This window comes from Falco cherrug, chromosome 13, assembly GCF_023634085.1.
Source record: "Falco cherrug isolate bFalChe1 chromosome 13, bFalChe1.pri, whole genome shotgun sequence".
Classification (NCBI taxonomy): Eukaryota; Metazoa; Chordata; class Aves; order Falconiformes; family Falconidae; genus Falco; species Falco cherrug.
The window spans coordinates 34379913-34518859 of record NC_073709.1 but is presented as its reverse complement, the minus strand read 5'-3'; the positions used below and the strand labels follow the sequence as shown (position 1 = coordinate 34518859).

General features: G+C 46.6%; 8 protein-coding genes across 16 annotated transcripts; 5 read left to right on the top strand and 3 right to left on the bottom strand.

Moving 5' to 3' along the window:
• Positions 1 to 10235: 10235 nt before the first annotated feature.
• SNX5 (sorting nexin 5) lies at positions 10236 to 27799 on the bottom strand. Of its 2 annotated transcripts, none has more exons than XM_055725712.1 (13): positions 27644 to 27799; positions 18730 to 18834; positions 18128 to 18238; positions 17432 to 17553; positions 16946 to 17069; positions 16185 to 16280; positions 15209 to 15314; positions 15054 to 15129; positions 14154 to 14193; positions 13976 to 14062; positions 12723 to 12882; positions 11884 to 11969; positions 10236 to 10802 (listed from the first exon to the last, which is right to left on the bottom strand). In XM_055725712.1, exons 1-13 carry the CDS (start codon positions 27674 to 27676, stop codon positions 10755 to 10757), a joined length of 1194 nt encoding a protein of 397 aa, XP_055581687.1. In that variant the 5' UTR covers positions 27677 to 27799; the 3' UTR covers positions 10236 to 10754. The 2 variants fall into 2 exon arrangements, with proteins under 2 accessions (XP_055581687.1, XP_014139371.1); XM_014283896.3 differs by lacking the exon at positions 27644 to 27799 and adding an exon at positions 26721 to 26853.
• Positions 27800 to 27871: 72 nt separating this feature from the next.
• Positions 27872 to 37258, top strand: MGME1 (mitochondrial genome maintenance exonuclease 1). Of its 2 annotated transcripts, XM_055725714.1 has the most exons (6): positions 27872 to 28193; positions 29429 to 29620; positions 32961 to 33562; positions 34762 to 34984; positions 35438 to 35570; positions 36782 to 37258. In XM_055725714.1, the coding sequence occupies exons 3-6, from the start codon at positions 33025 to 33027 to the stop codon at positions 36914 to 36916; spliced, it is 1029 nt and encodes a 342-aa protein (XP_055581689.1). In that variant the 5' UTR covers positions 27872 to 28193; positions 29429 to 29620; positions 32961 to 33024; the 3' UTR covers positions 36917 to 37258. The 2 variants fall into 2 exon arrangements, with proteins under 2 accessions (XP_055581689.1, XP_055581688.1); XM_055725713.1 differs by lacking the exon at positions 29429 to 29620.
• A 4524-nt stretch (positions 37259 to 41782) lies between these two features.
• Positions 41783 to 50031, bottom strand: OVOL2 (ovo like zinc finger 2). Its single transcript, XM_055725715.1, has 4 exons — positions 49783 to 50031; positions 48958 to 49145; positions 46543 to 46732; positions 41783 to 42215 (listed from the first exon to the last, which is right to left on the bottom strand). Exons 1-4 carry the CDS (start codon positions 49880 to 49882, stop codon positions 41905 to 41907), a joined length of 789 nt encoding a protein of 262 aa, XP_055581690.1. The 5' UTR covers positions 49883 to 50031; the 3' UTR covers positions 41783 to 41904.
• A 13653-nt stretch (positions 50032 to 63684) lies between these two features.
• LOC102049487 (protein PET117 homolog, mitochondrial) lies at positions 63685 to 69312 on the top strand. Its single transcript, XM_055725458.1, has 2 exons — positions 63685 to 63886; positions 69160 to 69312. Exons 1-2 carry the CDS (start codon positions 63791 to 63793, stop codon positions 69307 to 69309), a joined length of 246 nt encoding a protein of 81 aa, XP_055581433.1. The 5' UTR covers positions 63685 to 63790; the 3' UTR covers positions 69310 to 69312.
• A 238-nt stretch (positions 69313 to 69550) lies between these two features.
• KAT14 (lysine acetyltransferase 14) lies at positions 69551 to 89381 on the top strand. Of its 2 annotated transcripts, none has more exons than XM_014283902.3 (10): positions 69551 to 69824; positions 72607 to 72725; positions 74783 to 74904; positions 77427 to 77608; positions 78153 to 78569; positions 79547 to 80118; positions 80672 to 80808; positions 81314 to 81489; positions 84685 to 84875; positions 87546 to 89381. In XM_014283902.3, exons 1-10 carry the CDS (start codon positions 69551 to 69553, stop codon positions 87717 to 87719), a joined length of 2364 nt encoding a protein of 787 aa, XP_014139377.1. In that variant the 3' UTR covers positions 87720 to 89381. The 2 variants fall into 2 exon arrangements, with proteins under 2 accessions (XP_014139377.1, XP_005444026.2); XM_005443969.4 differs by having other exon boundaries at positions 78150 to 78569.
• A 3017-nt stretch (positions 89382 to 92398) lies between these two features.
• BIRC5 (baculoviral IAP repeat containing 5) lies at positions 92399 to 93715 on the top strand. Its single transcript, XM_055725459.1, has 4 exons — positions 92399 to 92571; positions 92681 to 92790; positions 92985 to 93102; positions 93382 to 93715. Exons 1-4 carry the CDS (start codon positions 92446 to 92448, stop codon positions 93463 to 93465), a joined length of 438 nt encoding a protein of 145 aa, XP_055581434.1. The 5' UTR covers positions 92399 to 92445; the 3' UTR covers positions 93466 to 93715.
• A 463-nt stretch (positions 93716 to 94178) lies between these two features.
• DZANK1 (double zinc ribbon and ankyrin repeat domains 1) lies at positions 94179 to 120350 on the bottom strand. 5 transcript variants are annotated; one of them, XM_027812268.2, is made up of 21 exons: positions 119700 to 120348; positions 118875 to 118999; positions 118074 to 118227; positions 116578 to 116695; positions 116101 to 116197; positions 115220 to 115344; positions 114567 to 114652; positions 113765 to 113882; positions 112708 to 112821; positions 110787 to 110879; positions 108714 to 108836; positions 106293 to 106457; positions 105433 to 105661; positions 101948 to 102051; positions 99738 to 99812; positions 98713 to 98809; positions 97423 to 97511; positions 96131 to 96211; positions 95416 to 95543; positions 94883 to 94957; positions 94179 to 94626 (listed from the first exon to the last, which is right to left on the bottom strand). In XM_027812268.2, the coding sequence occupies exons 2-21, from the start codon at positions 118981 to 118983 to the stop codon at positions 94461 to 94463; spliced, it is 2346 nt and encodes a 781-aa protein (XP_027668069.1). In that variant the 5' UTR covers positions 118984 to 118999; positions 119700 to 120348; the 3' UTR covers positions 94179 to 94460. The 5 variants fall into 5 exon arrangements, 4 of the variants coding, with proteins under 4 accessions (XP_027668069.1, XP_055581431.1, XP_027668070.1 ...); XM_027812269.2 differs by having other exon boundaries at positions 94479 to 94626; positions 95444 to 95543; positions 119700 to 120349; XM_055725456.1 differs by lacking the exon at positions 110787 to 110879.
• A 211-nt stretch (positions 120351 to 120561) lies between these two features.
• POLR3F (RNA polymerase III subunit F) lies at positions 120562 to 130860 on the top strand. Of its 2 annotated transcripts, XM_055725971.1 has the most exons (10): positions 120601 to 120664; positions 121116 to 121243; positions 121452 to 121569; positions 123642 to 123709; positions 124720 to 124787; positions 125408 to 125520; positions 127475 to 127618; positions 128389 to 128496; positions 129441 to 129632; positions 130213 to 130860. In XM_055725971.1, exons 3-10 carry the CDS (start codon positions 121513 to 121515, stop codon positions 130288 to 130290), a joined length of 828 nt encoding a protein of 275 aa, XP_055581946.1. In that variant the 5' UTR covers positions 120601 to 120664; positions 121116 to 121243; positions 121452 to 121512; the 3' UTR covers positions 130291 to 130860. The 2 variants fall into 2 exon arrangements, with proteins under 2 accessions (XP_055581945.1, XP_055581946.1); XM_055725970.1 differs by lacking the exon at positions 121116 to 121243 and having other exon boundaries at positions 120562 to 120664.
• Positions 130861 to 138947: the final 8087 nt, after the last annotated feature.

The following is a 138947-nucleotide window of genomic DNA, read 5'->3' as shown; positions in this document are numbered from 1 at the left end:
GCAGGAATATTCAATAGCACAATGCTAATGCGTGATAACACGATTCCTACATCCTTCCTGCCATGGGCGAAGCCGGGGGAGGAAAGAGGGGAGGAAGCTGTCACCACCTCTGTCTTTCACCAAAGCAATCCATCTCTCACCAGCTATCAGTCAGGGCGCCTGTCCTCCCAGTGTCCTTGCTCCTTTTTTAGCTCCTCTGTAACCAAACAGAGCCAGGTAGTTTATTTACAAAGATTTCTCCACTAAGACACAGGGGTGCTTGTCTCCCACAGAGGGCTCCCTGTTTGCATTGTACCTCCCTCTGGTTGTGCACACCAAGGAAGCTCTGGCAGTTGAAGGCTTGTGTACTCACGCGCCACACGGCTTCTATCATGAACCAGGTTCTGTAGACTAAATTACCCTGCCTGAGGAAAGTTTTTCAGCCAAGCATCATCTTTCTTCCTTCAGCGCACATCCTCCAGCTTGCAATTTCACTTAAGCAGGCAAACATTATGCACACAGTTCCAAGGACAGCAAATGAATGTTGTGTTTTGCTGCTTCTCTCCCCACAGCTGAGCCACACACAGCATTCTTCAGGTGCCATGTTACATTCTGCAGTTTATTTAATACAGCCCAAAGGATTTTCCAAGTCACCCTCTCCACAGCCCCTTGAAGGGTGTGACAAGGAAGAGCTCAGAGATAATGTGCATCCATAATGCAAAAGATGGCAGACACCCACCCGTCAAGTCCTTTTTTTGGAGCACTGGCTCCATTGGCATTGCCTCCCTCCTTCCTCCTGCACAAGGCCAAACTCCAGCTGTCCTTTTTGCAAATCCTTTCCACAGAGGAAGGAGACACTGTCCCAGGGTCTAGCGTGAGAGGCGATTCGTTTGCCCTCCCCCGAGCCACGTTCCTTAGCTGCCTCTTTGAACAAAAGGATGACCTGGTCCCTCTAGAAAATAAAAGAGACTCCATGCTGCACACAGTTGCCAGAACAGTTGTCACCAAATTGAAGATCAGCGAGACCACCTCTGTTTTCATTTATTGCCTTCCTTTTGTTTCTCCCTTTGCACACGTAAGGGACAGGCAGGACTTTCCTCTTTCACCTTGCCTGGTTGACATGAGCAAGTGGTTTCTGTGTCACCTTGCATGTTTTACAGGGCATAGAACTAGAAATGCTGTGAGGACCAGGCAGTCTTAAAGAAACCCAGCCAGACCCTACACCAATGGGCCAAATGGTGCCAGCCCAGACCCAGAACACCAGCCCCAGGACTGAATCAGGCTTTCTGCAACAAATGGATGCAAAACCTGAAAGGCCTAGTCTCGCAGCGGGGCAGAGGAACCACATCACATCATGGTGAAGACCTCTAAAACACACACCATCATATATCAACAGGAAAATAAAGCAGCACAGAGGGTGGGACTTGACTTGGGCAAATATGCCCAGGGAGGGCTGGTACAGAGGGGAGGAGGTGGCACTTTGCAGTCAGTCATAAAAGGAAGACGTGAATGAGTTCACCACACATTGACTCCAGACAGACATCACAGCCCACCACATCCAGGACAGGGCAAACGTGGCCAGAGAGCCCTATCGGCGTAAGTCAGCCTTGCATTCATGTAAGTCAACACAACAATGCCAGGTTACATCAGAAGACTCTCCCAACAGGAGAAGAAACAGTGCAAGAGGGTTGTTTGAACTAGGATTGCATCATTCTGCCCTGCATAAAAGCTGGGCTGTGGCAAATCCCGGAACAGCTACCAGGGAAATCCTGGAGTAGCTTCAGGGAGGGTGTAGGCGTTTAACTCACCACAGTCACAGCCCTGGGATTTTGACACTGTTCCCACCACACTGGGTGCCAAAGGTGCCTCAGATTCACCCACACCATCCCTACGAGCAATTCCCAAGAGGCATCCCCAGAGGCTTCACTGATTTCACAGCATGCAGCATTAGGAACAACACAGCTCTGTTAAACATGAAAGAAGTACCACACCACATTAAAAGCAATGACAGCTGGGGAGGAATGAGAAGTTGAAGAGCACACACCTTCCTTGCCTCTCCAGCCAGGACACCTCCCGTAACACCACTGTCTACATGCAGAAGTATCCTCTGAAACAGCAAGTTCAGCTTCAGGACCATCAGGCCAGAAAACATTGCCCAAGCACAGGCTAAAGCTCACCGAGTCAGACATGGCTTTCTCTGTTTCTGTTCAGCACCTTACACAACTCAGGACTGCAACAGTGTGGGCAGACAGGACAGCAACGGGACAGAACCAGACAGCTGACAAACCTGTCTCTCGAGGGAGGGAAAGTCCTGATCCAGCGGTTCACCCACATCATTGTAGATGCACTTGGTTTATCTGTACATCACCAGTAATCTGCTCACCTGGCCTCTGAAATAGACCACAGGGAAGGACCAGCACTGGTGATGGCTTAGGTATTCACACCCAGAAGCAGCCAGCTCAACCTTTACACAACTTAATGATGTTAACAGTGATGGAATGACAAAGCTGATTAACCCACCACAGGTTTGTCTGGTCTCAGCTCCTGAGGGAACTGGGTCCTCCTGCAGAGCGTGCAGCCGAGAGATGGTGCCAACACGTCCTGAAAGATCTTCCTCAAATCTCACCTCTTCCCCACCTCAAAGATGAGCCAGCTCTATGCACCTAGGTATTTGCAGGAACACGTGGCCAGCTGCTAGAGCTGCACACACAGGGCCCAAACTGGTGTTCCCACCTCCAGCAATAGCAGCCAGGATACATCTCATTGCCCAGTGGAGAACACAGACCCACCACAGCAGAGAGGCCTCCTGCTCCACAAGGTCCAAGGGAAGAACAGGCAGAGACCTTCCTCTGCAAACAGGAGAGGGCAACAGGAACAAGAGGAGCTGCAGAGTTAAAAGGAGAGGCAGATACTGCAAATTTGCTAAGTATTTTACTCCCAAGTGAAAATCCCTCCTGCTTCTCACATTAATCAGGGCACTTAAAACTAGTCCCAACCAGCTGCTCCCACTTCCTTTGTCCAGCTCTTCTTCAAACGCACACGCAGCCCACTAAGAAACAGAGCAAATATGTGTAAAGATCTGCAGACAAAAACCTGAGACCTCTGGAAAACACCCCACAGAAGCAAGCACCCCTCTCCCAGCACCGAGGCAGCTGTGCTTTACAGTAGGACAGTTTCCAATGTTTTCCTTCTCTGTGCAGACGAGGGATTTCCTGTCCTCCATGGCAACAACCTTGCATTTACTGAAGGAGGCTGTGCCAATAATCTCCACAGCAGAATGAAAAATTTTAAAGTGGCACTGCCTGTTAGCTCTGGGCTTCAACTTGATGTTTTCCACATCCACGGTCCAAATCCATTCTGCCACCCTCCTAAAAAGGTTTGCGAGTGGGGGGACCTAAACCTCCAGTGCTGCTCTGCCCATGCAAGGGCAGTTATTAGTTTCTCCAAAGTGATGGAAATCTTTCTGAACAAGTGACCAACCACCACCTCCCAGCAAGAGTTGCCTGTGCACCTTCCAAAGGACAAGCTTTTCCTAGTAAGTTCCCAGTTCAGAGGTGGTCCCCAGTATGCAAACAGCCCTGGATTGAGGTGGCCCAGGTCTTCCCGCTGCAGGGAAGTAAGGGCTGCCACTCTCTCCTGAAAAGGGAAGCACTTACTGGGCCAGCGCTGGCCCAACAGTTTCAAAACAGAGCTGAGCTGAGCTTCCCCAGCATGGGCTCCCCTCCCCACCCCCGGCAAGCCGCCCTCGCACAGGCCCGCCTGCTTCTCCGCTCCAGCCACACAGACTCAGCGCACTGGCTTGGCAAAACGCCTGCCTTCGTTTTGGCCCATCTCATGCCATTTTCGTCAGTTACATCAGCTTGGCACAAGGCCACACAAACATCAGGACCAGCCCAAGGGATGCAATAGGAACAAAACAGGCGGGGAAGTGAGGCCATCCCCTTTCAGTGGCAGCAAGCTCGTGATGAAACTATATCCATTGCAGTCTCAAATTTAACTGGACCAGTTAACTTTATTAGAACACTCTCTGCTAACCTGCTCATTTAACCACTTATGCCTAAAGAGGTTTTGTTTAGCAAGGCCTTGAAAGAGGAGCAGTTCCAGAAAGACCTGGAAGCCCCTAAGTGATACCAAACCTGAGGTATATTTCTGGGCTGAGCCACAGGTGCTATCTAAAGTTGTGCTGGCTTACAGTCAGGCTTTTTTTGTTTTGTTTTGTTTCTCCTTTTAAAATCCCCCAGAGAGGGAGCAGAAGAAACTTGATCCAAACTAAACTAGACACAATAAAGCAATACGTTGTTTTCAAAGCAGGTAGGAGGCTAGCATTAAACAGCAAACAGGAACTTTAAAGCTTTTTTTACCCTTATTTCATATGAGTGAATCAGGCTCTCAGGGGCATTTTCCCCGCACAGAACAGGCTTGGAAAACTGTTTAAGCAACAGCAAAACATCAAATACAAGAAACAGGGAATGAGAATCCCTCAACTGATAGGGAGATTTCTACAGCCTCACTTGAAAAAGTTGAGGTACCACAAGCAGTAAGCGCACACAACCTGGCCACCGTGCTCTACCTCTGAGTGCTGACACACAACACGCTTCCACCTGCCTAGACCTCCACCACCCTCTCCTGCAGAAAGTGACCTTGCAATTTTGCTGCCAAGTAAAACAGACCCACAGAAAAGAGCACTCAAAGTCATTTGAACTGACACGTTTCACTGCACCAGAGCAGAGGCAGAACAGTCACACTAGCAGTTACCGTGTCTCCACAGAAGAGCAGTAAACCACAGCCAAGGAATAGCCAAACTAGAAATCACAAGCACTCATGTGACTGCTTACAACAGCAGTGGATCGAGACAGCAGAAGCCCTGGCGTGGAATTTCACAGCAGGGTGGGGGTGGGCAGTGTCCCCCGGAGCCCCCAGCCCAGCCCTGCTGCAGCAGCTCTCCCAGAGCGGGCTGCACAGAGCCGCCTCCAGGCGGGTTGGGATGGCTCCAGAGAAGGAGACCCCACAGCCCCGCGGGGCAGCCTGTCCCACGGCTCCGACACCCTCACGGCAGAGAAGTTCTTCCCCGTCTTCAGGCGGAGGTTCCCGTGCTGCAGCCTGAGCCTCATGTGCAGATGCGGCCTCCCCAGGGCAGAGCAGAGGGGGAGATAACCCCCACCCTCCTCCCAGCGCACCCCAGGGTACCGCTGGCCCCTTGGCCACCAGGGCACGCCGCTGGCCCATGGGCAACTGGCTGCCCACCAGAGCTCCCAGGCCCTTCCCCGCAGAGCCGCCCCCCAGCAGGTCAGCCCCAGCCTGTGCTGGTGCGGGGGGGTGTCCCTCCCCCGGGGCAGGACCCTGCACTTGCCCTTATGGCCCTTCATGGGGTCCCTCTGCGCCCAGCGCTGCCCCTGCCCAGGTCTCGCTGCAGGGCAGCGCAGCCCCGGGGGTACCAGCCACCGGTCCCAGCTCCGCACCATCAGCAAAGCTGCTGAGGGCACACCCAGCCCCCTCCTCCCGGTCACCGGTGGGTGAGTGGAGCAGGACGGGACCCAGCACTGGCCCTGGGGATCAAAGTAAAGTTTCTGACTCTGACAAAAAACTCCCTGTGGAACAACAGGCAAGTCACCTTCTCCACACTCTACCTGAATTCCCTCCCCTGTAAAACAGGCACCGGTCTCGCTTGTCTGTTCAAGTTACAAAGCAGTGCTAGCAGGGATTATTTTTAGCACGCAAGTACAAAAACCCAGCTGAGCTGGACTCTGATCTCAGCTGGACCTTCTCAGTGGCTTTGTAATAGAAAAGGTAAACAAAAAGCAAGGCTGAGCCACACCAGGGTTCAGCCACTGGACAGCACTTTTGATAGCAGCTGAACCACCATCTTCAGAAAACAGTGAGCTGCAGGTCCAAAGCTGGAGCCAGGCAGCCATCTGAAGGATTAAGATGGATCGCCAGTATCTGCATTCATTGACTGGTGAGCAGTCCGTTCCAAATGGACAGATTTCAACTCCACTTCAGACATTCCACTACCACCAAGCAACAACACAGGTGTTAGAGCACAAGTTGAAATAACTCATAACCACGCTCTCAGACACAGCAGCAAGTACCGGGATAGCCGGAAGTACTGAAAGCTACATCGGAGAATGGGAACTCTGCAGAGCTCTGCTTCACAACCTAAACAAGCAGGTCTTCCCAGTCTTTTGAGAGAGACTGCAAGTGTCAGAATTTAAGACCTGCCAAGAAAACCTTTCCAGCTCCATGTTTTGGGAAACTCACATTTGCTGCTATCAGAAGCACAGCACAAGGCTACAAAACTGCTAGAGGTCAGAGCCTTGGATCACAGCTCCCCTGCAGAGCCTGCAGTCAAGAAGGAACAGGATGGAATGGAAAGGAGCTAAACAAATTGGGAGCATGTTTAAAAAAAAACAAAACAAAAACAAACAAGCCATGATGAATCTCTACTTAAAACATCAGTAATCATCCCAAGGCAAGTCAGGCCACAGCTGAATTTCTGCCCCTAGTCAGGCCAGGGTGTTTAGCAGTTTCTGCAGCTTGTAAAGCCAGTCACAGCTGCAGAACCACTGCGGGAAGCAACAACTAGCATGAAGTGTCCATGCTCACAGCTCTTCCAGGCTTTCTGTATCCCAAGGACACAGGAACAGTTCCCCGCTTGCTTTACCAGCTTTAGTATCAGTGATGTGTCTTCCTAGAACCACAAGTAGTTGCATAAACCAGGGCAAACCAGCTCTTTCTTGAGGTACATTTGACCCTTAATCATTCCCTTTCTACAGCTAGAAAACCCTGCTTTATTGCACCATCTGGAATCACTATCTTGTGCAACAGAACACATTTATGAGCTCTCACAAGACCAGGTTGGTTCCCATCTGCAGTTTTCCAATATCCAGATACTGCCAGCTCCCTAAGCACACTTGCCACTTGTTTCACCCGCTCTAATGAAACTCCCATTTCAGTGTGCCTGACCCACTGTGAGCACTATACCAAGACTTCTGCATCCAGCTATCCTCCTGCTAGTCTCTGCCGGGTTTGCACTGCGATCCAGATCCACTGCTCTGTGTCCATCTTAATTGCTAGCTCTGCTCCCCTGGAGGCAGCCAGCCTGATCCCTGAACCACCCAAGGACTTGGTTCTTGCCCACCTTGACTGCACCATCACAACAGTCATCACTGCTTCTCCATAAGCACAAATACGCTACTGCTGTCCAGGGACACAAGTCACCTCCTTGCTCTCCAATGCTGAGCACACAGTTGGATTCCTCAGTATCCATGCTTCTGTTGGGAGAACAAAAAAAAAAACCATGTTCCTCCCCAAGATGGATGAGAAAAAGCTAAATTGCAAACCTCCTACATGGAGAAAGGGAGCACTGTATCTTATAACACCCAACGCAGCCCAGAGCTGCACGCCAGCAGAAACAATCACCCATAACACAGCCCACAAGCACAGCACCAAGGCACAACGGGATGCACCTCTGCTACCAGCTCTGTTAAGAGTATGCTCTTGACTCCAGACTGGAGCTTTGTACCTGCTGAGCCGCCATGGGGAGAACCACTAACCCATTTCAGGCAAGGCAGGCTGGATTAGCAGAGACCTGCTATTTAAACTCTTAGAGGGAACACGGCTGAAGGGATTTCACAGAACTAACCTAAGCATTTGTGCTGCACACCAGTAGCATGCTTACCTTTGGGTAGTAGCAACATCTGCCCCCATCAGCAACACTACAGCTGAATGTCTAACAAACCTTAGTAAACTTAACCAAACAGTTTTTCCCTCTGACCTCATTCAAACAGACAGAGAAGAACTGACATCTGTCGTGTGTGGCTCTTCACATCAGTTACCATCACAGAAATGAGGTTTGTACCTGTTCTCAAAAGCCAGTTTGCAACCCATAAACCAGAGCAACAAGCCTGTAAAGATAAACTGCTTTACAGATGTGATCAGTAAACAAACACTAGTCAATTCTTGTTTGGGATATCTATGAAACTCTGCTCTCATACCCCCAGCCAGCCTTTTAAATTAAGTCTCAGCAATATTTCAAATTTTTTTTTTCATATTGATAACCTGCCTTATCACACTAACTAGCTTGTGCTGATCTTTTTTTTTTGCTAAGGCTTTATTCAAGGCTCTGCTACAAGGGAAGTCATATTACATTAGTTAAAAGATTTCTGCCCTTCCTTACGAGTAGGATGCCCACATATGTAGCTAATTTCTCTTACATATCAAGTTATTTCCAGCTGCCAGGTAAGAACGTGGGGTGCACAGCTGCCTTTCCCAGTACCTCATTACAACTCAGTCTGAGGGTAAACGTCATGCAATTAGTTACCAGCAGCTGTCCCAGCCTGCCACCCACCGGCCGCCAGCAACGCGAGCTGTGCTGTCACCAGCGTTTTGCAAGTCAACACATTTCAGACATTGCAGCTGACTGCAATGCACCCTACTGGCATAGATGACACAAAACAGCTTCCTCCGGAGCAACAGCGCTATTGGCAGAAATCTTACAGCTACTGTTTCTTACAGGTTTTGTAAATTAACCATAACTAACTAGAGCATCAGTATAAAGCCATAATTACACCCATTCAAAGTCTTTTATACCCTTTTAACCTGATCAGATTAACACTTTAGTAAAAATCAAGCTATGTCAAGAATTTAGAGTGCAAACATCTCATGAAAAAGCTCTATAAGAGTATTAAAAAACAAAAAAGGTATCTTGCTTGGCTTCAATGTTACTGGCAGTGCATGATGTGCACAATAGTCTAGGCTGCTCCTGGAGTAGGGACAGTGTCATTTGTCATGTTTATACTAGCTGCAGCCTTTCTCTGAGGAAGAGAAGAAAAGCCTTTGAACAGAGTTAAAGTAGTTTAGGGTAAACACAGTCAGAGCTCAACCTCCCCAGGCTCAGCCCAAAGGCAGTTCAGCATATAGTCTGCAAGTTCCTTGCTACTGTCTTTGATTCACAAAGACTACTCAGCTACTGGAGCTAGGTTTAGAAAGACTCGGCATATAACAATATTTTGCTGTAAAACAGCATAAACAACATGCTACTTCTCCTATGCCACAGGTACAAAAGGCCATGAAGCAACTGTGGCCTCTGAGAGCCACGGCACACTAGAAGCTCATCCCAGCACAGCTGGCACACCAGCAGAGCCCAGGATGAAGTAGCCAGAAGTGAGGGCAGGAGGCACTGTGCACTTTTAGGAAAAGCCAAAGCTTTGCCAGCAAGAATTGTCCAGCTTCAGACCACTCGCTGCCCCAGGACAAGGGGCTAGGAGTTTATATGACATCTGTCCTAGGTGACAGATGCTACCTACCAGCTCTCTCCTACACAGGGGCCACACATCCACAAGAAGTATACTTATGTGGCTGCTGCTGGAACGGAGCTATCTGGGTAGAAGCCAAGCGTGAACTCCAGAAACGTTAATCAACCACAACTTGAAACTGTTCCTGTCAAAGGTAAAAGGAGAGAGAATTCAGACATTTTTGAGCTAAACTCCTGCAGGTAAGAACTGCTCTGTTTTCATGAGGTACCAAAAAGAAAAAGCAACAGGTCACCAAAGAGTAAACTACCAAACAATCCTTAGATACTGCCACTGAGCTGCCCATTCTTAGAGCTTCTGATTAAAGATGCTTCAGGCAGTCTGCTCAGACCATAGCCACATAGCCTACTTTGCTTAATTTCTTGTGACTAAACTTCTAATCATGTGCAAGGCTCAGTACTCACTCAGAAAGCTGCCTTTAGAAGGGTATGGCTCACTGACCTATACCCACATACACCAAACGATAGCCAGCCTGTAGAATGATGACCCTAGGGTTTATATGCTGAGTTGCCTCAGCTATGGCAGTGTACGCCGAGTTTAAAGTCTTCTTACAGAAGACTGGCTAGGGCTGTGCTTCCAGAATCCCTGAAGGTTTAAACAGCCTTCTGTTGCTAGCAGGAGGTATATAAAGATTGACAAAATATGACACATTGTAAATAGTCTGAAGGAGTCCAAGCGATCTATACATAACAATGCTTTTGAAAGGCTTGGTTTCCTTTGTGTGTAGCATATAAGAAGTAGAAGTTTGAGAGCTACTCAAACAGCAACATGACCCGAAGTCCCCATTTTTCATGTCAACACCCATTTCAAGAACAATCTTAGAGTCAAATATTTATCTCTAGTGCTCTGAATAAAGAGTTCCAGGTGATGAGTAACTTGTGATAGTTCTGTGCCTGAAGCCTGTTTGTCATTTTACATCCCACACAAAGTCTTCCCATACAACAGTTGTTGTATCAGACATCTTTATTTAATGTATTGCCCAAGTGTACAAATACTGCATGTAGTTATAGAAATTCAAAATATATTTTGGTAGAAATCTGACTGGGAAGTGGAATGTTAAGATATTTACTTTATAAAGTCACTACACTTATAGAAGTCACTCCCACTTGCAAGTTTTAAATATATTAGGGCTATGAAGAGACAGATTACTTTATGATCCTGAAAAAAGTTCTTCTTGAAAAACATTTTCTGCTAGATGAAGTCAGTCAGCAGCTAATTGATTTCTTACATTTGACTCATTTTGAGTTAGCCAACAGGATGTTAGCTACATCCAGACAATACATACACAATTCAGCTCTCATTTATACCAAGAAAGTCAATGTATCGCTATCAACATATTTAAGTATTAGTCAAACAGAATCTCAGTGACAATATTTATTTTAAGCTAATGAAGTCAAACCAATAAGTTGCCCCTGGCCATTGAGTGCAATTGATGCTTTTTTCACATTTTCAGAATAAGGCGTCTTAGTTCTTGAACAAGTCAATACAGCTTTGCAGGAGAGAGACATTGTTCTGAAAAGGAAGAGAATTAGATTCAGCTAAGTATGACTGATAATTTAAATCCTGCCTTCCACAACAAAGTAGCTTCCAAAATAGTAGCTCCATCCCAGGATTCTGTAGCCCAAGACATTGCTAAAGAGCTTATATTGCAAAGACAAGCATTCAAGCCGTAAAGCATCAAAACTAGATCATACAGTCCAATCTACCTCTTCCTGCAGGCTTGCAGTCAGGACTCATTTTGTGGGAAGGACAGAGGAAAGAGACAGTAGTAAGTTTTGGTTTTTTGGGGTTGTTTGTTTTTGTGTTGTTGGTTTTTTTTTTTTTTAAGTGAGCCAAACTGAGCAGTATTGTCAGGCCTTTCATATGTCACATTCAAGCTCAGTACCAAAGTAGCTACCTGCGATGAAGTCCAGAGCTCTCAGGGAGTGGGAAATTACACTTTCCTTCTTCAAAAAAAGCTGAGGATGCACAGTTACCTCTCAAGTCTTTCTGCTTTGTTCTCCTTGGCACTAAACTAACAGACCCTGTAACCTGTGTACACTTTCCTGGATTAAGCTGGCAGTACATGGGGTGGTCTCTGCAGCCTACTTCAAGCCTGCTCCGTAAAGCGTGGCAGAGGCTGCTACAAAGCCAGTGTCCCCCTTCACTGACCAGCCAAGGGGGAAGGGTTGACAGCTAGATCACAAGCTGCAGGATGTGCTCTCACAGCACTCAAGAACACTTGAATCAGCAGCTGTGTCTAGATGCAGAAGAGATCACACCCCACAGATGAGGCTGCTGATGGGAAGTTAGGTGACCTGCTGTGTACTACCTGCAAAACTTCTTACTTGCAGTGCAATAGGCTGGTGTACTAAGAGCAACAGGTTGAGACCTGCTCTGTGCATGAAGTCTGTTAAGACTGTCAGCATTTGTTCTTTGTATGAACTACATCTACAGTTTTTTACTTCCTTTCCTTCCCCTCTTCAGATCTCAGCTGAAGAGCCCAGCCATTCTATTTTGCACTTTCTAGTTTTAAAGGGAACCCAGCAAACCCTCCAAGTTACACCTTACTCACTTCTCTCAAGCTAAGCCTGTTAAATTCCAAAAAACACACCTTTGCATGTTTTATTTCCAGTTCTGCCATTTCAATTAGGTTTTTGCGGAATGCTGCTATTCTCTTCTGTTTGAAGCTCATCAGCTCTGTAGGGAAGAATGAACAAACAAAGATAAGACAGACATACAAAGTGTGACTGAAGTTTCAGTAACGCCCCTTATGTTTCATGAGTTCTGTTGTACAGCTCCAGTTGCAGTATTCGACTAGAAAAAGGTTCAAAAGTTACACCTTGCTGTTCCTAGCCAGAAATGCATTCATCACACAGCACTGACATCTCTGTGAGGAAACAGACAGCTTGTCTAAGACAGAAAGGTTTTATAGGAAGACAACTGGAATAAAACAGAAGCAAGCCACACAAGCTCTGAGATCACAGAACATTTAAAAAACCAAGAACACCAAAAATGTGTACCATGAAAGTATGTTTCCTCTGTTCTGTACTGTCCAAAGGCATCTACTAAGAACCAGTGTTTGAAACTCTGAATGAGGCACTCAGCTGTACTGGGACAGAGTAAAAGCCTGTTTGCACAGTTCTAATTGAGATAATCAGAAGCCTGAGTAGTTACCTTCTGGTGGAGGCTCAGAACAAAAGTTTAGTCTGGAAAGCAAGTACCAAGGGCTTTTAATTAAGATTTGTCTTGTACTGACACTGCTCTGGCTTTAGACAATCATTCTTAAAAATATTTAGCTGCATTAATTTTACAGGCATCTGTACTGCCCTTGGTATGTCCAGACTACTTGCTTCAGGAGTGTTCAGAAGCTTTCAGTAGCTGAAGGTCAGATGGAAGCTTGGACTGTATTAAGATCTCCCTTCAGCACAAATACAGCAAAGCTTTGTTTACCTTGTTTTGCAGATTCAGAAATCTTTTCAAACTTCTGACAACAATCCTGTTGATGTGCCTCAGCCAGCCTCACATCCTTGCTCTTCAGTCTGGCTTTATCTAGAGCTTTGTTTGAGTTTTCATAGTCAACAAGAGCCCTTGTACGTCTGTACAGAAGATCCTGAAAACAGACAGGAATAGTGCATCAAAACTTTTAAGAGGACCACTTCCCGAACTGAGGTTACAGCTACCTTAGCAGCAGCAGGTTTCAATTCTTTCAGCACCAGATTCTGATCCTTCCAACAAGCTATTATAATCTGCTATGCTCTTAGCACAGCAACAGGAGCGTTTCACCAGTGCAGCATCAAGTTTTCAGGAGAGCCACTCATGCCTTAGTCAAGGAAGTCTGAGGGCTACTGTAGGCATCACTTCTTCCCTAAAAGTAGCTTTATCCTTCTGTAAGGCAGGCCTCTCCATTAAGGAGGAACAGCACTTTCTGAATTCCCTCAGTCTGCTTCTAGGAAGGAATACACTATCATTTCATTTGTTGGTGATCTGACAGTTTGACTGAAGCACTACACAAACCTAGACACAAGCAGCAGTATAGGTCTCAGCACCAGTTCTCTTCCAATTTAACAGCAGTATAGTCCCGATATCTGAATAGCAGTAGATTGCACAGAGCCTGTAGTGAATGTTCCAGGGTACGTGACATTAGAGGTACGATACCATATGAAGAGGCTCATCAGTTTTATACCTAGAAACCATTTCTCAGCATAGTCACCCCCTTGCCAAGTATTGATTAGAAAAGAGTTGCTGGCAAGGCTTTGTCAGTCACATCAATCTATCAAACCGCTCTTGGAAGTCCAGACTCCAGCAGCCTTCCCAGGTTACTGTACATTCATGATTAAGTACTTAATCAGTGGGGATTTACTTCAGGATTTTTAGTTATCACTGGGTTTACTGAGAAGTCATGAGTACTCAGGCAGGGGAAGGGTTAGCACACTGCTGCAGACTCAGATTCAGTTTGCTCTAACTTACTGAAATGTAAAGAGTTCTTCCTCTCTACCCGTACAAAAACTGGTTGGCCATCTTAAGCAGGCCTTCTGTAAGTGGGCTGGGACACAGCTAGCCAACATACAGTTTCTAAGCCACAGCAGAATATAGGAGTGACACATCTTAGGCAAAACAAGGGTCCACTTTCTTATCTTAAAGCACAAAGAATACCATCAGTGAGCCATAAAGATCTAAACTTCAAGAAAGAAAACCATTCTCACCTTAGCAGCTTCTATATTGAGCATGTAGTATCTCAATAGTTCTGAGAGCTTTAAGTCTTCGTCAGACGAAACTCTACTCTCTACCTTCTGCAGAAGAGATCAGATAGTTGGTATGTAACAGGAAACAGCAACATCCAGATACACGGATTCTTTCCCCACTCCCCAGAGCTTCTCTTACCCTGAGTTTCTCAAACAGCTCAGCAACTTTCAACAAGTACCTAGCAGGGGGGGAAAAAAAAAAGCAAGCATAAATAAGTTTTAGATAGTTCTTAGCCTGATAAATGCTGGCATCAATTGGCAGAAAACCAAATAGCTTGAGGCCGGAGTTCACTCCCACATACAGATCCAGACAAGGGCTTGACAAGAACTCTGGTTTAAGCGAAGACCTAAACAAAAGGTTCAGTACAAGAGATGCTGGATCCCAGCCTAACAGACTAGTACAGTTGAGCAGCTAGACACCATTTAAAGTAACTACACTGATCTCTAGAGCGTAAGGATCTTGTGGAGAATTTCCCCTACAATACCCTCCAGAGGGATGAACAGCCTTGCTCATGCAGCTAAATACTCTGTTTTAACAAAGTCTTGGTGAATTGATAACAAAGTTCAGAGAGGTGGAAGAATTCACCTCAGAAAAGGTGACTAGTTTTCCACGGCTTAAAAAACCCACACCATTCTGGAATTTCCAAGGTCCAGAACATACACTAGGCCTGTATTCTAATGTGCTGTTGAATACAAGCACAGTTTAACACAGATGCATAAACCCTTTCTCCCATATTCTCTGGGAGTTTGTGACCTGAAGAAAAATTCAAGGAAACTTCTGCTTAGAAGGAGCTTTGATGACCAGCACAGTTCAGCTCTAGGGCACAACGGGCAAAAAAGATCAGCCAGTTAAAAGCTGGATGCAATTGATAGTTTTAGGTCTGATGCATCACAAGCACCAAAGGAAGGGAAGTTTCAGTGCCATTTTCTTGCAACTCAAGAAACTCAAACTGGCTATGACTCAACCCCTTGGATTTTACAGAAGGAACTTAATATTCCCAGACTCAGGATATGTTTATGAACGGTTAGAATTGCTTACTTTTTGATAACTGTAGGTTCTTCTAATGCCAGGCTGTTCAAGCAAGCTGAAGTATAAATATAGTCATCTGCAACATCTACAAGAACAAGACAAAATTTTCAGGCTTAAATCAGCAAGACTACGAGATCATTAGAAAGGTCTTTGAAAATATTTACTTTTATGAGATCTTGTCATCTTATCTGCTTTTGCACATGCATCCTTTATTCTGTTGTAGTAGTTTATAAGAAAAGTCTTCTCTTGCTCAAAAAAGTCTTCTACTTCCTGAAAGAGAGTAGGACCTGTTAAGTCAGTTACATTATACAGAATACAACCTCTTCGCTATTTTGGGAAGGGCCAAAGACATAACCATAGCCACCTGAGCATTATGTCTATTGATCTCCATTAAAGAACAGAGTTCAAGACAAGATCCCGAGTCAAGAGTTCAACAAACCAAGCTGTCTGGCAAGTGCTTTTTTCACAATGAAGTGAAGATGGACTTGACATCCAGCTGTTCAATGTAGCTGGTTGTCTGAAGCAGCCACTAAATTGGCACCAGACAGCCCTTAGGACTATCAGCTGCTGAAATTTTATTTCCCAGGCCTGCTCCAACACAGTGGCTAAGCAGTAAGCAGTTTACAAGCTTGCTTCACATCCGCAAATGTCACATGTACTGTAACGTTTCATGACATTGTGTTTAGGACAGCAAATCTATTTGAAAGAGCTACCATGGCAACATGATAGAAAAAGCTCAAGCTGGACCATTTACAGGAGCCTTTGGTATTTGATCTCATCTAGTGCAAGCAGAAACACATAAATCATGTCTGTTCAGAGCTCCAGAGTAGACGAAACCCACAAGCACATTTGCTGTGTAATCCTTTCCTCCCCACCAGTACTGGGTGTTAAGGCAACTCTTCTGCATCCACCAGAAACTTTCAATATACACTTAAATCTTTAACAGCCTATAGCTCCAATGTCTTATTTCTACAGGAGTCAACATTAATATAGACTACTCCACCCAAGCTGGGACATCATTAACAAGGGTTAGTAACTGAGCCCCACACGCTTGAAGCTTGAAGCAGACATACCTAACTTCCCCAGAGCAGGAAACAAGAAGCATCAAAATTAGGGTAAGAGGTAAATCAACTACCTCACCTTGACTCCAGAGAAGAGGACTTCATCAGCACTCTTTACCACACTTTTTAAAAAGCCACCAAACACCTCTTTCGTATTTTTCCTCCGAACACTCAGCTGCAACAGAGAGGCCAAGACAGCTTTAACATTACACCAAGGGGGAAAAGGGACTACTTTGACACTTGCAGTGTAGCAACATCATTTATATTTCACTTATGACAGAGCAGGCTGATTTCCAAGCTCTTGATAATACCTGTATAAAGATGGATCACGTAACAAATGGCTTGACTAATAGTCAAGCCATTTGTTACATGATAGTAATAGTACAGAATAGAATAGTTCAACTGTTCTGCACCACAGATTTTTCCCATTCCCAGAAACAGCTCAGTTTCTCCTCACACATCTTGGATCAGCATCTATCACTCATAATTAGGTATAACACAACAGATGCAGTACTAGCTTCAATACACCTCCATTCTTCTGTTTTAGGATGACGCAGCACACAGCACAGGTACACCTGAATACACTGGCTCCTTAGATAAAGGCATATAAAGTTGGCTTCCTAACCAACTTGACTAGGATTAAGAAATACTGATATTTGTAGCAGGAAAAGGTCTAAAGGTCAGGCTTTCATCCTTCAATCATCTCACAGAAGTACTGGCAGTATTTTCTTGCTGATGATGCACAGATTTACACAGCATTCTGACTGTGCCCAGAAAAAAGTGACAGCACTCCTAACATCTTGCCTCACTTAAAGGAGAGGAAAAAAAAGCACGCCTTACATCCTGGTCATACTCCAGGAAAACATGAAAATTGCGATCTTTGTTCAGCACAGGATGAGAAGAAATCCGCTGAAGGAAGATTTCATGTGATGATACAGTCTTCTTGAAGACAGCGAGGTATTCACTGAAAGGAAAGAACAGACCAAGATCCTCACTTGTACTGCCTTCTTCAATACACAAAGAATTGCTTTAAGTTGATCCAGTGAAAATATTCACCAGCTTCTGAAATAGCTAGCTAGTGATAGAAAAGCTATTTTCAATCTCTTTAGCTAGTAGGTTTTCCAGTTTGAAAGCTTTTGGCAGCTCCCCAGCTCCAGGATTTTAAAAATTATGCAGTGGCAGCTCCCCAGCTCCAGGATTTTAAAAATTATGCAGCGGCAGACACCTTCAAAACAGTCACACCCAAGATCAGTTATCACCAAATAAATTGCTCTCCCAGGAGGTTTCTCTAAGTGCAGCTTTTGCCAGTAGACTCATTCTACTTACGCTTCTAGCTCTTGCTTCATTTTGGCAAACTCTTCTTTTGTCATAGACACTTCTCCTTCCCCTAGTTTCTGCATCTTCTCTCTGGGACCATCAAAGTCAGGCTTTGAAGGTGCTGGAGGTATCTAGCCAAGGAATTGGTTAGTGATAGATGCTAGCAAATAAAGTTTTCCAAAATTACTTCTAGCCTTCTCTGGAAGGAGGCCCTTTTGCCTGGGTCATGGCAAGCCACCAAGGCTCTGCACTCAGGAATTCGAGGCATGCTGATGTCTAGGTCCCTGCTTGCCCCTCCCAGCTCTGTGCTACCCCTGCCCCAGGAGGGAAAGCCATCAAAAGGAACAGCCTCTATAATCCACCCCAAAGCCAGCCATCTTCTGTGGCCCACGGGGCTTCCTAAAGAATCATGATGGGAAGGACAGACTGTATTTTACAGCATTTCCTTGTGTCATCTTCAGGCAGATATGAATACCACTGTAGAGTCAGAGACTCTCAGAGCATCAAGCTTTTTTTGCTGCTCCAAGCTACATGGAAAGTTAACATACCACTCAAGGTGTTTGGGAATTAAGGCAAAAGGAACCATAGGGGAATACTCAAGTCACAAAACTCTAGTAACATTGGTAAAGCAGACTTCAGCTCTAACTAGTATGCGCTTTAAATTACTGTAGTGTTTCAGAATTACATTTTTTAGGAAGTACTTACAATAAGTCCTGCATACTCTTCAGTTTCGGTGAGCGTATCATGCAGCCACACAAAGTCTTCATGCTGCCTTGTAACTGAAAACTCAGAGCTTTGAAAAGCTGGCAGTGTAGTCTGGAAGAGAAGATATAGAAGGCCTACTGTTTTGTAAATTAGTGCTTTTAGAAACAGTTCTGTCCATTTCCAAAGGAAGCTATTTTGCCTAGTAAGAGCCTTGCCTACTCTCTTTTAGCTGAGCTGGCACTCATTCCGCAAGCCATACCAGCAAGGAGACTATTTAAAGAAAAGGCACTGTTGTGGAACAGCATTTATGCAGTTTATTTTGTGAAGTTTCACAGTAGCTGGTTTCCCCACTCCTACTCCCCAGCCTTCTGGTGTCAAGCTAGGATTCCTTTGCAAAGACAATCTAGTGTATCAGCTACCTTGCCTCTATTTAGAGCGTTCACATCTTCAGAAATCTGAAGTTTCTGCATAAATATACACCCGCAGGCCACATTCAAGTGGAAAATTTCCGTCATTGCCAAGTTCATCTTTAGAGATAATTGTAAATACACATATTACAGTCATAACATTTATGAAGACCTCTTTCTATACCATGATCTTACCTTTGTATGCACAGTGAACTTGACTCTGTCCTTTTCACTTAGGGCATCAGGTATATCAATTTGGAGAGAAGGATCAACGTTCAGGTCTACAGATACAGACCTCAGCTGCAACAGAATTCACAGTATAAGCCTTGGTCAATCATCCTCCTTCCAGTATTTCTCCAGCTTGTTTACTTGGAGCACACCAAGCCAAAGCCTATTACACCATTTAGAAGACAGCAACAACCCGACAAGTTCTCTCTTCATTATCCTGTGCTGCCAAAATAAGGTGGCAGAACAGCTCCTAAGGGCCTAGCCTTATGATCCGTTTCCTCACCCTCCAACCTAAGAGCTGCTTTAATGCAAGGTGAGAAGAATTAAGTGCTTCTATTTCTCACAAACAGCAAGCCATAGACAAGAGCCTGATGCTTCCTCACAAGGCTTGGATTGGTCAACAGTACACTCCAATCTCCCAGAACTACTGCACATGTTCCAGTAGCTGTTCTGACAGCTGCAGAGGCTACATTCTCTCTGATCCTGGGGAAAAGTGGGGCATGAAGCCTCCTTAGGCTCCCACAGAGTCTAAAAGCCAACTGTTTGCCAGAAACAGGACAAAACCCAAGAACACTGTGGCACCATCACTGCATCTGTTTAATCCTATTTTCAGAATACCTGGTATCATATTATTCATTGCTTCTAAAATGCACATTTGCTGTTAAAGAAAGCCCCAATAAGCTGGTACAAAAACTAGCCTCAAAGATATCCGAGTTTTGTTTTACAGAAAGCTATTTACTGCTTGTAACTGCAAGTCTCTTCCGCTCCTAAAGTCAGGTTTTGTCTGTCCTACCCTTTCTAGACAGAGCTTTGTGCCTGCCAACATTTTAGTGCTATTTGTTTCTACTCAGAGCAGCTATTCAGGTTTCTGAGCACACTGTGTGAGGCACCCTTTACAGGAGACCTCCGAGCCTACCAGGTTCAATAAAGACCAGACTTGCCTTCCCAGTGCTTCAGGTAGGCCTTAGAGCCAGCATCTTCCTTTGGGGACTCATTTCTTCATTCCAACAGCCCACCCCCAGAACATAATTTCAACCATACTCAAACTTTTCTAGAGCGGTGGAATAGCATTCTCAGTTGAAGATGCTCTAGGTTACACACCACTAACACCCTCAAGTCATAGTCCTACTGGAATTCCTTGCAAGGACAGAACTTTCTGACTCTGAGCCAGCAAGGCCTTGGTGCTCAGCCTGCCACCCTGTTCTAGGAAGCGGCCAGGTTGCCCTCATGGGTGGTAACACTCAGCATAGCCACCAGCTCATGTCTCCCTCCAGTTGACAACCTGAATTTCCTTTACCAAGTCATAGTTTACTGCTTGTACCCAACCATTGAGGACAAATGGCTTCAATTCTCTACATGACCTCAGAAGTAAACAAAAAAGTTTAGGCATACCCAGCATAGATTACTAAGGTTCACACATACATGGATGTGCTTGAGGTATGTACTGGATGTATTTAGATACCCTGAATAGACTTTTACAAGCTGTTAGATGCTGGTGATCAGCAGCTTCAGTCAGTCATCTGTACTTCAGAAGCGTGCAGAAACCTGAGCCTATCACATCATGGTGGTTCCTGTGCCATGAAGCCTGTGTTCTGAGAAGCCCTCCCTTCAGTGCTGCAGCATAAGCTCAAAATAAAAATGGTTTGTTAAGTGAGAAACTGCCAGAGATCAAGGCCACAACACAGGAAGTTTGCCGAAGAGTGACCAGAGCCAGGCTGAATCCTAAGGTTATTCTTCAGAAGTAATTCCAAATACCTTCTCAGGAAACAAGCTAGAGAACCAGGCCATGACTGATGGTGTTTCACCACCCTGCAGCACACTAGTACACAGACCCCACCAGCCAGGAGCTTGCCCCTACTACCTGCTAAGCACGGGTTTCAGCATCAAAGCCTCTAAGCAAACTGTGCCAGACAGCATCCGAGCAATCCTGTCACATCACAGACAGCTTGAACACTGCCTTAAGTTCCTGTAAAGCTGCATAAGAACTGTTCAGAGGTTGCCCTTTATAAGATGAAGCTTTGCTTCCAAAAGATTTGAAAGCTCCCTCCCCCTAGTCTGGCCATCTGTGTACTGCAGCCCAGATCTGGTAGATGACAAGTCTCTCTGGCTACCTGCAGAGGACACAGCTGTCAGGCTAGCATGTATTTGCCTCTACCCAGCCTGCCCCTGCCTACACTCCCACTACCACTGATGTCTACTGTCATCTATGATTAGGCTCGCATACATAAATGAGGAGTACCCTCATCCTTCCAGCCACACTAAAAAGACTTCCATCCGCTGCATACCAGCTGTTAGCTAGAGTTAGAAGGAGCTAGGTAAGAGACATCTTTTTAAGCCTTATGACTATGGAAGGGCCTTGTACGCAGCACACTGAGCTTACCATTCTGAGTTCTGTGGGACAGGAAGCTTTTATCCCATCCTGGGTATTGCCTTTGCAACAAGCAAGAGTGTTCAGGTTAGAGCTATGCCCTGGAACACAGCTCCTAGCAGTCCCAGCACTGCTCACATCCAAGTGGACATGGTGGGGCTCCAAACACTACAGGGACTCCAACAGTACAGTCATTTCTCTCCAGTCACCCCATGGGACAGATTATTCCCCTACAGGCCCGTGACTCTGGTACTTGCTAGGAAGACACAGACCATACAGCACAAAGGTACATGGTTCCAAGGTCACCGACACTGGTTTAGGCAGGAGCTGCCCCATTCAAGCACTAGAGGAAGCACAGGCCACCATTCAGATACTAGTTCCACTTGGAGCACAGCTTGTCGTGTGTTGCCAGCTGAATGAGGCAAGTTGGTCAGTGTTTCCCAGCCAGATAACACTAGCAGCCAAAGCAGTGAGATGCAGACCCCAGTGTTTTGCATCCTGCTTACTTATCTTTACTGTCCAAACAGGATCAGCAGTGCTAACAATATGAACTGCTGAGTCTGGAAAGTATGATAAGCCAAAGGAAACTGCTTCCTCCCAGCTAAACTAAGGAAAGGATTACACAAATCAGCCAGTCCTGAATTTGTGAACTTTCTTATTAAGTCTTGCAGAGAAAGTAACCCATGATCAGATGCCGCCTGCACACTCCCTCATGCCTAGCAGTTGCCTGCAAAAGAGACAAGCAGATATAGACACAAAATGGTATTGCTTTGTCAGATTAAAGCAATTCAAGTGTCACAGGCGCTTCTCGGCTGCACTAGCACCATGACCTGCAGAGGCAAAGCAGCAAGAACATAAAACCTACAGCTTCAACAAACCCCAGAAATGCTACTGCAGGAAAGCTTGCTGCCCCGGCTGGGCCTTCCTTAAAAAGAAGGAACTGGGAGTCAACAAGCAGCAGTGCTCAGCTATGCGCTCCAGAGCAGTATGTACTATACATATGGCCCAAAGTGGGATACCAGCCCAGACACAGGGCAAGAGTCAAGAACTCCCCTACATGTAGCGGTGGGATTCTGCCCCTCAGGACTACATGAAGCCACTTGCTAAAAAAACCTCTTTTACATCTCCTGCCTTAAACATCTGCTGTATAAGTATAGGCTGGGCCACATACATTAAGGCCACTGCAGGCTCAAACATCAAGCCTCTCACTGTTTGAAGACAGGACAGGATTATCACTCCTACCCTTCAGGAGTCTGCTCTTCAGTGAGGGACCTGGAGCCACATGAAATAGAGGATCATAAAACCTGGTCTACTCTAGTCCTGTGAAGGTCACTGTGGGCTTCTAACTCTAGGCCAGAGACCTTTAGGATTACACAATCATAGCAGCAAGGGTCAGACTACAAAGAGAGTATTCACAGTCTGACTTCAGGAGGACAAAGTGCCTTGTTTCCCTACAGAAAGTGCTGGAGCAGCATTTCTCCACTGAACTGGAGGAAAGAAGCCCCCCTCTTGTTACCACAGCTCTACAAAGCACTACCTCAGTGAGCACCTAAAGTAGATGTTTTACACCAACCTTTCACCTACACAAGCACCTGCTCCTGCAGCATTAGCAGCTCACTGCTCAAGGCATTTCATTCTACCACTCATCCTGCACCCATCCTACAAGGAGGAATGAAGACCAACTTGCTTGTGGTCACATGAAGGCTTGTGCAGAGCAAAGGAATTAAACTTTCATCTCCAGCCCCCAGGCTTCTTCCTGTATCACAGCAGGCACCCCACCTAAGGCCTTCCCAGGAAACCACTCCATTTTAGCTCTCTGGCCTGCCATATCTGGCAGCTCCATCATATCTGGAGGCATTTCTCTGCTTGGACATCATTGCTTTTTCCCTGCACTCCAGGCAGTGGGAAAAAGAACTGAGGTTTCTCAATCCCAGTTACTAGAAACCAGTTTGTCACCCCACACCCTCAAGGGGATAATTCAAGATCAGCAACTTGCAAGAGATCATTTCTTCCTTACTTGCAGCACATGCCACGAAGAGCTATAGAGGATGATGACTCTTGAAGCAGCACGGGGGGAAACAGCTGGGTTGGGCTGCAAACTGAAACACTCACCCAAACCCAGCACAGTGCCTCCACTTTGATCTCTCACTTCCCTTTCTCAGAAACAACTTAGAGGCTTCTGGTTTGCCATGACTACAGCAATTGTTACAGCTGCTCTGATGCCCCCCCACTTCTAGGCTGATGCCTCTTCAGTGACTTGTACTGAGATCCCCAGGGCTTCTTGAGGATTCAAGAAAAACTTCTCTTTCTTGAGTAAAGATACTGCCCACCACAACTGTCTGACCTGGAAATTAGAAGACATGAAGCAGAGCCCTCCAGAACAACAATCAGTCATCATATCGATTAACATTTCTAGGCTTCAGGACCAGAAGACTAAAAACAGGTATTATGGTACTAATTAGGACACTGTGATAATCATCTGATCTGGTAGCCCAAGAGATAGCAGAGTGCATTACTGTGACCAATCCAGGTAGCATTTGACAGCACTTTCTTCTATTGCTTGGACATGTTAAAAAAGTAACAAAAAATGTTGGATCATTTTAGTACAATCTGGTGATGACCATCAGCTACCCAGACATAAGTTTTGATCAGGCCTCACCCAGTGCAAATACATCTTCACACTTGCAGGCATTCAGTGGAACGAAATAGTCTCAGCCACTGAAGCTGCCTAGTTCTGTTGAACGGCCTGAACTCCTGCTTTTAAAATTACACCCTTTGCAGTTTGAGCATCAGTTCTAGATGACTCGATGTTACTTCTGCATTCTAACAAAAGAATCTGCCAGTGCAAGCAACAGTATACAACATCTGATTGCTAGGGAAATAAGAATCCATATTTGTTCTCAAAATCAGATTAATCCAGGAGTCTTCCACATAGCTGGGCTCCCAGAGGGAACAAAGCCTTTCCACAAGGATTTACGTGTCACCGAGCTTTCTGCTTACTGTCAGCTAGCTTATAAAAAAAACCAACCTACACCACAACTCTTATGATCAACTCCTTGCTGTCATTCAAGCAACAGCCACAAACAAGACTCCAGTAGTAATTCCATCTGCCACTATCCAAAATCCATCACATTTTTTACAGAGCAGTCTTTCTTAGAGCTGTTTAAGTGTTCTCCAGAGAACACTAAAAGATCATGGTGCTTTCTGGCAGTTTATACCAAGTCCTGAGTTCCAGAGGGCCTGGTTTCAACACCCAGGAGTTAACCAACAGTCTTCAGACTATCTGGCATTAGTTGCTGGAACAACACTTCAGTCATATTCATCACAAGTAGCTTAAGTTTCCCTTTAATCAAGATACTAAAAATACATCTGAAAGTATACTACATGCATGCAGCAGTAAAGAACCAATACAAAAGATGCAAAGCTTTGATTTTGCAGCCTTCGTGACAGACTTGATATTAGCTCTCTGACATTCAGCTGAAACAATCCTGAAGTAATCCCAGTTACATATAACGAGGAAAATTGAACCAGCCTTCTTGCGTGCTGCCCTCATGTTGCTATTTATGCTATAGAAAATGCTTTCCCAAATTTACAGCTTCTGACTGTAAAATTAGTGATGCAATGGTTTAATTATTTTGCTTAAAACAAAGATAAAGAGGGAATAACAGCTCAATTTAGTCACACTGAAATGGCTTTCTGCACCAAGCACAGTGCTTGGCAAGTAAGCAGAAAGCAGCCTCTATAGCCAGAGCACCTGTTGCCACTGGGTGTGCAATAAGCTGGCTGTTCACTTAGCTCTCCTGTCAGAAAGATCATCTGCATCACTCTGCAGAAATCAAGTGGTCACACACCTCCTTACAGAGGTAAGGAGCCGTGGGAAGGACACCATCAATGCTCAAGGATCCCACATTCTGAGCAAAAGCTTCTCTAGCTCACCTTGTTCCACCTAACAGCACACAGGACACCTCCATCCAACCCACTGCTTCCTCAGCTCTAGGGGTCAAGCAACTGCTTTGGCAGTGCAGGCTCTATCTACCCTGCTGCAGCGGTCTGCCTGCAGAGCACAGCCTATAGCTAAGCACTTTTAGCCCATATGCCATCTGCACCACAAAGTACGCCCAGGTAAAATGGAAGTTGTGCAACAGAAGCAAACACCTAAGCCACAGTCAGCATCTACAGAATGTTTTGCTGACCTCCTGCAGTGAGGCCAGAGCTGGTGGTAGGGAGTCTCAGCAATGCAGACTCACCATGCCCTCTTCACCTCCCATGGACATGAAATTGTGTCGTTAGCCCAAACTGCTGCACCAGCTTCATGGAGACTATGTCCTTGACAGTACATCATCCAGTCGCTTTCACCTTGCTAGCGGTTCATCTCCTCCCGCAACAAGCAGAAGCAGTTTTCTTGCAAAGGATAAGCAAGATCTGGAAAGTGACGGCCTACTAGAACATGTAGCAGAAGTTGCCCAGCACCAAGAGCCACTGTTCAGGAGTTGTAACAACAAGTCCCAGGCTATGACACACCATTTTTTCTTCTGCTGACTGTTCTCAGAAAGAGGGGCTACTACATGCACTCTCAGTATTTTGACCTAGAACAGTTTAACTGCAGACTGGAGCCTTTAAAATACCATCAAGCCACTGACATTAAGAAATACCAGGGTATGTGCACAACCTTAGTTTGGCAGTCCCCATACTCTCTTCACTTTCTCAAGTGCTTTTTCCTCCCCATGACAGATTACACCATCTTTCCCACTGCACTTCCAATCACGCTTATCCTACCCTCCCTTCCTCTTCCTACATATCCTGATCCTCTCCTGCTTCATCACCTCAGGGTCAGTTTTCAGTTTATACTTACCAACAATCCCTATTCAAGGTTAATACCTAACGAAGCTTCTTTTATAGGCATAGGCTTTATCTACTAGCTGTGCACAAGTTCCATGTTGCTGTTTCTTTGCCTAAACAGGGACAAGATAGGAGTATTTCTCTCCTCCCTGCTGCTGGTGGAATCTCAAGACAGCCCTGCTACCAAACACAAGCTAGTTAATCTTTGGCCATTGAGCATTAGAGTTTAAAGCTACTCCAGCCCTCACTGTGGGAACATTTTCCCTTCCCCCCCCAATATTCCTGTCTGCTAAGTTAGAAAGGGCACATAAACACTCGGAGCACTACCAGTTGCTGCAAGGCAGTTGATATTTTACCTTCCCCTCCACCCATCACCTGCAGGTCCTGCAAGCCTATACACTGGCACTCAGTATTCTCAAATGGCAGAAACTTTAATACTAATAGTTTCACATGCAGCAGAAATAAGTTGAAGCACTGGGTAATTCACAGCTCAAAGCAAGTAACTAGAAAACAGTTGTTCAACAAGCTTTTGCATGTTCTACTGGATCAGGTTTTTTTAAACTATTCATATGCAAGAGAAGCAAATGAAAAGAGTTAAAGGCAGGTGTGTTTCTAGCCCTCACATCAGTTAACGTACACCTTTCAAAAAGCTGGAAAAAACACAGACTGAAGAGACTTAAGCACCCTTAGCAACTTAAACACAAGTCATAATCCTGCAAGCGAGTTAAGTTTAGTCACAATACAAAACTACCTTCAGGTGCAACAGGATGAAAGTCAAGTGGACAGCTCACAGATTGTTACAGGGCTATCTTGCCTTCTATTCAAGGTGCATGGAGTAGTTATTAAACCAGGTATTTTAAGCCAGGCAGCTTGTCCAACATGAGAAATAATTCCACACTCTGTCTGCATACAAATACATTAATTCAAACAAACACAGCCAGTTCCCAGTTTAGCATTTAGCTTGCATTTCCTCTGAGACCTTGAAAGTCTTAACTTCGGGTAACATCTCATACCCCCCCTCAAAGACAAGGCGTAAGCCTCCCCGGCACTCAAATCTTCAACGCTACCAGAGAAAGGAAAACCAAGGCAGCTACTGATGTGACAGCAAAGGGAAAAAGGCATCCCAGCTGAAGTGAGAGCTGACAGCCTAACGAACACAGGCCACACACCCAGGAGGCTGGTCCCAGGCACAGCAGGCAGCTGGCCCGCTGGGGAAGAGCGGGTCGGAAGGCCTCGGGCACCGCCGGCACCCCGCGGAGCAGCCCCTGCCTCCGGGCCCCGCTCCCCACCTGCGCTGCCTCACGGCAGCTACACAGCCCTTCCCTGCTCCCCCTTCCCACCCTGGCTTTAGCTGTTCCGTGGTTTGGGGGGTTTACCCCCGTTCCCTCCTTTCTTTAGCCTTCTCTCGGCATCTTCAGGGACAGCACTTCACGCTCCCCCTGGGCGGCTACCCGTCGACCAGGTGCCCTCAGAAGCCCTCGGCCGCAGGAAGCAAGCAGCACGGGGGCTAAGAAAACTAATATTTAAAAACCAAACCCTAAATCGAACAAAACCCCGTCACCGCCCCGGTGCGGCCGGGGGCGGAGCGGGCGGGGAGCCCCCTCGCAGCCCGCGGGGCCAGCCCGGCCGTAGCACCGCCGCTCGCCTCAGCCCGACTCGGGCCGCCGCCCTCACCTTGCTCAGCGCGTCCTCCCGGAGCAAAGCCATGTCTCACCGAGCACAACCACCGCTCACCACCCTCCGCGCCACGGCGGGCGCCGCCGCCTCATATAGCCCAGGGCGGAGCCGCGGCCGCCACACGCCCCCAGCGACACACCCCCACAGTCCCGGCAGCCCCCGCGCCGGCCCGGCTCTCGACGGAAGCCGCGACGCTCACCGCCCGGCGGGTGGCGGCCATCTTGGGTGAGGGCAGGTTGGTGCTTGCCTTCATCCAAGATGGCGGCATTAGACTTCCATTCCTCCCCTCACCCCCTTCCTGTTTTATCGCTTTCGAAGTCTCGGGTTAGGTCTCTTTAGAAGTTTTCAAAGAACACTCAATACAGAAAAGCGAAAGAGAGAAGGCACATTTCCCACACCGCTGTTTTTCGGGGCTCCAGCGCCGACAGCTCAGCGCGGGGCCGGCCTGGTGGCGGGGCAGAACTACAGGTCCCGGGAGGCGGCGGGGCGAGCCCGCGTGCAGCGAGGGGCGGGCGGCGGGAGCGCCGGCGGGAAGCGGCGCGCCGAGGTAATGGTCGCCCGGGGTTCGCTCTCTGGGGTTGCTTTTCGTGAGGGGGCTGGGGCTTCACAGCCGTGGGGAGGGGAAAAGGGATCTCTGTGGGGGCGAGGTGAAAGAGGCCGGCCTGGCCGCCACGCCTGGGCTAGCTGAGGGAGAGCGGCGGCCCGCTGCGGCTGCCCCCGCGCCCCAGCCCGCCAGCGGCTGCCCGCCCTGCCCCCGGTGCGGAGCCGAGCGGGGCTCATGGCGGGACCGCCCCGGGCGGCGGGCAGGGCCGCTTCCCCGGAGCGGCTGAGCCCCGAGGGGGCGAGAGGGGAGAGGGAGGCCCTGCGCACGCTAAGCTACCCGGTGCTATCTGGGATTCTCAGGCACCTGGTGCTTAGGTGGTAACGTGTCCGTCTGCTGCAGGGCACTTGCTGGTCACCGATAGTAGGCCAGCTCTTTCAAAAACGCTTTGCCGAGACTGCTGACTTTGTGTTATAGCCCCGTTGCCCGCTAATTCCCTTCCCAGTGCTGAAGCTTGTTGTCCTTCTGGTCCAGTGTAGCTCTGTGGGCTTGTGCTTTAAACTGAGTTGCTAAATTTAAATCTCCTTTATCACCTCATGCTCTTAACTTCCCAAAAGAGGGAGGTGTGTTTCTAACCTGCGCGGGCTCAATGGTTTAGCTTACAAACTGCAAAGAACTAAGGAAAATGGGTTGGGGGCAGGGAATGGGCAAGTGTGAAAATCCTGAAAGTGATATAGCTGTCGAAAGCCCTCCGTTATTAAGCTGTAACCAGAAAAAAGAGAAAGTGGTCGTTCCAGCAAAGACCATAGATTACTGTTGCCTTTCCAATTCAAATAGTAATACTTCTTTCTAGAGAAAAGCCTGTGATGTTAACTTAAAATTAAACCTTCACTACTGGATTTGCTCTCCTCAAGTTAGGGACACAGGGCAACAGATCTGAAACTATGTTTAGTAGTCCTCTTTATCCCTGAAATAAACTGGTGCTTTTGTTTGCTTGATAGGTGACGCTGGAGAAAATGCTATACTGGTTATTGTCTGAAACCATAGTTGGAGGAAGGTTTTCATGGATATGAACATTTTCTTAAGTAACCCGTTTTGTTTGCCTCACTTAGGCCACTCATTCCTATCCTGGAAAAGCTTCCTCGATTGTGTTGGTGCAGTTGTTGTTGAAGCTGCAAAGTCGGTTAGCCTGGGAAGCTTAAGAGAAGTCCCTCCTCCTTTTTTGTGTTCTTTTCCCCCAGGTTATTTTATTTGTGTTGAGTTCTCCAGCGTGGCTCATCATGCAGTACTTGAAGCAATTCTACCAGTCTTCGAATGCAAACCATTTCAGAGAGAAATGAGACACTTCCCCAGAGAGTAATATTAATTGAATTCTGTTCTTTTTGTGCAAGGGTAGATCTGTACCACTCCAACTCTATTTCTTTCTTTTAAATGTAAGTTATTTGCACAGAAATGCCACTGTAATGTATTGAAAAACACATGGTACTTTATTCCACCAGATAAAAGCATTCTTTATTTCTTAGCAATCCTAGAACCTCTGTCCTTTTGTAGAACAGCACAGCAGCTGACAAGCTTTCTGTTTTCTGGTGGTTTAGTTCGTTATGGGATGCATAAACATTTCCACAGATATTACTCCAGAATGATATAGGCTGTTAATTTCAAATTCATACTAGATGTTACTGAAACACTGTATCAGTGTTATAGTAAATTAGCTCTGCGGCTCTTGTGTGGTTTAATAGCCCTGTGATTCAAAACACTGATCTGGTATAAATTTATTCCTTAAAAAATATTGAGGAGGCAGCTTACTACAAGTGATCTTTATGCTGAATCGGGTATCATTTTGCATCCTGCAGCTGACACACAGCCAGAATAAACTTTTTCTTTTGTACTCTGGCTAATGGAACAAATCCTCAGTCTTGACCCAGCATTTATTCTGTTCTGATTTATACACTTGGGTAAACATATTAATGGTCATCAAACAATAGCCTGAGAAACTATGCGCTTGGATATTATTACATTGGAATAAGCGGGGTTTTTTCTTTTTGTTTTATTTTAAATCACAGTTTCAGCAGCTCTATTTAGACGTAGACCCCAAGAGATAAGATTAATTTTTATGCACTGCTTTTTATGATGAAAAAGTATGGTGAAGCAATTTGCTTATGGTATTAAAGCCTGACCTTTACATATCTCTTTGCTGCTTTTACTGGTTTTTGTTACCTCCTGCAGCAAACTGACACCTGTTGTAATGTGATAGCGTCGTTCTTTATTTCTTTTTCAGCAAAGGGCAGATTCTGTCAGATAACCATCCCATTCCAAAACCAAAAAATCTATTAAAAAATGTCATAGTCTCCTGAGAAGAATGAGTTGCTGTAAATACTGGCATAGTAGCTTTGCAGAAGTGAGCTGCTTTATGATAGTCAAATGACAAAACATGGGAAGCTTCTTAAAAATAAATTTATTGGAACAATTGGTAGCAATAGCGAAGACATACAAAACTCACTGACTGAAAACCTGAAGGGAACTGAGAAATTGAAACATATACTTCATAAAAAGTACCTCTTTATGCTGTAGAAACAGCTTTTTGACATCACATAAGAAATGAGAGGTGAAAAAATTCGGTTACATTTCACCTAAGTTTTTAAAACTTCCTCACATGTTCATGAAATGAAATGGCACAACTTAAGTTACAGAACATAGACAGTCCAATATTTTACTGCTGTGTAACCTGTCTAAAGCAGGTTGTTCAATGTTTTGGCAAAACTTGCATATTTGTGGCAATAAAATGCTTGAAATTGTATGGTTTGTCCTTTCATAATGCACCTGACTTGCACTTTTGTCATGTGCAGGCAGGAGAGCAGTTTTGACAGGAATCTGAAGGTCGGAGGACGCTCAGAGGGTCATGTCCATTCTTGCTGTTGAATACTGGGAAATGAGAAAACAAGTGCAGCTCAGCCTAGCCCCGTTCTGAATAAGGAAAGCAGATTTAGATTTGCTTCAATATTAAGTATAATGTAATGATTAAAAAAGGGAAGCCACACATTCAAAGTATCTTGAATGGTAAGGTTTCCCTTGTAAGGTAGCTTGCTTTATATCTAATCAGTTTGTAAAAAGTCAGTAGCAGAATTAATCAGTTGGTACTTTCATTATTTTCCTCTATTACTTTATTATAGGCCATGAAGCAGTTTTAAAATCATTAACTATTTTGAGTGATATGCATTGTAATTATAGGAAACCCTTACTAAAGACTGAGACCACCTAACAACTGTACGGCAGATCTGGCAGTTGGGCACCTGGTAGTGGGTCAGAAATGCCACTACCACATGACACGAAGTCCTGATCCAACCTAATTGTGTTTTCCTCCTTCAGATTTGCTTTTGACAGGTTAATTTTGTATCAGGCTACAGAGCAGTTATTCGCCCAAACCATACAAAGTAAGTGTGAAAATGTAAAGCCAGTAAAGAAAAGAACGGTGTATCTGCCTACTCCTGATTAAACTTCTACAGCTAGATGGTTTTGTCCTTCACAGATGAAGAGTAATATTTATGGAACCCTGAGTCCAAGGTCTCAGCCTCTTGTTACAAGATGCCTTGATGTAATCAGCTGCAGCAGATACAACCCCATTTTTGCCAGCTGTTCTGTGTGACAGATGCCTGCACCCACGCGTGGGTGTCACTGCAGTTCTGCATCAGCGCAGGACCTGTCCATACAAAATAACTCCTCCTACTATGTTTTTGTTCTCTGTGGTGCCTACGGCTTGGGCAGTGTATAAAGTGCTGTGTAAGAAGTGTGGGGAAAGAAAAGAGTAACGTTCAAGTATTGTCAGGAACAGAATGCTGATGTTAGCTGGCAATGTGCATTCCCCGTAGTCTTTGTTTGCAGTAGATGGAAGGGAACTTTGTAGTGGTAAGCAGATAACTTTCAGAAGAATAGGGCCTCAATTCTGCAAGTTTTTAGTGTTGATTTAAATGCCACTATTCAAGTGTTTACATTTTATCCATGTGCATAAACTTCCCTAGGACTTACCACTGCAGTTACAATGCAGTTTTGAAAGCTATGCTGTGAACAACATTTCTGCTATACTGTTTTTGCTTTTAAACTTCCTGACTGTCTTGGAACACAACTATGTTTGAAACTCAGTTGAGGAAAATACCTTTATATTTTACTCTGATCTTTAAAAGATTTATCTCAGTCTGAAGATAAATCAGTACATCTGGTTTCTCTTTGGCTTTCCCAGTCTCAGGTATCCCAGTTTCAGAAGGCATATATTGCTGCTGTCTGCTTTCTTCTAGGTATAAAGAAAAATGTTTTTATTCTTCAAAAGGTACTTTGCCACCATAGTCCCCTGAAGTTGGGCAACCGCTACAAACTTACATGGTTTTAATACCTCATAACAATAGATCTGCTTCATTCTCTTCTGCATAGCCTTTTTTTTATTTCCCCCTGCCTCTTTTGGGGGGGGTGTTTGTTGCAGATCAGTTATTGTGTACTTTCATGACAGTTCTGATACAGTTGCTGTAAGGGCATCATCTGCTGCAGCTTTTGCAACTTGGAACATCTTTATGTGTTTGCCCTAATTCAGATTTTGCAGTCCAGCACTCATTCTTTTCAGGATTGTTTCTTCTTTTCATTGCTTGTTGGTTCTTTCTCTTACTGTATTATTTATCTAAAGGAGTTTTGGTGGCATAAAGTGTATGAAGACCATGGCAAAGGGCAAAAATAGATGGGTAGCAAGAGTTTCATGACTCTGGAAATCACAAATCTGTTTTTCCACAGGGTGAAAATATGGTAACCTACAGACTGTTGCTAACAGAAGAAAGAAAACTTTAACTACTCACAAATGCTTCCTGTCAGAATGAAATTCCTACAGCTACTGTCCAGGAAACCAGGGAAACTGGAAATGCTTTTTCAAATACCTTTTTGCCAAAAGCAGTTCCCATATATGTGTCTGGGTACCTCCGTGTGTCTTTCTAGTAAAAAGAAAAAAGTCAACAGTTATGAACAAGTTGATCAAGAAAAATACAAGAACTTGGTCTACTCTGTTACATCTTACAAAACCAGCAGCCAAAGACCAGAGACAATACTCGAAGAAGACAATTTGTTATCTGGGCCACCAGGTAAACACAGACCTCCAGTGAAAGGTGGAACAAAAACTCTGAAGAACTGTGTTCCTTTAATAAACCCCAACAAGAGAAGTACCCTTCTCAACAGTGATTCAAACCTCCCCATGAAAATAGCTTTACAAAAAACGAAAATGCCCAGCGTTACCCATATTCTTCAGCAGACTATTTCTCCTCAGCAAGCCTTTTATCTGGAAAGATGGAAGCAGAAAATGATACTGGAACTTGGAAAAGATGGTTTTGCAGAGTATACTAAAAGTAAGTCTAATCACTGTGTGGTTACAAGGTAGAAGCAATAGCCTGGAGAGCTGTCTGGGACATGCTAGCTTAGCTGGAGTATCTGGCCCTGTACAAGTCAAGTGTTTTGAAATCCATTGTTTCCATTTCAAGGGGTGAGATCATATTGGGAGCACACCTGTTGTCAATGAATCTAAGCTATGAACTTTGCTTTTTGTTCTAGGACCACTGAAATGGATTCAGAAACGTGTGGGAAACAAGAATTAGACTTTAGATGTTCTTCGCTCTATCCTCTCTGCCCCTCCTTTATTTCTCCATTTGCTAGTATCTATTTGCAAATAGATATTTTCCAGCTGATATAATTAAGCCTGTTTGCAGATAAAAGCTACTTTGTAGCACGATGGAAATAAGCATTCTGAAAGCATATCGTCTTGAGTGTTTAAAAACCTGTGTGTCTTGCTGTTTATATTGAAGTTCTTCAGAAACTAGTTAGTTTTTCCAGTATATATAGCCTTTTCCATGAAATTGCCATTCATTTAAAGATTTTCATTTGTTAAGACTTACAAAGGTGACTTCCTCCAAGCTGTAGGACGGAAGGGGGTCTGGGAGGACCTGGGGGATAGTAGGTAGTCTCTTGTAGCAAGGACGATAAATACCCGAGCACTCCTTACATGAATTATTATGCTTTTTAAAACTGAATATCCTGTATTTATGCTTTTTGAGTTACTAAGCACTTCAGCAGATAAGGTGGTCTAACAAAACTTACATAACGATTTAAGTTTTGTCTTTCTTGGAATCATTTCCGAGATAAGCTCTTACTCCTAGAACTATCCTCACTCATTTCAGAAGGAGGTTAATTCCGTTCAAATGAACCAATACAGCAGAAGAAACAAATGCAGCAAAAGCAGTCTAGAATAATATTTTTAATTCATATAAATTTAGAAATGCCTTTGAATAACCAATAAATTAAAAATTGTGGTTTGTTTCTGAGTAATTAGTGAGACCGAAAAAGTAAAGTAAGCATTAATATAAGAGATACTAATTTCACTGGTGATGATTTATTTTTCTGTCTCGTTCCCTTCTCCTCCCTGCATCCTCAGGGTTTCAGTACAAAAAGCAGGACTGGTTTAAGAGCTATGTTGTGTGATATCTGTAGTACATGTCCATCAGGTATTATGAGTAGTGTTTGAAATGTAGGTGTGTTTTCACGTTTTTCTTAGATCTCTTCCTCCAAGGAGAGCTCTTTCATGCAGCTTTGGAATCTGTGTTCCTGTCTGAAGAGATGGGAACTAAGGAGGAGAGAGAAGATGTTGATATTTCTGGCTACTTATCAAGTGTGCAGCATGTCTTAAAAGATATCAGTGAAGTGAAAGCTCTGGAAAGTGCAGTTCAGCATGAGACTCTTCAGTATCTGGGCCTGGTAGACTGCGTGGCTAAGTATCGGTGAGGTACTGGTTGGCTAAGAAATCTGATAATGCCAGTGTTGTGTGGTGCTCCATGGTGCATGGGAGGTGTGTCCCAGGATGGAGTGGGTGGGTGTATTGGTGAGCTGCTGGGGGGAAGCTAGATGGACCTCTAAGGGTGGCAAAATGGATGAAATCCCCTGTATGAACCTGATGTCAGAAGTGCTGTTGTTTCTTGTGGAGAATTCCTTACTGGAGCAGGGTATGAGCAGGGCAGGGTTAAGTGATCCTCAGCAGATATTATTAAGTCTTGATTTTTGAGATCTAAACTCCCAGTGTGGAAGAGACTTGCTTAGACATAATGATGAGCAACATGACATCAGAGTGAAACAGGCTAAGAGTGATACAACTTTCTTTGCTGTCTCATCCCTTATTTCTTACTTATGACTAAACTTAAGATTAAAACGTTGTCCTATCTTATTCTCTTATGCAGTGGCCAGTTGTGTGTGATTGACTGGAAAACATCAGAGAAATCAAAGCCATCTCTGAAGAATACATTTGACAACCCATTACAGGTTGCAGCATATATTGGAGCCATAAATCATGATGCCAACTATGACTTCCAGGTCAGTAGGCCTGCTACTTGCCAAGACGAGCAGCAACATTCATGTTATTTTCATTTCTCCCCTCCTACTGCCTTCAGCACCTGCTGTCTATCATGGAACTGTTGGTAGGACTTGTAACAAAGCAGCCCAGTCTTAGATCAGGTTAAGCTGACATAGTAAGTCCTCTACTCTTGCTAATTGTGTTGCCTTTGCATGTCAGCAATATATTTTCAGTGGTTTTAAGGAACTGCTCAGTGGGACCGAGGGATGCTCAGCATCTTAAGAAGTTGGATGAATTCACAGTGACTTGGCATCTGGGCAACCCCCAGTGCTTTGTTCTGAGTGGGTTTTGCTTGTGTCAGGAGTGGGAAGCAGGACAAGGAAATGGCATGGGAGGCCATTGCTTACATCATGTGTTGCCATATCCCACTAGCAAATGAGGGACTAAGTGATGTACTTAGTGTTTGGAAGCTGTACAGTGTTTCCTTGGAGGAAAGCAGTGTGTTGTCAATCACTTAAGCAGAAAACGATGGAATAATGTTTTTAAGGACTCCAAATGCAATTCTAGCCAGGCCTGCTTGGCCTGAGGGATTGTTATTTCAATACGGAGCATTGAAGGGGGGGAAATACAAAGCAGAAGGGAGCAGGGTAATTCAGAGGTTGCACAAAGGACTTTCTGGAATACTGTAGAGGTCAGTAAACACAAGTACTTAATGGCCGTGATCCTTACAGAGTGAAATATAGGCAGTAGTTCTAGAATTCTGTTAGCCTCCTGTCCCCCACTGGTTTCTTTTCATGCTGGTGGCTGTTTGGGATTTGGATTAGATGGTTGTCAAGTATGAAGGATGTCAGAACATACCTAAGTAGCCATTTCCATTTAAACTGATGCTGGAGAATGGCATCAGTCTGGTTACGTGACCCCAAGCAAAACCTTTTCAGTCACTGGGAGTTTTACAAGCACCTGCAAGGTTTAAATATAGACCGTGTCACTCTGATGCTCAGAGGTCAAGCCCTCTGGTTTTCACCAAAGTCAGTCAGAGCTTTGGGCTCTTGACTGAGTCATTGGAGCATTTGAATGTTAGTCCCCAAGTGTTTTATGGTAAACTACTGCTTTTTTTTGTTTCCCGTTTCTTATTTAAGATACTTACATGTTAAGGTGATGTGTTTAGAATTGCTGATGGAAGTTGCATATTAATGTCAGATTTCTGACAGCCTTCTGTTTTCAACTGTAGGTTAGTTGTGGACTCATTGTGGTTGCCTATAAGAACGGCTTCCCTGCACATCCGCACTTCATGGATCCTGATCTGTGCTCGCAGTACTGGAATAAATGGCTTTTGCGCCTTGAAGAGTACATGGACAGAAAGTGACCCAAACTGAGCTATGCAGAGGGAAGTCTGAGCACAGAGCCGAAGCAAGAATTCTTTGTTTAAAGCTGCCATTTTAATACACGTTCCTTTTTGAGTAACTTTGGCTAGTTTCTTAATACTAGGGGGTTTTTTTCCCCCCTAAAAAAAAAAACCAACAAAAAAACCCCAAAAAACAAAGACATTTGGAAAAGGAATGTGTATTTGCTTATATTGTAGGTGACTTCAGTGGACCGGGCAGGAGAAAGTCAACTTAATTAATCTCTGTTTTTCCACACACAGTTTACACAACCTGAGGTTGATAGGAAAGTTTCTATTATCAAGTAAAACTGTTCAATCAAATCATCCTGTTGTCAATTCTGAAAAAACAAAACAAACCAAAAAATCGTTGCAGAACTGAGGCTTTGAAAATGAAGCTGCTGAACTAAAGCAAAACATCTGCATTGTCTGAGCTGAGAGAAATGCAAATTATAAAGAAAATAATATAGTAGACTGGGTTTCAGTCAACTTAGTTTTTGCTCGTTTCAAAGGTATCATCTATTAACGGGCTAGTTACTATTTGTGGTTTTTCTTACAGCAACAACTGGAAAAACTGCGCTAAGAATTATAATCCAAGTTCTCATAAGCGCTTATTTAAAATACTAAGGCAAAGTGATCATTTAACAGAAGCAGCTTAGCAAAAGAGGAGCAGAATTGTATTCGATACACTTAGACATTGCCATCAAATGTTCTGAAAGATGGGAAATCTGATGGCTTGTAGTGGCTCCTCCTGCAGGTGTCTTAGCAGGCTGTGCGGCCCACATAGAAGAACTGAGAGTGTACAGGGCCTTTGTACCTTAGGCTGTGAAGCTCTGTGCAGGCCAAGGCTGCCACTCTCTTGGCTCTCCTGACTCTGCTGTGGGTCTGAGACGACAAGGAGCCTACCCGTGTGGAACGATCTCCAGTGTCAAGTTATAGCGTTTGTCAGTGTGTGTAAGCTTCTTCATAAAAGCAGGCTTGTGACTTTGAAGCCAGGCCTTCAGAGGAATGAAGGGCTGCTGAGGGGTTTTTAAGAAGTTGGGGTTTTGTGTTTGATTTTTTTTTTCCAAATAAGTTTGTGAAAAAGCGTTCTAAAATGTAAGTTAATTCTGAAGCCTGTTTCATAAAATCAAGTTTTTAAAACACAGCAGAAGCCTTGATGATGTCAGGCAGTATTACTGCTTTGTGTGTTGAACCCCTGGAAAGGTTTTTTCCTCGTTTGCTTTCTTTTTTTTTTTATTTTTTTGTCTCCTCTGAATTGTATATATGAGTTTTCATAATACCACTGCAGATTACAAATAAAAATATGACCAACCTATAAGCATCAAGAAAATCAGGCAGAAATATACCTAAAAAAACCCCAATGGGCAGGCTTGCTGCTGAAGGAACTTAAACCTCTGTAGTGCTTAATCTTCTCCAGAGTACTGAACTTTGGAAACTGCAGTGAAACTTCGTTATAGCGGTACTTGCTTATTCAGACTTGGTCTGGTGATGTTATAATTACTCTGTGCTTAATTAGATTTCTATCTAAAAAGACAAACCATGGAGACTGAGAAACTGGGTTCAGAGATGACTAACGATGCGATGCTGCATGAGCACTCAGAAGTCCTACCTGTTCTACAAGTATCTTCCCACATCACAGAATTTTGGCGAGTGGGTGGTTCAACATAGCTGAACACTGTCAATTTTCTGTGAAAGATAGCTCTGTGGATACAAAGAACGTAGGCATAAGCAAGAGGTAAGATGCCCTGGGCAGAAGCAGGAGGTGATAAAACGTGCTGAATTTCCTGTGTTGATTGGGAAAATTCAGAGTGTGGAACAGTTGGGCAATGTTTGGGTAGGATTGTCGCCCTCATCAGTGCATCATACAGCCATTAGGTGTCTCTGAACTATGTAAGATTTCAGCCTCATCCCACCTCCCAATAAATAAGGACAAGTCTGGAGCCTGGGCAGTGCGGGCAACTGTTGGTTTCACCTGTGTTTATTTGTTTAACAAAAGCCTTGTTTCTGAGGAAGGCTGCCAGCTTACTGGCAATGTCAGTTTGTAAACCTATCTTAAAGTCCTGGGTGAGTCTGTATGTCAGAGAGCCAGGAGAAGGCAGGCAGCCTTCAGAGACGGTAGCAGTGGAAGTTACTCGCGTTTAGCACTTCTGAAAGTCTGGCTGCCTCGGGCATTGCTGTGTGAGCACTGCAACGCTTCTGTAGAGGCACAAGCTGGTGCCAGTTTTGTCCCGTAACAGAACTGGCAGATGGCCATTGCTGGTGTCATGCAAACTGAAACCCGCTTTGTGACCAGTTTAAACTAACTTGCCAGACTGTTAAATTCACATGCCCACAGCATCTGCTACAGGCAGTATCTGTCCTCTGCAGAAAAACCAGCCAATCAGGGCAATTACTCCAGCTACAACATCCAGCTGTGTTTTTTCTTCCGTGTGCTGCTACCTGCTGCTTTCCTCTGCTGCTGTGAATGTTTTGTTTGACTGAGATCACATAGATGGACCCACCTGAGTGTGTCTGTAGTTCTTTTGGCAGGGACGTGCTTTGGCAGTGATGCTGGAGGGAAATCAAAAGTAGCATGTGCTCCAGGAGGGGGAAGAAAAACCCCACAAACACACACACATAGCCACACAAAATGCCTCTCCAGCTAGACAGGGAGGGTTTCAGCCACACCTCTGCTGCTCCAGTTTAAGGGCTGAGGTTTCGGCAGAGCTGAGCACATGAAGCCGTTCCAGCTAGGTGACCGCTGGTGGCTTTGCTCAGATGGCCCCCACCGAACAGTCCCACCTGGGAGCTGAGCTCAACAGCTCAGTTTGCTGACAGCCCTCACTGAGCAGGAGTGTTGCCAGCACCATTGGCTGAACCAGCTTTTCTCAGCCCGGCAATTTTGTCCATGTATTTGCAACACCTTCCATTTATACTCCTCGGTTATAATGAAGAACCGGGGATCGCCATACAAGCTTTAGCTCTTTTTGCCAAGTAAGGCTTTTGTAATTAACCTCAGATGCTTTTTTCCCCATGAACTTCGTGTCTGTTCAAGTATTGTCCAAGCTTTCCCGTTACATAGAATGACAAGTTTGTTCTTTATACAGTGGCATCACTTTATTACCCTCATTTTCAAGGTACCAAGCACCAACAGTTGTGCTGAATTAAGTATTAATATAATTAGAAATGCTTTTAAACCCCTAGCTCTTCCACACAAGACCCCAAGCAGATGTCTGTACAAAACTGAGGCAGATTTAGAAGATTTGGATGCTTCTTGCAGAGACGCTCAGTGTCATTTTAGTAGTAATGACTGTGAAGGTCCTGGCTAGGATGCGGTATTTTAGGTGGGTTACTTTTCAGTTGTTTCAATGTATGTAGAATACAGCGTATCCTCCCCAAATGTACAGCTTCATTTTGAGCATGAAATGGATTTTTGGCATTTACAAATGAAATCCATTACTTGTTACATATTTAAATTGATGTAAAACCTGTTTAGCGGCTGTGTCCATTAAGTTAAGAGGCAGATGAATTACACACGCTTGGACCAGAGTAGCTTGTGGTTGCTGAGGCAGTTGCCACCCCACCCTGTCGCTCCTAATAAAGATACCCAGGTGCCCAGTAAAGGCAGCAGCAGCTTCTGAAGAGTCTTAAAAAGTGTCAGGTGGTTTCAGCAACGTGAGTTGTACGGGCATCCCTCTCCCCTTTTTGTTAAATCCCTAAATTCACACTCTGTAGTCTCCATAGGCTAGCCTCTTGGCTGTCCTGTCAAGGGGACAGGTTGTCGAGAGGAGCTGGAGCAGGACTACAGGGCAAGTCCAAAAGCACAGAGATGTAGCACCAGTCCCTCCTCATCATCGCCACCTCCTTCCCTCGCAGCATCAGTCTCACTAGGAGCCTTCTAAACTGACCGGTTACCCATGAGAAGCCAGATTCGTGCCTAGAGGTTTGCTCTGATCTCATGAGGCAGAGACGGGCCACGTCTCCCTTTTCACTGCATTGCACTGCTCTGTCGTGTTAGTAAACAGATCATTAAAAAGAAAAAAAATACACACACACAGAGACACGTACACCCCATAAAATACAAAACTGCATTTCACTATGACAGAAAATATGTATTTTCAAGTCACTCAAGTGTTTTCTTTGGGTTTCTGAGTTGATACTGATGTATGTTAAAGTGTTGTGGTAATAATCCCCAAAGTGAGCGTGACAAGCCCAGGATCTTGGTAAATCCAGGAGTTAAGGTTACACTTAAATCTAAACATGATAAAAGTTCACAGCTTAAAGTACCTAAAACACAACCGTAAGCCTGCTGTGGACTAATGTAATTCGCTAGTAGAGAAAGTTTGGGAGGATAAAGTTCTGCATCCTTTAAAAAAAATAATTCAGCTCACCTTGGATCACGCTTCCATAAATCGTTATTCTACTGCACAGGGGGCAGAGCTCAGGCTATTTGCATGTTTTAACTTATTTACCGATACAATGTACTCCTGTTCTTAAGACCATTTTAATTCGTTTTGCATAGAACAATGTACCTAGTAGCTGATCTTACGCGGCACTTTTCACCCAAACCTCTCAAAAGCAATCTGTGCGGGAGGTAACGGTTACTATCGGTACAAAATACGCTGGGGAAGGTGGACTTATTTGTCAGCGGCCACTCAGAAGCGTGGTGGAGCTGAAACGGAAAACGGGTTGGCTGAACGTCAGACCGGTAAGTACTCCATCCAAGAGGTGACAGCTTCTTCCAAGCTTTCCATTTCTTTTGGCCAGATAAAATTCTGATGTTTGCATTGTATACGGGAATATTTCTTTCAAGTTGAGATTCTACCAACATCAAGAGATCCTTTCATTCATCAAGAGATCCTACCAACAACAAGAGCATCCCTTTCATTTCAGGGATTTCGTTCAAAATGTTTTTTAAAAAAATAATATATATATATATATATAGTCCTACATGTAAACTTCATTCCTTTAGACCACTGTAATCCATTGTGTTACTCATCTTTGTCGTCATCTTTGGAGTCCCTCTGCAGGACAGGGCTCAGTTTGTTTTGCAAAACCGCTGCAAGTTTTTTAGAGGTTTTTTTCAGGAAAGCACTTCCAGGGTGAACGTTACTAACGTGCAGGTACAGGTCCTCCTGTGTGGGGCCTGTGTAGCCGCAGTCTTCGCACACGTAAAGTTTATCTCGCCTCTGTTTGTAGGCGTATTGCTGCTGCACGCCGTGAATCTTCTTGAGGTGGGACTCCAGGGAACAGCGCTGGGTGAAGGCTTTGTTGCAAACCTCACATTTGTAAGGGCGAATTCCTGCAGCATTAAAAGAGGGTGATTACTGCTCTGATTTCCCTTCCTTACAGCTGACAAAGGAACGGCAAAGAGCAAGGCCCTGGCGTATCAGCTATCGAGCAAAGACCTAGCAGCAGCAGGGAGCTACTGGCCCAAGGAACTATCTGCCTAGATAAAACGGCTTACTTTCAGGCTAAAATTTTCTGGAATGGGTTGATACATTCAGGCACAGAAAACCCAGAAATGTTTTAGAGAAGACATTGGCAGGCAGTGAGGATCACAAGTGCCCTTGGCGCATTGCTCCTAAAGAAGCCATTACCAACGCTTGCAAAACTTACTCCTTTAGACCCCCCCGACTTTTTGAGTTCCTCTGATTAAAGTAAATCAAAGCTGTCCGTTTCAGCTAACCTCACATGTTGGCTTTCATAAGGAATGAAATCCCGTATCTCAGCAAGATCTTAATTTTTAGTGAGCCTTTGCTCGCTGCGATGAGGTTTCAGCGAAGGGCAGCCCAACACGAACAGACACCGATCGCAGGACTTCAGAGGAGAGCGTTTACATAGGATATAGGTTTGATGACTGAGATGACAAGCTCAAGTTCGAGAAGTGCATTTAGATGAAAGAAATATGTTTGTGTGTCTCCAGAGGAGGGAGAAGGGGCTGGCTTGTGATGTCAGTGCCCGAGCAGTGTCGCTTAGTGCAGACAACGAACATCACTGAAATACTGAGCAGCGAAGAGCATCCGTCTTACCACCAGTCAACACCGATTTACCAACACCCCCTGCAGCACCAGGAACAACAAATAGCTGAGGGTTTAGCAAAACAGCTGAGGGGTTTAGTTCAAAAAAACCTAAACTAGTAGTGATTTGACTTACCAGACTAGATCAGTAAGGTTTCAAGCAGAGACCAGCCTTAAAACTGACGTGAGGAGTTCCCTAAACCCCTTTCTTTTCCCAATGCAAGGCGAAACGCTGGTGTGTGGAAGAGCAGACCCCTGGTGAGCTGGGCAAAAAAGGGGCAGAGCACAGGCGTCCACACAGCCAGCTGTCACTTTATAGTCACACTGTGTGAAGTTCACCACTCAGTCGCAGATTTGTCTACCAGAAATCCAAACTAATTAGCAGTTCTAATAAGCAGCATCTTGACTGCATTTTTGCAAGTCTTGTAAAAGGAGGTTGCCCCAGTGCACTGGCTTAAATTACTGAGACTACAGTTTCCTAACGCCTGCTGCTGTGAGACTGCATCAGTTACATTCAACTCCAATTGGGGAGAAACTCCAAATCCTCATTAGAATTCACACACAAAAATGTACCTTTTACAAACTACTTTGGGTGCGTTTTCATGCTCCTGAAGGCAACTTAAACCGTCACTGTCCTTGGTTCCTGCTGCCCATGGTGCTCCACGGGCCTGAACACAAGCACAAGGTGGGGAGTGCCAGGACGGCACAGACCATCAGGGCTCTGGGAACCTGTTCATTGCTTAAGAATAATTTGAAAATTTTATTTCGACGTGTATGTTAGTTACCTTTTAATGTTTAGGTCTGCTTATACCATGAAGCTAGACTGGGATCTTTGACCTTCACCTTCTGACACTACCCTACTGTCACACAGTGGGGGTACAAATGCTGCACCGATTTCCACTGGAACACCAACATTCAGTGAAGCACGTGTAGCCGAGCAGCTGTAGCTACAAAATAAAGCCCACACTACCATTTGCAGCCTGTTTGCCACAGCATCCCGGCAGGGTGGGGGTGGGCAGTGTCCCCCGGAGCCCCCAGCCCAGCCCTGCTGCAGCAGCTCTCCCAGAGCGGGCTGCACAGAGCCGCCTCCAGGCGCGTTGGGATGGCTCCAGAGAAGGAGACCCCACAGCCCCGCGGGGCAGCCTGTCCCACGGCTCCGACACCCTCACGGCAGAGAAGTTCTTCCCCGTCTTCAGGCGGAGGTTCCCGTGCTGCAGCCTGTGCCCGTTGCCCCTGTCCTGGTGCTGGGCACCCCTGAACAGAGCCTGGCCCCGTCCTCCTGGCACCTGCCCCTAAGACATTTATATACACGGCTAAGATCCCCTCTCAGTCTTCTCCAGGCTGAACAGCCCCAGCTCTCTGTCCCCAGCAGGGAGATGTTCCAGTCCCCTCATCATCCTCACAGCCTCTGCTGGGCCCTCCCCAGTAGCTCCCCATCTCTCTTGAACTGGGGAGCCCAGCGCTGGGCACAGCACTGCAGATGCGGCCTCCCCAGGGCAGAGCAGAGCAGAGGGGGGATCGCCTCCCTCCACCTGCTGGCCACCCTCCTCCTAGGGCACCCCAGGGTCCCCTGGGCCACCTTTTCTTTAACATTCAGACACAGCCCCGCTCTCCCGGACAGCAATCAGCCCTGACATAGAAAAGGCTGCCGCTTTCAGATGCTGTGTGTCAGCCCGGCAGAGGCACATGCCAGTCCACGGTCCCGCTGCCACAGCCAGCCTTCGCCCCCCTCACCACCCAAGGCACCAGGCAAGCACAGCAGATGTGAGCACTCATCCTGGCTTTACGCTGGAGAGGAGAAATAGTGATGCCAGATTTCTTCTAGTAAATTTGGAGACAATCTAACCACAACATTCACATTTCCAGGACAGCAGGTTTTCATTCCTGTCCAGTACAAAGACCCTTCTTCCCTTCCAGAGTTTTGCAAAATTGGCTCCACTCCTGCACAGCAAGTTCAACCCTACTTGCCAGATCTTTAGCTTCTGAGCAGAAACCCTCCTGGATTTAGTTTCTGAAATCTCAAAGGATGAGGGAACAGGTTGAAAAATCACTGCTTTTAGAAGCACTGACTCTGCACTTCAGCCATACCTCAGCAGCAGCTCCACGCTCACAGCCAAGCTCTTTCCTTTCCACATGAAAGCTTTGCAAACAAACCAAAAGAGGCCAAAACACTGAAACGGGCGGCATTGTTTTCCTGAGCTCTCCTGCTGCCTACCAATGTCTTTGCGTCACCTTTAGCAGTTCACCTGGCTAATGGTGCCTAAGCCGAGAAAGGGGCATTGCAGAGCCAGCCTTGGTAATCGGCAGGTCCTGTAGGTAACCACAAACCTGGAAAGCTGGAACGTGCCCAGGAGATGCGGTGGGTGTATGTTCCAGGTGCCCGACAGTGCAAAGTCCAAGCCTCCTGAGCAAAGCCGGCCTGGCCTGCCAGAAAGCATCTTGCTCGGTGAGGATGGGGCTGCTAGTCTATTTAAGCTATCACTTCCACTAAGAAAAAGAAAAACAGAAAGGCAGCCTTCCCCCCGCCTCAGGTTAGGGCAAGCACCTCTGTGACCAGCAAGCAGGGTTTGAGGTGACTGATGCGGTTCAAGGGAACACGAGCGCTGCTGCCTGGGGTGGGCTCAGGGACTGACCCCACCGCACAGCGGCTGTGGAAAGCGCATCCCTCCAGCCCCGGGGCGCGACGCGGGGGCATGAGTGAGCGGAGCAGGGGGAGGGGTGATTTTCTTTCCTCCGGTGCCATCACCGGCTTAAATCACAGCACCCTCGGCTGTGCTGGTACACCTGGTGTAGATGCAAGCAGGGAGGAGGGAACTAGCCCAGATTAAAGGCAACTCTTTTACTCCCCCCCGCAACAGGAACCACTATCAGGAGATTTGCAACCCACCGCTCCCGATTTGCCACCCGTGCTGTGACTGCACAACAGGTGAGCAGAGACCGTTTAGGCTGGTGGCTGAACCGATCTGAACGGCCAGACGTGCAGCGGGAAACACCTCCCAAAGGGGCCGGAGGAGCTGGAAGGCTGAAGCCGGCAGGGATGCTGCGCGCAGGGTGAGCAGGAGCCAGATGTGTTGCCCAGGTTCCTTAAAGAAGCCGGAGGCACAGCGTGAACCGCACGGCATGAACCGCACCGGCAGGGCCGGCGGGGAGGGCTCGCAGGGAGCTGCGGACCCGCTGCGCGCCGCCTCTAGAGGGCAAAGCGCCTTCACCCGCCGCTGCCTCCGCGCACCGGTACCCGCTGCGCTGGCAACAAGGTGCGGAGTTATCCCGGGTGGGTTATAACTGGTCTCACTGGCCCCGGCACAGCAGCACGCAGCCGCGTATACTGTGGCTGGATGGCGCCTCACGCACCCCCGCTGCTTCACACCAATTTCATTAGTTCTCCTCGATTTTGTTAGTCCCGAGACTTTTTATCTGCTCACACTCACATCTTCCCCTTTCCTCCACTGCACCCCTGCTATTTTTTGCAAATGTTGTTAACGTAGGGTTTTGTATTATTGTCTTGCCGGGTTACCCGAGCCGTCTCCTCGCCCTTGTCCCATCTCACCACCTTCTCCCACCTCCCGCTACCCAAAGCCACCCGCAAGCCCCTGGGAAATACGTTCTCACCGGTATGGGTCCGGACATGTCTTTTCAGATCAAAGGTGTCATTGAAGCCTTTCCCGCAGAAGGTGCACAAGTGCCTCTTCACCTGGCTGTGACACTTGATGTGACGGTTGAGCATCCGCTGCAAGCGAAAGCCTTTGCCACACAGCTCGCAGCTATGCACTGTAGCATCGTTACAGGTGCCGGTGGTGAACTGAGGGATGGAAGAGGACTGGGTGAGTAGGCATCGAGGTGACAAAGACCAACAGAAAACAAAATAAGGAGGGATGGCTTCCTGCGGCATTAAAGACTCTTGGGATATAGTCAAAGTGAAAACTGAAAGCATTCGGGAGATTCTTCCTAAGTAAAACCTTCACGCCCCCCTTGCCATCAAGTGGGTGACTTAATGTGCAAGGTTTGGGACCGACGCAACCCTGGCCAGCTCGGCTTCAGGGCTTACAGCCAGTGTAGTGGTGCCTCCTGGACGCAGGAACCCTCGCCCAGCTACATCCATAAGCACACAGGCTTCGGCTACGAGCAGCTCTCCATGGGGCCACGAGTGTGCTTGCGCCTGCACCAGCTCGTACCCTGGATGGAGGCAGGAGACCCTCCCTGGTGTCAGAGAGCGGTACCCATGCGTCGTCCTCATCCTCCAGCTGCCGTGTCCCTCAAAAACCAGCCAGCGGCGAGAAAAAGGGTAGGTTTGGCGAGATAAACCTAAGGCACATTGTGCTGACTCAGCAGAGACCGAAACAATGGCACTAATCTCCTCTAGTTGGTCTCCCTGACTCGTTAATTAATGGCAGAGTGTCATTAGGGGTTAATCTCCTCATTCCCGCTCCTAATACCAAAAATACTGTGCCAACACCATGACCTAACTTGACTAAGGGAGACACTGATGATTCAGCTCTGGGGAAGAGCGTTTCCTCAGAGGGAAGGCTTAATGTCTGGAAGATGCAAATACCTTGCTGTTAGTTTAATTATTCACGGGGGAGCAGACGTGCCTGCCGCTAGCCGCTTGGGATGGGGGGAAGCCAGCGGAGTAGGCGGCACCGTGCACACAGCTCCCATCGGCTCCTGTGGTGCTTTTGGGGAGTTTCTGTGGCACGCTGAGAAAACCCAGCTCTGCCGAAACGAGTTTTTGCTGTGACAGTTGCTAATAGCCCAGGTTAAATTATACGAAGCAGGTTAAAGTCAAACAGCAGCGGGGCAAGCTCCTCACAGAGACAGGAATATGTTTGGGTTTTCTTTTTCCTGAAAGGGCAGTTATTTTTCCTGATCATCCTCCTTCACTTACTCCTGAAGCAATGCTACCTGAAATTGTGAAGTTGATTAAAAAACAGGCAGCTGTGAAACCAGGAGGTGCGAAACTAGAGGGGGAGCCGTCTGGGAAGTATTTATTGGGCAACAGGTAGGGCTCCACCTCGTGCGGCTGCATATAAGCAGGGTGAAAATGTAGACTTAATCATGAGATTAATAACAAGGTGGCCGACAGGCTGCCATCCCAGCAGAGACACTGGGAATTTGTACAGCTCCAGCCAGCAAAGCAACAGCCAGGGTTGGTTTAATGAGGTATTAACTAGCCACCCCGGTAAACATATCTCCTCCCTCCTGGCACTGGGGTGGCCTGGCTCCACCTCTGCCCAGGGGAGCCCTGGATGTTTGGGGATGGACGTGGTCCTTCCGCCCCATCTGCACCACCACCGCGCCTCAGGAGCTCGGTGGTCTTGGGTTCCCGAGTACCACGAGGAACCCATGAGCCATTTGCCTGCCTTGGGAGGGACATCACTGTCAGCTCTGCCCGGGGTGGGGACAGACAACGAGAGCTTCTGCCCATGCCGCGGAGAGGCTCTTCAGCAAAGTAAAGGGACAGAAGTGAAGCAACGTGCGTCACTTCACCCAAGCCTGTGGGTCCACCGCACGGTGACAATGGTCGGAGGAAGGCCCTTCCCTGGCTGCTGTCTCGGTAGGGTCGGTGGCAGCGGGCAGATCCGCCGCAGCCCCCCTTGGCGAAGGCTGGCTCCAACCTGGAAGGGCCTTTTAAGGAGGCCCCACGTTAAGGATCGAGATCCACCCACGCACGGTGGGGCATGACTCCTCACTGCCAGGGCTGGTCCTTCCTGGCTGGGTTCAGAGCTCCTGCGGGACCTGAGCCAAGCGGGTCAGGGGCAGCACGTCCCAGGCTGGGATAAGGGAAGGCAAAGGGCGCTGGAAGATTACGGTACATCGCTTACGAGGCTTGCCCTGCCGCTGCCATCCGATGGCCAGCCGCTCTCGCGGGCCTCCGTCTCGGTGGGTGGGACAGGTGCTGTCACCTCTAGCAGAGAGAGCCCAAGGGACTGGTGTCACCGGGTGTCTGCGAGCCGCCAGCCGGGCCCTGCCCTTGAAGCGGGGTCACCCCATCCGCGGGGACAAGACCGCAGCGACGCGGGTGGTTACCTTGATTTTCGACCTGACCACGGGGCGCTTGATGGCCAGGTCCAGCAGCATCCCCCCGGCCGGGCCCAAGGCTCCGGGGGCGGGCTGGGGCGTCGGGGGTTCGCTGGGCTCCACGTCGCGGGTCCCGCTGCTCCCGCTGCTCTCCAGGCTGCAGCTGTCCTCGTAGCCCAGCACGGAGCCGATCCCGCCTGCACGGGGGGTGCGGTGAAGCGGAGCCGGGGGGGCCCCGCCGAGCCCCTGTTTAACCTGCGGGCGGGCCGCGGGGGAGGATCCCGGCTCCGCTGCAATCGGAAACTCAAACACGAACGGTCCCAAAGTTCAAACAAGCCAGCGCCGCCGCCTTCCCGTTATACCCCGGGCAAGGGCAGGAGGAGGAGGAGAAGGAGGAGGAGGAGGAAGAGAGGGGGAGGCCAGGAGTACATCACACACCCCCACCCCCCCGCCCGGGGCCCTTTATTCGCTTCCCCCCGCCACCTTTCTCATGCAAACGACGTTTCCCACCTTCCCGGGCGGACACACACAGACACCCCCACCCCCACCCCGCCATGCCCGGGGGGGCTCCCCGGGGTGCGAGCCGGTGCCAGGCGGAGGGGGGGGGGCTGCATGGCCCTGCGGGGGGCCGGCCCCCCGTACCCCGGCCGCTGGCGGGGGTCTCCCGCCGAGCCCCCCCCCTTCCCGGCACGTTCCGCACAGCCCCCCCCGGCCCGGCAAAGCCCCTTCCCCAGCCCAGCGGGCGCCAAGCGAGAGCGGGGGGCTGGGGGGGCGCCCCCTCCTCCCTGCCGCCCCCCCCCCGGCGGCGAGCGGTGCCGGGGCCGGCAGCCCTACCTGGGATGTAGGTGTCGGCTCGCTCCTCGTCGGGCAGCCCATCCCAGCTGCGCACCGCCGGCTGCGGGCTCCGGCGCTTCACCAGGAAGGCTCTGGGCATGGCGAGGGCAGGGGGCTCGGCTCGGCACGGCTCGGCACGGCTGGGAGGGGAGCGGAGCGGAGCGGCTCCCCCCGCCGCCCGGCCGCAGCCCGGCGGGGCGCGGGCGCTGCGCTGCCGTCCGCGGGGAGCGGGACCGCACGCACCGGGCAGCGCCGCCGAGGAGCGGGGAGGGGAAGGGGAGGGGAAGGGGGGTGGGGGGGTGGGGGGGAGGAAAGTTTCATAAGGTGGAATAGAAAAATGCACCAGGAAACTTGGGAAGGAGCATGCGTGCTGCAAACATAACGGTGTCAACAAGTCTGCTTACCTGTCCGACCGGTTGGAGCAGCTGAGCTTTGTTCCAGCCCTTCCTAAGGCATGAATGTTTGCAAAAGAATTTAACGTCTGAAAATTAAAAAAAAAAAACCAAAAAAAAACCAAACCAAAAAAAACCCTCACAGACCGCCGTCCCCCAGGAGGGGAGCCCTGACGCTGCCCGCCCGCCGGGGGTCCCCGGGGGGCCGCCCCCTGCCCGCCCGGCCCGGGACGCTGCCCGGCTCCCCCGCCGCGGCTGCGGGTCCCACCGCCCACGGGGGCTGCGCCCGCGCCCCCGGCAGCCCGAGGGGCTGGGGTGGCTCCCCCGGGTGCTGGGCGAGGGGCTGAGCTGTCCCTGGGGCAGCCGCGGCGCGCAGGGAAAGTTGTTATTTTTCTTAACGACAAGCCTTTCTTCTCGGGGGAAAAAAAAAAAGAAAGAAAAAAAAAGCCTTTATTCTGTTTCAATCATTGATTTAAAATGAAAAACGTGTCGTGGCCTCAGCCTTCCACCCCCCACCCCCCCTTTTTTTTTTTATTTGCCTCTTGTCTTCTCCCCCCCTTCCCGAAGTGGAAATGAAACAAAAGACAAGAGGGGCGGGGGGGGGGGGGGGGGGGCGGGAGGAACCAAAAGAAACAGAAAACCCCACAAAACTGCGCTGGAAAGCCTCCAAGCGCCAGGGGTCCAGCAGCGTCCAGGGGTGCCCTGGCCCACCTCCCCCCGCTGCTCAGCCTCCCTCGGTATTAACGGCGCTGGGAAGGCGCCCGGTGCCTTCCTCCCCCAGCGCATCATCACGGCACGGTGCTGAGCACCGGGAGCCGGCGCTGGGCTGGAGGGGCTGCCGGGCCTGCGGTGCTGAGCACCGGGAGCTGTTTTCCCACGCGCAGAGGCTTTCGCCCGGCATCGCTGGTCTCTGAGGCTGCCCCTTTCCTCCCAAAGGGCAAAGCGTGGGCCAGGGGGAACCGACGGGAGTTTCACTGTTGGGTTCATTGAGACAAAGGTTTGACTTCGGGGCTGGACCTGGAGGTTCTGGAAAGGACCTTCAAAGGTGGTGGCCAAACGCAAGAGCTCTGCGTGACGCGTGTCCCCAGTTACCCTTCTGGGCAAGGACCACCAGTGCGGGGCCATTGGGGACTTTATCCAGGGGCAAACTGGTGTGAGCTCTTGCATGGGTCTGAGTGCTGGGGGCGTGGGACTGGCTGGAGCCCCAGGGATGGAGGAGCCCCAAGCCCAGTCCCGCACCCCACACTGGCTGCCACACCGCCAGAGCAGTCCTCCGGGCTGAGCAGCCCAGCACAAGTGCTGTTTCCAGCCAGGACATCCCAGCAGGAGAAGCAGCAGCCCTACCCGCCATACCCCATCTCGGGAAGGTCTACCAGGGTGATGCACAGGCGCGGCCATCTTCATCCCAGCAAAGGGGTTGCCCCACCCCCCCGCACTTCGTCCCCTGGGAAGGCTTCGAAGCCCCGACCGCTCACCCAAGGGACAGCCCTGGGTGCAGCGGTGAGGGCTGGGGGCACCTACCCGCTCCCCCTGCTCCTGCCGGGAGTTTACCATCTCCACAGGTACCGGGTGAGAAGCCACCTCAGCACACCTGCGGGCAATACCTCCGCAATACCACACATAAAACATTCCTTTTCTTTCTTTCTCTTTAAGGCTATGTAATTTCTCTGTTATGTCTGAGATTTTGCTCCAGGTCAAAATGCAGCTATATGGGTTTTAATTGATTTTTTGCAATGCTTTCAACTTGAGGTTTCTTTTATTTTAACCACTCCTTGTCTTTTAAGCCAAAAGAGGTAGCAAATGACATTAATCACAACACTCCCCAACCAAGAGCTTGCTGTGACTACTTTAATGTCGTCTGGGCTTTTTCAAATCCTGCTTTGAGGTTCCCACTTAGTGAGGTCCTGGAGCTCACACTTCACTGTAATTGGGTGCTCTGAGTCAGACATGCACTTACAAGCACAGCTGAATCAGGAACTAAATTATTATTATTATTATCATCATCATCATCATCATCATCATCATCATCATCATCAGCTCTGGAGCTCTGACACGAGTGGTCAGGGCTGTGGTGTGCCCAGCGCCGTCAGAGGCACAAGGTGGAGAGAAAGTCCCGCAGCCCTGGCACGGCAGGAGGAGCGTGATGGAGATGCGCCACCCACCCTGCGCGGAGCACCCCGGCAGCAGTGGGCTGCCTTCCCCTCCAGCTGCCAAGTGGGAATACAGACCGTTGACCCAGACCTGGTGTTGCTTGGCTGCAGCCCAGAAGCAAACTGCACAACCTTTCCCAAAAATATGATTTTTTTGGTATTTTTTAACCTGGAGGAGGCTGGGGAGCTGCTCGCAGCATGCCCCCCGCCAGCGCCGCTGCAGGGAGCCACGGGCAGCATCCTTGGGGCCATGCCGGCTTCAGCCAGGCAGCCCACGGCCACGGCACCGGGAGGCCGGCGTCCTGCTCCATACACCCACTGCAGCAATGTTGCACGTACAGCCCGAGTGCTGTAATTACTCAATAAATAACAACGCTAACGAGATAATGGCACACAAACCTTTCTGTAGGATCGTGTTTAATTTTCAGCGTTAGTTGGGTGTGGGAGAAAATCCAGTACGTTAAATTAACATTTTGGGTGTAAATCAAATTAAATGTACAAAACGCCCTGTAGGGTCAAAGCACAATGGGACCCACCCTTACAGATTTGACTACTAAAATGTGTTTCATTTGACTCGAATCTTTTGGGACTGAGGAGGGAGAGATGGGATCAAACAATGCATCAGCCATGTGTCGCTGTCGCAATCGCACCCCGCTCCTTCCCCAACCAACCACGGGTCGGGGGAGACCGGGGGCCGTGTGCGAGGGGCAGAGGGGACCCGTCCCTCCTGGGGGGCTCCCTCACTGCCAGCCTCCCCCCAGCTGACACAGCACCTAGGAGGCAGTGGGGAAAGCGCGCCTGGGGGCAAGGACCTGGGCGTAGGGAGCGAGGGAAGGAGCTGGGCTTGGGAAGGGAGGAGAAGAGCAGGGGAGAGATGCTCAGCGCAGGAGGCATAAGCAGAGGCACATTTCTGCTGCTCAGGGGACGGTGGCTCAGTTTTATCTAGGAACAGGGAATATTTTAGCTGAGACCCCAGGGAGCTGTGCCCTTTCTTCTTCTTGCCCAGGCTACCTTTCCCCATGATCAGCACCATGGGGCTGCAGGAGCAGGCTTTTGCCTGCACGGTGGAGGGACGTGGCCCACGCGGGGGTGAGGGTCTGATGGTACAGCCAGGCAGAGCTGAAAGGCACCGTCCCGCAGCAACGCAGTGAAAATGTCTGTGAGCTGGGCCCTTAGCACAGCATCCAGCAAAGGGACCTTCAGGCTTGGCCCCTGGTGGGATCTTGGCCCCCAGCATCACTCCTCCTGCACAGAAGTGGAGGGACACCAGCCGGTACACCTGCAGGGGCTGCGCTGGGGAAAGCCTGCCCACGAGGCTGAAAGCACAGTCACCCAGTGCCCTTTTTCTGGTGATTCCTCATGATTTTGAGCCAAACCAGGCTGGATGGAGGTGAGACCCTGGCTGGTCCAGCAGCCCAGCAATGCAGCAGCGCAACCTTTGGTCTCTGGCTCCCAGCAGAGCTCAGATGGGGGGATTTACACAAGTTTACTGACCATGGAAGAGAAGCCACAGCTTCATAGCCTTGGGAAGGTGAACCTTAACCTTCTGGGGTCTGTGGTGTGCCCCAGACATCGGGGCTGGGACGTCTGGGCTGCTGCAAGTCACCCAAACACCCTGCTGACACCCCCTCGGCTGGTGAACCCCCATGCTGCTCCCAGAGGCGTTTTGGGAGAGATGGGGAGGAGGCTGGGTGTCAAAATATGCCCAGTCCTCTGCGAGAGGCATCCTGGTGTGACACCTCTTCCTTGAAACACTCCACGTTTCCCCACATGAGGTGGGACGGTGAGCACAGAGCCACACCAGTGCCCAGGAACGGGTACCGTGAGGCCACCGGGAGCCCTGGGCTCACAGCATGGCCACGTTACAGGGAGAGGGTTTGCAGAAGGAAGATGCTCTCATTGCAGCCAAATCAAGATGAGAACAAGGGACAGTACCTCCTCTGCAGCATTTCCCAACCTGCTTTCTCCCTGGATTATCCAGTGGAGGTCCAGCATGCCATAGGGTCTTCCCAGAAGGATCACAGGGACCTCTGAGGACCACAGCTTAAAAGCCCACAGAAGAGCACAGAGGAAAGGTCCCCCTGCTCTAAAATAAAGCCTTGCCTGGGACACAAGCTATTTCCAGCCCCAATTTTCCTTACACCTGGATGTCTGCCCTTGCTCTCGCAGCTCAGCATCTGCCTGTGAAGAGCCGACATGCTCCTGGGGGGATGCTCCCCTCCGCCCCGCACCCCATAGCACACCTGCAGCACCAGGGGTGACTCAGCTGGGTTTCAGCAGCCGCCTGCACGCACACACCGTGCATTGCCGGAGGGGTTGCCATCGCCTCCAAAGGCAGGTTCCCACCCAAAGCGTGGCATCTCCAGTGCCAGCATTTGGGTGAACACTGGCCCCATGGTCCCCTGGAGGTCAGGGGGATGTGAGTGCTGCTGGGGGTGGCACAGGCTGCAAGAGCAAAGCTACTGCCCCGGTCGTGCCTGCGCAACACTCGCCTGTGCCACCAGCTGTGGGGGCCAAGCCCGACCACTGGAAAGCTCTGCTTCCAGCCGGGACCGGGCAGCTCCCCTGCTGGATCAGGAACCGCTTCACCACAGTGAATGAAGCCAGGGTGGCTCCGTGCCAGGTTATCTCAGAGAGAGAGAGCAGCAGCTCCGCAAGCTGCCCCGGTTTGGAGGGTGATCTGCTTTCCTTGGCGGAGCAGGGAAGGAGGGATGGAGAAGGTGCCAGCTGGGGGAAGATGGCTCCCCAGGCTGCGGCAGAACCTGCCCTGCCTGTGCTTCCCCGCTGGGTTTCAAAGCACCCCACCGGGTGACTCACCGGGCTCCTGTCTCCCTGCCTCCCACGGCCCCTGCCACTCCCAGCGTCTCCCAGTCTTTCTCCACCGATACCTCCGCTTCCTTCCCACTCCCCCCCGCCGGCTCGGCGCTGTCTCTCCGCCCGCCCACTCGCTGTGGCGCTGCTCCCTCGGGGCGTCCGGCGTCACCCCAGGTTGCCCAGCCGCTCCCCACTGAGCCCCACTCACCACGGAAACAGCACCCAGTGTCCTTGTGAAGACCATGCTGGATGCTGGACCCCGACAGCATCCCCCAAGCATCCTCCTTGGTGGCACCTGCAGCCCTGAGGTTTGGGGGACAAGGCTGCCAGAGGACCCGTGCTGCCCACATCTCCCACACACGGTCCAATACCATTCTGGGAGGATGGGGTGACCCCCTTGGAGAGGTGTCTGCTCTCACAAGGTGGCCAGCAGGGCCCTGAGCTTGCAGACCCTGCTGTAGAAACGCGACTATGTAAGCGTGTCCCTAGAAGCCCCCTGAAGCCCTTTCCCCAGCTTTGCCTGCAGTGCCTGAGGTTTTTTTGTTCCTTGGTTTCCTGCGATCCCACTGTCTGCCCAGTATTTCCTCCCTGGGAACCTGGGTATGTTCCTACCAAGCCTGACACAGCAGCAGAGGCTGGAAACGTAGTGAAATCCCAGGAGTTTCCTGCAAATTGGTAGCTAAATAGGGGACAGAAAACTACTCCCCCTTAATACTCCTGCTGTGCTTAAAACTACATCAAGTGCACAACCTTTATTAGACACCAGCAAATCCACATGGGCTCTAACCTCCAAAAGCCACATCCACTCAAGTCAGAGCCCCTCCAGCTCCTCCAACAACCAGTCACTGGTGGTGGGGGTCCTCAATCACCAGGGCTTCTCTGACGTTTTCACAAGAGAGATGTCTCTAGGCGCCACAGCCAATGCTGTGCATACAGGGAAGAAATGGGGGGGCTGCCACTCGCCCTTTGTGACCGGTGGGTTGGATTTGGGGTGCTTCCTGGCAGGAGGTCACGGAAAGCTTCGGCCAGGCGGGTCTGGCCAGAGCTACCGGTGACACCTGTGAAGATGAGCAGCTTCCTCATCTGAGCGCGATTCCATCTCCCGAGGGGGCCGTAGCTACTGCGTGGATGCAGTGGGAAGGCTGCTGGGGGATGCCTGCCCGAGCCCCGCGCCCTGGCCTGCTCCGTGAGGTGTTTTCCCTCCCCGTGTCACGCTCGAGTCTCAGCGTCGCCACATCTCCACCTTCCTGTTTCGCTGCCCGGCTGGTGCCTGCTCCAGCAGGGTGTCCCATGCAAATAGCAGGCATCATGCCGAAAAAGACACATTTTTCCCTCCGTTGGGATATGGACTTCACATCAGGATGCGCTGCCATCGGGATGTCCTGCTGCTGGGATGCACAGTGCGTCAGGATGCGCTGCCATCGGGATGCGCTGCTGTTGGGACGTGCTGCTGTTGGGATGCACTGCTGCTGTGACATGTTGCACATCAGGATGCGCTGCTGTCATGACATGCTGCACATCAGGATGCGCTGCTGTCGTGACATGCTGCACATCAGGATGTGCTGCTGATGGAGGCTGAGTTCAAGCAGGGAGCGCAGAGCCTGGCTGCTGGGCAAGGCCAGCCTGCCCCGTTAGCTGGCTGTGACCACGACCTGTGACCACAACCTTTTATCGGGGGTTGGGGACCTCACCCAGCTCCCTTGGGAAAGCTCTCCCTGGAAAGGTGGGCGTCAGCCGGTGCTGGTGGAAAAAGGCCAAGGAGCCACAGCTGGGGTCTGACCCAGCCAGTCCCACCCCAGGCTCCTAAAAATAACAAAAGCGCTTTCCAAAGACTTTTAAAGCTCCCCCTCCCCCGCAAGCCCTGCCAGCTCTGCCACCCCCTCCAAGCTCAAACCTCGGTGGCAGAAAATCCCCTGTCCCCTCCCCAAGAATAAATGGTGTCTGAGGCCCCCAAGGCTTCCTCATTCCTGCCAGATGACCACCACCATAAACCCCATTGTATGCGTATGGGCTTTATGCGTTTCTTTACCATTTCAAAAACCTCCGAGAGGGCAGGCTGGGCGGCTGGGCTGTCCCGCCATCCTTCTGCTCTTAGGGGAATGGGAAGGCTAAGTGAGTGATGGAGCAGTGATAAGGGCACAGAGGGTCAGTGATGAGCTGGAGGAAGGGATAGCTGTGGGGGTGGTCCCACCGCTGCCACCCACGCCAAGCACCCTTGCAGTGCTTGGTGGTCTGGCAGCAGCAGCAGGAGAAGATGAGGTCCAACTAGACTCCTCTCAGCTCCTCTCCAACAAGGAGGACCACCAGGGCAGCCTTGGCCATCGGCACTGCTGATGCCAGCCTGAGCACAAGGGTGTCCCAAGCCAGGCCCGGGGACGGGTTGGGATGTCCCAAGCCCTGGTCAAAAGCTGCCCTGCCAGAGACAGATCCTTCCCGCTGCGTGCCCGGCTGCACCCTGCGGAGCACGGGGAGGGCTGGCTCCCGGCGGGGACACAGTGCCGCTGCCGCAGAGCCCCTGCCCATCCCGTCCCGCCTGCACTAGGGCAGAGCACGTGCTCCGACATGCCCAGGATGAGTTAAGCATCAGGATACGCACCCGCTGCCTACAAAATCACCCAGGGAGCTCAGCGGCACCACTTCCAGCCGGGCTCCCTTCCCTGTAGCTGTGGTTTGACAGCCAAGGGGGGCTCAGTGGGGCTGCAGCACCCATGGGTGCCCCTGAACCCTCTCCAGTCAGCCAGCTGAGGCCAAAGCCCGACTTTAGCCCTCCTCTCCCTGCTCCCTGCAGGGCTGCACCGCCACAGCCCCAGGGGGGTAGGGACTGGGGGCGCAGCACCCTGCACCCCGCAGGGCTCACCCTCCCCGCCTTGCAGCAGCCCTGGTGCTGGGGCAGGGCTACCTGTGCCATGCAAGCTGCAGGCAGATTGCTTGCAGAATTACTCTGCCAGCCTTTTGGGTTTTTTTTCTTTGCACAGGGGTTTTTATCTCCTGGTGCCTTTTACAATGTTTGCCAGGAAAAAAAAACAACAAACCACGAACCCCAACGCCACGCCTGTATGCGAGTGGCTCTGCCCTCAACAGTGCTGCCGCAACACCTGCCTCCCGCTGTCCGCGGCCAAGGGTCTGTGCGATTGCCGCTAATATAATTATAAAGCACTGGGGTTACATCCTCCCCTTACTGCCGCACGAGTAGACTTTGGCCTCTGTCTACACTTCAACGGCCTGTCCCACTCGGGGGAAGCACGTGCAGGAGGGAGCCGGGGTGCAGCTCCCTGCTCGGGTACCCGCCGCAGTGCCCCAAACGAAGGGCAGAGACAAGCCGTGCCCCATGGGAAAAGCAGGGCGAGGTGTCGGGGAGGGGGAGGCAGCATCCAGACCGCCCTCCTCGCTTCCTCCCATCTCGGCGGTGCTGGGGAAGGAGCCCGGGGTGGCTGGGGCCATGGGGGGCCCCTTCGCACCCCCCGGCTGGGGCGCGTGGCGATGGCGGAGCCCACACCTTGGTTGGTTTACCTGGAGGTGACCCGCTGGCGTGGCCACCCCTGGGGCTGGCTGGCTAACGTGTAACCACACAGAGCCCGGCTGTAAAACCGGCGGGGCTCACGCAGCGGCTGCCCCGGTTTCTGCCCTCCCGGCGGGAAGGAGGAAGTGTACACAGAAATTACAATCAAAAGTAACAGTTTTGCAGGCGGCTCTGCAAAGGGAAGGGAAGTTTAGATGCTCACAAGGGAGTAAAAGAACGGTGCTCCTCACCCTGGTTTTCTCTTTTCTCCATCATGAAAGTCTCAGGACAATCAGACTTGCTCCCCTCCCGCTCCCCAGCAAGATCCGTCAGGGCCCCAAGGCTTGTCCGCATGGGAGTAGCAACAAAATTCACCCAAATTGCTGCCGACAGCAGGTCAGAGGCTCACGGAGCCCCCGTACAAACGCGGAGGGGATGAGTTAGGGTGGCTTTCACTTCATCCATCCATGTCCATCAGAAAATAAAACTCGCCCAAGGCAGGGCAGCCATATGTCCACCTGCCTGGAAAGGAGGCTAACCTGGTCAAAATAAAGCATTTTTAATACATATATTTCATTAATTTAAATTATTTTTTGGAGTCTCTGCACACAGAGAAGCACCCAGTGACTCTACCTCTTAATTAAAAAGGGAGGACAGAAAAACTAACACATTTCCATTTGTTCCTCTGCATTTTTCAGGGTTTTGAATACCAACAACACAACCTGTCCCCCCTGTCGTCCCCCCCAAATCTGATAGAAACATTTACTGCAGGGCCGGGGGACCTGCACGCAGACGATCAGTGCCTCCACTGCCACAACCAGGTGTGCCACCGTTGCAGGGGGAGCAAATAATTCAGCTTCTCAAAGTGCAAAAGGCATCACAGTGCCTATGACATAGCACATAACTTTTTTGCCACTATTATTAGCACTGCCGTAAGGAAAAAAGCAATGCTAGTAACAGCAGGCACAGCATGCTCCCCGCCTCAGTGGGCTCTCCCCTGTGCTCAGCTCCTCATCTATCCCGAGACCTCCGGCCGACAGTGTGCGGACACACGCGCACACCCGCACTCGCCAGCCGCACACTCACAGCCCCCTGGCCCAGGACCAGGCGTGCCAGGGACGGTGGCCGGGCACCAGGCTCAGCTCCCCGCGCAGCACCCAGGGAGGCCAGGGCTGGGCTTTCTGGGGCGAATTCCTAACGGCAGTGCTGGCAACCTCCTCCAGTGGCTTCACGGAGCAGAAAGGAACTCGGTTTAGGTTGGGTTCCAGCTTTTTTTTTTTTTAATTTATTTCCAATTGAGGTAGCGGAGCCATTGTGTCTCGGTGGAGTGCTCCGGGTGTGTGCAAATGCACCCGCACGAGCACACACGCCAGCACGTGCATGCCTGCTCAGGAGGAAGAGCTGGCTCTGCAAAGAGGGAAGGACAGCTAGCTTACCAAAACCCCTGGGAAAAAAAACTGAAAGCTTTGTGAAAACACACCTTTGGGATTATTTTTTAATTAGAATTATTTTCTTGTTTGCAGTTTGATAAGAGAGATTGCTTCCTCATGTTACACAGGAGAAATGGAGTGGCAGAAGGGCTGTGTTTCAGGCTACAAGCCTAGAAATGGGCTCAGTACAAACTTTAACTCCATCCCCTGACATATTTTGCAGGATTTTCTGCAGGCTTTAGTGCTACTGGTGACCTGCTAAGGCAAGCCATGACTGAGCACTGCGTTTTATGGATTCTCTGGCAGGTAATATAGGATTGACCTGACTCTGCTATCCCTTCCCTTCATGGGATGCTACCTGGCTCAGTGTCACCACCCATTACACAAAAGCTTAGCCAGAACCCCTCTGCATCTGCCAAAATGGCTGGAAGAGGCAAATAAACGGGGCAGTCTTACGGAGACAGGACCTGCAATGCAGCTGTACCAAGGAGGCTGGCAAATGCCTGTGTAAGACATGTAAGAGAGGAAGGAGGAGGTGGATGAGGCACAGAGGTTGCACAAGCTTCATTAGCTCCAGGAACCAGGATAAAAATGCCCCCTAAGCATTGACTTCAGATTTGTTATCCAAGATCACCATAGAGATCTGAGCTGTTTGCCCAGGGGGAAAATGGCCTTCAGGTTTTCAGTTTCCTTCACATGTGAGTCAACCCTTCCCTGACTGGTGCTCAAATCCGACTCCACAAGACAACGTGTGCCGCTACACCCAGACCAGCAAAGGAGGAACCAAGGCACAGGAAAGAGGGCATCAAAGAAAGGCATGGGCAAAACACACCAGGAACCAGCTAGCGGCAGCCAAGGTGTTTGTTTGAGGAAACCTCATGTAGAGAGCAACCAGCAGAGGCAGCAAAGCAAGAGGCTCTCTGGAGCAACATTTCTCTCAGCACAAACTCACCCTCTGCCTTACTCTTATTTTGAGAGCATCAGCAATGCAGCTCGTCTCCTTGTGAGGAGCTACCATCACCTTGCCGGTTGTGCACACCCGTCGGCCCCACAAGACATCTCTGCAACAGGCCTGGGCCGGTCAAGGTTGTGTTTGTTGTGGGGAACCCTGAAATCTCCTTCTCTCTCGCCCTTCTGCCATCTGCTAACTACAGAGGCTTTTTGCAGCAGTATTACTGCTGAGTGCTCTTGCTTCCCTCCTCCATCACCCTCACTTCCCTGCCTCTGCAGCGTGCCTCTTGCCGGGCTTACCCAACCTGGCTGGAAAAGTGTTCAGAAAAAGGAAACTGGGCTTTTACCCACTGCGGCTGCTGCAGGGTTTGAAGCCAGGCCCAGGTGCTAACCTGGCCCATGGCTGGGCCTTCCCTGGACAGGCTCACAGGCACAGGAAGGAGGCAGCCACTCAAAGCAGAAAAGCAGGGAAGGCGAGCACTTCAGTGGTACCTAGGCTCTGGGAGGGAAGGGAGGAGAGCAGGAACACCTGAATGACCATGGAAGAAACTCCAAACTGAAATCACAGCCCGAACATTCCCTGCCCAGGGTTTTAGCCCCTCAAGTGATTAATGCCAAGCTTGGGTAGAGGCATTCAGCTTCCAGCTGGGGTGAGCTGCACCCTTCCGCGGTGCCAAGGGCGCAGCGCTGGCTCACATCCACCGTGCATCTGGCTCGACCCTGTTCTTGGCACTCCAGTGGCCTTGGACACGTTACAAGCACTTATGCATAAGTCTTAATAACAGTAAACACACCGACGTGAGCAAACTATTAGACTCAATTGAAATATTATCATTCCCACTAATTTTGCCTTTCATTTTAATCACATTCATTCAGCAGAAAGATGAAAAAGATTACAGAAAGGACAGATTAACTTCACACATTTGGTTTTCCTCTTCCACCCCAGATGGGGCTGGGGTTGCAACCCTGCTACCCCCTCACAGCAGCTCCTCTGTAACTCTGTCTAAGCACTTCCTGGAGATAGCTGAGCCTGGTTTTGAGACACAGAGTGCAGTACCTGCTGAGGCTGAGATTCCTTGTGTCCCACCATCCTGCCTGGCAGCAAGCTGTGGCAGATGCTCAGAGAAAAAAGTACAGGAAGGAATTGGGAATAAGCCTACACCTTTCACAGTAAACCTCCCACCTTCCCATTCATTTGTGGTTTAAGGAGTTCATGAGACAAAAGCAGCATCCAGACATCAAGAGCACTCCCGGAATTTGTACAGGTCCTTTCTGAATCCATGGGTAAGTTCAGCTTCTGTAGTACCAGGGACAATGACTTCCACAACTCACTCACACATGGCACGATGTTCTTTTTGCTTGCTTTAATGGTGCTACCCACAGACCCACTGGTTACCCCTGGCCTGTGGGAAATGGTGAACGACTGTACCCTTCAGGGTTTTACAGGCCTTGTGGTATATCCCCATTTCCCCATTAGACGTCCTTTTGTTTGACACATTTTCTAAGTCACTCCTCTGCACCTCTGATATGCTCATTTGGGTGGTAACGCAGCAGATAGTGACTGCTGACAAGTTCCCTGCTTTTCGGGAGTGTGACCTGAGCCTCTGACTGCTCCACAGTAGCCAGGGGAAGTTTGCTTTAAAGTGTTACAGGGTGAAAGTGCCCTGAACGGCTGGAGTCCTCCAGCTGAAGCCTGAAGTGCATCTGAACATGGTGGATCAAAGTCATTCATGATAGCCATCTGTTGCCCTCACACGGGAGCACTGGGAACATAAATTTTTCCCTGTCTGTAAAGTGCTCAGATACTCTAGTGAGGAGGTGCCAGGGAAAAGCCCCAGGGAGAGGAATAATTCTGTCTTCAGAGTGCGAAAAACTGCCAAACACGAGGCCTAAGGCCACACACTGAACAATGAGAAGAAACCGAACAATTGAAGCGCTGCTTTCGCCAGCTGCTTGTCCTGGGCAATTTGGGTTTTCTGGGCAAGGGAAGCGCAGAACTGGAGGTCTTCACACAATAAAAGCAAAAATCTTTCTTGAACTCTGAAGAAAACTCCTTTTGTTTGTTTTCCAGAGTTGCAAGCCCACTGGAAACGCAAGAGCAGGGCGGCGGGCAGCTCCGGTAGAGAACAGCCCCCCGGGAAAGGCTCCGGCAGGCACGGACGGGCCGGCCGCCCTCCACCCTCCGGGGCTCCCCCGGTGGCGCCGTCAGTGGGCGAGGGCCCCGCTTTACCCGCCCACACCGGCGCTTCTGGCCCGAGGGCCGCAGGCGCCCGGCCGGGGCAGGGCGAGGGGCTGGGCCCAGCGGGGCAGGCGATGCCAGCGCTGCCCGCAGGACCCCTGCCCGCCACCCGGCCGGGCCGCGCCTCGCCTCAGCCCTCAGGTACACGGCGAGGCCGCGGGCCGCTCCCCGCCGCAGGCCCGGGGCCGGCCCGTGGGTCGCGAAGGCGCCCCAATCCCCGGGCAGAAGAGCCGGGGAGCCCCGGGGGGCGGCGGGGGACAGCGCTCCGGCCGCCTTCCCCTCACCCGCCGCCGCGGAGCAGCGGCCCGGCCCTATCGCCCCGCGGCAGGGGACGGGACGGGGCATCGCTCGGCCCGGCCCGGCCCCGCATCGGCGGTCGGTTGCTCTGGGCTGGCTCGAGGCGCTCGGCGCTCGGCTGGGGGCGGGGCTCTCCTCCTCTCCGCTGCCCCCCCCCCGCCCCGCCCGGCCCGGCCCTTCCCCCCGCGGCGAGCAGGCGGCTCGGGCACGCGCCGCCCGCCCCGCCGTCGCCGGCCATGTCGAGGAGCTCCCGGGCGGTGCTGGCCGTTACCGCGCTGCTCTCCGCCGCCACCGTGGCGGCCGTGCACGTCCAGCAGCGGTGGGAGCGGGAGGTGAGTGGGCCCCGCCGCGGGTGGGGGTGGGGGCGGAGGGGAAGGGGCGAGAGGGGCCCCAGGCCCCGCCCCCACGCCCCAGGCCCCGCCCCCGGCAGGACAGGCCCCGGCCCCGCCCCTCACCTGAGGCCTGGCCCGAGGTGTCAGGCCGGGGCCCCGCCCTCACCTGGCGCCCCACCCCTGCGCGCCCCAAACCCCGCCCCTCGCACCCTGCCCGGTCCGGGCGCCGCAGCCTCCCCACGTGGCTCAGCCCTCGCCCTGCCTGCCCGCAGCGCCCTGCCTGCCCGCAGCGCCCTGCCTGCCCGCCTGCCTGCCCTCCTGCCCGCCCTGCCCGCCTGCCTGCCCGCCCTGCCCGCCTGCCTGCCCTCCTGGCCGCAGCGCCCTGCCTGCCTGCCCCCCCTGCCCGCCTGCCTGCCCTCCTGCCTGCCCTGCCCGCCTGCCTGCCCTCCTGCCTGCAGCGCCCTGTCTGCCTGCCTGCCCTCCTGCCCGCAGCATCCTGCCCGCCTGCCCACCTTCCTGCCTGCCTGCAGCGCCCTGCCTGCCTGCCCTCCTGCCCTCACTGCCCTGCCCCTGCCTGCACCCAAAGACAGGCCTTATGTGCCCGGCAGGGAGCTGGGTCCCCACTGCCGCCTTCTGTGCCCTGCCTGAAAGTGGGGGCTTCAGGCACTCGGGTGCGCCCAGCCCAGAGCTCAGGGGCCGGAGCGGTGCCTGCACAGCGGTGCCCTGCTGGCACTGCCTCCCCTGCTCTGCCCCTGGCATTTCTCTCCCCAGGAACTACCCCTTCCCCACCTTTTCCTGCCCTGGCATTGGCCTTTCCATGCTCATGTAGCTGCTTATCCCGTCCCTTATCCGTCAGGGGTGAGTAGCAGCTAGGAGCTCCAGGGTGAGGTAGGACAGGCTCAGCAGAGGCTGACTCCTCGCCCTCTGCAGCAGCTGGGGTGTGGGGGTGCAGGGAGGTTGTCATCCTGCACATGCTGGGCCCAAGGGCACTGCCCTGGCAGCGTTCCCAGGACTCTGCCCTGTCCGGCCAAGCTCTCCCACTGGTGCCTGTCCCTCTGGCAATGCCTGTGCTGTGCTGTCCCTGAGCCGCACAGGTGCCTGCCGCTGAAGGGCAAGCAGCGCGGTGCTGTGCCGTGCAGCCTGCCCTGGCTCCCTTTGGCGCTGGCAGCTCAGGCCGAGTGCGAGCTAACAGAAACGCCAGGTGATAATTAAATGGGGAAGTTTTCCGTGCTACATTTACCAAATTCAGGTAATTCCTGGCAGGCACCCTGTGTGCGAGGGAGCCCCACAGCCGAAAGTGTTGGGTCACACAATGGTGAGGCCCTATACAAAGAAGTCCTGCCCAGGACTGGCGGTTGTGTGATTGCAGAATGGGTATGTTGCGTGACAGAAGTTTGGGCAAGGAGTGTGCTGGTTTGAACCCTGCCGATGAGCCAGTTGGATACTGATGTGAGGGCACACATCTGGTTTTTCCTCCCTTATTTAGAAAAAAAATATCTAGAAAATGCACACAAAAAAAGCCTATGTTAAATGACTGTTGTTGAAAGTCTGAAGTTACCAAACACCCGAGTTCAAGTTGCTAGTCCATACCCCAGCTCAGCCAGCTGTTGCATGGGCTTTATGATGCAGTCTGTAATTACAGAATTACATTTTTTTCCCTCAAGAGATCGTCTCTGTCAGTGCTTGAGAATGATGGACCTTGGAGGAGGAGACTGATGTGGTAAGGAAAGAGGCAGGTTAATTTGTGCAGAAGTTGGAAAACACTGGCCCAGGCTGTAGTAGCAAAAAGAGGAAGGCTGGTCTCTTGGAGTGGCAACAGGGAATGGCTCTGCATTTGCCAGAGCTGACATATGTGCGGGTTAGATCACTTAAACTCGGACTTTTGTAGGTGGTTGCTAGCTAATTCAGTGTGCCTGCCTTGAGCCACCGAAGGTCTGGCAGGAATATGTGTTCAGTGCTCCTAAACTACAGCTGGAGCAAATGGGAGCTGTACTTTGAGCATGTGCTGCAGGACAACGCATGCTCTCCAAAAAAAATCACCCTTAGGTGTTTCAGTGAGACACCTAAACTTAATGGGTGTTTTTGACTTTGATTTTTGGCTGATCTCTCTCCTTCATCTCATAGAGAGGCTGTGAAAATAAATTGTTTACAAAACACCCATATTCTGTAGGGGTAACAGGCATAAAACAGTCTATGGGTGAATGAGTAATGCCACTGTCAGAGTGGGTTCTACGTATTCGGGCAACAGGCTGAACAAGGAATGTGAAACTCAACACCCAAGTTCCTGGTCAGGATCCTAAACACTGAGTACCTGGTCAGGATCTGTGCTGAGCCAGCCAGCGGTCCCCTGGTATGTAGAGACCGCGTTGTAACTCATGTGCAAATCATGGGTAAATTAAGGGCGCAACTCCCAAGTTTACAGTGTGCATTCTACCAGTGCGTATGTCTCTAGTAAAAGGGGTGGTGGATCAGCTGATGAGTTGATATGGTTAATGCCCTCTGGTCACGCCGTGTATTTCTACGGATACCAGGAGGAAAACCAGGAGGAAAACGGGGACTTGCCACCCTTTGCCTGTTCTCCTTGCTGTAGCTCCTTGCTGTTCCTGTTGCTCCTTGCTGTAGCTGTTGCTCAGTTTGCAAAATAATGTTAAATTGTTTTGGTTTTACACCTCAGGTCACTGCTGCAAGCCTCTGCCCGGGTCTCCCTAGGTCTCCCACATAAGACAGCAGTGGGCAGCTTTCTTCCCATGTGTCCGTTGTAACTTGCTGTCTCTGCTGTTGGGCTGCCAGCAGATAGGCAGTTTTGCTGAGTGTCCTAGAGATGGAGGGGTCAAAGGATCCAGCTGGTCAGCAACAAAACCTTTTGGGAGTGTTGGGGGACAGATCCAGTATCTATTCTTTGCTGTCCTTCCTAACGCTGGGCCTGGGCACAGCCTGTGAGCTCTGCATGGGGAACTCATGAGCTCATAGGTGCCTGTGTACCTGTGGGGATGGATTTGCAAACCAGTCCCCTAGAATTAGAGGTGATCTCCCCAAAAGCTGAATCTGATGCTAATCTGTTGCTGTTTGCAGGGCTATTAGCATTCCTCAAGATGCTGCTGTTGCAGAAATGAAGCCTTACTACTTGTAGATTATTTTTTTTTCAGCAATGAGTTTAACTTAATTTTAAATTGCTATTCAGAAGCACTAAGGCTCAAAGCTTATCTTTTATAAATGAAATCTGAGATTTTCTCTTTATAATTCTTCACGTTCAAGTCAGGGAATGTAATGGAAATAAGTAACGTGGATATTCTGCAGTCCTGGTGTAGGGATTATTTCGGGTTTATCTTTATACAGGCTAATAAATTTTTGACTTTTATAAATTAATATGCCAGGCACAAAGTGATTTGAGCTTGTGCACATTTAACTAAACTGATGCAGAAGACCAGCAGGCCTAACTTCTGAGAACAGAGGAAGGTGACATTAACTTTTTCATGGCTTTTTGTCACTCGTGATACTCAAATTATAAAGGTGTCTTCTCCAAACTGTGCATTTTCAAACTAAATGCATTGCAGAATAGCTGTGTTTTGTGAAGGAAAAAGAATGACATTCCTGATGTAATTGTTCAGTTACAGCGTATTTCCCCACATTTTTTGTTTATTTTTATTAACTAACAGTAATGAGATAATAAATTTATGAACATTGTCTTTAGCGATTACTAATCTGTAACCAGAATTCAGCTGATGGAAGCTGATGGGAAGGATTAGATTAATTTCCAGGGAGAGCTTTGATTATTGGCTGACATACGTGTCTGTGCTTTTTCTTAGCAAGATAAAATATTTCTTAAACAAAACCGTTCTATTTTAATCTTGACAGGAGAAATAATTGCCTTGGAAATGTGCAGTTATTGGCATTCTAGGTGAGGAGTAAAACCCTGTGAGAACTTGTCAAATAATAATCACAAACATCTAAAATGACTTCAGGGTCAGCTTTCAAATGAATTATTTGCAGGTGCATTTTGGCATCATTCAAACAGGTCAAATAAATTATTCATCTTTTTTTGCCATTAGGCTAAATAATTTATTCATATCTCCAGTATCCAGTGGCTAACCTTGGTACCTGTGAAACCTTTCTCATTCCTGAGTCCAAGCTGAGCATGAGTTGGTAAATTAGGCACGTAGATAATGCTTTAACTAAATTTAACTTTTAACTGAAGGTTCTCATCTTTAGTTGAGCTAAAACATGACTGTGATCACACAGCTTGATTCAGACGTGAGCTAGGGTTGGCCCTCAACAACTGTTTCATGTTTTTACTCATTTATAATATTTTTGTCCTTGGGTATCGTATTTTCTGATAAGCTTGTGACTATTGCTTTGAAATCTAGTAAGTGTCTGAATATCTAAAAACATATCACCTGCCTGAGGAGGCCAAGCCAAACCACCAAAGTGAACTGGGGATCCCATGTTCTTCTTTGCCATAGCACTTGTCTTTGGTTAGCCTGCTCAGGGAGTTAAATTGGCAGAGAATATGTCGTGCTTTGTGAAGGAGAGAAAAAGAGAGTTGTTTTCTGCTGGCTGAGCTGTCTGACCCTGGGGTGGGATAAGCAGTGCAGGGAGCGTGGGAGGGATGGCAGCAGCACCGGCTTTGGTCCGTTGAAGTTGCCAGAGAACTGTATCTCAGCTGTATGTCATGTATACAATCAGTTAAACGCTTCATATGGTCCTGTTTCCTTCCAGAGTTAGCATCAGCATTGCCATCTCCTCCATCCTGTGTCTGATCTCATCACCCCTCCACTGACATCACTCTGCTGCCTCACCTGTCCTGAGAGGTGCACATTTGGAGTAGAGCCACTGGTTCCCAGCTGATCCCTCCCCTTTGTCACCAAATCCTCTCCAAGCAGAGAAGTTTGGGGGGGGTTAATTCCATTTGGTAAAGGTTTAAAGCAGAGGTAACAGGATTTTATAGATAATGTCAATCCTGCATGGCATGGGAATTACAGGTACTTAGCATTTATTTGTGTGAGAGCTTTACTGCTTAGTAATCTCACCCATCTGAAGTGCTTACAAATAAAGCACTTTTTGGTGTAGTATCATAAACTTGATATCGGTTATATGCTCCTGCAGTTTTAGATTCAAACCATGTTAGGTGGCTGTATCTACAGGTGGTGGCAGAGAACTTGCAAAGGCAGCATGGAGAACAGCCCTGCAGGAGGGATTAATCCTGGAGCCTGGGTGGGGATGAATCACATACAGCATCCAACAGGCTGTGATAAACCCTGTCCCTTTGTTTTCAGAGGCTGCACAGTGGAGTTCTCAGAGATCTTGAGCGACAAAGTCAGAAAAAGGAGAATATTCGCCTGCTAGAAGAGCAGATTGCTTTGACAAAGCACCTTATGGAAGAAAGAGACAAGGCACTAATGGAAAAAAGGTCCCAGCAGTCCTAGGCACAAACCTGGGTCGTTAGAGGTTTGATTAAAGATCCTGATATCTAACTGCTTGCAAATATTTCAGCAAAGAGAGGTAACCTGTGAAAGACACTTTCTTTTCTATAGGTTATAATCCAGTCCCTGAAGCTATAAGGTGGGTACAAAACATCTGTCATCAGTTGTACTTTGACTGTGGAGACTTGGGTGGCACATTCAGTGTGGATGGACTTGTCAGTGTGGGCAGGAACAGCTCCTTGTTATGCAAACACCATCTAGAATGGCAAATAATGTTCACATGAGTGGGCTGCTGAGCCGCCACGATGATGAAGCCACCAGGACCTCCACCTCAGAGGGCCTGGAGGAGGGTGAGGTGGAAGGGGAGACTCTCCTGATTGTTGAGTCTGAGGACCAGGCTTCGGTGGATTTATCACACGACCAGAGTGGGGATTCTCTGAACAGTGACGAAGGTGACGCGTCCTGGATGGAGGAGATGTCCTATTACTGCGAGAAGTGCCAGAAATGGATCCCAGCAAGTAAGCCTGCGGGTTGTGTGTGTCTCGCTTGCGTTGCTCTGGTGTTGTTTGCAAGGTGGTTAACCTGTCCTGCATACCTGTTTCATGGGGCAGCCCTTGTTTAGCTCTATCCCATCCTGTGTTGGTGAAGAAAAGCTGTCTTGGTATTGCAGGGAGGCCAGCGGCCTGATGCTGGTGCTGGGTGTTAGGCGCTTTGATCCATGAACTGTATGGGTTCCAAAGCTGGCATCCGCTGTAAAGAAATGGGACCATCTTCTTTAATTAGGAAGGAACAAGGTTATGATTTCAGAAACATACCCACCCTCCCGAGTCTTGCTGCTGGCCTGTTTAGGGGACTTTGCCCCAGGAACTCTGTCTCCCTGCTCACTCAGATAAAGATAACGACCCTTGCTATAAAGCTTTGTGGAGAAAAAGGGCTTTGGGATGGTGTTACTTTTTTTTTTTTTTTTTTTTTTCTGGTCAGTTTGTCACATCTGTGGAGCATGTGGCTTAATCTCAACCTTAATAGTTTCACAATAATGATAATTTAAGTTAGCTTTCCCAGAAGCATGTCCAGCCTGTAGCAGCTAGCTTTGGGAGGCATTGGGAGCAAGCTGCAGAACTTGATCACGCTGCTACTGCTGCTTGACAAAAGATAAATGCTGTTAGCAACGTAACAGACTAGACTTTACTTTCTAAATTTTGAATGATCAGATCTATTATCCAAAAGCTAGTTATTGCTAAGCGCTGATTGGTTTTTGATTTGGGGCTTTTTTTTTTTTTTTTTTTTGGGGGGTGGGTGGGGTGGGTGGGGTTCATTTGTGGCTAGAAATAGTGAACTCCTCAGGTGATACCTGCCTTGTATGTCAGAGCCAACCTTTTTGCCATCTGAGAATTTGCCCAAAGTTAACGTCAGAATCTCTCAAGGCATGTTAGTGAGTAGTTCCATGTTAATGTAATGAAACCAGCATCGTACCAGGGCAGTATGCAGTTAAAGGGACATATTAACTCAAAATGTGTTAATTAAAAAAAACCAAACTGGAGCAGAGTCAAAGGTATCATGAAATATCTCATCTAAGAATACTTGTAACACTCAATTTGTTTTGTTTTACAAAGATGTTCCTCTCTCTGGTTGCTGTGGAACAAATCCAAAGAGCAAAAAAAGCCAATCACAGAGCACCAGTAACTAGATACAAAGGTACAAAGTAAACCCTCTGGAAAAGGGAAACAACTTTGCTAATTCTTCAGTTACAGGAATACAAGTTGTCACTTGGGAAAATCATCAAGGTGCTCAGGCAATGATCACTTTTTACATTGAATTGCCATGCAGAAATTCTGTTAATCTCCCAAGCCTGGGGTTTCCCCCTGGGCCAGGCATAGGTGCAACTTTAATAGACTGTGCAGTTGTCTTAGAAAAAAAGACCTTTTGTGCATGAATTTTCAGAAATGTTGTAGTCTTAATTGTCTACCTGTCCCATGATTGTATTTTTAATTTTTTCATATTTGTGTACATTAACCCCTGTTGAGTTTAGAAGTCCTGATTTGTATGATTTTTTTTTCCTCTCTGCTGCAGAAACATAGAATTAGAGCCTGTAACTTCGGATGCATGGGGTTTTACAGGTGCCTCTATCCCAGCAGATGGCTTTTGTTCAGACAAACTTTTATGCAAGGTTAGCTTTACAGCAAAGCATGTGCTGAAGTGCTTTGGTGATTTGGGATCTAATGCATCAACTGCAGTAAAGAAAAAGTGTTTCCTGATAATGTTGGGCCATTTTGGGTCTCAAGGAAAGAAGATCTTCCCCTGATAGGAGAATTAAATACCTTAAAGCCTCTCAGCGTGTGTGGTGTGCTGCAGTGCATCCTGGAGGCTGCTGTAAACAGGGACTGGCAACCTTCAGTAACAGCTTGTGGACAGGGAAAGAGAAACCTGTAAAGACGTGTGGCAGTGAGTGGAAAGATGACACAGAAGAGAATGCTTGTATATTTTGATAGCCTTTGCAGTAGCATACCTTTTTTTTAACTAGAGTGGGAAAAGAGTTATTTGTTGAAGTATATAGGTTGTACTGGGGAAGCCAGATGGAATGAGAAATGCAAGGAAAATGGGGAAATCCTTGGCTTTGTTACCTGCACGCAGATGCTGAGTGCCCCTTTTTGATGGCCTGTGCTTTTCAGTTGGTCACTGCTGGCCAACTGTGAAATGATCCAGTGCCTTCCAGTGCAGTGAGTTCTCACGCTTCCTGGGAACTGTCTGCATCTCTGCACCCTAGGGAAAAATGCAAAAAGTACTTTTCTGCCTGTTGTTGGAGGAAATTCAAGTCTCCTCTGCAGCACTTTTCCCTATAAAAGTACTAAGAAATTGATTTTTTTGCCTGTGAAGATGGGCTGAGGAGAAAGCTGGGGTTGCTCAGCCTGGAGAAGAGAAGGCTCCAGGGAGACCTTAGAGCAGCTTCCAGTACCTGAAGGGGTCAACAGGAAAGCTGGGGGGGGTGTGCTTACAGCTGCAGAGCTACAAGGACATGTAGGATAGGACAAGGGGGAATGGCTTTAAACTGAAAGAGGGGAGATTGAGATTAGATTTTAGGAAGAAATTCTTTACTGCGAGGGTGGTGAGGCACTGGCACAGGTTGCCCAGAGAAGCTGCGGATGCCCCATCCCTGGCAGTATTGAAGACCAGGTTGGACGGGGATTGGAACAGCCTGGTCTACTGGAGAGTGTCCCTGCCCATGGCAGGGGGGCTGGAACATGATGATCTTTAAGGTCCCTCCCAACCTAAACCATTCTGTGATTCTGTGATTCATTTTAGGCCAACTGAGAGAACAGCTCAGCTACCTCAAAGGAGATAACTTTTTCAGATTTACTTGCTCTGAATGCTCAGAAGATGGGAAGGAGCAATTTGAACGGCTGAGATTAACGTGGCAACAAGTAAGTAAAACATTTGTGCCAGCAGAACAACCGCAGGAATTTCTAAAATTGTTGTTTGTTGTGTATGTGCTACCTAGAAAAGGAGGATCAGGTATAGGTAACAAAGAACCATATGCATGAACTTCAGAAATTAATTAGCTAAGGATTACCTGCATATTAGAACTTGGGCATTTTGTAGGTAAATTGAAAGATAATCATACAAACCACATTCCTTTTTTTTTTTTTCCCCCCATTTCTTTTTTTCCTTCCCCTTATGTTGCTCATGAATTCATGGCTTCAGGCAGGTTTGGAAAAGCAAAATGAGTACAATTCGGCTGCTAGGCATGAACAGTTTTTTGTGTATATAAGCAAATGTAAAACTAGTGAGGTGGCAACATACAAACAGAGAGCTTGCCGGCTTCCTGAATGCAAAGCTCCAACCTGGCCACTTACTCACTAGTGACAGTCCTTGCTGGAATTTGCTATTTCAGTCCCTTGCACACCTGAACAATCAAAATAATTTGCATTATACAGCAACCACCATATTGGCAGACTGATGCAGATCCTCTTGCTCTAAGCAGGGTGCTGGAGGGGCAGGCAGTCAGTGCTGGCTGCCTCTGCATAAAATGAATTTGATCAGGTGGTAGCTGTTGCTCAGCATTGTTTCCACATTATGAGCATCAAGCAGTATGTGTGAGACCTCTGTTTGCGTCCTTTGGGACAGGAGTGCTGTGTTGTCTCATAACAGATCATTTAAAACATCGGTCATAACATCTCCTACGGTGCTTTCTCTGGTTGCCCGGTGCCGGGCTGTGCAGGGGAAGGGGTTGGTGTAGCAGTCTGTGGCTAGCAGACTGGCAGTTTCAGCAAGTAACAGAGCTGGAGAGCAAAGGCTGCCAGTGTTACACCCAGGGGAAGGGACCAACAAAATCAGAACAGGCGAGGAAGAAAGTTAATTAGTGAAGAGACTATCTCCCTAAGCTTCCAGCAGCCAGAGCTGCTGCTGCTTCTGGGTAAGTCAAACTGAGAGAAGTGGTCAGATGAGCTTAGCTGAAATAGGAAAAACTGGGAGTGATTTCTGATTTTTTTTTTTCAGAGTATGCAGCCTCGACAGATCCTTATCTTTAGTCAGTTGAAAACAGAATCGGTTTTGAAGTCCTGAGACACTGTCCTACCTGACTTAAACCCACAAAATCCTAGATAATCAGTTACCAAACTAAGAGGGGTTGTGGGGCAGAAATAGGGTACAGGGGAAATTAAAGCTGTCTGTGTTTCCTCATTTTGGCATCTCCAGCAATGCATTCTGGAAGGCTCTGGCCCACTGTGAGGAGACCACATTTTAAACTTCTCTGACAGTGAAGATTAAGTCCCTGTTGGAAGTAGTATCCAGCCAAGGCTGTGTGATTGTTGAAAGATGGTCCCAGCCCATCTGATTTTCGTTGTATTCAAATAGATCGGGTAAATGTAATTAACAGTTGGTCACCTAGGAATTGCTTACAAAGAAGTGTGATACTTTTCAAACCTGCCCTTTAGTTTAGGTATGTAGTAGGTCAGACTGAGTTTGGTTGTGAAGCATGTGAATGAGCTGTAAATGGGTAGTGTTTAATGAAGATCACCTGGAGACAAAGGTAATTCTTGCCAGAACAATTACTAGATATGCAATTTTACAGAGAGTTTACAGACTGTTCCTTAGACCATTGTCATTACATTTCTGGTAGATGGATGGTGGGATTACTTGTGACTATTTTTTGGAAAGACTTTCCCTACTTCCACAGGACATTGACCCCAGTTATGATATAATTCATTTATACAACTGCTGTAAGAGCATAAACCTGCATAACAAGGCAGCTTGCTATTCCCCAGGGATGAAGAAATCTCTGGGAGAATGTGCATCTAACAATAGAAAGACGAGAATGGGCAGCATGAAAGCAGGAAGAAGACAGAAGTTGCCTATGAGATGTTGCAAAAATAAGATATTTATGAGGGAGCAAAGATTTGTGTGTGTGTGGTAGCTGTGGTGGGCAGTTCAGCAGATGAAGCAGAAGAGATTCACTTGTATCCAACATTTTCTGTTCCAGGTTGTCATGCTGGCAATGTACAATTTGTCTCTGGAAGGAACGGGCCGTCAGGGATACTTCAGATGGAAAGAAGATATTTGTGCTTTTATTGAGAAACACTGGACTTTCTTATTAGGCAACAGGTAAAGATGAGATATCTCCCTGAAGGTCTGGTTGGTAAGCCAAAGGAGTTAAAACCTATTATACAGATGGACAAGAATCCAGATTAATCTAGTGATGCCTTTGTTGAGCCTTACTAGTGAGAAAGTTGGAGGAGAAAAAATACGGAGAACCTGAATGTAGACATGAGGGGTACTCTGGAGGAAGAGTAAGCTTTTCTTAGTGGGGAAAAACAATCCCAAGAATGTCACACAAAGGCAATGTAAATGCATATATTTTGGATTATTTCTTACCTTCCTTTAGGTAGCATATGAACCTGCAAAGCCTTTGAGTCTTTCCGAATAGTCACAACAGATGGGCTAGTCCTGGGCTTTAAAAGAAAGTCACTGGGCTGTAAAGAAAAAGAAGAGGTCCAGCAAAGTATGACATTACTTGGCTATAAAGCTTGCATGGACCAAATTCTCCAAAAAGGAAAATTGGACCTTTTAAATTGTTTTGGATCTGAATAAAATAGGTTTTACATAGCAGGTGTTAAACCACTCAAATGTTTTTCAGTGTGTGTAAAGAAAGAAGCTGTCAGAGTAAGAACCCTTCTCTTAAAGGGCAGCCTTCGCAGCGTGATGAGTTGTGTGCTGTATAGGCGAACAGCGCGTTTCTTCTGAGCGTGCTGAAGCTGTCAGACTCAAGTCTCACTGTTAATGCATGTGCTACAGAGGCAGGAAAGGAACCGAGCCAGCCCTCTAAGTTGTAGATTTGATTGACTTCACAGCTTCTTTTCTTCCCCAGGGATTTCTCTGTTGTAAGATCTGGCCTTTCTTCCCAACCAGATTTGCTGTTTGGCTTTGCTTTCGTTGCTCGTCTGTGCCTCCTTGCTCTGTTCTCAGAAACGTTCATATCTGTCTCCTCTGGAAACCAGGGGGACCCTGACAGGAGGCAGCTGATGGCCCATTGTCCCTCACTCAGGGAGCCATCACCTCCCAGGGATTGCTGCTGCCTTTTGAGACCTGTTCTGGGAACTGGGCACTCCTTGCTCTGATTAAAATTCAGATGAAGTGATTACTGGCTTCAGAAGTAGTCTTCCCACTTGCCTAGACAAGCCACTGATGGAGCAGGGACAGCTGAACCGTAGGGGTAGCGATTCAAGGCGTGCAACGCTTTACTTCCTTGGCATATTGAAGTACAGCTTATCCAGACTTGCTGTAATGCTCTGGACTCTGATCTGGGGCACCCGAGTTTAGTCCTCTGTATTTGAGGGTCAGTACCCCGAGGTGTGCAATTGCAACACTCAGAGAGCAGCAGATACGTGTTCAGCCAAGCCCAGACCCAGTACTGAAGTTTTTGCCAGTGGAGGTATGCAAAGGCAAGAAGTAATCCTGAGATCCTGTGCAAATATGGGTTTATACTCTACTCCATGAACCTGATTCTCTAGTATCCAAGGGAGTACCTCAGTTATTTGCCACAGGGGCAATTCTTTAGTATTTCCCCTCACTGCTTCCGTAAATGACATCTTAGTTAGCCCTGTGACTAGTTTGTAGATGAACAGAAAGCACTCAGATGCCCAGTAGAGTACACTGCCCTGCAGAGTGAAAGGCTTAAACACAGCTCCCTGCCTCTGAGTGGCCAGAAATAAGCTTCAAAAATAGTTCAGCGAGTGTGGCTGACAGGTATGTTAACTAGTAGGGATCACCTTCCCCGTGCTGCAGGAGAGCTTTTGTGGCAGAAGCCTCCAAGCAGAGACAGGGCTCTGGTATATGTCGTGTGCATGTGTCTGTTACCTCTGTCTGTAACCTTCCGCTTCCTGCAGCTCCATCGTTCATGTGTTTCTCAGACCCTAACTGCGCCTCTCTGCAGTGCCTGACGAGGCTGCAGCTGTGGAGGGCAGAGCAGTCAGATCCTACCCTCCTTTGTGAGTTCAGCCTTAGGGGTCCTGTCCTACTGCTCTGGGAGTGTGCTTTGCTAAATGAAATATCCAAGTAAACAAGGCAGGCATTTAAATTAAGTTTGTCTTTCCTTCTGTGTGAAGTGATGCTTTTATCGCTACCTTCCCTTGCCTCTCCTGTCCTGGGTGCCCAGAGTCCTGTTTGCCATCTTCAGTAACGGAATATGGCTCTGCAATGTCAGGTCAACACAGCTATCACTAGGATCCTATTCCCATTCTTGTAATTATCAGATTGTTAACGAAGGTAGCAATGTCAGCATTTGAAAGCTGGGGGTTCTAGGGACAGGGTAGACTTCTCTGTAGGCTCGGTGGATGGCGGTGCACTGACGTTGCATGGCATTTATGGAGCATATGTATGCAGCACTTTGTGCATCAGAGCCTACCACTACATTGTAGCTTGCCCTTCAGAGCGGTTCTCTGAGAAGAAATTAATTAATCTTTCACCTCTTTGAGGATGGGGGTGTAGGGAGTACATCATCCCCCTGCATCAATGCCAGTGGCAGAAGCACTCTGCCCTTTCCATCCTGGCGGAGGGAGGAGGCTTCAGGATGAAAGCAGAGCTGCTGAGTGGGGACCTAACGCTCGTTTCCCCCTCTCCCACTGTAGGAAAAAGACCTCAACGTGGTGGAGCACCGTTGCTGGCTGTCTCTCTGTGGGAAGCCCCTTGTTTTTCCGCTCAGGGGCACAGGAATTTGGAGAACCGGGATGGTGGAAACTGGTTCATAATAAACCCCCAACAATGAAACCTGAAGGAGAGAAGCTGTCTGCGTCTGCACTAAAGGCAAAAGGTAACTTTTCCCCCGATGGTGTGTAGGTTCCTAGCTGGGCCAGAGCTGAACAGAGCTGGAAGACATGAGAAAAGCTTACTGTGTTTGTTTGCATGGACAGTTTCTTAATTTTGCTCTGCTGTAATGGTCGACCTAAGAGGGCTATGGTATGTGCATTGTAGTGTGAGAAGCTTGTTATATTTTAATATCTTTTTGCATTGTACTAACTGATCCAAAGGCTTTTTAGATTTTTTTGAGATTTGTGCAGGGTTTTTTTTAGCTGAAATCTATAATTTCTCTGCTCTTCTTTACCCTGGGGAGGGTTTTTTATCTTTTGTCACTAAATGCAAATTCCCTTCTGTGCAGAGGAGTGAGATTGGGACTTTAATGAGGCTTTAGTGGTGCATTGGCCTTATGCTACACATCCTGGAGTGTATTTCTTGTGTATATTGAAAATACGTCTCCTAAGATTTGTAGTCGGTGTGTTTTTCTGACTGTATAGTGTGTATCCAGTGACTGCAGGAACTCAGTGTCTGTTAGAATAAGCAAAGTACTTCTTTAGCAGCTTCAAAGCCACCTCTGGATCCCATCATTACTGTGGAAGGACTCAGGAAGCGGGTAAGCCGCAATCCAGTCGAATCAGCCATGGAGCTGAAGGAGAAGAGATCTCGTACTCAGGAAGCCAAGGATATTCGGAGAGCCCAGAAGGAGGCAGCTGGCTTCCTGGACCGGAGTACTTCCTCCACTCCTGTTAAATTCACCAGTCGAGGCCGTCGTCCTGATATCGTCCTTGAGAAAGGAGAGGTGATTGACTTCTCCTCCTTGAGCTCTTCAGACCGCACCCCTCTGACAAGCCCGTCTCCTTCCCCATCTCTGGACTTCTCTGCTCCTGGAACTCCAGCCTCGCATTCAGCCACTCCCAGCCTTCTCTCAGAAGCAGATCTCATCCCAGATGTCATGCCACCACAGGCTCTGTTTCATGGTAAGAGACACCATGTTTTTTGTTTAATGATGTGCCATGGGTCATTGTCTAGGAAGTTGTTAAAAAAAGCAATTCCCAATAAGCTGCAGGATCTTTCCAGGATAAGATGGAAAGTAACTGGTAGTATTCTGTTTGTCTTAGTTGCATGTAAGTCTTGATTAGTTTTCCATACTTGTATTGCCATCTTCTAAGGCCGGAGGAAACCACCATTATTGTCTTCTGAGGGATCCTGGATAAACAGTGGGTAGACGATTTCACCTAGCAACGGCTCCACAACTCAGCATAAGCGTTTCACTGTAACACTGATTACACTGTTAGATAGCACCTCTAATTTTGTCTTGAATGCTTTTAAATGGAAGAAATTTTATTCCTATGGTAATGTTCCAGTAGTTTTGTAAGTTTGAACATCCCAGTTAACAGCTGCTAAATTTTTGTCAGGTTGCAAAGCAGTGATGCAAGCTGAGTGCTGTTGGTTCCTTAAGGAGCCAGACCTCAACCTAATCAGTGAAGCAGAGAATAAAACACTTCCTGATGGAAGAATAGTCAGGTTCTATAGAGGGTCAAATCCTGTACTTCTATAACTCGTAATTGTTCCCTCAGATTAAACAGAACTTCTCCAGGGTGTGCTAGCTGGAGATACAGCTCACCAGCTCGACCATTTGATCCCCAGTCTCCGGGAATTTTCAGTCATGTAACATTTGTCAAAGAGCATGAGCTTGCAGCTCAAGAGTGCTGTGTTTTCAGATGCCAAACTGCAAGACACCTTATGAGCAGGATTGATTCTGTGTCCTGAAATTAAGACTCCTTATGGTGTCTCCTGTCCAAAATCAGGAGGTCTGGAACTATACAGAAAATGGAGTGCGCTGGGCTAAACCCGCATTATTTTTCCTTAGCAGAAAAATCCTGTGACAACCCTTTTTGAAATGGGGCTTTGATGTTTACATTTTTTTCCTGGATTATTTTGATCTCTTGAACAGATGATGAGGAGATGGAAGGAGACGGAGTTATAGACCCAGGAATAGAGTATGTGCCCCCTCCCAGTGGGACAGCCGGTGCTGGCACTGTGATAGCAAGTAGGAAGAAAGTGAAGACAGCAGAGCAGATCAAGCAAGAGGTGGAGAGTGAAGAAGAAAAACCAGAAAGGATGGAAGGTGACAGTGAAGATCCTGAAGAGTCAAACACGTTGCTGCAGGTCAGGGGGCGAGACAAGAGGAAACCACAGCTGGAGAAGGATGCTAAACCCAGAGCTCCCAAGCATACCTCTGTTAGTATCTACGAGGAAAAGCTGCTGCTGAAGAGACTGGAAGCATGTCCCAATGCCATGAGCATGACCCCGGAGGCCCGGAGACTGAGGCGCAAGCTGATAGTCAGGCAGGCCAAGAGGGAAAGGGGGCTGCCGCTCTTTGACTTGGACCAAGTTGTGAACGCTGCACTGCTCTTGGTTGATGGGATTTATGGAGCCAAAGAAGGAGGCGTTTCCAGGTCCCCAGTAGGGCAAGCAACATACAGAACTACTAGCCAGGACTTCAGGATCTTGGACAGATACCAGGTGAGTGTTTCCAAATCTAAGTGAGCTTTTGGCACTGCTTATTTTAGAGCTTTTTCTGTAGATGCTGTTGTCACCTTGAGGTTACCTGACTCCCAAAGTGAAAAGGATTATGTGAAAACAGACTGACTCATTTTGACTTGGGGCTGTGTCCCCACCAATGCTCTCATAGGTGCCTTTCTTCTTGGGACATGCTGGTACAGCACAGCAGTCTATCAGTGTCAGCACCACAAACGTCTATGTATTTGTACTCCTGCTCTGCCCAAACACTGATGGTGGAGGCCCAGAAGTACCCATATAGGTGGTTCCACTTCCATGCTGTGTAGGAGGGAGATCACTTGTAGCGCTTTTCTAAATGATTTGCGCAGCTCATAGGCTTGGGCGCTAAATCTGGGAGTGCACAGCAGAGTCCTCTGAGGTGGGACTACCATGCTGTGGGTCCAGTCCACCCTGTCACATTGAAAGGCCCTTATTCTCCCTCTGTTGGTACGATTCCCCTGTGTTAAATCATTGACTAATCTCCCTGAAGTGTTCTGCACTTTTTTTGTACATGTAGACGATGCTGCCTGCCATGAAGGGATATCGACAGCAGACCACAAAGTTTCTGTATCGACTGGTAGGCTCAGAAGACCTGCTGACAGACCACAGTATTGTCAGTCCTTACACATCCCGTGTCCTGAAACCTTACATCAGGTACAGATGGTCAGAGGTTCAATTGTTCTTGGCTTGTGAACTGACAGCCCGTGGAGAGGACACCTTTCTGGGGCAGTGCTCCTCACTCATCCTTGAAGTACAACCCACTACACTATGGTAACCCTGAGAGGACAGCGTTTAATTTAGCTGAGTAGTTAAACTGGCTCTGCATTGGGAAGGGGAGTCTCCAAGAGAGGGCAGGGCAGAGAGGGAACCACCGTAGTCATTCGGTGCAAGTTGCACCTGCTTTTGGGTCAGAACCATGATTTCCTTGCTCCTGCTGTAAGGACAGGCTCATGCTGTGGATCTGGGGAGTGTCCTGGCCTCTGACACAAGGATGGTTTTGCTGAGCTGGGTGCTGTTTTCCCACATGAATGGAAGACTCTGTTCTTTTGTTCCAAGTTGAGCATGTCAGAAAATATTTCATGGGCAGTACCCATTCAGCTGTAGTGGCAGTTATTGTTGCTCACTCACTTTTTGTGTTTGCTTTTCATGTTACTGGCAGGCGCGATTATGAGACAAAGCCCCCAAAACTCAGGCTGCTGGCAGAAATCCGGGCGTATCCACACAGGAATGATCTCAACTGGAAGGCTGAGCCAGAAGCACCCGTTGATTACTGTTACGTTCGCCCTAATCACATCCCCACTATAAACTCCATGTGCCACGAATTCTTCTGGCCTGGTAAGATTCATTCCTTCAGTGCTTGGTTTTCTAAGAAGGAAGTGGGCTTGTTCAGAAAAAAAATATTCTTGGGCCAAACTTTTCTTCAGTTGGTCTGGCTCGGTTCTTAGAAAACCATTATCTGATGTCATAGGAATGCAGTTGAGATGGAGACATGGGTTTGGTGTCTTTTGTCTTTTGAGATCATTAGAACTGGGCAATTAGGCCCTAATTAGCACAGCACTTAAAGAAATAGGTTGTTTTGGGTAACACCATTGATGCCAATAGGAGTAGTCAGTTACTAAATTTAACCATCCAGTGAAACGTTTTGCAGAATCAGGGGCTGAAGTAAACAGTTTTATACCAGAGGTCTACTGCTCATCAGCATCATGAGTTTCTTCCTAGCAGTCATAAACTGGGTATGTTGGAGTGAAATTTGGGAATTGCAGTTACAACTGCAGCCTTCACTGTGACGTTTATTTTTTCAAGCCTCAGTATTTGCAAGGTATGGGAAAAGCTTGGATGTCAATTTTTATGTGTTATTTCTTGAACTGTAGGCTCTTTGGGGACAGTGGTTGCCCTTTATGGGGGCAGTTATGAGGCTGTAGTCTTTAGCTCTTCTGACATAATAATAGTGATGTTCTTCTGCAGCATGGATCAGCTCCTGATCAGCAGGCTAATTTAGAAAAGCCTAGTACAAACAGTACACACCTTTACTCCAAGTAACTGTTTGCTTTACGTTTTGATTTGCAGATAGTGATTCAACAGGGTTTGTAGTTCAGCAGTGCTCATATGCTGCAGTCGGGATCGGAGCTCTCTGTGCTACTGTCCAAATTGTACAGGGGGGGGCGGGGGGAGATAGGGTGGCATACCTTCCCTTCCACAAGCAGTTTTGGAGCTCATGAGAGACACTTGCAGTCCCAACAGAGGCTGAACCCTTTTGTCATAGTCTCCTCTTCTGATAACGCGTTTGAAGTTCTGGCCAAGCTGGGTCACACCTTCATTAAGTTCTTCAGGACTCACCCTGTTTTATTTAACCTAAAGAGCGTGGGTGTGTTCCACCCAACTGTGAACTGTTCATCATTGTATCAGAAAGCTGACAGTCCCACCGGTCTCCAAACAGGAATCCAAATATCTTCCGTGGTGTGGGTTTTCTGAGGCTGGGATTGCATGATTTATTGCACCTTGGTTCTGTTTTAGCAGGAGAAGTAAGCGAGGAGGTGAAACTTCAGGAGATAAAGCACAGTGTCTTTGTGGATACAAAGGGTTTAGCTTCACAATGGGCTGGTACAAATGAGGGGGGGTGGGATACGCAGCTGGGAGGGCATCATTAAGCTAGCAGTGTTCAGAGAAGTAACTGTAATTCTGCCGAGTTTAAGCATCTGAAGCATGTGTGCTCAGGGGATGGTATCATCAGTAAATGACATGTTAGGTGTGCTTGGTTGCTTTCTAATAGTGGTGCTCTCATTGACCGAATTCTTAAGTTTTAGGCGCTTCACCAGGTGGAGTGAGCCCAGGCCTTAGTTCTTCCACCTCTCCAAATCCTTCCCGTCAGAGCTCTGTTTGTTTCTCACAAGGCAGAAACAAGTTTGCAGATAGTTACCGCAAATGAGCTGATGTGAAGCAAGATTCCCCCTTGTCTCTCACGGTATCTTGTGCCTTCATGCCCTAACGGGAAGCATCTCCTGAGCAGACGAATGGTAAACCATACTGAGCTAAGCGTCTTCCTACAGGAATAACTGCATGCTGAGGGGACGGCACCATTTCATAGACGCCAGTGTGCTCAGGGCAATGTAGTGTTCCTGTACAGACATGCTGTAAGGCACTTCGCAGTCAATTTGCAGCCTTGAGATAATTAACGTGGCTCCTTATTGCCAATCGATTCCTCCCACATGTCTTACTCCACCCAGCTTACTCTCGAGCAGGAAAATAATTCACCCGCTTATTTGTGCCTGGTGCCTTATGAAGTCTTGCATCTCATCAAGAGTGATAAACATTACTGGAAAACATACTCTGCTATGTTGTTATCCCACGTTCCAAATATATCTGAGATTGCCAATTGGAGGCTGAAACTAACGTTTATGGCACAGCTCCACTATGTCTTGCACCTCATTTAGGGCTTGTCCACACAAATTGCCAATTAGTCTGCTGTGCCTTGAACTGCACTGCTTGGCCCTTACATGCTGTGCGGATGCTCCTGGACTGCAGCAGCGATCCGATCAGGCGAGGTAACAAACTCCATTCAGAAGTCTCCAGCCTCAGGTGTTTCTGTCCAGCCTCTGACTCACAGAAGCCCCACTGCCTGAGAGGCAGCTTCATGCCCCAGGTTAGAAAATTTGCATGCTGAAAGCAAATGTTTTGATAGCGCTGAAAGCTGTGGTCAGGTTCACAGTGCAGCTCCACAAACAGCTGAGTATGCACAGGAGGAAGCAGCAGGAGCTCAAGGCCAGGTGGAGAAAGGAGATAGGAACCTTAGGCAGGTAATACTACCAAAGGTGAAGCCTAGTTTCATGTTTGCTACCTTTGGAGAGGGTGTGCAGGAAGGACGGGATGGTTCACCCAGTGTGTCAGGCTGATACACTCAAACCTGCCCCCCTTTGCCTGTCTGCAGGCAGGGCCTTGGCATTTGCTGACTGGAATAGGAATGGTGTCCACCAGCCTGCTGCTGGTCCAGCCCAGGGGAAATGAAGCAGCAGCCCCTTACCCATTAAGGTTACTGCAGCCCTTAGGAGCCCTGGGCAAGGGGCACACACTTACTAGGACTCCATCCAGCAAACATTTGCACATGCAAGTATCTTTACCCAACGTATATTTAGAACTGGGTGCTTAGCAGAGTCTGCTGATACAGCTCAGAATACAAACCAAGGGAAGATTAGTTGGGTGTGGAGACCATGTCATTTTTTTTTTTAAACATCCTTTTTTAGAGAAGGTGCTTTTAAGTTTTAGTTTCATCCTTGAGTCATTTCGGAGGAAATGAGCTTTGTTAATTTCTCCATGCAAGAATCCCCACTTAGTAAGCAGGTCTCATTTTGTCTGTGTGTTCCGTTGAAGCATCTCTCAATATCAGAACTTTGAAATAAAAGTAAAAGGAAGGGTTCAAGTGAATGTTTCTAAAAGGCCTTCTAAAAAGCCTAAACCCCTGATTTTCCATGCAAGTGTGACACTTTTCTTTTGGTTTGCAATGCTTTCAACTGCCATTTCTCTCTTTCTCTGTAGGAATTGATTTATCAGAATGCCTGCAGTATCCAGACTTCAGCGTTGTTGTCCTTTACAAGAAAGTTATCATTGCTTTTGGCTTTATGGTGCCAGACGTGAAATACAATGAAGCTTACATCTCTTTTCTGTTAGTTCACCCTGAGTGGAGGAGAGCTGGGATTGCAACCTTCATGATTTACCACCTGATCCAGGTAATGAAAGAGTCCCATGTCTCTGCTGAAGAGCTAGGTCTCCCTTCTTCCTTGTGTGCCCACATGCAAATATTAGAGAGTAAGTAGTGTTGTATTCTTCCCTTCCAGCTCTTTCCCCTTGCCCTTTCACTGCTTACACGTCTGCGCAGATTGTCAGCAGCCTGTGTGAATGTTTATGGCAGGGAAATCACTTCAAAAGCAGAAACTCAAATATATTTAGAAGAATAACCATACTGGCCAGGTCCTCAGAATTAGTGAGGTGCCGTAGACTTTGACTGTCTTGGGATTAACTTTGTGTTGCTCTTCAGTGGTCAGTAGTTCATGTAACAGCAATAATGTCGATTTGGGGTTTAATGGAGAAAATGAGATCATAACTGGGGGGGGGGGGGGGGGAGGGGGATCAGTTAGAATCTATTGCAGCTTTCTTGGCTACACCTGGAGGTTTATTCTGTGACCAGGGCCATTGCATTAAATCACGTACTGATCTTAATCATTCTCTTTCACTTTTAATACTCTGGTTCAAATCCAGCTGAGTTGAAGATAAAGAATAAGTGTTTGCAGCCTCATTCAAATTTGTTCAGACTAGCTTGTACTGGGCTTTATTCCACAGGGACACTTGGGAAAATTAATCTAACTAATCAGGTGGTATTAAAGTAGTTAAACTTCATTAAATCTCTGAATGAATACTCTTATTCAGGTGGCCTTAATTCCATTCACTTTCTTGACATAAACTGCAGGAAAGCCAGCTTAATTTTGAGTCAGGATACAGACAGATGTCCTTTCCAGAGCCCAACGGTGCCTCTTCAGGGCCCACAGTTTTACCACTCCCTGAACTCTCTTGGCAGAGCTGCTGATGTGAAACATTTCTTAACTTGTTTTAGTCAAGATGAGCTGCACTAGCAAAAACTCGCCATTGGAACTGTTTTTCCTCATACTCATTTGGCTGAAGAGAGGTAGGGAGTGCTGGCAGAGCCTTAGGAATAGTGATCTGTGCTTTGGAAAGGCAGTTTCCACCTCTGGGCCACCCGAGGGTAACTATTGTACCTACACAGCTCTCTGCAGTGTCCACCTCTCTTTGCTCTACATGTCAACACAGGCCACTAACCAATCTACTTTAAATTCGCCTCTTACATTCCCAAGCGTCTCTGTGTAAAGTGTTTAAGTAAATTGCTCTCAACTGTAGTCTGTTGACGTGAGATGTCAACACCTAGCGAGAACAGGAGCAAGTGACGTGCCAAGGTTTGCAGGGATCCAGCAGTGGGCCTCATGTCTTGCCAGCAGATTTGGGATGTGTTGGCAAGTCAGCTGTAGAAAATCATCACAGCTTTTTGTGGGATATATCACAGCCAATTAATTGAATTCTGCTTGCAGGCAGACTAGCATGAAATTATGTTAAGGAGAGCCAGGGAAGTTTAAGGCTGATTAGGCTTGCTAGCCATGAGAGATCACCATTGCACGTTTATTTTTCCATTGTATTTGTCAGTGGTAGAGGGCATTTAGTCGGTAGGAGAAGCAGTGGTGGTTGCGACCTTCTGTTCCTCAGTCGCCAGGTTGTATGTGCTGCTTTGCAGACAGCATGCTTGGGCTCACGCTGAGGTCTGCTCTCTGTAGCTAGGGCCACTTTCATACACTGTTTGCATTAAGGGTAATTTTCTGTCTCTTGGATCAGTGTTCTGGATTTGGGGATGAATTCTTGGGAACAGCATAAGCCAACAGAAAATGCCTTGATGGAAATGGTGTCTTGATGATGGGTTTGTTGTCAGAGGTTACCCCCTAATGCATCCAGCCCAGAGGACCAAACTGCGTCTTTGTAATGATCTCATTCCGACTTCCTTTTCCCCAAAAATGGCTCCTGATTGTAATTTTTTCCTTCCCCCTGCCCCTTAAATCCCTGTGAGAGCTTTCCCTTTGAATTATCTACTTTGGAAGTTTCCTGAAGGGTGTTCCTGTTCCCACTTAAGAGTTATAAGACATTCAATGCACATAGAATGCTATTAAAAAACTAGATGAAAGCAGGAAAAAATTATTATATCGGCATCTTTAGCAGAGAGCTGCTGGTTAGAACAATCTGGGATCTTTAAGGTAACTTCAGCCGTGCTGTTCGCTGTCTGAACTGAATTCCCCGCCTTCTTGGGAAGCGGAGTGCTGTGCCCTGAAGGATGGGAGAGGAGCTGGGTGGGATAGACAAGAATTCCAGCATGACAGGCCAGAGGTGTGCTGGGGCTGCTCATGCAGTCCCAAGGAGCTCAGCTCTGTTTGCTGACGGGGAGGAGCACAGCGCCCAATCCTCTGGCATGTTTTGCCTTTTCTTCAGGCCATTGTTAATAAGTATTTGAGATCAGTGCTGTACACCAAGATTATTTTTAATTAACAATTACTTAGCAATTGACAATGGAAAGCTGACAAATTATAATCTGAAACCTGCTTTCATTGTCAGAGAGTCCACGTTTCCCAGAAACGAAGGCTCAGAGGAACAGCAGTGTTCCCTTCACCTTGCAGCTGTTGCTATGTGTGGTAATTTCTGTGTCGAGGTCTGCGATTTTCTCACATTTCCTCAGTAACTTGAATACCTGAACTGATGAATCTTTACCTCCGCATTCCCCCAGAGGCTGTCTCATTCTCTTGCCATGATACTTTTTTTTTCCGCCCCCCCCCCCCTTCCCTTGGCAGACCTGCATGGGCAAAGACGTAACCCTTCACGTCTCTGCAAGCAACCCTGCTATGCTGCTCTACCAAAAGTTTGGATTCAAGACTGAAGAATACATTTTGGATTTTTATGACAAATATTATCCTTTGGACAGCAAGGAGTGCAAGCACGCATTCTTTCTCAGGCTGCGGCGCTGAGCTGTCGGAGCGATCTGGGGGTCTGCGGAAAGCCCAGTCTGTCAAGCAAAGAACTACTGCAGCTTTCAGCGGAGGGCATTGGCTGTCACATGGGAGCTGGAATGCACTGATCCTTTTATCCCTAGGACTTAGGACATCAACAGTGCTATGCTGTCTGCTCAAACTGCAATCCAAGAGGATTGATTCCTGTGGTCCAAGGGGAGAGGCCTGGAAATGCCAACTGGGACATACTGAAACCACTGGAAGACTGAAATTCTTTATGTGGAGGTTTCCCGCCACTGTTACTTTGCAGAACCTCATCGACAACCAAACCAACCAAACCAAACCAACAACAAAATGCAAACAGAAACCTACTTGTCACTTCAGAGGGGCCTCATGGATTTCAAATTTTGAAACCTGTCCAAAAAAGTTGCAGGTTTTGTTGTTTTGTTTATGGGAAATGAACATCTGAACTGAAATCATCCACAGTGTTTCTGTGATTTGATTGCTTTGTTAGGAATGCATCTAGCTGGATGCTATCTAACTTTAGGAAAGCTCTACTCACACCAGAACAGCAATACTGGAACCGTGTTTTAAGAATAATGAAGAGTGTGTGAACTCATGTGATCCCAAGTGCAAGGCTCAGAGGAGATGCCTTTCTTCTGCTCCTTCCCTGCTGCCTTCTTTTCCCTTCGTTGACCCTGTGCTTAATGTGAAGTTCTTGTAGTGCGCAGTGTTTTCTGTTCAGGAACAAGATGTCAAGCGGGTTTGTAGCTAGGCGAGGTAGGACACAACAGCTGCCAAATCAGCTCTTTGAAATCTTACAGCCTATCTGCCAGTTGTTGATGCTGCATATCAGCCCTTCGGGCATACCTCTAACCACAGAGCCAGCCTCGCAGGCTCCAGCATCCGCCTCCTCCTGCTACAAACACTCTGGCTAGAAGAAACCCAGAACAAAAGTCAGTGGTGACGTTTGAAATGCAGGCTCTGGTTTGTAGAAGCTTGGAGGGAGGAGAGTGTAGAGGTAGGCCAGCTCCAGTTCTAGGAAGCATCTAGGCTGTGATTTTGTGGCTCTAAGTGTAAGTAAACAGGAGAGCAAAGAACAAATAGAAATAACCAAGAATGAAAAAAACACAAAGCCCAAACAGTTTCTCTGGTAGTGGGGTCTATTCCTTTTACACAGTTTAGCAGCTTCTCTCTCCCTGACTTCTGTTGCAGATGAACAGTAAGCTGGCAGTTTGCTCTGCTGCCTGACCGAAGGTCAGTCTGTGTATTTTAAATGCGAATCACACCCACTGTGCTGTTCCTTTCACAAGCCCCACAGAGACCTACACAACGAATGTGACTACTTTGTTCTTAAACCACTGCGTATACCTGTTGGGTACCTGGCTATAGTAGCTGCCTTAATGGAGTCTTCATTTTGGTACCAGCAGAGAGAGGGACATGAAGTACGTTTTTGTGTAGCCAGTGTACATTGTCACCAAAACAAAAGTGATGTTAGTGGGAGGGAAAAAGAACCCATCCAAGTGTTGTGCGCCCCAATATCTGTGCACATTTCTGCCTGCTTTATGACTATGTGAAAATTTTTGATGTTACTGATGTTATGAGTTAGCTGTGCTTGGAAAGAAAAAAAAATATCTGTCTTTATGAATGGAATTAAAGCCCTTCCATTGGAAAAGCCTACTTGGAGTCATACTGTTTGTTAAGCTGTCTTTCCATCATCTTATTTCATTGAAATCTGGCAAATTCAAGTATGGCCAAGAGAGAACGCAAAGCGTGTGTGTGGGCAGCAGATCAAGGCAAGGGGCTTACCTAGATTTCTCTGCTGGGCATCCACACAGAAGCTGCACACATGCAGGCCCTAGCAGGCTGTTTGCTTGCCAGCCAGGATTAGGAGATAAAAGACAATCTGAAGAAGATGACCAGTTCTGCATCATGTTCTCAAAGGTGGCCATGAAGATTTTGAGTAGCTTCTTGTTCTATGCTTATGCCTCTGTGGTGGCTTTGTCCCTCAGAGGGACGATGCCAAGTGAAGAAGGTGTTAGAACAGCCCTGGGATTCCTGCTGTGCTGCAGACTGCTTGTTTTATCCAGGCAGTTCATTTACCCCCAGATCTTCAAAGACGATGAAGCAATTAAATGCCTTTGAGCCTTTGCACCTCAGCCATTTTGGATCTGTCTGTGGTCTGGAAAAATAGAAATACCAACATTTTCCTTCTTCAGGAAGACTGGTAGGAATGACCTCTTTCCTTTTTAACCTTTCTTAAAGGTTACAGGGGATGGACATCAGTATAGCTGTTCTGCAGGCTGCAGAAACACTGAATCACTTTGCAGCTTTACAGGTCTGCCAGCATTTATGTGGACATGGCTCGCTTCTTGCTAATTTGCCCATGTTTCTTGGAAAACCAGCCAATTAATGGCTATACCTATTCTATCCCATGCTTCTGAGACTAGGCTTAAGTTTTGATCCCTTGATGTTATTTCACAGGCTTTTGTAAACTCCACCCCCTGTTCCTTGGTGCTGCCTGTGAAAATGTGGCATGCCTTTGAATTGCTTACCATGAGATCCTTCCTTGTTGATCCTAATGGCTTTGGTGTGTGCAAGCGTGGCTGGCTAAGAGATCACTTTGCTGATGGTCTGAGCGAAGATGAATAGCTGTGACCCAGGATGTTCCTGACTTGCAAAGGGATGCCAGCAAACCAGATCAGGACACTGGTGAAGCCTGTGGTATCTGTGTATTATTTCCTCTTGGCAACTCAAGCTGTCTGTAAGAGACAGTTTCTTTTGCTCTGAGGTTATATGGGTGAGCACAGAGGCACTGTTTGGTGAGCAGGAACTCACCCCTACTTTCAGCAAGTCTTCTGAGGACAGGAGGTTGAGGCCTGCCTCGCAACAGGCACTATGTGAAGTGAAGTGTGCAATCTGATAGGGGCTGGCAGCCCTGGGGAAGCTGCCAGGGTTGCCAAGGAGCTCTACCTGCCCTTACTAGGTCAGCACCAGAATTAGGCAACCTTTGAAGTAGCTATAAAATAGCTGATGCAGCTTCATCTCTCTTTTGTGGCTGCACAGGGACCACTTCCAGCCTCCTCTCCAGAAGGTTTCCTTCACAAAATGTTGAATAACCAGAAGCCTGGATAGCTCTTAGGCTTAACAGCATAAGGCCACTGCTTGACTGATCATGCGCCGCTGGCTTTGTCTGCAACAGATGAGGCTCTTCCAAGGCATGCAATGAAACAAACCATGTGCTCTTAGCCCTCTGCTTCCCTCCTTTTCTTGCCTTGGAGACCAGCATGATGAGGTATGTCAGATGCAATTAAAAAGCCAGCATCCAACTTGCTTAATGACACGATTACTCCACACTTCCCTGAGATCCGCAGTGACTGTAGCAGTGATTGCGGTTGCCAAACATACCTCGGTTTAACAGAACAAAGTTTTTCTGGAGAATAGATGTGGAACCTCACCCTTTCCTAACAGAGCAGCAAAGCCCAAACTTTTCCACATGCTTGTCTGAGCTTTGATACTTCACAACCAGGAAGCTGGCTACTGCGTTCAACTTATCGTGTCCGTTGATCTACAGTAGCTGAGCTGGGTAAATACTGGGATCAGTAGTCAGTAATTTCATAGAAGTAATACTTTGTAGTTTAATTTGAAAGAGACGTCTCTTGCCTGGAGTCCTGATGTTGCACGCATACATGCCAAATGCTTCTTTTCAGGTTTCGAATGCAGTCGGGGGGAAGAAGCAACAGTCTGCTTGGTCCATTCGTTGCCACCTACAGTGTGAGGATGTGCTTCTTTGCAGAGCCACCTGCTTGTGATGATAAGCTCTTAGCAAGTGGTTGAGTTAAGCCATCTTTATCCCTTGTCTCTCACTACTTTGCTTACATCAGCTTGCTGTAGGAGGGAGCCTGGTCCACAGGGCTGCTTCCCGCTAGCCCTTGTGTTTTTTCTAGGGGAGACTATGAGCAAGCACTGCCTGCTGCATCAGTGCTGGAAACTGAGCCCCTGCTGCTGTCATGGACTGAGTAGCCAGCTCTTCCCTGCAGAATCAGCTGCCTCCTGCCCCTGCGGCAGCAAGCCGGTTTGCTGGGTCCTGCTTCCTTCTCCAGGCAAGCAGCGTTAGGCCGGTGAGACAGGGAGCCCCTGCCACGGAGCAGCAGGAGCATCTCCGTGCAGGCGGTGCTTCTCTACCAGCTCAACATGGAAACCTGTGGCACCTTCTTAAGGGTGTTACTTAAAAAAAAAAAAAAAAAAGAAAAAGTAAAACTGGCAAACTTCTTGGATTTGTGGTGGAGGCTTTAAAAAAAAAGCATCATTTTGCTGCTGAGTTACGTTGTATGTCAGGCTCCTCAGGAATTACAGGGTGCCTCTCGGCAGCGCTTGGCGCGGGGTGGTGCACGGCGGCAGGGCCCGGCCCCGCACGGGGAGGCAGAGGGGGCCCGGCGCTGCCGGGAGCCCGGCTCGCTCGTCGCGCCCGGCCCTGGCTGAAGTTAAAGGCCCAGAGGGAGGCTGGGGCTGCCACGGCCTGTGAGAGCGCGCTGCTGCTGGGTCGGCCCCGCGGCGCTGGCGGCGTGTCCTGCCCTCACCCGGGCACTGGGAGCCCGCCGGGCCTGGCCGCGGCACCGGCGCCCCGGGCTCTCCTTAGCGGCACGGCCGGCCCCGGCGGCGGAACTACAGCTCCCGGCAACCCCCGCGGCCGCCCGCTCCCGCCCTGCCCCGCGCGCCCAACCGCCGCCGTTTGAAGTGAGCTATGGCGGCCGGCGCTGAGGCGGTGGCGGCGCTGCCCGAGGAATGGCGGCTCTACTTCGTCCCCACCCGTATCGCTACCTTCCGCAACTGGCCCTTCACCGAGGACTGCACCTGCACGCCCGAGCGGGTGAGCCCGGCAGGGGAAGCGGGGCCCGGAGGAGCGGGGCCCGGGGCCGATCGGCGCTGACGGGCCTGATCGGCGCTGACGGGCCTTCCCGCCCCCTCTCTGCCCGCAGATGGCGGCGGCGGGTTTCCTGCACTGCCCCGTTGAGAACGGGCCCGACGTGGCGCAGTGCTTCTTCTGCTTCAAGGAGCTGGAGGGCTGGGAGCCCGAGGACGACCCCCTGTAAGTAGTGGGGGGGTTCCCGCCCCCGCCCCCCCCCGCGCTGGGCTTCCCCTGTTCCCGTGTCGGGGCGAACGGTGCTGGGTCGGAGCGGGAGCCGCTGCAAGCCGGGGTGCTGGGCAGGGGAGAATGGCTGTGTGTGTCTTGTGAGCTGCTTTTCTTTCTTTTTTTTTTTTTTTTCTTTTCTCTTTTCCCAGGGAGGAACACAAAAAACACTCTGCGAGCTGTGCTTTTCTTTCCCTTCGGAAAGATCCTACTGACCTGACAATGCAGGAGTTCCTGAAGCTAGACAGAGAACGAATGAAAAATGCAATTGTACGTACACATCGGCACTGTGATGTTTTCCTACAGCCCCGTGATGCTGGAAGAATTATTTAGTATCTAGTCTTGGGCTTGTTTAGCTGGCTTCTTGGTTCCTTACCGCAGTGCTGCCACAGTGGTTTGTCACTCACTGACTTGTGCTGGATCCGATGGCCTGTCTTTTCCCAGCTCTCAGCCTTTGCCTTCTGGCAGGCGTAGCCCACTTTCCCCTTGAAGCGGAATGATGCTCGATTTTAGCAGTAGATGGTAATGTATTATTTTTATTCTTTGCAGAAAAAAGAAATTTCTCAAAAGATGACTGAGGTTGAAGACACGGCCAAGAAAGTGCATCATGAAATAGAGGATCTGGTGTCCTAGGCTGCTGCAGCTTCTCACTTGCCAGTCACATCTGTCTTGTATGCGTGCTCTGGCACTGCCACTTTGACTGAATGGCTGTGTTTCCCGAGACTGCTTTCAGAGTGGGTGTTTCAGACTGAGTTCTGCTTTACTTGCCTGAGTCTGTCTGGGAAATACCTGGGGTTTGATGCACTGCATACCTTATCTTTTTCTGCAGGGATTCTCCTGTTCTTCCTGTTGGTTTAATTAAAGATCACTACTTGTGGTTTTATTTGGTTTTTTTTTTAAACCCAGCTTTTTCCATTTTAGAGACTAGTGCAAAAACTTGAATTTCTTGCAAGAGCTGGCAGGCACTTCCATTTTTATACTGAATATACTGATGCTTTTGGGATACTTTTGGAAATAAAAAGGGGAAGGAGTTTTAAAACTCCTTCAGGGATTTAGGATTGCAGCTAATAATGTCTAATTACACCAAATATTAGTGTGTCTGGTATCCTTGTAGACTTCTATTTGTAGTTGGCTGCTGTCTCATGTTAATGCATTTATAAGTAAATGTTTAAGGCAAAACAGCAAAGTAATTTTACTCATTTTTCTGGAGGAGAAGAATCTGACCTTTAATGTAATGGGCTGCACTGAATGCAGTTTTAACTTCAAAATGGAAAATAAAACTAATGGAAGTACGGCTTGCAGTGCTATTGCTCAAGTGTCAAACTGTCTTAAGCAACGTTTGTCAGGTTTCCTTAAAATGTCCTTGTGCCTTGGGAGGTTCGGTTGTTCCCTCTCCTTGTATGAGTTTGGAAAGGAAGAGAAATTGTGCAGAACAGAGCGCAGTCAGTAAAGAATTGTGCTCTGAACTGCTGGGAAGGAATGGGGGAATTTTGTACAAAATATTTTGGGGCCCAAGTTGATCGTACAGGGTTGTGAAGTCTGCAGACAGAACTGGGTGTGTGTGCTTAGGTGCTCCTAAACCCAAAGATCCCCCAGCTTCATCTTGCAGGGGGGAAAGGCAGTTGCAATCACACATTGATGAGACCAATGTTCCTGGGTTTCGTAAGTTTGTCCAACGGTCCCTGTCCAAGCTTACTTGCGAACAATGAAATAACTTCATTATTTCCAGCTGTAACAGCCAAATCGTATGCTGATTGCCCTTTTGCATTCTTCTTTTTTATACTTGCATTGCAGCTGGAAATAAAGAACAGATTGTTTTAAGCTACTTAAATTCATTCCAAGTTACTGGGATTAGTGAAGTGGCTCGTAGGTAAATGTTGGTACAGAGTAACTTCAAAATTTCTGGATGCCTCTTCTGGCAGAGACACAACTGTGAGGTAAGACCGCTGAGCCCTGGACAGACTCTGGCCCTTCAGTATTGCCAGCTAGGTCTGTGCAAGCAGGCCGTGGGCGCCTGCTGCTGAGTTAGCGGCCCAGCTACAGTACTCACCGTAACAGGACTCTGATGCACTCCTCTCCCTCCGATCCAAGCAGAACTGCCTCGTGGAGAGCAGTGGTGTTGTGCCTGCACAGGAGGAATGAGTGAAGTACTTACTACCTAAGGAAACTGTCCTGGTACATGGAGAAGTGGTCTAGCAAATTAAACTGAGGAAAATGAAGAGGAGAATACAGAATACACTAGGAATCACAGTGTTGTTTGGTTTTTTTTTTGGGGGGGGGGGTAGGCTTGAGTGTGGTTTATCGTATTAAGCTGAAGTGGATGAAGGAAGGAGTTGAATACAACAGCAGCTTTCTCAACAGAAATTATGATAAATCTTCAAAGCTGGCAACCGAAAGAAGGACCATGAACACTATTTGCTCAGTTGCATTTTTTGCATTTTTTAAATTTGACTTTGAAAGTTGCTCCTAGACTATAGATTTGTGGAGGAGGGGTGGGAGGTTAATCCTCAGTAAAATTGGAGCGTGAATGCTTTTTTGATAAAACTTCAAAAGACTTGAGGCAGAGAATCGGTGCTCACTTACGGTCCTGACTGCTGGTCAATGTCAGCACCTTTTTGCACGAGAAGGGAGATTGCTTCCACATGCTTGTTAAGGACAGCAACTGTGAGAGCAGGTCGGTCCTCAGCGCTGATACAGTTTGGGTCAGCTCCCTAGAAAGCACAGGAGAGGGAAGGTGAGCTGTTGAAAGCCATACAGATTCTTCAGCTTCCACTTGCTTTAATATTATGCCAATTTAAGTTGGCAAATGGACTTTATGCTCAAGACAGAAATGTTCAATTTGTGTGGTACTGTTTCTTCATGTTTCTTCTGAATACGTTATCTCCTAGCTCAAAGCCAGAGGAAGTGTATACAGCCAGGGCTGTCAAACTAGATCCCACAGTCAGGATGCACCTTACCATGCAGCAAAAAGGTAGAGGTTATGCTTGCTTTTGCTATAAAGAGGACTTGACTCTAAACTATAAAATTAATACATTTTTTTTCTGCATGGCCTTGACAAACCCAGAGGAGAATGCCTCACGCGCCCACCAAACAGAAATTTGGGGAGAACATATACAAATGTAAACTAGGATATTTCTTCTGTAAAATGCTCTTTCAACCTGAAGACAGTCAGTTGTATTGCAGACATTGCCTCTTAAGCATAAAGTTGAAGTCGCATAGCAGGCTCATATTTATACAGTAAATGGTCAAAGAGTTAGAAAGGTCGAAGAGTTAGAAGAAAGAACTTCAGTTAACTTACCTCACTGAGCAATTGTTCTACCAAGGTGATTCTTCCTTTCCCATGTGGACCCAGTTCATCCAGTAGTTGTCCAGATTCTGGCTGTGGAAACCGAAAACATTTCCGGTACCATTTCACATAGTGAAAACAGAAGTAGGTGGGCCATATTGCCCTTGAGTACTGGTGGAAAACGCACACAGTGGCGTGAATGCAGTGTAGCTGAGCCTCAGTGTTACTAATCCATAACCCTTTGGGAATGAGCAAGTGTTGGCTAACCCAGGCTAATACCTCACTCTTGAGGTCTTGATTCAGCAAACATATCTGCAAATTATTAGCTTTACATCAATGCAGCTTTCCAGGGTTGTACAAAGATCTGCTCACCACAGTAAAATTCAACATGGGCACAAGTTCTTTGCTATTGGATTAAAGTTTGAAGCTTCCAGAACTTGTAGAAGTATTTTATTTTAAAAATTAGTATGTTTTGACTCACAGAAATTAGTTTACTAAATCTTGAAACAATAAACAAGCAAAAACCTAAAACCTTTTCCTTTTATTTCTTCCACCTACTTCCTCTCCCCTTCTGAAAGCCCAATCACTTCACCAAGTGTTTTTATGTCTGGACTCATATCACAAAGGTCTGTATTTTCTTCCACCTGTTGAGTTGGCTAAGTGATCCAAGTTTAGGTTAATGTACATTTCCCTTTTGAAATTTTCTATGCCATTACTGACAATCCATTCAGTACGCAGTGCTTCCAGGATATTTGGTCTCTAGTAGAAGTAAATCCTTGTTTTCTGCATTAAACTAGCCCTCAGTTCTGCTGACATCTCAGCTTGATGGGAAAATTCAGTTGATTTAAAAGTTTGTTGCATTGATCATCTTCTTCCGTCTAGTTCACAGTCTGTGCCAACAGTAGCTCTAGCACAGCCAAGGGTATGTCCTATGGAGTCAACCTAAGTAGCAAGGTCAAGGGAGGACAGTAATACCTCCATCTGATGTTGCTTCTGAGAAAAAATTATAACAAAATCAGTCTACAACATTCTTGAGGCCTAATGCTGTGTCAGTAAAGCAGAATAGGTCCAAAAATAAGAACAACAATCTAATTAAGCTCTTAGTAGGAACATGGTTTAATTATTTCCAGTTCTGCAATAAATGCCAGTTACCAATGTTCAGGTTTTATATTAAGTTGGACTTTTGACCCCTTCCCCCACCCCCAGTCACTATTAAAAACTTTCTGTTTTTACCCTTGGATGCCCTCCTTCCTGTTAGTGCTGTTCTATAGGTAGTTTTTCCTGTACTGGCAAAAGATACATACGGAGAGTTTATCTTCTTTTTCTGTAAGTGTTCTTGACTTTGTTCTCTTTATTTTGCCTCTCAAATGGAAAAGATTATAATCATCTTTGCCTACCAGAAAGGGAAACAAGTGTTAATTCAAAGCAAAGTCATATCCTAACAAGAACTTGGGGGAGAGATCTGGAAATAATTTATCCACAAATATATTATTTTGTGTTGAAATCAAAGCAATATTTATCAGTTTTCTACAAGAGAAAGTGATGAAACGTTTGTTGCAGATCAGACTGGTTTTAACAAAAGGTTACACTCAGGCAGTCTTAGAAATTTGCTGTTTTGAAATGAAGATTCAATGAAATGTGGAGTTTGGGGTGTTTGAGTCTTTTTGTTAATTAGCTGCAGCTATTCAACAGGCTTGACTCAGATTAATGAATTCTTTTGACCAAAAACCTTAAAATTTTCAATGCTGTTTGAACCCCAAATACCTAAGAACAAGACTAGAGGACCTTGAGTAGAAAAGTACATCCATTATTTTTAAGAGACATCATCTACCAATGTGCAGAAGGGTTGATAAGGAAATTACACAGCACATGGGGACCTTTAAAAGCTGGTGCTACTGGAGTGCCTGGAATCCCAATCCCATTATTGACACTTCAAAAAACCAGCTGCTGGTGCTGTGGCTACCTCTTGAAAGTCTCAGACTGGAAACACAAAGTGGATGAAACTTATATGTGAATTGAAGTATGTCAAATTACACTACAGGAATTTCTGAATTCTAGTGCTGACTTTACAACTAGTTGATTTAATGAAAACCTGAATCCAACAGGAGATGTCTAAAATGCTGAGCTAAAATTACTGAGACCAGTGGGAGAGACAAGCTAAGCATCCCTGAAAACTAGGTCTAGAATTAATGTATTTCATAGTTTCTTATCTTTGTCAAATGTGCCAAAGCTGAAGTCCCTGGCAGAACTCAAAAGTGCAGATAATATTGATGTTTAATGGCTCCTATTGTAAAAGAATATGAAGAGCATTTAACATTTTATTGCTATAATACAAACACTGCTATGAGCTGTGGCTGCAGTTTACTGGCCTCTTCAGCTGTCCTCTAGGGATGAAGTTTTTCTCAGAGTTGGTACACTGCTTAAATCTCAACTCAGTCACATTTTGAGACTTAAAGATAACTTAAGTAGGTGCAGAATGTGCTGATATATTAGTTTGCCTGTCTTGGTAGCACCTTCCAAGTGCTGCTTCTGTATTCTTGACTACTATATTTATGGTCCATTGTAAAGACGGGGTGTTGGGGGGGAAATCTCACCAAAACTAGTCTGGCTGCCATCCTGTCCATCTCTGACTTCTTTTACAGTATTCAGGTAATGATCGCTGAACTTCACTGGTTTATTATTATGAATATCCTGTAGAATCATCAAATGCAGGTAGTTAACAAGATTATCATGTAATGCTGTTACAGTCTTAGTAGCATAAAATGGTGTTGCATATGAAAAAATATGTAGGCTTTTAATATCACTGTCAAATTAGCATAAGTCAAATTATTATGTGTAATTGAACTCCAGTTTAAGGCAAAATAATGTAGCATCTTTTTCTAAACCTTGTGTTAGGTATTTGTTTTGATTTAAAAAAGAAAAAAAGTGACACAAATTCACTTAATGAAATTATGATTCTCATCCAAATGGAAGTGTTTCTACCACTTGAGAGATCTGATTAACTCCTCACTTGTGAAATGATGTGATATACCTTTTCAGGCACCACATGGCAAGGTAAGCTTGTTAAGATTCTACACAAGAGATAGTTTGAATTTTGGATCTATGAAATGGTAGATTTTCATCTTTGAAAAGCTGGAAATGGATATGTGGGTGGGTTTTGGAACATGGTCATTCTGAAAGTAGGGATTGTAAGTGTTTGAATATGGTTAACACGAGCTCTGGCAAATGTTATCTCCAAACTATTGAAAATGACTAAGCTTGTTTCTTAAGAGCACAATTTGCAGAGTGAAGAAAAGGAGGATCTAAGATTGAGAGCTAAGGTGTGCTAGAATCATCAAACAACATATAACAATAATGTTAATATTAGCAGCAAACTAATGAAATGCAAGATGATAGCAACATAACCATGAAGTCTGGCTTAATCAGATAAAGATACCTGTTCAGCCAGCTTCAACAGAAAAAGAAAGATTCCTTTCTCTGAAGTGATGAGTTAACACCCTCTGAACAAAATAATTTCTTGTTTAGACTTGAATTTAAAATATATCAGCTTTACACTGACTGGTCTAGCAACAGCTTTGTACTAGCTGCCTAAACAATGGGCCCCATCCTCCGAACTGACCTTGTTTACAGCAAGAGCGTAATTCAGTGTAATAGTGACCTCATAGTCGTCCTCACAGATGGTAGCAGAATTAATCTAGAGGGAAAGAGCAGCTGTTAGTATCTCTTACAAAAAGTACACAGAAATAGTTTTAGGAATAAGTCTTGCTGATGAGGTTTATTATGGAGCCCATACAGAAAATCATACGTGGCATTTGCCTACTTGTGGTATTGTTCCAGCACTTCCCACCTAACTAAGAAACAGGCAGGTGGTATTTTGAGTAACTGGAAATATAAGAACGACTGAAATGCCAGACGAATCCAAAAGATGTAATAATGCTACGTTTCATGAAAGTTCAGTCATTCTCCACCCAGATTTCACAGCTGCATGAAAGGCTGTGTTGTTCTTAGGACTCCCTGCTGCAGGAGGACCGGTTGCTGCTTTAGTTGTACCAGTCTGTAGGAGCACAGTCTGTAGTAAAATGTGGGCAATTTTCTGTATCAATTAATTGAGGCAGTACTTTTGGCAAGGAGACTAAGTTATACAAAAATGAGTGCACAGGGGATTACAAAGAAGTGGAATTAAGCTGACAAGGTTATATTGCAGCAGGTTGAGAATTTTGAGATAAGGTTGACTATATTTCTAATCCACGTGAAAACTGAAAAAGCAGCATTAAACCCAGAAAGTTTGCAACTCCTTTGAATCACTTCTGTTACTTTTGGGGGCAGTGGTTTCAAGACAATAGGATGACAAAAGGCCAAGAAGCAGCAGGAATAGCCTTCTCTAGGCAACTGAATATTTTTCAGGCATATCCTTTTGAACTCTCTAGCAAGGGAAGTAAGTTACCTCAGCTCTACCAAGCAGATATCTTTTATATTTACACTTGTACTACATATACTTACTATACTACTATACTTACATTTATACTTGTACTACAGCTTCTGAACTTATGGGTAGACCCAATAGGTCTCAGTGGGTATAGAATTCAGATGGAAAGTATCTGTTGGAGTGTCATACCTCCCACAAGTGTAATCTGCCAAACAACAATTACCCTTCTGACCCATAGTGTTCATGAATTTTTCTGTAGCTGTTTCTATGTGCTAAAACTGTTGGGTTTTTTCACTGGTGTGTCAGATCAGTCAAGACAGGCTAAGAAATAGTGAGCCTGAACTGTATCAAGGGTGTCTTCAGTCAGACACTGGGAAACAGCTTCCCAAGTAGTTAGGCCAGTTCAAGGAGTTCCCAGCCCTGCTTCTGCCTGCATCCAGCTGTGCACTGCCAGTCTACTTTTGCACTAGCACTGATGCCCTTTTTCCCCCTCCAGACCTATTTTTAGCTTGGCTCCACAGGACGTCGCCACAAGCAGTTGCGCTGGCAGCACCTAGGAAGCAGCGTGAGGGGATGCAACCCCTTAACCCAGCAGGGCTGCCAAAGAAAGCAATACAGTACTGCAGCTCAACAGCAAGGATAATTGAGTGCAGAAATGGACTGCCTGGGGCAATTGTGAAATCTCCATTGTTGGTGAGTTTGAAAAGCTTCAAGACAAACATCTGTCAGACGCAGTTTAGGCAGAGTTGATCCTCCCTCAGGACAGGGACCAAATGATCTCTCAGTCATACCAGCCCTATCGTCTAGGACTGTTTGGGAAGAATCTCTGGTTCCCACCTTCTTGCTATCACCCCTTTAATCATTTCAGTGCAGTTTGGTGACATCCTGAAGACTACATCTCCAGTAAGAAGAGCAATACCCTGTTTCTGTAAAACTGGTATAGTTTATACTAGAAGCGGACTATATAGCCAAAGAGAATTGCTGCTATCTGCTGGTATAATCCAGCCCGGAGCAGAGGCAAGCGTATCAGCTAAATCCCGTTTCTAGCAAGGCTTATTTAACTGACCAACTACATAGATGTCAGTAATCTCTTCTTTTTCTTGTTAGCCTGCTGTGGGATATTAGAAAAGCAGCTGAGGAAGGGCTTTCTTGCTTCTGTCACTTCTCTTATAGCTGTGAGGTGAGAGAAGAACAGAAACTGCCATAGGAAAGAAAGCAGAAAAGAAATCTTCAATAAAAGATTGAGTAAAGCATGGAACAGCAAAACAAGACAAATTACATACACAAACAGGTCAAGGTCTAAAGAAAAGGGAGACATCTATTTTTCCAGTGTCTATCTAGCAGCCACAATAATCTTTTCATAACATTCCATAGGAAGATACTGCTCACAAGCTCCTTCCTACCTTTCCCATTCGAGGTTCGCCAACCAGTGCTCTGAATTCAAGGTTGTTCTGAGCATAGCTTCTAAGGTGAGCACAGACATGATCCAGCTGTTTTCTCCAGTAGCCTTATAAGAGAGAGTTAAGCAGGAGAAAAATCTCTAAAACAGTGCTTAACATTTCTTCCAGTCATGATTGATAATTTAAAAGATAGCATATTTTCACTGAGACAGAAAAAAAAAATTCTTTAGAAAATTCATCTGATCAAGAAAATGAGAAGCAAGTTATACTCTATAAAAAGGTGATATAGTGTCTTATCCATAGGTCAAATTCATTCTTAGGGCACCTCTGTTCACAACAAAACCATGTCTCCGAATTGTCCTTGAGAATCAAAACTGCCTCCATGTGAAGAAGAATCTCACAATGTTCCAGATCATAATAATAAGAAAAAAAAAAAAAAGTACAATATTAAAACTAAGCAATTGTGCATTATTGAACTGATTTTTAGTTGATTTGAAATCACTGACAGGTAACAATAAGCCAAATCTGAAAACTGCAGACACAGTAATAGCATTCTGGTCTGTGTAAATTGTTCCTCAAATATATGCTTTTCAATTATACACAGCAGAGCATATTAAAAGCATAAGCATTCCTGCTCTTTTGCTTGTCAGGATCTCTGTGAGAGTCAGCATCCCTTTATGCTGGTACAGGGTGTGAAACACGAGGGGCTGAATGCACCTGGGTTAGAAACTCAAGCCATTTAGACTTTTTGCAGCTCCTGTCCAAGTATTTACGAAGCAACATTCTGTTTTCATCAGAGAAAGAAACAAAAAGATTTGTTCTCATTCTTAAGTGATCGTTATCAGGATCTGGCCAATTTTGGTTTTGAGCATAGTTATGGAAAGTACCGAGTATGAATTAGTTTGTTTTAAATAAATTGTGTAGGCTTGGTAACTTCGTTTAACTTACACAATGAATTTACTCTGACCTTATCCTTCCCTTCATGTTAAGTGAAGCTCAAAAGAGTGAGAAGAAGCCAAGTCAGAAGAAAAGCGCTGCTCTGACTTTTACAAGAGAAGGCAAGTGCACAAGGATTTTTGTGCTTGGAGGACTCTTCCAAGATCAAACTGGTAGAAATTATGACAAAGTAAACCAGCAAATCTTATTTGTTAAGCAGCTTAAAAGGAATGTAAAAATAAATATATAACAATATAAATTGTTCCCTACCATGGTCTCACATGCAAAAACGAATACAAGTTGAAAACAGTAATTAAAAAATCCAAGCTAGACTACTACTTGGTGAGTGATCCCCCCAGAGAAGTCAGTATTATTTGCAATAAACTGGTTCATAACTAGCCTAAATCCCAAGATTTTATATAAAAAAAAATAATCCAGATTGCCAGGAACATATTCTTGCATGTTTGATGTTTTATTATATCTAAAAGGATTTTTGGCAGCACTTATGGAATACTTGAATTCATGCTGTCAGTAGTTGATTACACCTCTATCACACTGATTTACTGTTTTTTACAGTAGAAAATGGGAGGCTTCTTTGTAAAGTTTACCTGGTAAATGACTTGACTCCTGTTCAAAACAGACTAAGAGTAGAACAGAAGAAGAAATACAGTATACATTGGAGGATTAGTGTTTTGGTACTAGTGTTATTTTCCCCTGTCCTAACTGGTTGGTTTTTTTTTTAATCTTCACAAAAGAATAGAAGGTTAGTTAATGGCTGATATGGTCAAGAAATAATTTTTTAAAAAACACCTTTATGTAACCACTTTTATTTAAAAACTTTAATATCAAATGTCTGATACTATTTGAATTGAAGAAATAATGGACATATTTGGTATATATAGACAAGATTTTCTTGAGTGATAGCGTATAGTCTTGTTGATACATGTAGTTTCATACAGCTCAGCATCAAGGAAAGGGAACAGCATGAAAGAGCTGCCTGTAACAGACATTTATTGATTTATAGAATGAAATATGTTCCTCAGTCCTTGGCAGAGTCTAATGGAGAATACATTACACAATGCAACTTCAACAAAGTTATCTCTGCTAAATGGATAAAAATTAACATAGTTCAAAAGCAGCCCAGAATTTCCTCCCAGCCTTTCCCAGTGAAAGGAGTTCTCACTCACAAGTCAAGAGCTGTATTTCTGATAGGGAAAGATGAACGTTTGGTGTTGCTTTTTTTTTTTTCCTCAGCACTATTATGAGCCAATCCTTTATTACCTCTGATTAAATTAAGGTCCCTGACATGTTGAGTCAAGTGTTGTATTTCCTACAGTGATGTCTAAGAGAACACGCCACATTTCAGGGCAAGGGAGTAGTGAAACAGATTTCCCTAGTGATAATTTTAAAAATAAGAATGCATCATGTGGATATTTATATACCGAGTCAAACCAGGAATTTCTAACATTCATTAGCAACATTAGAAACTATTGTTTCTACCCAATAGATAAATTATTCTGATAATGGCCTGAGGGGTTGACCCTCTAGTTGTAGAAAAGAGCTAGAGATGGGAAAGCGGATCAAAAAAAGTAACTGCTCCTCCAAGCCATTTGATGCCGTAGTGATCTAAAATTAACTTACTCTCCGGACTGCACAGCTGAACTTCCCTGTGACATCAAAGACAATTTGCCAATTGGGCCACTTATTAGGTCCCTAATTAATACTGATGGACTGCCTTCGAGAGTTTGGGATCCAGAAAGCTGAAGCTGATGTTTTCCCATGATAGTAAAACTAAAACCTCTAAAAAATTGCAAACTTTTTAATGACAGCAAACAGTCAAGTGTTCCACAAAGAGCTAACTAATCAAACCAGGGACTATGAAACAAAGTCATCTGCAGTACTGACAGTAGTTTGCGCGTGGACAGTCTCTGCAGAGAGTGATGTAGATGTACTGATACCTTTGAGAGGCTGGAAGATGGGGCTGACAAGCTCTCAAGGTTTCTACTAACCCTATTTCTTGTAATCCTGTAAAGAATCCCTTTCTTTAGTTTCTTTTGCTTCTGAAACTTCTATAATTTATTCCATAACAGCACACCAAACAAGTTCCTCACATAGACAAGCCTCATTGTATGTTTTAAGAGCCCTGTGTCTCAGTTTTAACAATACCCGCAGCAGGTGCTATCGCAGATTTCCCTGAACATCACATGGCCAGCGGTGGGGAGGGCGCTGGGGGTGTGTGTGCTTCTTCAGTGGTTTCCAATTCCCCTGATCTTGTAGGATCTGAGGAAATCAATCTCCTAGCAAATTAGTAAGGCTGTACAGGGGTCAGTAACCAAAATTTTGATATTGCCGATAGCCTTTCTTTTAGCTGTTGATGGAGATCACTGATTGAATTCTAAGGCATTTACAAGCCACTGGTGGGAAGACAGACTTGTAAAGATGTAAATCAGTCTCCTACTGATGGCACATTCCACAGACTATAATCTTTTCACGACAAAGCAAGGTTGTACATTGCAGCTTTGTTTAGAAAACATAAAATCAAAACTCCTAACCTTTTCCAGGACTAATGGCTGTCAGGAGAGGCTTATGATCACTCATCTTTTCCAGCTTTTCTTTTTCTGAAATCAGCTCGAGCTCCTTCTTTTCCAACAGTTTGCTAGATGGGTAAAAAAGTCCAATGGTTTGGGTTCCTTTGTCTTCTCTTTCTTTTAGTTCTGCTCTTGATTTGGGCAAGGAAAAAAAAAGAGGCTGCCAGGCAACTTGAGCTTGAAATTGTTTAGCCTGTGGAGGGAAAGGAAAAGTGTAAGTGATATAATCAGATATGATTAAATGGCTTACAAGCAGAAATTAACTAGAACACTATACAAGACTGTAAAGGAGTGAAAAAGCTAGCAGGAAGAATCATTAGCAATTCTGGATTTTAATTGCCAGTCTGTAACAATGATGCAACTTATCACAAATATTCAAGCAAAAGCAAAGCTCTTCATGGTTGCCAGCAGTATGACATATATGCTTTTGCAAGACAAAAGCTGGCCGTGATAAACATTACAGTCTTTCTTAAAACAAGAATTTTAAAAACACTACATGAACAAATACCTTGTATCAGCAGGACACAAATAATTCACACGCAACAAGATAAAAGGACTTAAAGAGCTAAGCCTTTTGAAAAGCTGATTGCTTCTCACTTTGCTATTTAGAGTAAGGCTGGATTAAGGCCTTTGGCTAAGGCCACCTTCAGCAGAAAGCAGTTCTCAGAATAAACATCTCCTCGGTTTTGCCCTCAGCATGCTCACAGACCACAACGTTATCTCTAAGAGGAAATGAATGGAGTTGTGCCGCTCTATACCTGCAGTGGACTAGGTTTTTAGCTGTTTCAATATTTTTGTAATACTTTGTAATACATGTGTTTTACCTTAGAAAAACCCGGTGTGTCCCCAGCATCCACGAGACTGCCTCTCTGAGAACCTGCCCTTGATGGGGGCTCTATGTAAATGCCACAGGACCCACAGAAGCGAGCATATGGATGGTTGCTCGTACCACACTTGAAACAAGTAAAGTAGGACGGAGGAGGTCCAGGCTGGAAAGTTCAGTACAGAAAACATATGAGGCATAGGTTCAGGAATGATAAAAGCAGTGGCATGAATTAAAAAAAGGAAGTAAACTAGTGCTACCTAAAGCTACTAGATTAGAAATACTAACCAGGATATCAGATTGTTAACACACTGGCAGTTGCAAGACAGTAAATCTTCAGACATCTCAGCACTTTTTCAGTGAAGGCAAACACTTTTCAGACAGATCTAGCTTTATGGTATGTTATTTTTTTAATGTATACTTTCAGAAACACTTATTTTCTTTGGCAAAGCCCTGTAATTACTAGTCTGGTGCTCTGACACTGAGTATTGACTGCAGTTCTTTCCAGTTTAATTCTAACAGCACCCCCACCCCCGCAAGTCCCCTGGTACAGTACAGCACCAATAATTAAGTATGCATATAGAGGACTGTTTCAAATTTTATGTGAGCTCAGCTCACAGAAAAAAAACAAACAAAACCAATTCTCCTTGAGTGTGATCTTAGATTGAAAAACTATACCTATAAAAATATATGTCAGGGAAAATTGTTTACCCTGACTGTACCACTCAAAAGCTCTACTGAGCAGCAGTGAAGTACTTGTCTTTACTGAAATTATTGAGGCCTTCAGCCAAAAAAAATTGCATGCATCATCTCATCTCTGGTAATTGTCTGTATAGGTGATCATAGCCCAGAGCAGATATGGGAAAACTTGCATTAGATAAGCCTATACTTTAACCTTTGATGGATATGTTACTTTGGCAGAGTATACGGCTATTGCATCTCATCTGATGCTTATTGACCCATGGTAATTTGTTTAAATCTCTAAACCCTTAAGTCACTGACCGATGTGGGATCAGGATGTCATCTAAGCCTTTCATTTTTCTTTACATAATCCTACGTGCTCTAAGCAAGTATTTTGATAATAATCATAGCTCATAGAATTGTTTAGGTCGGAAAAGACCTTTAAGATCATCGAGTCCAACCCTTAACCCAGCACTGCCAAGCCCAGCACTAAGCCATGTCCCTGAGCACCACATCTACACATCTTTTAAATCCCCCCAGGGATGGTGACTCAACCACCTCCCTGGGCAGCCTGTTCCAGGGTTTGACAATCCTTTCAGTGAAGAATTTTTAACTAACATCCAATCTAAACCTCCCTTGGCACAGCTTGAGACCATTTCCTCTTGTCCTGTTGCTTGTTATTTGGGAGGGGAGACCGATCCCCCCCTGCCCACAGCCCCTGTCAGGCAGTTGCAGAGAGGGATCAGGTCCCCCCTGAGCCCCCCCACTCTCCAGGCTGACCCCTCCAGCGCCCTCAGCCGCTCCTCATAGTGCTTGTTCTCTAGAACCTTCACCAGCTCTGCTGCCTTTCTCTGGACACGCTCCAGCCCCTCCGTGTCCCTCTCGAGCTGAGGGGCCCAGAACTGAACCCAGGATCCGAGGTGCAGCATCACCGGTGCCCAGCGCAGGGGGACGGTCACTGCCCCAGCCCTGCTGGCCACACTGTTTCTGACACAAGCCAGGGTGCTGCTGGCCCCCTTGGCCACCCGGGCACACGGGGGGCTCATGCCCAGCCGGCCCAGCCAGCCCCCCCGGCCGCTTCCCCCGGGCAGCTCCCCAGCCCCCTGCCCCCCGCCCGCAGCTCCTGGGGCTGGTGTGACCCACGGGCAGGGCCCGGCTCCGAGCTGGGGCGACCCTCACACCAGTGGCCTCGGCCCCTGGGCCCAGCCCCCCCTGCAGAGCCCCCTGCCCCCCGGCAGGGCAGCACTGTCCCCAGCCTGGTGCCACCTGCCACTGACTGAGGGAGCGCTCCATCCCCTCGCCCCGAGCATCGACACCGACATTAACCAGGGCTGGCCCCAGCACGGAGCCCGAGGGACACCACCTGTGACTGGTTGCAAACTGGAGTTAAATCCATTTCCCACCACCCTTTGGGCCTGGCCACCCAGCCAGCTTTTTACCCAGCAAAGAGTGTGCCCATCCCAGCCACGAGCAGCCGGTTCCCCCAGGAGATGCTCTGGGAGATGGTGTCCAAGGCTTTACTGAAGTCTAAGTAGACGCCATCCACAGCCCTTCCCACATCCACTAGGTGGGTCATCTTGTCATAGAAGATCAGGTTCTTCAAGCAGGACCTGCCTTTCCTAAACCCATATAACATGCTGTGTACTAACGGAGAAGAGTTTTGCAAAGAGAAGTTTGAAATTGCTGCAGGTCACAGATGAGTAAAACCAGATTTGTCAACACAAACAGCAAAAGCACGTGCCTTGGCTCCACACCAGTCACAGAAACGGGCATCACATCGGTTAATGCGGCTGCATTTTGAGCACGAAACTGTCTTCCTTTGCTGGCTGTGGTAAGGTGGGGGAGTGTCTCCTGCAAACCTGGGCTAATAAAATAAAACAAGCATTAGGGAGAAAATACTTTTTATGAGGAAAAGTTCACAAACCAAATAAAGGGAAAGAGGAAAGCAAGCCACATGGACAACATAAAGTCATATTCAGCCTAAAAGAATTACTTTAACTTAGAATAAGCAACAGACTGACTTGGATCGAACCTGTAATTTTTTTCATTACAAAACCACAGTAAAATGTGTCATTAATTAATTTTAAAATATTTTTACCAGAACTAGAGGAACAAAAAATTTATTCCCTTATCAATGGTGTCCTTTTACACTGCGTATTAATTAACATGGCCCATATATAAATACACTTCAAGCTAAGGGGGAGGTTTCTCTGCTGATAAACTTATATTTTCAAATCCAAAGCACAACAGCTATTTTGATTTGTACCTTTCTTTGTAGTAGTATGGCAGGAAGAATGTATTCAGACAACAAATTTTCTTCCAGTTCGGTATTTGCTACAAAAATATTTTTTCCCATTTTTTTACCTCTTACAAGTTATATATTACCTAGCTTTCCTACTAACATTAACTTATATGGGTGTATGCAAAAGAAAACAGATATTTTTTCAGCTGAAACTTCTAGTGGTTGAGTATAGATCCTAGTTAGGACAAATAGGTCTTAAAAATGTTTTGCTGTGTTTGGCCTCAGGGCTTATGCAGGAACAGAACCCAAGGAAAATTATTTTGATTACAGACACCACAACAGCACATAAGCAAACACAAAATAGACCTATTTTCATCTGTGGCTGGCACTGCAGCTTGAATGATGCATTTGGGCGTTTGTTTGGAAGACAAAATTACAAAAGCACAAGTCCAAATATGTTCTAAACCAAAATTATTTAATAAGCATCAATAGTAATATCAGCATTATTACTAATTACTAAATATTCAGGAATTACTATTGTCTATCACTAATTAATCACTATTATTAGTAATTTTTCTGTTTACTATTAATAATTCTTACTTTCTAACTTTCTCTGTTAGCTACTACGGGTGTCACCATTCAAGTCATATGCCTAACTACGTATGCGGCTACATACTAATACCTACATTTAGTAAGGCAGCTAAATGTATGATTATCTTAGGTAAGAACAGATTCTTACTGAAATTAACTTTGAAATGACACCTCAGTGTCTATACAAGAGACCTTTGCCTCTAGCTACCAACAGTTTTAGAAGTCAGGATGTTGCCATTATAATCAGATTTTAACTTGCAAATCATTATTATTCTCTCATTTCTGTATTTATCACAACCTGGAGAAGTGAAATACCATCTGGTTTTCATACAAGACTTTTCAGAAGTGAAAGGAAAATTCTTCTAAGGAACTAAATGAGCAAGCTAAATGGGGAGTTGAAACAGACAGCAATTTTAGGGGGAACATTTATTGTTGCTTTTCTCATCCCTGGGCAGAGCCACAGCCAAATACAAGTATAGCAGCTGTATGCACATAGGGGAAGCAGCAAATGGAGATAAGAAAAATAAGGTAAAAATAAAGTCTTTTTTAACCTTATTTTTCTTATCTCCATTTGCTTATGATATTTTCTTCTCTCCGCTATTACTAAATAATTGAATCAACGAGAATGATCTTCCTGATGTATATACTCAAGTTTTCTGTTGCAATAGGAAACAATCTGAACACAAACAAGACTCCCTTGGAGTCAAGCCTACCCGCTTTCTAAGAGCCTTCTGAGTTTTCATAATGGCATTTGCAATCCTGACTTCCATAGGAGAAGCTTGAAGGTATACAAAACATTTATTTTTAGCTAGACTTTTGTGATGGCAAATCTGTGGGAGTACTGGGCTTGAATATGGCACGAGGGAGGGAATCTCAGCTTTTGCAGCATAGGGACACAGGGATATGACTTGTTTCCCAGAGAAAAAGAATGTTATGCTTTGATTTGATTAACCCTAGTGTGATTGAAGCAAGAAGCCTTACCGTCTGTATTTCAGGCAGTTTGCTTTCACAAGTCACACAGTATTTATGGTGAAGAGGATTTCCTGTGCCACACACCTGACAAATTACTTTGCCCTTTTAAACAGAGAAAGAATATATTTCACATAGTATTTGAAAACTGTGAACTTGATCTTACAAAATGCTGTGCTTATTCAGCCCTGCAGACAGAAGAGATCCTTCAAGTTTGTGCTGTGGGCTCCAGACTTTAGTTAGGCCATATTGCCTATGTATCTTGGTGACAATTTTTGTTATATTATGGTACAGTTCCCTCAGGAACTCCAGCATCAATACCTCCAGTATATATTGTTGTCAGGTTCCTCAATCACTGCACTCACACTAAACAGATAGCCCAGTATCTGCAAGGATAATAATGATAATAATAAACCGTGAGGGTGCCCTAAAAGTCCTTAACACAGTCACCACTAACAAGCAAGTTTCCACCAGAGCTAAGAAAAATGAGTCTAATATTTTGATTCTTGCCACCAAATAGTTCAGGTCTGCCTTTGCACCTACATCAGGGCTGCCATAAAACACTAAATCTGCACCAATGTCTATAATCTGCTTCGACACCAAGCTGGTAACTGTCTCAGATTATGCATCTCCGTTGTTACCTGATAGTCTTCAGCCAGAAATTTCCATTCAGCATCCATCTCTTTCCGAAACTGTTCCCTTGCAATTATCACAGCATCACAGAATGACTGAGGTTGGAAGGGCCCTCTGGAGGTCACCTGGTCCAGCCCTTCTGCTCAAGCAGAGTCACTTTGAGCAGGTTGCCCAGGACCATGTCAAGATGCTTTTGAATATCTCTAAGGATGGAGAATCTACAACCCCTCTGGGCAACCTGTGCAGGTGCTCCGTCACCCTCACAGTACAAAAATGTTTCCTGATGTTCAGATGGAACCTCCCGTGTTTCAGTTTGTGCCGGTTGCCTCTGGTCCTGTCACTGGGCACCACCAAAAGAGCCTGGCTCTGTCTTCTTTGCACCCTCCCTTCAGGTATTTATATACGTTGATGAGATCACCTCTGAACGTTCTTTTCTGTATGCTAAACAGTCCCAGCTCTCTCAGTCTTTCCTCCAGATGTTTAACGTTCCCTATTATCCTCATCACCCAAGATCCTCTGCTTGTCAGCCCTGTCCATCACTCCCTCACAGGGCTGCTCTTAACCCTTCCTCCCCTGTCATTTCTACTTCAAAGCCCTCCTTACTAGCCCAGCGCTCCTGTGAGGTGGATCCCATCTCGCCTAAGGAAATGTTGAACCTCTAACAGGGTCCCACCACCACAGAAACCAAAACCTTGCTGCAGACACCAGCTCTGCAACCAATAGTGGATGTGCAGCATCAGTCCTCACCTCCTCACACCCTTTCCCCTGACTGGGAGGATCAAGGAGGGCCCTTACTCCCTGGGTAGGGAGTATTTTGTAGGGCAAATGTTGTCTAGTTAAGACCACCAGCACTTTTGGATCACTGACTAAGACTGTGCCGTAACATTTTGGGCACACACCCACTGCCCCAGTCCTGCCAGCTCATCTGTGCAAAGCACATACAATCAAGTGAGGAAAGCAGAGTGATGAAGAAGTATTTCATAGACTTCAAATGTTTAGTAATATTAAGGCCATAAATCACAAAATCATAGAGTATCTCTTTACTGAACACAAGTGCATGCATTCCTGTCATTTATACTGCTACATCATGTGCTTTTCAGCAGACCTTTCTGAGCTTATGAGGTTTACCTTTAATGATTATTTCTAGTCAAGGTGTTTTTAAATCCTACTAACTCTTAAAGCTGTCATAATGTAATTATACAAACCCAAGTTGGATCAAAGTATTTGCAATGAACTCATCTGTTAGAAAAATGCATGCCAGGAGGTAAATCGCTATTTTGTCATGTTTATTCTCAATTACCTTTATGCAGATGTTGGTTTGGGGCTGCAGCTGTGGAGCTATTGGTGCCTCACATACAATGCAAGTGGGTGTATTCATCGGCACAAGATGTCTGCATTCAAGACATGGGGCCATCTGAATAAAAAAACCCATGACAGCATGTTAAGGGCCATAATGAGATCCTTAAGGTTATCATCAGATTCTCAGTATTTTCCTGGTTGGATTCTACATCAGCGGCAAAGCCACTGGAAACACAGCAACTGACAGCAACAGATACTGATACTGATCCTTAAAGGTCAAAGGCTATTGAGAAAATATGAAGACAACTGGGAAGAGAATGCTTTACTGACTACTAAAAATATGCCAGAAAGTTACCAAGTTAACTTTCAGTAAGATTAATACGCTACTATAAAATGCGTGCAGGTAGTTGAAATCCTCATAACTATGAACCTAATCTAAAAAGGTGGTGAATATTCTCAGTCACCACTTGAAACTACAGCATTGCCCCAGACAAGACATCTTTTTAATGACAGAGGAAAAAAATGCACCATTGACTTGTTAGATCAGGTAGAAAAGACAGTTAACAGGCATCACTGTAAAAATTTGGTGCTCTTACATATGCCCACACATGCCACCGTTTAAGGTTTCAAGCATACTAGATGGATCTTCTACAGCTATGCCACAAGCACTAGTTACTAACTAACTAACTGCACTAGTTAGCTCTGGAATAAGATGCATATACAGGTGCTGAAGATGCAGTGGGTGTTGTTGCAGGATGAGGAGGAACCCAAATTTGGCAATGCTTCCTGACACAGGCAAATAAAACACAATTTACTTTTTCATTGTTATCCTTATATATGGTAAGCAACTGAAGCAATCTATGGTTAATTTTGCCCATCATTTAAGAATTACATCAGATCCACTGCTAAAGCTACTGAACAAAATAAAACAACCAGAACAGAACTTCCCAAATGAAAGAGTGATTAAATAATGGTTTTGCCAGCATAGAATGTGTAATTTGCTGAAGAAGTTGTTTTCTCCAAAGATAATTTGTTGATTGGTAAGAGGTTTTGCTGACCTGTGCTCCTTCAGGGGGTGGGAAGCGATGTACTGGCACAGGTGGGACAGGAGATCCACATTCCTGACAGAAGTGAGCCAAGGGGTCAGACAGGCGAGGTGCAGAACAGTGTGCGCATCTGAAAATAACAGCTAGCTGGCTGAGCTTGTTTTGGTATTGCACTGCTACATAATAATGAATAACCTGGAACTCGATGAGACAGGACTTAGGCCACTGATTTCTCAGTTGTGGTTTCCAAGCTGTGGTGGTCCACATCCGCAGCCCTAGCATCCATGATATGAGGTTCTGAATTCTAAACAGCTCTGCAATGCAGAAAGCTCTCTGGCTGCTACAGAGTTTCATACTTTCTTCCTCACTGTGTGAGGTAAAATCTTCTGACACACAATCTGTGTCAGGCCTCACTGCTGCAGCATGGGGAGCCACTGATGTAGAACACATAAGCCTTTCAATACTGATAAGCAGCAAGGTTCTGTGAGACTACTCCAGTGAACAGTTTTCACCTACTGCAGTGAGAGGTGTACTCCAATTTGAAAAGACAGCTTTTCCTCTGCTCCTACAGGTATTAGGAATTTTTTTTAAGGATGGTAAGATAGTTGATAACTGTGTACAGTGAAATACAAATAAAACTATAAATAACAGAAAGAATTTTCAAAGACCTACCTAGATCATATTCTCCAGTTATGAGCCAGTGTCTGTCTTCACTTTCCTCATTTTTATAGTCCCACAACATTATCAACTTAGTTGCAAAAGGCAATTGCTCAGTTACTTTCCAAGGACAAATATGTTAAAAGAAGTCGCTTACTTGAGAAAATCTGTTTCCCTCTGGATCCTTGATGCCTGTGTGCTTGCTAAGCTTTTCCGGCTAGTCACTGCAGAAGAACTAGCAAACTGAAATAAAGGTAATTCTTTAGCCTTAGAAAGTGAGTATTTGCAAAATGCATTTATATATATGCTACTCTTATGATTAGCAAAATCAGCTGAAGATGGTATTTGAGACAAACTGCACTGAAATGCATTGTTTTAAGGAATATTTACACTTGATTCCCCCACTAGCTGCATCAAGGACCCACAGCTTCTTCCAACAATGTCTCGCTATTTACTTCCAAGACAGCATTACTGAATTATTAAGTTTTAAATATCAACTTGCCAACATATAGCAATAAATATTTGCTAATTGCAGATTCAGTAATGTATTAAAAGAAAATTAGTAGGAATGCAGGCATTGTTAATTTGCATTTCCTGGTTTTGTTGTTACTGATAACTATGCACTGCTTTGGGCATTCCTATTCTAGTCTGTCATTACCAGTAGATTTAAATTAACTGTATAATACAGCCAAAGGCACTGATTTCTGAAAGATTATATAAGAATGATCATAAATCTTCACCTTTTTATTTTTTTAGAGCTCAGTTGTGATGACAGCCTTTTACAGTGTTCTTCAACACCCCTTTGCTTACCTGTAACGACTCTGTTGGTAGTGCTGAGATGGATTCCTCTCCGTACTCTGTTGTTTCCAAATGACTGTCAAGGAGCTGTTGTTCTTGCAGGGACCTGTGAGCAGCCTTTCTTTCTGTTTCCCAGTCTGAAATTACAATCCTGTTATTCCACTGTCATTCACTCCATGCAGTTAATGTATATCTTAACGTGAATATTACACAGTCTCGCTTTAAATTCCAATAGCTAAGTGTATTTAAACATGTGTTTGACATCCATATTTTGGGTTCAAATAAACTGCGTGGAATTACAGGAAATTACACTAGAAGAAACATCACTCCTCTCTGAAAGCGCTTACTTTTGTATTTTTCTCTATTTGTGGTTTTCTTCCATCCTGCTCAACAACCCCCAGCTCCTAAGACTAAATTAATGTCTAAACATTAATACAATTCCCTCTTCTTAAAACAGTCCCATTGCCGTTACCATGGAATAACAGGCTTTATCTATAGAGAAAATCTGGGTCAAGCTTTCATTTGTGCTTTGTGTATTTATTTTGGAATCTTACTGCACAAAAACATCAGTAAAGCACTCCATAAAGGACTTGCAATCCATCAGTTTAAAAGCATTTTCTGGCACAAAGGGAAATACAGACTGGGCCTTGTTATGTTGCTGAGAAATTAATGACATTTTAATATGTTTAAAGGGGTAATGTGAAATGTATGGAAAGTAATTTTTGTTCTCTATTTGCCATGTTGAGCAATCGAATTTGGAATTACCAGAGGACTTTCTGTCTTCTAAGATGGTTTAAAAATTACCCACATTTTATCAGTCATACAAGAAGAAAACTTTACAGTATTTTCAGCTAAGACAGAACTCTATTTCAGTTTTATGAAGTAAAGTATACCTTGAAAATCTTGGGGTGCTTCACTCCAGGCAGGCTTGATTTCCACATGCACTCCATTCTTCTTTGGTTTTGTGGTAAACATTCCAGCTTCCCTCTCCTAAAAAGTAATTCTATTTGTATTCCAAATGAAATTCTTGATTTTGCTCTAATCCTCTCTTGCTATGGTTATTTGTTAAGATTTTTAAAGTACATGTTTAAGGTATTTATCTTCGATGCAAGCATTTGAGTATCTTAAATTATAAATGTATTTCTAAAATGTTTGTCCTGAATTGGTCATAGAAGACCAGCGGAAACAAGAAATAAAAATTGTGTCCCCTTGAAATTTTAATATTACAAAAAGGACCAAGGCAGCAAATATGGGCAAACAGAGAAAATAAAATATCTTAGAAGTATAGGCAGTCCAAGTTTATTCTCTAAGTAATATCATGCATAGAACATTTCATATTCACACAAGAGGTTACAAGTGTTAAAACTTACCTTTGTGGCGCTATCTTTTAGGAAATTCTTGTCATTGTCTTCAACAGAGTAAAGGATGTTTGGTTGCTTGTACTCTACCAGAAACACCTTTGTTACAACTGTACTTTCCCTGCAGTCCCTGAAAATCAACGTTCACAAAGCTATACATGTGCCACAAACCCATGTGCAGCAACAAGTAAATCACTAATGGACATGGCTCTTTTGCTGGAACATCTCTTCCAAGCTTGCAAGTCATTATTACAGTTGATAAGTATAATCCTGGGCAGCACTCTCAGGAACTACTGCTTTGGTTTGGTTTGGTTTGTTTTTTTCAAGTTTAAAATATGCATGATAAGAAGTTACCAATAAAATAATGAGATACTTTGATCCCTCAACAACTTTTACATGTAAAACTCTTAATACTCCCGTGTCTGCTTTCTGGAGTAACTAGTGTTTGCCAGCGTTGCAGAAAATAGAGGAAAGCGGGACTTTTCTTCCATTCATAATACCATATTCCTTTTCCTAGTCAAACAGTGGTTAGCATGCTGTTTATTTGACAAAAAAACCTGTCTCTACTCTTTATTAAAATACAGCAGTAACATTGAATTTGCTGTAAATGTCCAAACTATGCACTTGGGATTTATTGTCATTCTAGAGCATCTATTTAGCACACCTGAAAACATCTTAATAAAAAAACGTACTGGAAACAACTGTTAATCTAGGTAGCGGTATCAGAAAACATATATAGGCCCAGGTTTTGCATGTCCCTGCACAGGGAATATAATGGTGTTACATTCCAGAGTGGGCACAAGCAAAGGCTACCTGTAGGTACTAATAGCAGGGAACAGCAAGCCCAGATCCCCAGCTGGAGTGGAAGTTTCTGCTCCCTTGGAAATAAAAAACAATGCAACAGGGTACAGACAGAGAGTTTATGTGTCCTCTCTCTGTCTCTAAGCATGAAGTTAGTTTGGAGAAAGTCAGTTGTTGTGCAGCAAAATCCAGTTTTCTTTCTGTGTATTGTATTTTTACTTTACTCTTGCTCATACAACATTGTACTTAAGCTGTGAGATTTAGCATTTTGTGCTAGAAACTAAGCAAATTCCTGGGAAGACCTGCTTCTGTAAATCTGCTGAATTTATTGCAGTGGGATGACCCCAGAAAACAACATACCAGTTCCTCTGGCACTTCTGATGATAACGCTCAAAAGGACGAGCTCTAAGTATAATGTATTTTACTAGTTTCTCACCCACAGCCTCTGCAGATCATTGGCCTACATCCACAGCCCAGGAAATAAACATCTGGGAGCTAATCCAACCTCACAAACACTTAATGGATAAAAAGTGCTAGGAGAAAGTGAAGCCAATGCAACCCATGAAGATCACTTGATTGCAACCTGGCAGGGGCAAGGGGTGTCTCTCATTTGTGAGGTATGGAGTGCTTTAAACAACAGGGCTCCAAGCCATCACAGGGATATCTGTGCCTTGCCAAAATACAACTGAAATAAACAGGATCCTTACTTTGTAACTGCCAGTGCCTTGACCATTACTTTCCCAACCGGTAACGTGATAGGACCCTTATATTTAAAAGTGTTATGCTCTCCATAGCCAGGTTTCCTAATGAGTTCTGGTTTACTTCCATCTAAAGTGTAATAAATAGAGACCTCAGGTGTATCTGAAAGACACAGAGGAAGTAATTAGGCAAACTGTATTCAACCTGTGAAAAACGAGCTCTGCACCTCAAAGTACTCACTACTGTGCTTGATTCTTCTCACATAAACAAAACAAAGCAGTTCCATAAATGACTGTTTGGGGCCAAAACTGTTTCTTCCATGAAAAATTAATTACCAACAAATTCAATTTCATTATAAGCAATATTCCTCTTCGTAAAGTAGCTGTGAAATATTTTTGTAGGAAAACACTGAAATAGGTTGTGCATTCTAATGACAGAAAAGGTATTTTCTCCCACAGTGAAAGGTGACATTTCAAAACTTGCAAGGCAAACCTTTGGGGTGAGCCCGGCACATGATACTTGCAAGCATTGTTTTTGCAGTCAAAGCAAAATGCAACAGCTTAAGAGCTTGATCTTGGAAGCAATTCAGACTACTAATTGCAGACATATAAGTCAATAATATTTTTTGAATGCATAAAATTAAGTGCAAGTATATTTGGTATATCAAAACACGTTAGTTGTATAAATTTCTTAATGAAATTTGCACTCATGAAAATCCTAATTAAAAGCAAACAAAAGTATAGAGGCTAAAAGTTTCAGAGAAATGCGTAAGAGAAGGTTTTACATAGAGTCAAAGCTCTTGTTCATACCTGATTTTATTTCTACAGGAGTATTTGTGTCTATTTCATGTTTAGACTTCCCTGGAAGAGGGATTCGAAGTGGTATGACCTGAGGAACTGAGACAGAGCCAGCTGTCATTTTTCTCCGCAGTGATCTTTAAAAAAGAAAAACAAAAAGGCAGCCAATAACTTTTCTAAACAGAAGAATGCATCAAGATATTATTTTTTTTAATGTGATCCCTTGTCTTCGTTTCTCTTAAAAGAGAGAACACCAGTTTCTTTAAACTATTAGTTCTCAATATTTGCACAATTTTCACACTGAAAAGGAGGAGGATCCCAACAACCACCACACTTCTGACTTATCCTCCTGTTTCAGAACTGTGGACAAAGCTCGAGATGAGCACTGCCGCTTTCATTTCAGTTTGGCCTTCCTTGCTCAAGTCTGGTTTCCATGTGCTCAAGTGGAACAGCTTTAGCAACACACGTCAGTGATAGAAGGCAGGAGTGAGTAACAGTGAAGCATCTCTGCTCTCATCACGGCAGGCGTGGAACCAGCCTCTTGTTTCACTGTGGCCAGCTGAACATGTACAAGCTGTCCTGAAAAGGGCTGAAGCAAGACAGCTATTGCTTAAGCTTATCTCTGCTATCAGATGTGTTAAGAATGTACCTTACAGGTGCCAAACATGATTTCTCAGAATTTACGTAGTCATCATCATGTCACACAATTCAAGAATGAAAAACTGCGTTTGGGTGCAATAACATTTTATAATACAAAACTGTACCCCAGATCTTGGGAATTGATACTCAGGGCCAGGAACCATGTCTAGACTAGAAGCATTTGGTTTTGTAACCAACCCTTCAATCCTCCAGAAGCGTCTCTGAGGCTGCTCGTCAAGGCAGACAGTAATGAATCAGCACAGGAGGTGTGCGTTAGTCCATGCTCTCGCTGGGGCTGTGCTGAGGTAAGCCACGCTGCTGCCTGCAGCTGCCCATCTCCTTGCCTGGGCCGCACGAAGCAGCGGTTGAGTGGCACAGGAGACGCAACGACGGTGGATCACATCTTCACCTGACGCGATGGAGCAGAGAGTACTTTTCCTCAGGGATCCGCCCGTTCTTGGCACACCTGGATCAAAATCACAGTGCCCTGTTTCAGCCCTCTGGAGCCCGGTACTGGCGGCACATGTGTGCCAGTGGGCTCCATCCCTGCCTGGCTGGCCCCTGCCCCACCGCCCTGCCCGCCCGCACCGCCCCCTCAGCACCCCGTCAGCACCCGCTCCCACAGCCCTGCTTGCACACTTGATCCCTGCTGCTGAGGCTCTTGCCGATCCCACTCGATCCCTGCTGCTGAGGCTCTTGCCCATCCCGCTCGATCCCTGCTGCTGAGGCCCTTGCCCATCCCGCTCGATCCCTGCTGCTGAGGCCCTTGCCCATCCCACTCGATCCCTGCTGCTGAGGCCTTTGCCCACCCCACTCGATCCCACCCCAGTCGATCCCTGCTATAGAGTCCACCCCGCTCGATCCCAGGACCCCCCACCTCGATCCCAGCCGCCCCCCTGGATCCCCTCTCGGTCCAACGCCCCCCGCCCCCCGTTACCACAGACGCCGCGCGCCCGGCCGCGCCCCCCCCTCCCCCGGCCCCCGCAGCGCGGCCGCCCATTGGTCCGCGTCCCGTTGCTGGGCGGCCGCCCCCACGCCCCCGTCGCGCCGCTCTGACGCCATCGGACGGCGCCGGGCCTGTGCGGCGGGCGGGCCGCCCCCTGCGCCATGGCGGAGGTGAAGGTGAAGCCGGAGGTCCCCGACCCCATGGATATAGAGAACAGGTGGGGGGCGGGCTGCCGCGCGGTGGGGACCTGGCGGCCGGGCGGGACAGGGCCGCGAACGGGGTGGACAGGGCCGCGAACGGGGTGGACAGGGCCGCGAACGGGCGGGACAGGGCCGGGCCCGGGCGGGGGAGGTGTGCCCTGGGCCCCGGCGGGGGGTGGGGGGTGGGTGCCCTGGGCCCCGGGCCCCGGCGGGGGGGTTGCCCTGGGCCCGGCCGGGGCGGTTGCCGTGGTGCCGGCGGGCCCGGGGGCGGTCAGGAAGCAGGTGCCGAAGGGGGGGCTCGCTGCTGGGGGCGCGGTGGGGAGGTGCTGTGGCAATGAGGGATGGGCGCAGGTTACCTTCGCCTGCCCTGCTGTGCCTCTCTGCTTGGAAAAGGGAACTGTGGCTTCTCTGGATGAAGTATTTTTTTTCTAAAAGGTAATTTCCTCGGTATTTATGTTCTCTGACTAGCTGGCAATTCCTTCCCGTCAGAACCTGTTGCGTGATGAAACTGTACAGGGAGCTCTAAACCCATGTTGCTGTTAATGAGAGCAACATAAATGGGAGCACAGTGTTCAGTGGTGTCACCACGACTACAGGTAGTCTGTCTGTCCAGCAGTTACAGCAGAATATTTGTCAGCACAGGGCGTAGACGCTAAGTGCCCTCGACAGATATCACCAAGAAGCAGTTCATGGGTGCTTTTCCCCTGAGGTTTTTTCCCTCTCTTCCATTCTGACTAATACTGTTTGGATTTGGTTTTGGATGCAACAGAGCATGATTTTAAACTTGCTTTTCTCCTGCCCTAGGATTATTGAGCTGTGTCATCAGTTCCCTCATGGTATCACAGACCAGGTGATTCAAAATGACATGCCTCACATGGAAGCGCAGCAGCGAGCCATGGCGATCAACAGGCTGCTCTCGATGGTAGGATGATCTCACCTTCCTCGTGTTACTTCGGCCAACCTGGAGCGCTCTTTGTACACCCAGTCTGTGTGGTACCAACTTGTTGGGCAGAGCTGGCAAATTAATCCCTTTGGATTTAGCAGCATTTGCCATAATGTACAGTTACCATAATTTACTTTTGGTTGCCGTAAGCACTCATGATTACCAAAGCCAGCTAAAGCATACCTCGACTTACTCTTTCCATTCTGTAGCACAAAGTTAATGTGAATGTGTACATCCACGTGGATTTCTAGGTGGGGAAGCTACTACCACCGAGAAGTACCACATTTGTTATTTTGATGTGTCTAGAGTTCTTTGGTCTTCTTTTCCCTGTTTATTACTTTGTAAAGCAGAATGTGATACAGTGGTCTAATGTAACCGTATGATGCGAGTGTAGTTGCAGTGGTTCAGCAGCTGAAAAGGTGGCAATAACAGGTGATAACCGCAAGGCCCTTTAATGATGGGGAATGAATTAGGTAGAGATAAAACAATGGATCTTAGCCCACGCTCTTGTATGTGGAGCTCTTCTCCAAACTCCTCACAGAACTCCAGGGTTGTGGATTAATAAGCAGATGAAACATCTCAAAGAATTTTTTTCCATCTTCTGTAAATTTCCCGCATCTCACTGGGCATTCCCCTTTACTGTATCAGGAGTCAGCCTAAGACAGGAGTGAGGACGACAGTCAACTGCTTCTGCAGTGTATTCAGAACCAGATAGTAGCTGTTTAGTCTTGTTGGTTCAGTGTGGCAGAAAGTTGAGTATCAGCTAAACGTTTGAGGTCTTTAAAGATCAAGATACCTTTCAGTTCCATAGCTAGCCGCTTTGTGGATGTGTGAAGTCAGGAAATAAAGCAGACTGAGTGGTACAGCCAAGAGAGCCCTGTTGAAAAGAGGGGTACTTGCTTTCTCAGGTAGAGGGGGTGTTGGAAAGTATCCAAGCTGAGGAAGTTGTGGTGTGGGGTTTTTTGTTTATTTATTTTTTACTAACTGAAACTTCTAGCTTGGACCGTAGTAGGTGGCACTGGAAGTAATCTAATTTCTCTTTTTGGTCTTTTTGCTCTCGATGTGAGGTTTATCAATACATTGGATGTGACCTTGTATGTTTGATAACTTTTAAAAGGGCTGGCCAAATTTCATAGTGGGGCTTCAAAGATAGTTAAGTCTCTAGAATTTTAAAATAGATGGTTTGGAGCGTGTGTAGATACCTAGTAAGTACCTCAAACATAGGGAAAAACTGCAGTGAGAGCTCAGCCGTAATAGGCCTCAGGTACTTCACTTGAGATCAGCTGCAACTACATCATCTGTAGAAAAGCGTTGAAGGGGGTCATCCTGAGGTGTGAGCTTCAATCAGCCACGTAGTGCGTATCTATAAGAAACAAGGCTGTAACTATGGGTAAAGTATTAGCTGGCAATGAAGCAGTAAATGTTAGTTCATGTTGTTATACACAGTTATGCTCCTGGGCTTGTCTAATTGTTTGCCCCTTCAAAATAGGAAATAAGGATTTTCCCAGCTTAGATGTACACGTCAAGGGCAGAACAAATGTTTTCTCTGTGAGAGAGAGGTGCCAGTAATTTGCCTCTGAGAGGCACTGTCTACCCTGACTGACAGTTTTCCAGTTAGTAAAAAAGAGAAAAACTTTGCTACTGAAACTCAGAATTGTTCAAAGCTTGCACAGTGGAGCTCCACTGTGATTTCTGTGTAGCCATGCAAGTCAGTGTTTTGGTGGAAAGTGAGAGCAAAGCATGCAAGAAATTGATGTACCTCGTACAATGTGAAAATTAGGAGAAATAATTGGAAGTGCATAGGTGTTGTGGGAAGAGGCAGGAAGTCTTGTTCGTTATTTCTGATAGATGATGGTAAGCGGATACTTGTCAGGGAAAAAAATATCCTCAAGTGTATTATTGTTTCCCATGGTTAAAAATGTTAGTTTTCCCTTTTCATTATTCAGTTGACATGAAATAAGGTTTTAATTTTAGAAGTTTAAAAGATCCTGGCAACGTTCTGGAACAAGCTATTTGAAGGAAAGTAAACTTACTGTGCCCATCTTTCCTAGGGGCAACTGGACCTTCTCAGGAGCAATGCAGGTCTCCTGTATAGAATCAAAGAGTCTCAGAATGCCAGGTAAGCCTTGTGTTTGCTGGATAAATATATTTGGAACACAGTCCTGCAACTCATGTGCAGCATTGCTGAGAAGACACCCAGCAATGTAATATGGATTCTGTAACATAACTGCTTGTTTTAGGAGGGTGCACTTAACTCCCCTGAGCTGATCCTGAAAAATCTACTAGGTGTAGTCATTTCTGCTGAACAGAGGGTGCCATGGAACTGTAGATCTAACTTCCTAGCAGAGTTCCCGGTCCAGATGACAGCAAAGTGATCTATACAAACATGTATATGCTCAGGTGAAATCCAGCTGAAGCCTGACCAAACCATCTGCAAACTGTGGTTCTGTGGTCTTGCTCACTGCTGATGTTACAGGATCAGCACTCATTTACAGCTGTTCCAGGAGGCCACTTGAACTCATGCTCTTTGATTTATTAAAGTGTACCTACAAACCATGTCTTGTGATGCCTATGTAAATCTGGGTAATGGATGCCCAGACATACTTTGGGAAGAAGTACCCTTCAAAATAATCCCCGGTGCAGGCGTGTTATCCTCTATTTCAGATGCTTTAGAAGAAGATTGCTGAGGTCAGGCTTTCTCAGGCCAGTGAAAAGGCATGTTTCTAGAGTTGGGAGCATGCTGCTATTCCTTTGAAGATTTTCTGTCTAGAGACAGATTATCCTGAATTATGCTCCGTGCTGTGCTTGACCTTCCACAGTTGTCGAAGTACATGACTCCAAATTCCTCATTGTTATGACAAGTTGGGTGACTCCTGCTTAGTCACTTTTCTTTCATACTGTGCTCTTTTCTCTTTACCGTGGCTTCTCACTGGCAAGTGTGTCTTGATCCAGAGAGGTTTAGTGTCATGTATTATATTTGCCCACGGCTGGCTTATTGTATAGGGTTTTTTTTTCTCTCCTTTGTGTATTGTTTTTTTTTTCACAGTACTTGTTTGCAGTTTAAAACAAATCCAACTTCTTTCAAAGTTTGGACCTTTCAAAAATCCTAACGTCTGTCTTATTTTACAGTAAAATGAAAGGCTCTGACAATCAAGAGAAGCTGGTTTACCAAATTATAGAAGATGCAGGCAACAAAGGTAGTTTACATAAGTTATAAACTGAATAATACTAATTCTGTTTACTTATGGAACCATTCCGGTCCGGACTTTTAAATCCTTATCCAGATAGTACAAATATAAAGTCTAGAGTCCCCATACTAGGACTGTAGCTAATGTTCCATGTGTCTGATTTTTAAAAACAAAAGAGAAGATGACACATTTCTCTATTAAAATAACACATTTTCTTTTAAGTGGAGAGTGTTCTTGGATTCCTCAGCTTGACAGTCCCATAGAAAACTCATATTCCAGGTATTCTGAAAGAGTCCCCCAAAAGTCAGGTTGTTATCTGTCTCTGTTTTAACGGTTGTACCGCCAGCAGCTAGTAATTAGGCTTTCTTAGCAGTTGCTGCCTGCTATAGTTGAGAGATGGCAGGTAGAACTGGCTGTTATATTTTTATTGAAGCAAAGACTAATTACCTAAAAATGCAGGAACATTTGTGATGCATTTGTGTTGGCAGTGAGATGGGATCTGGTTGTAAGAGATACGTCCTATGGTTGGCAAGCGAGTCAAGCAATGTTGTGTCCAGGCTTTTGGTCTGTGAGTATGTACAGAAACAAATTGTTTCTTCAGTTCTGTTCACCTCTCTGTTTTTAAACAGGTATTTGGAGCAGGGACATTAGATACAAAAGTAATTTGCCTTTAACAGAGATCAACAAGATACTGAAAAACTTGGAAAGCAAGAAACTAATTAAAGCAGTTAAATCTGTGGCAGTGAGTATTTTGTGACTTTTTAAACAATTTCAGACATTTGGTGCATGCTGTGTATGTTTGAACAGGGGACTGGGAGCAGAGAAACCTCATTCTGCCTCCAGCTTTCTCATTGACTGTGCACCAATGTTTGACACTTTGTCTTTAGCGTACAGGTGTGAGGTGCAACAGGTACAAGAGGCTATAATATTTATTAAATAATCAACGTACTGGTAACAAGCTGATTAATAAACACAACACTATTAATATACAGTTCTATCGCTCTTCCCACTGCTACTGAGTACACACCATTACTATCAGTTTGCCATTTTAATTCCCTTAATTCTTTATTGCACACAACTGTTGTATTTCTGTTACCCTTCACAAGCCTCTCGCACTGCTTGCTGCTAATCTGCAGTTTGTCACAGTTTTCCCTATGCTTCCATACCTGGTCTTTAAGACATCAACTAGGGAAGTCTGGCAGGTTTGCCCCCAGCATCCCAATGGGCTTGTGTGCACAGGTCGGCTTCTCTGCTGTCTGTACCCATCCACACCTGCTGTCTGCAGGTCCTGCCCTCTCTTGTTCTCTGATTTTTATGCCGTCTTTTCCTTTTTTGTTTCTTAACTATCTTATCTACCATTCTTTTCTCCTCTCTCCACTCAGTCTCCACCCAAATAAGCAATCTGCCCATAATTACTTTTTCTCCATCCGTCCCAAAGGTACTGTACTCCACTTTGGTTTTTCTGATACTGAATCAGTCTTAGCTTTCTATATGGGACTAGTGATATGGTTGCCTTGCTGCAAATGACCTTGCAAAGTTCCTCTCTCCCAGAGATCCTGAAACTGCCTTCAGGTACCTGGTTCACACTGGATTTGTATTGGTTACTTTGACAATTTCTGAGACATTTAATTCTGTTTTAGTCTCTGTTCCTCTACTATGTTCCAGTTACTCCAGTACTTTCTTATGTGCTAACACACCAGACTTATGTGCACCCCCATACCAGAGTAGGGCTTATCCTTTTCCATGCTTTTTTCACACTGTTGTAATGCTCACGCAGCATCCTGCGCTCCCTTACCTGCTTAATTACAAATCACTGGTATTAGCATGTTCTTTGGATGTTGCTCTGGTTGCAGGGCCTGGTAAATCAGGAAAACCACTTGTTTGTGAACTCTTGGAAGTTCTACGTTGTGTGTCTTTTCTGCATGCTGGTCTCATCTACATTGTGGAGGCAGTACCTTGGCTTGCATGTAGGGGTTTTTTGGGGGAGGTGGGTGGGCAAGGGTGTATGTGAGGTGGGAGAATAACTTCCTAAATAAAAATAAAGAAGTTGGACATAGAAAAGCAGTAGGTTTTTCATGTTCTCCTGAGATGCTGGCTTCATCTAGTCATTCAGGGGACGTAATGCTGCTGTAATTGTTTCAGCGGTTGCTGAGTAGCCCTTTGGATGACTGTTATGTTCCCATTCACCTCATCTAGGTGTGGCATTAAGGAGCGGGCTCATGAGGGCTGACTTTAACTGCAGGGCTTAGTCGTGTAAGGGTCCTTCTGTCATCAGTGCACGGGTTGAATCCTGCAGAAACAGCTGAAAGCTTCTCCATGAAGTTTGCTTTTGCTGTTTAAAGTGTCTAAAGACACTTTCCTGCCTGCTGTCAACTGCAAGGGGACATTAGAGCCAATAGGCTAAAATTAAACTTTGAAATATTCTTCAATGAGGTTTGTATTGTGTGCACATTGTTAGCAGGATTCTTTCTTCTAACACTATGTTATGAAAGGATTAGGAATCTAAACATATTGACCTTCTCTTTACCTTTATGTTACCTGAGGGTCAAACTTGTTAAGGATTGCTCAAGTCAGCTGGATTGCTGTGCCCTCAGTTTCAGGAGTAATGAACTATCTCTTTTGCAAATATCTTCTGAATTCTTCCTTTTTAAAGGAAGACTTTCAGGTGTTAAGAGCTGCACGCTTTTCTCTAACAGGCATCCAAGAAGAAGGTGTATATGCTATACAACCTGCAGCCCGACCGGTCAGTGACTGGTGGGGCTTGGTACAGTGACCAAGACTTTGAGTCTGAATTTGTGGAGGTGTTAAATCAACAATGTTTTAAATTTCTACAGAGTAAGGTGAGTGCCACTGCTAAAGTCTCCTTCCATTTGTTTGTTACCAGTAATTATTTTCTTTATAAAACCAGTGACAGGCAAGGCTTAACTTTTCCATAGTGTTTTCCATAAGTGTTGGCTATTGTTATAACTGGATTGGCAAATCTGTACTGGACCATTGTTGTTGTCACAGCAAGTGTGATGGTGTTGCATTTTAATAATGTATAATTTCATGCCCTGTATAGGGAGTGAAGCCTTCAGCCTCCAAGGTCCAACGACAAGCTAGGCAACAAAGAACACGTGACCAAAAATCTAACAAAAGTCACTTCTGTTCCCTGCAGAACTCTTAATTTCTGAGAGAGTATAAGGCAGTAGTCGATCAGCTCTGTCTAGAAGACAGTTTTCCCTAGTTTATCTGCAGGAGAAGCCTGCTTGCCATTAAATAAGTCCTATGCAGATTGCAGCATTTCTCTGTTCCATTAAAATATATTTTAACTGGCACTAGGTACAGCAGAATTTTTTGTCAACAAAATGTGAAATGTTGATATTCCTTCATACTAACCTAAATCACTGTGTAAATTGTGTCATATTTAGCGTAAAATTGTTTGGTTCTGCACTGCGTTCTGTCACATACATTAGTCGTAAGGGTATATAGCTTTAGATGTTTAATAAAAAGCATGTCCCAGAAATGGTTTGGAAATCAACTTTTTTGTACTTCAGTCTGCCTGAAACTGAACCATGACGCAGGCTCCTGGCAGTGAGTACTGACTAACTCATCTTTGCTTTTTTCTCAGGCAGAGGCAGCTCGAGAGAGCAAACAGAATCCCATGATACAGAGGAACAGCTCATTTGCCTCATCCCATGAGGTGTGGAAATACATCTGTGAGCTGGGTATCAGTAAGGTCAGAATAGACTCATCTTACTATTGTCAGTGCGTGACTGCCTATAGGAGTTGGGTCCTGCAAATTTGGTGAGGGTCCGCTAAGTGCTTTAGTACCTTATATTTAGTAGGGTAGTGGAGGCAGGTTTTGCTGCTTTATTGCTTTTTGAGGAGGATCATGGATACTGCATGGGATTCCAGGATAGTTTTTGTATGTGGATTTTCAAAAATATATATAGAGGAGTTAGCATTCGCATCATTTTTGATGGAGTAACACTTACTTGAAGTAAGTTTTCCTTTAACAGTCTCAACCGGTTTATATTTTATAATTTCTCTCAAGTTTGCCTTGCACTTCAAGCAGATTTAGGGGAGGAAACAAAAAAGGAGGAAAAAACCCCATGCAATTATTGATCACCATCAACAGGTTTATCTTCTCCAGTCTTGTCTCTTTCTTCTTTCATGGTTATTTTCCTGTAAAACTGGAAGTGTATCGTGTTAGGATGATGTAGACCAGGGGTCCTCAAACTTTTTAACCAGGGGGCTGGCGCACGGGTGAAGTGGCAGGCAGTCATCTGTGGCTGCTTGGTTCCCCCCCCCCCCCCCCAACCCTCGGCGGGGGGCGTTCTGTAAATACGGGGGCCGGATTGAGGACCCTGGGGGGCCGTATCCAGCCCGCGGGCCGTAGTTTGAGGACCCCTGATGTAGACGATTGAGGTGCATAGGGAAGTTCTTTTTGGTAAGCCAATGCTAGTGTAATCCGAAAGTGCCTGGGAGGTAGGAGTATTGGTATTTGCTGCTCTTCTTGTATCTGCACAACCTCATAAAGTGCCCAGCAAGCGCAGTGCCTTGATCTGGGCTAGGTTAGAACTCTAAGGATTTGTTACTCATGGTGTTTGCTCTTTTCCTCCTTGCACGGCTTATCAGCATGCGTCTTTCCTAATATTTATTTGACAAATTGTTTCTTAGGTAGAGTTGTCAATGGAAGACATTGAAACAATTTTAAATACGCTAATATACGATGGAAAAGTGGAGATGACTATTATTGCTGCAAAGGAAGGGACAGTAGGCAGTGTGGATGGACAGATGAAGTTGTACAGAGCTGTTAGTCCTCTCATACAACCCACTGGATTAGTCAGGACGCCCTGTGGACTCTGCCCTGTAAGTAACTAATTCTGTACATGAATAGGTGGGTGCATGCAAATTTTGAATACAATCCTGCAGCCAGCCAGCCAGCACACTGCAAGGCTGTGCGTGTGCATGATCCTCGTGGCTTTCGAAGGCACTTCTAAGCATAGTTGGTATCTGGGATACCTTAGCTAGGGTGGAAGAGGCAGGTTCTTCAGTTTAGACCAGGATATTTTGCACTTATGTCCTGTCCCTTTACTGGGTCGAGTGTAGCCTGTTCCAAGTTATATTGTTACGTTTTCTGATCCCAAGTTTTCCTACTTAGTTTTTTTTAACAAGCTAACTTACTTCTGTCTAGCTTTTGGGCTGTCCTGCTTGGATTGTAAACCAATACGTAGGTAGAACTTGCCAGTGTGTCTGTTTGTGTCATTTACTATGGCGGGGTCTGTTTTGCTTCCTTTCCTGAGCACTGGCACAGGACTTCCTAGACTTTGGCCTCTGTTAAGGCTATTGTTTTTCTGCTGGGGGAGAAGCAGAAAACATGTGGGCATGTTACTTCCAGTTAGGTTGTGCTGGCTGTATATAATTACTCTGCTGGGGCTTTCTTTTGCAGGTTTTTGATGATTGCCATGAAGGTGGTGAGATTTCTCCGTCAAACTGTATTTATATGACAGAGTGGCTGGAGTTTTAAAGTGAAAGAAAACTGTAAACTGGATTCATGCTTCACAGCCAAGGTGACAAAGCAGCTTGCTTTTTTAAAAGTGGACTTCTACATTTGTGAGCAACTTCAGGACACTGAGTGACTTTGTTTTTAATGAAACATAAAGCAGCAGCATCTCAGTTGTGTGAGTAGTCCTGTGAGTGGACTGGAAATTGCATCAGCATTGAAGATTAAGGCTGAAGTAGAAATGTAGATCCATTCTTGCACCAAAAATTGGTTGTGTGACTTGAAAAGTGCCATAGAACAGCTTGGTGCTGATGTGGACTGTCGGTACTCCACAGATGCTTATTCTGGATGAAAGAAAACAAGTCATTAGTGGATCAGAAAAACCTGCTAATGAGTGTTGTCAAGAATGAGATCCCAAACTTTGCTTTCAAAGCAATGCTACTGGTGGGCGCTTGAGTCCTAAAGCTGGCACTTTCCTCCCATGACAGCTACCATCTAATGTGGAAAAGATCCTGAATATGTCAGACAACTCACTGACTCTTTATTGTATTTCTTACCTGCTAATTTATCATTAAACCACTGATTTTTCATGTACTTCTGTGCTTCATTTCCTCCATTGCTACCATTGCCTGGTGATCGATTGGTTGTATTTGTTCCTTCTGACAACAACATCATCATCAAATCTGTGGTGGTGTGTTCTGGCAGCTGCATCACATACATGGATATGTCAGCTGAAATTTTAAGTAGAAGTAGTCTGGAAAGACGCATTTTCCAGGAGAGGAAAAGAGTTCCTCTGGCTTGATAGTACAGGGAAAATTTTTATAGATTATCTGGCATCTTTTTCAACCCTGAGGTTATTCAGTGGTAGTTGTTTGTACGTAAATGGCCTTGGTTTGTGATCTGAGAAAGGCATGATACCAGCGTATCATCCAAAAGCCCAGTCTTTTCTTCCTGTGAAGTAGAGGCGATTTGTGTTTCTCTGAAGTGTGATCTCTCTGGCCTCTCTGTATCACTCTGGACTGATGAATTGGCAATAACACAGACCCTGGTGCTGTGGTAAGCCTCGTGCCCAGGGTGTGTCAGGCCATGGACCTCTCCAGAGCTGTGTCTAGTTTCCTCTGGCTGTCGATGTCCATCTGGCAGTATTAGAGGGGTGGACTGTCTTCAGAAAATGTAGATTTAAACCCCACTTGGGAAATAAACATTTTTGTACCAACTATGTTATATTAATTAGTTACTCCACCTCAACCTATAATTAAGCAATGTCTAGGGGGAAAAAAAATCAGCTTTTTCATAAATGAAAATATTGTGCATATATGGTACAGCCAGCCCCTATACCATCCAGAATAAGGACTGGCATGATGTACTAGCAGGCAAGGCAGTGTAACGCATGAACTGCGCAGAGATCGTCTGGTCCCAGCACAACTTACTACTGGTGGGTTAATCTTGCGATGTCCTGGCTGGATCTCTACACAGCTACTCAGTAGCTTCACAATAGCCTCCCAGCCGGGAAACGATTGAGCCAAGCACAACACTGGACCTGTTGCATCTAGCTATTTGCAACATTCCCTGTCTGAAAACGAGCCCTCCTGGGCACTGTGTTGGGAGGGCAATGGTCAAGCACCTCTACAGCTGAGTTACCAGCATGTCCGGTCATCCGACCATCAGTAGTAAGCGGTGGGCTAACAAAGATTTTGGGAGACAGTTTACCTAATAAGAGTAGGGATTCCACGTCAGCGATTTCAGTACTGTCCAGGAGTTTGCACCTTCTAAAAGCAGTCCGCATCACATACGAAGTGTTCAAATCTTGCTTGTTTCCTACTTAGAACATGGGTTGTGGACAGAAGGCGAATGGTGGCAAGTGCTGTAGAAAGGAGGAGGGGAAAAAAAAAAAAAAAAAGTTCCTGTCCCATGCAGGGTATAAATAGAGAGGCAAAGGCTCCTTGTTTGGGAGCAGCTAGGCATGCTGTCTCAGACTGCAACAAAACAACTAGTACCGACCGATAAGCCGGTAATGCCCATGGAAGGAGTTTGATAGTATTTGCTAGCGTGAGCACCCACAGCCGGCTCTTTCTTTTGTTGCAGTGTTGCCTCAAGGTGACAGGGATGCTTATCTCTGCAGGGGCTGAAGGGCTCTTACAAAAGAGAAGTGGGGGTGAAATGATCAATGTTTGTTCTTTCTCTGCCCCCTTTAACCACTCAGCACACAGCAAGCCTGGGGAAGGCGTTGCTTATTTCGCTGGAGGGAGCCTTAACTTCAGCTTCAGGCATCCCTTATGTGGCCAAAGGTGACACTGAGGTGTGGGGCTGAGGTCACCTTTGTCTTCCTGTTCAAAGAGGACCTAACACAATGGGGTCCTGAATCCTGCTGCTGCAGAGGTAACATGTTGATTGTGCTCTGCTGCAGCTACAAGATAGCTTTCAGGGAAGTGACATGTCTTTAGCGTGCAGGTATGTCACTTCATGCAGTATAACCATATTCATTGGCAATTAGAAAAAGGAGAGAGGCTTGTTTTCAGTTAAGAGCTTCAGGAAGTAGAGAACTGTTTTTTTAAGATCTTGAAATTCTGGCTCGTTTGTATTGGGCTTATTTGGTTGAGATGACCTTTACGGTCTCTGAAGCTTCTTAGTGTTGTAGCTGTAACAGGACTTCTCGGATTTGGAAAAAACACGTCTACAGAGAAAAGTAGAGCTATTTCACTTCTCTGTCTGTAAAACAGGAATCTGATCTATTTCTCAATGAATTACAGGAATGAGCTTTCAGCCACTCTGGTTTTTCATGAACCTGGTTAATCTATCAGCCTGTAGTTCTTTTTTAAAAAGGGAGTAAATACTAAAAGGTAGCATTAATAGCCCAGTCTTTTCTTTTCCTCCCTGAGTTTCTTCAGTCTCCTCTTCTACCCGGCAAAGCTGTCCCTTTTACAAACTTACGAAATGCAATTTTTTGAGGAACCTGCAATACTAGCTCCCCTACTATGACACCACACCACGTGTAGAAAGCTGAGAGCTGAAGTTAACCCTCAAAACACGGATGACTGCTTGTAGGCATGATCTGCGCATTTCTTTATGCAAGCCTCGTACAAAAGGTCACAGTTCAGCTGCTGCAGGACCACGAGGTACCTCCTGGGTTGGAAAGATCCGTTTTCGTGAGCCCTGGGGTGTGCAGACCCTGCTGTGAACCCACCAGGCTGTTCTGAGCAGTTTCCTCACTAGTGGTCACCAACTGTCTAAGGGCAAGTTGGAGGAGGGTCACTTCCACATGCCATTTCCACGTGGAATCAAGTGCAAGATTGCTTTTTATTTCCAAGAGAAACATTAACTACAGTACTAGGCTGAATGGTGAACTGATGGAGTACAGCTAGCAGGTACTGTTCGACATGTCTAGCCTTTACAGACCAACGTTTAAAACATTAATGGCAAACTTGAAGCTTTGACAGTGACAAAACACTTACACTGTGGCTGCGTGGCTGTGCAGTTTTTCCTGCTTTTTTTTTTTTTTTTAAACTTACTCTGATCGTAACTCGCCCTACGGGGAAGTACGAAGCGATGGCTGTTGATCTGGTGTGTTCCAGCGCCACCTTCTGTCTTGTCCTGGTATTGCTGCCCTAGGGCTCAAGAAAGGACCGCTCTTACACCGTGCTTGGGTTTCCTGGTTTGCCTCTGTGCAGAGCAGGTTTGGGGAAGAAACAACAGCGAGTGGGGAGAGCTGGGTCTCCCTCTGCTGCCAAACACTTCGTGCTTTGAACCAGGGTATAGACACCTTAACACGCAGGCCACCTCATCCTCTTGCTTCAGGTGGCTGGGACTTTCTGTCATTTGACCTGTGAGAAATGGGCAGCCAGGCCCTCAGCTGTGCTGAGCTCAGCTTAGCCTGCAGCCTGGAGGGGACAAAAAGGTACTGTGAGGAGCTCCATGGATGGTGTCCAAGTTCTTGATGAAAATGTTTGCTTCCTCCCTGAGAAAGGTTATTATTGCACTTGGTGCACTCTTCAGGAGGTCCTGTGGGGAGGAGGGGAAGCAGAGCTCAAAGCATTCTCCTCTTTCAGCAGTTAAACAAAACAAGTTGGGGCTTATGTAGGTAGCCAACCCCCCCGCTCCTCCCCTTTGAGCAAGCTTGCCATTCTTCCAGGAAAACAGATGAATGGGAAAGCTTTTACTTTAGTTATTTGGTCTAGAAATACAGGGCTTTGGGATTGTTGTTCCTCTTGCAAACTTGTGGTTTAACCCAGCAGGCAGCTGAACACCACACAGCTGTTTGCTCACTCCCCCTCAGTTGGGGTGGGAGTGAGAAAAAATGGTAAAACTGGTGGGCTGAGATAAATGCAGTTTAATAGGACAGAAAAGGAAGGGGAAGTAATCAGAGAATATACAAAACAAGTGATGCACAATGCAGTTGCTCAGCAGGCTGCCACCCCCCTGGCAAACTCTCTTCAATTTTTTTTGTTCAGCATGACATCATAAGGTATGCAACATCTCTTCAGCCAGTTGGGGTCAGCTGTCCCAGTTGTGTCCCCTCCCAGCTTCTTGTGCTCCCCAGCCTACTCGCTGGCAGGCAGTATGAGAAGCTGAAAAGTCCTTGACTTAGTGTAAGCACTGCTCAGCAACAACTGTGTGTTATCAACATTATTCGCATCCTAAATCCAAAACACAGCACTGTATCACTGCTACTAGGAAGAAAATTAACTCCACCCCAGCTGAAACCAGGACACAAACTCACAATAGTTGCTCAGTGGTTTTGTTCATTTAATACTAGCGGGGTGGGTGCAGCATGGCCCTGAAGACCTGGGTCCCGGCGAGGTGCTGTGCTTTGCTTTTGAGACATGGCAAGCTGAATAAGATGTAAAATGAAGGCTAAACCAGCAATTCCAGAAAAGCAGATTTGATTTGGCCTCCTACTGATACTGCTTGGAGGGCAAATTCTGGGTCTGAGGACATTAACAGTAGTAGTAATTTGAATTTTATATGCTTTAGCATACAAGCATAGGTAGCATTCTTCTACTTTATTCCCCCTGAATTTGTGATTTTTCTGCTCATGGTCAGCCTGTACAGAAGTCAATTTAACCCCTGCAGAGCACACTTGCCTTATGTTAGGAATCTGGGAAGACAATATTGATGTTCAGCTCAGCACCTCGTTTTGGTTTCGTTTGGATCTGGAACATTTCTGTCCACTGTTAGATGCTTCAGGAGAAAATACACCTTTTCTGCCCTGGGAAGGAGTGAATGGCGCTTGCTTAAAGCAGTTTCCTCAAGTGTTCCATGGATAATACCAATCTTGCTGTGGAATTCAGCATTCTGAAAATGGCCCCTATCTGTGTACTTATGCATTTCTGCTCCGTATCTGTCAGCAAATTCCTTCTGTCCTTTCCAAGGGAAGGGAAGAAGAACTGAACTCCCAACAGATCCAAACTCTACAATAGCCCAATGGCACTTTCATTGGAACTTCTTCCACTGCCAGACTCCGTTAAAGAATCTCGAGGGGCACAGAGAAGGGAGTTGAAAGCCTTGTCCTTCTCAATGGTTTGTTTAACTTCTTGCTATTTCTAGTGTAAATAAACTCTTAGCACAGACTGCAAACTGGGAGCAGTCACAGATTTTTCCAGGTGCTTGAAGGGTGAAGAAGGGATTGCCTTTTTTTTTATACCCAAGCATTCCATTGTAGACTGTGCAGTGATGTTTAAAACATATTTATATTCCTAATTGCTTATTATATGTCAAAGCTGGCCACATTTCCTATGCATGGCTTTACCAAAACCTTTTATAGCTAAGAAAAGTGTAAGATGTGTCCCACATAGCTCATATACTAGAAAGAAGGAACATCACCCCATGGTTGGTCACAACACAGAGCCTCTACAGGCAATCTAAGCTCCACTGTTTGGCCAGCCTTTGTTTCTTGTGCCAGTTAACTGGTAGGAGGCAATACCACCTGGATGAGTAGATGTTCATACTACTGGCTTTCTTTGGGTTTTTAATCTGCCATACCTGAGGTGTAGGTAGACACCAACATAACTACATATGTGAGTTTTGACATACCCCAGAAAAATGGGAGCCTGGGGATCAAACCTCCATGGAGGACCATGCTGCTGCACAGCATTACAAACAATGTTGCTCTTGTTTTAAGCTGAGTGTCACCAAGCAACTTGAGAACGAACTTTAAACTTTTGTCTAATCAATGACTTGAAGAAAAATAAAAAATACTCAAAACATAGATTTACGTTGCATTTAAAAGAAGGAAAACAGAAAAAAACCCCAAAGGCAGTGCATGGGTGAGTGAACTTGATCACAGGGCATTAATTTCCTTTAAGCAAAGATGGAGTGATGCTCATGCAGAAGCCTGGGGAACGTTTAGGCTGACCACTGCATGAGTTCAGTGCAAGTGCCCAAACTATTAAAAGCAGGTCAAGATGTTTCAGAACAATGCCTTTGCCCGTAGAAGTATGTATGAAACTTTGCAGTGTTCAGAGATGGATTTGTGTGCAAACATTAAGATAGGACAAATCCCACTTACTTGAAGCCACAGTGGAGGATTCATGTCATCAGCCTCGCTAGGAACAGGCTTTGGCTTCAGAAGAGACTGTGGGAAGCAACGAGAGAAGCAAGCAGTGACAGAGGGAACATGTGTATCTTGTTTCAAGGCACAGACAAATTTCTGGGGCAAGTCAGACCTGGTCAAACAGATACCGGAGGAATTTTACCAGTGTGCTTAACTGTAAATGTTGCAACTATGTATTCATGACATAGCTGAGCTGTACAACGCTGTATTATGTAGTTTAGCTACTAGTAGAATGCTGCATTATATAGTTTAGCTACTAAGTAGATAAGAACTGGTCTGAAACCAAGACATGAACCGAGAGTACTGAAACATGGCCAGAAGAAGAGATGGTCATGAAAAGGATAAGAAGAAGAAGAGGAAGATGCCAAAGAAGAGGATGATGAAAGAATGAAGATGTCCCAATGCCCACCAGAGGACCCCTGACCCATCAGGCCACACATGTGCAGTAAAAGTATAGATATAATAGTTCTTAGAACTGTAATGAATATGCTAATAGTTTCTCAGACATGTCATTAATATGTACAGATCAGCTATATAAAGATGCACAGTGATCAAAGTCAGGGTACATGCTGGGCAGAACTTATCCCCCATGCACCCAGCACTGAAAATAAAGCATGCCTGCTTTCTAACGCTCCAAGCTGAGCATTAGAGAGCTTTGTCTCTGATTTTTCCGTATCAAACCCTCTACCACACAGCCACAGGCAGCATGTTGTATTTCTGGGTATTGTGGCCACCCCTGGACCCATCCTCGCCAGGGGTCTGGGCACCGGGGCTATCCTGGCAGGCTGGGGCACAGCTTTCCTCACGGAGTGACGGACCACTGTGGCCCCAAGCCAGCCTCCCGCGTCTTGTCTGGGCACAGCGAGGAACGTCCGATTTACCGTGGTCAGGCATGTTGGAAAGCAGGCTGCAGCACTCAGGGCGTGAGGTGTGCGGGAAGGCTGTGTGTCCTCGGAGTGTTATAGTTTACCTGTTCCATTAAATGACAGAGACTGGCCAATTAGAAAATGTGATTTATTAAAGCAAGCGACAAGTAAGCAAAACAGCGCTGGGCGGCCGGGGAGTCTCCTGCTCCACCAACGGTGTGCAAATTCAAGCAAGCTGAGCAGCTCTTTTTATCTTCCCCGAGGTCGCTTCTGACACCTTCAGTAGCCCCTCTGCTGCTTCTGTTATTGTGGTTTCTTGTCAGACAGGACGTTCCCATGTTTGGTGTAGCAAGATAACATTGTGGACATGTCTCTTCTTGTTAAACAGGAAGTTCTTAAGACCACCACGATGGGTTCCTTCCTCTTGCTTAACTTGGTTGATCAGCAAATTACCTTTAGTTACTTATTACAGGAGCAAACCACACCTGGCTGGTGGTGGTGTACTGTTCGCTTTCACGGCCCTGCTGGCTCCTGGCTTGGCTGTGTTATAAATTGAGACCACAATGGATCATAATCCAATTAAAATTTTATTAATTATAGCAAGTAGAATATGAGCAAAGACAGTGCTGGACGGCAGGGGAGTCTGCGCTCCGCCAACTGCTGTGCTGAGCAGCTCAAACAGTCCCTTTTTATACATCTTTACTCCCGTGTTCATGAGGTAGTGGAGGTACCCTGCGCATGCTTCAGTTGTTGTTAGGGGGTCGTTTTCTGCCTCCTGGTGGTCGTTGAGGCCGAAGTAAGAAGTCTTCCTCCTTCGTCCCATAGTTGACCCCTCACTCATATGTCCTTATATGGGGTTGTTTGTCCTGTTTCTGTCGGTTCCTGGACATCTGGTGGTTATCTTATCTTGCACAAGCGCTATCTGGTGGCTGTTTTAGTTTGCATAAGCGATTTCATATCTTTTGCTGTCTGACCTTTACATTGGGCTTAACATAAATCTTAATAAACAATACCCTAGTCTATAGTTTCTCACAGCTGCACCACTGGCCCTGTGGCTCAGCCTGGCGCACATCGCTGAGCCACCCTGCCTGGGAAGCGCCTCCAGCCTGTGAGGGAAGCTGAGGCAAAGATGAGGCTGCTTGGGCCTTGCAGTTTTGTTTTTTTTTAAAGTGTCTATGTTATGAATAAACTGGTTTTTATAACCTCTTCCTAGGAGCTTCTCCCTCTGCTGCCACAGCAGCACCCCGCAAAGCTACCGAGGGCCC

Excerpts from the sequence above, each read along its gene's own strand:
- KAT14 (XM_005443969.4), top strand. The coding sequence starts at position 69,551 with ATGCAAACACCATCTAGAATGGCAAATAATGTTCACATGAGTGGGCTG. Across the intron at positions 77,609-78,149 it reads GTCTGCACTAAAGGCAAAAG|CAGCTTCAAAGCCACCTCTG; the intron begins GTAACTTTTCCC and ends GTACTTCTTTAG. Across the intron at positions 78,570-79,546 it reads ACCACAGGCTCTGTTTCATG|ATGATGAGGAGATGGAAGGA; the intron begins GTAAGAGACACC and ends TCTCTTGAACAG.
- OVOL2 (XM_055725715.1), bottom strand. The coding sequence starts at position 49,882 with ATGCCCAGAGCCTTCCTGGTGAAGCGCCGGAGCCCGCAGCCGGCGGTG. Across the intron at positions 49,146-49,782 it reads AGCCGACACCTACATCCCAG|GCGGGATCGGCTCCGTGCTG; the intron begins GTAGGGCTGCCG and ends CCCCCCGTGCAG. Across the intron at positions 46,733-48,957 it reads TGGTCAGGTCGAAAATCAAG|TTCACCACCGGCACCTGTAA; the intron begins GTAACCACCCGC and ends TCCATCCCTCAG.
- MGME1 (XM_055725713.1), top strand. The coding sequence starts at position 33,025 with ATGCTTCCTGTCAGAATGAAATTCCTACAGCTACTGTCCAGGAAACCA. Across the intron at positions 34,985-35,437 it reads GACTGCGTGGCTAAGTATCG|TGGCCAGTTGTGTGTGATTG; the intron begins GTGAGGTACTGG and ends TCTCTTATGCAG. Across the intron at positions 35,571-36,781 it reads ATGCCAACTATGACTTCCAG|GTTAGTTGTGGACTCATTGT; the intron begins GTCAGTAGGCCT and ends TTTCAACTGTAG.
- POLR3F (XM_055725970.1), top strand. The coding sequence starts at position 120,609 with ATGGCGGAGGTGAAGGTGAAGCCGGAGGTCCCCGACCCCATGGATATA. Across the intron at positions 125,521-127,474 it reads AAGCAGTTAAATCTGTGGCA|GCATCCAAGAAGAAGGTGTA; the intron begins GTGAGTATTTTG and ends TTTCTCTAACAG. Across the intron at positions 129,633-130,212 it reads CGCCCTGTGGACTCTGCCCT|GTTTTTGATGATTGCCATGA; the intron begins GTAAGTAACTAA and ends TTTCTTTTGCAG.
- LOC102049487 (XM_055725458.1), top strand. The coding sequence starts at position 63,791 with ATGTCGAGGAGCTCCCGGGCGGTGCTGGCCGTTACCGCGCTGCTCTCC. Across the intron at positions 63,887-69,159 it reads AGCAGCGGTGGGAGCGGGAG|AGGCTGCACAGTGGAGTTCT; the intron begins GTGAGTGGGCCC and ends CTTTGTTTTCAG.
- DZANK1 (XM_027812268.2), bottom strand. The coding sequence starts at position 118,983 with ATGACAGCTGGCTCTGTCTCAGTTCCTCAGGTCATACCACTTCGAATC. Across the intron at positions 112,822-113,764 it reads CACCCCCTGAAGGAGCACAG|ATGGCCCCATGTCTTGAATG; the intron begins GTCAGCAAAACC and ends TTTTTTATTCAG. Across the intron at positions 94,627-94,882 it reads TGCATCAGAGTCCTGTTACG|CTGCAATGCAAGTATAAAAA; the intron begins GTGAGTACTGTA and ends CTTTATTTCCAG.
- SNX5 (XM_055725712.1), bottom strand. The coding sequence starts at position 27,676 with ATGGCTTTGCTCCGGGAGGACGCGCTGAGCAAG. Across the intron at positions 17,554-18,127 it reads AAGAGTATGCAGGACTTATT|ATACCTCCAGCACCTTCAAA; the intron begins GTAAGTACTTCC and ends TTCCTTGGCTAG. Across the intron at positions 16,281-16,945 it reads TCCTGGAGTATGACCAGGAT|CTGAGTGTTCGGAGGAAAAA; the intron begins GTAAGGCGTGCT and ends TCTCTGTTGCAG.
- BIRC5 (XM_055725459.1), top strand. The coding sequence starts at position 92,446 with ATGGCGGCCGGCGCTGAGGCGGTGGCGGCGCTGCCCGAGGAATGGCGG. Across the intron at positions 92,572-92,680 it reads GCACCTGCACGCCCGAGCGG|ATGGCGGCGGCGGGTTTCCT; the intron begins GTGAGCCCGGCA and ends CTCTGCCCGCAG. Across the intron at positions 93,103-93,381 it reads AACGAATGAAAAATGCAATT|AAAAAAGAAATTTCTCAAAA; the intron begins GTACGTACACAT and ends TATTCTTTGCAG.